Source organism: Besnoitia besnoiti, chromosome V (genome assembly GCF_002563875.1).
Source record: "Besnoitia besnoiti strain Bb-Ger1 chromosome V, whole genome shotgun sequence".
In the NCBI taxonomy this organism is placed as follows: Eukaryota; Apicomplexa; class Conoidasida; order Eucoccidiorida; family Sarcocystidae; genus Besnoitia; species Besnoitia besnoiti.
The window spans coordinates 1,545,752-1,682,058 of NC_042360.1; the positions used below are offsets into that span (position 1 = coordinate 1,545,752).

The 136,307-nt window shown below is 56.9% G+C and overlaps 22 protein-coding genes across 22 annotated transcripts in view; 10 read left to right on the forward strand and 12 right to left on the reverse strand.

The window, feature by feature from the left end:
* Positions 1-1,351: 1,351 nt before the first annotated feature.
* BESB_060400 (uncharacterized protein) lies at positions 1,352-2,365 on the forward strand (the record flags this gene model as incomplete). Its single annotated transcript, XM_029364454.1, has 1 exon — positions 1,352-2,365. The coding sequence occupies one exon, from the start codon at positions 1,352-1,354 to the stop codon at positions 2,363-2,365; it is 1,014 nt and encodes a 337-aa protein (XP_029219162.1).
* Positions 2,366-4,698: 2,333 nt separating this feature from the next.
* Positions 4,699-9,806, forward strand: BESB_060410 (alveolin domain containing intermediate filament IMC9; the record flags this gene model as incomplete). The annotated part of the gene is made up of 9 exons (XM_029364455.1): positions 4,699-5,931; positions 6,340-6,483; positions 6,837-7,055; positions 7,427-7,555; positions 7,880-7,992; positions 8,202-8,267; positions 8,424-8,487; positions 8,805-9,182; positions 9,648-9,806. The coding sequence occupies 9 exons, from the start codon at positions 4,699-4,701 to the stop codon at positions 9,804-9,806; spliced, it is 2,505 nt and encodes an 834-aa protein (XP_029219163.1).
* Positions 9,807-12,623: 2,817 nt separating this feature from the next.
* Positions 12,624-24,216, forward strand: BESB_060420 (uncharacterized protein; the record flags this gene model as incomplete). Its single annotated transcript, XM_029364456.1, has 11 exons — positions 12,624-14,129; positions 14,773-14,897; positions 15,697-15,802; positions 16,297-16,590; positions 17,126-17,172; positions 17,914-18,112; positions 18,553-18,681; positions 19,342-20,178; positions 20,571-21,905; positions 22,365-23,701; positions 24,006-24,216. The coding sequence occupies 11 exons, from the start codon at positions 12,624-12,626 to the stop codon at positions 24,214-24,216; spliced, it is 6,126 nt and encodes a 2,041-aa protein (XP_029219164.1).
* A 1,170-nt stretch (positions 24,217-25,386) lies between these two features.
* Positions 25,387-32,966, reverse strand: BESB_060430 (DEAD/DEAH box helicase domain-containing protein; the record flags this gene model as incomplete). The annotated part of the gene is made up of 9 exons (XM_029364457.1): positions 25,387-25,495; positions 26,023-26,267; positions 26,697-26,765; positions 27,203-27,450; positions 27,918-28,087; positions 28,637-28,746; positions 29,175-29,288; positions 29,939-30,351; positions 31,346-32,966. 9 exons carry the CDS (start codon positions 32,964-32,966, stop codon positions 25,387-25,389), a joined length of 3,099 nt encoding a protein of 1,032 aa, XP_029219165.1.
* Positions 32,967-34,845: 1,879 nt separating this feature from the next.
* On the forward strand, positions 34,846-38,800 carry BESB_060440 (polyA polymerase; the record flags this gene model as incomplete). The annotated part of the gene is made up of 7 exons (XM_029364458.1): positions 34,846-35,997; positions 36,363-36,608; positions 36,808-36,972; positions 37,278-37,367; positions 37,671-37,700; positions 38,160-38,439; positions 38,757-38,800. 7 exons carry the CDS (start codon positions 34,846-34,848, stop codon positions 38,798-38,800), a joined length of 2,007 nt encoding a protein of 668 aa, XP_029219166.1.
* Positions 38,801-41,781: 2,981 nt separating this feature from the next.
* Positions 41,782-46,713, reverse strand: BESB_060450 (uncharacterized protein; the record flags this gene model as incomplete). Its single annotated transcript, XM_029364459.1, has 6 exons — positions 41,782-42,478; positions 42,952-43,046; positions 43,331-43,389; positions 43,984-44,167; positions 44,867-45,389; positions 45,716-46,713. 6 exons carry the CDS (start codon positions 46,711-46,713, stop codon positions 41,782-41,784), a joined length of 2,556 nt encoding a protein of 851 aa, XP_029219167.1.
* A 2,254-nt stretch (positions 46,714-48,967) lies between these two features.
* Positions 48,968-53,842, reverse strand: BESB_060460 (DnaJ domain-containing protein; the record flags this gene model as incomplete). The annotated part of the gene is made up of 10 exons (XM_029364460.1): positions 48,968-49,063; positions 49,252-49,353; positions 49,955-50,264; positions 50,463-50,722; positions 51,077-51,265; positions 51,458-51,508; positions 51,695-51,802; positions 51,935-51,981; positions 52,490-52,522; positions 53,779-53,842. 10 exons carry the CDS (start codon positions 53,840-53,842, stop codon positions 48,968-48,970), a joined length of 1,260 nt encoding a protein of 419 aa, XP_029219168.1.
* A 945-nt stretch (positions 53,843-54,787) lies between these two features.
* BESB_060470 (non-specific serine/threonine protein kinase) lies at positions 54,788-55,594 on the reverse strand (the record flags this gene model as incomplete). Its single annotated transcript, XM_029364461.1, has 1 exon — positions 54,788-55,594. One exon carries the CDS (start codon positions 55,592-55,594, stop codon positions 54,788-54,790), a length of 807 nt encoding a protein of 268 aa, XP_029219169.1.
* A 266-nt stretch (positions 55,595-55,860) lies between these two features.
* On the forward strand, positions 55,861-60,472 carry BESB_060480 (transmembrane amino acid transporter protein; the record flags this gene model as incomplete). Its single annotated transcript, XM_029364462.1, has 8 exons — positions 55,861-56,221; positions 56,842-57,173; positions 57,433-57,642; positions 58,132-58,194; positions 58,583-59,328; positions 59,617-59,697; positions 59,764-59,863; positions 60,392-60,472. The coding sequence occupies 8 exons, from the start codon at positions 55,861-55,863 to the stop codon at positions 60,470-60,472; spliced, it is 1,974 nt and encodes a 657-aa protein (XP_029219170.1).
* Positions 60,473-64,261: 3,789 nt separating this feature from the next.
* Positions 64,262-67,179, reverse strand: BESB_060490 (uncharacterized protein; the record flags this gene model as incomplete). The annotated part of the gene is made up of 5 exons (XM_029364463.1): positions 64,262-64,883; positions 65,048-65,148; positions 65,339-65,549; positions 65,671-65,767; positions 66,045-67,179. 5 exons carry the CDS (start codon positions 67,177-67,179, stop codon positions 64,262-64,264), a joined length of 2,166 nt encoding a protein of 721 aa, XP_029219171.1.
* A 2,248-nt stretch (positions 67,180-69,427) lies between these two features.
* On the forward strand, positions 69,428-69,937 carry BESB_060500 (EF hand domain-containing protein; the record flags this gene model as incomplete). The annotated part of the gene is made up of 1 exon (XM_029364464.1): positions 69,428-69,937. One exon carries the CDS (start codon positions 69,428-69,430, stop codon positions 69,935-69,937), a length of 510 nt encoding a protein of 169 aa, XP_029219172.1.
* Positions 69,938-72,636: 2,699 nt separating this feature from the next.
* BESB_060510 (AGC kinase) lies at positions 72,637-74,347 on the forward strand (the record flags this gene model as incomplete). Its single annotated transcript, XM_029364465.1, has 7 exons — positions 72,637-72,763; positions 72,875-73,035; positions 73,162-73,346; positions 73,446-73,591; positions 73,692-73,839; positions 73,945-74,113; positions 74,252-74,347. 7 exons carry the CDS (start codon positions 72,637-72,639, stop codon positions 74,345-74,347), a joined length of 1,032 nt encoding a protein of 343 aa, XP_029219173.1.
* A 7,416-nt stretch (positions 74,348-81,763) lies between these two features.
* On the reverse strand, positions 81,764-85,326 carry BESB_060520 (transporter, major facilitator family protein; the record flags this gene model as incomplete). Its single annotated transcript, XM_029364466.1, has 9 exons — positions 81,764-82,003; positions 82,123-82,366; positions 82,479-82,651; positions 82,894-83,119; positions 83,350-83,630; positions 83,948-84,123; positions 84,266-84,418; positions 84,719-84,889; positions 85,221-85,326. The coding sequence occupies 9 exons, from the start codon at positions 85,324-85,326 to the stop codon at positions 81,764-81,766; spliced, it is 1,770 nt and encodes a 589-aa protein (XP_029219174.1).
* Positions 85,327-88,482: 3,156 nt separating this feature from the next.
* Positions 88,483-89,047, forward strand: BESB_060530 (pterin-4-alpha-carbinolamine dehydratase; the record flags this gene model as incomplete). Its single annotated transcript, XM_029364467.1, has 2 exons — positions 88,483-88,614; positions 88,865-89,047. 2 exons carry the CDS (start codon positions 88,483-88,485, stop codon positions 89,045-89,047), a joined length of 315 nt encoding a protein of 104 aa, XP_029219175.1.
* Positions 89,048-90,057: 1,010 nt separating this feature from the next.
* Positions 90,058-92,085, reverse strand: BESB_060540 (putative ATP synthase; the record flags this gene model as incomplete). The annotated part of the gene is made up of 4 exons (XM_029364468.1): positions 90,058-90,097; positions 90,671-90,832; positions 91,341-91,485; positions 91,860-92,085. The coding sequence occupies 4 exons, from the start codon at positions 92,083-92,085 to the stop codon at positions 90,058-90,060; spliced, it is 573 nt and encodes a 190-aa protein (XP_029219176.1).
* Positions 92,086-93,703: 1,618 nt separating this feature from the next.
* BESB_060550 (acyl transferase domain-containing protein) lies at positions 93,704-96,716 on the forward strand (the record flags this gene model as incomplete). The annotated part of the gene is made up of 4 exons (XM_029364469.1): positions 93,704-94,358; positions 94,762-94,958; positions 95,474-96,106; positions 96,570-96,716. 4 exons carry the CDS (start codon positions 93,704-93,706, stop codon positions 96,714-96,716), a joined length of 1,632 nt encoding a protein of 543 aa, XP_029219177.1.
* Positions 96,717-98,165: 1,449 nt separating this feature from the next.
* On the reverse strand, positions 98,166-106,276 carry BESB_060560 (uncharacterized protein; the record flags this gene model as incomplete). The annotated part of the gene is made up of 6 exons (XM_029364470.1): positions 98,166-98,765; positions 99,060-99,666; positions 100,151-100,221; positions 100,740-100,768; positions 101,382-101,959; positions 102,417-106,276. 6 exons carry the CDS (start codon positions 106,274-106,276, stop codon positions 98,166-98,168), a joined length of 5,745 nt encoding a protein of 1,914 aa, XP_029219178.1.
* A 470-nt stretch (positions 106,277-106,746) lies between these two features.
* BESB_060570 (mediator complex subunit MED31) lies at positions 106,747-107,310 on the reverse strand (the record flags this gene model as incomplete). Its single annotated transcript, XM_029364471.1, has 1 exon — positions 106,747-107,310. One exon carries the CDS (start codon positions 107,308-107,310, stop codon positions 106,747-106,749), a length of 564 nt encoding a protein of 187 aa, XP_029219179.1.
* A 1,043-nt stretch (positions 107,311-108,353) lies between these two features.
* Positions 108,354-109,988, reverse strand: BESB_060580 (uncharacterized protein; the record flags this gene model as incomplete). Its single annotated transcript, XM_029364472.1, has 1 exon — positions 108,354-109,988. One exon carries the CDS (start codon positions 109,986-109,988, stop codon positions 108,354-108,356), a length of 1,635 nt encoding a protein of 544 aa, XP_029219180.1.
* Positions 109,989-111,962: 1,974 nt separating this feature from the next.
* BESB_060590 (uncharacterized protein) lies at positions 111,963-126,114 on the reverse strand (the record flags this gene model as incomplete). The annotated part of the gene is made up of 9 exons (XM_029364473.1): positions 111,963-117,856; positions 118,332-118,487; positions 118,753-118,836; positions 119,065-119,105; positions 119,349-119,461; positions 119,745-120,064; positions 120,367-120,602; positions 121,107-125,085; positions 125,220-126,114. 9 exons carry the CDS (start codon positions 126,112-126,114, stop codon positions 111,963-111,965), a joined length of 11,718 nt encoding a protein of 3,905 aa, XP_029219181.1.
* A 5,263-nt stretch (positions 126,115-131,377) lies between these two features.
* BESB_060600 (uncharacterized protein) lies at positions 131,378-132,373 on the reverse strand (the record flags this gene model as incomplete). Its single annotated transcript, XM_029364474.1, has 5 exons — positions 131,378-131,417; positions 131,826-131,877; positions 131,931-131,966; positions 132,024-132,069; positions 132,125-132,373. 5 exons carry the CDS (start codon positions 132,371-132,373, stop codon positions 131,378-131,380), a joined length of 423 nt encoding a protein of 140 aa, XP_029219182.1.
* Positions 132,374-134,807: 2,434 nt separating this feature from the next.
* Positions 134,808-136,307, forward strand: part of BESB_060610 (uncharacterized protein) — a gene marked incomplete at both ends in the record, with an annotated part of 2,283 nt that continues 783 nt past the window's right edge. Inside the window, 2 exons of the mRNA XM_029364475.1 lie at positions 134,808-135,076; positions 135,200-136,307. The exon at positions 135,200-136,307 is cut by the window's right edge and continues 783 nt beyond it. Coding sequence (XP_029219183.1) covers positions 134,808-135,076; positions 135,200-136,307 — 1,377 coding nt within the window. The remainder of the gene's footprint in view (positions 135,077-135,199) is intronic.

Genomic DNA, 136,307 nt, shown 5'->3' on the forward strand with positions numbered 1-136,307 from the left:
CTCTGTTCGAATACGGCGGCAGAGGCGAAAGAAGAGCGGTATAAGCTAACTGGTAGAGCGCGGCCCACGAATGAGCTACGTCCGGAAGCCGTATGCCCGACATATGCAGATGTCGTGGTCTCATGCATTTTGATTTGCTTGCCGAGGCCAACAATGTAGAGGAGGGATTGAGGCGTTCTCGTCTGTTGTTGTCTCTGGCGCAGCAGGCGTGGGAGCGTGTCCGCTTCTTCACATGATGATATCTCTCACGGCCCCTCTAAAATGAAGTTGCTTGTACAGCTGCTTAGCAGAGGGTATGATATGCCGCGAAACACAGATTCATGAAGCAGGCGCACTCAAACGGCCTGCAGCGATACACTGAAATGAGAAAGGACTTGTCATGCTCGGCAGCGCCAACTTTCATCCTCACGCGCGATACAGTGGGCCCGCGCTGGAGGGACTACCACATTGAGCTCAAAGGTTTCTGTCGTTCGCAGGTACCGCTGTGATCGAGTGCACTCGATTTACTAACAGCGCCCCATGCTTCTAATTTGGGCCGGTTGCCAGGGCGCTGCCAACCGACCTTTGCTTCCATAGACAATCGGGAGATCCATGCCTTTGGAAAAAAGTGTCTGGTAGTAGCATTCCTCACACGGGCCTCATTCCATGGAAGACTGCGTCCGCGTGGCGTAGGACCTCAGAGACCGTGGCATCGCGTTTCAGGTAATACGAACAGCTTGCGTTCGCACGTTTGTTGTAGTTTAGTCACTGTTGTAAACGGACGGAATTCAAAAAAGGCGCAGTAAACATGCATCGAACATTCAAAGGAAAAAAGGGGTTAAGAGGCAGAAGGTAATTCACGTGAACGTCGGCCCCGCCTGTTTAGGTACCCGTGGTTTGCGTGAATTGAGTTCGCCCCCCCAATCGTCAGACGTGACGCAACGAGCATGGCTGTGGATGCTGCCAGGGAAGCTGCGATATGTGATATTCTAGCACCATCAGAAAGACCCGGCCCCGGCCCATCTCAAAAATATCAAACGAGCGGGTGTTTCCCTTGCTATCGCACTGTCGTCCTGGTAGTTCCACTCCTTTCCTGAATTCAAGTGTTACTCGGCGGTGCCGTTTCTTTGCATCATTGTGCTCTGGTCGGTGTCAATCTCTGCCGATCCCTTCTCACACCGGAATTCGCGCCGCCATGGACGCTCTCCGGCAAGCTCGTACGGATCTGGCAATCCGAAGAACCGCATTGCCGGACTGTCACCTACCAAGTAGACTTGGCGGGATGCCCGAGAAATGCTGGAGGCCTCGAAGTGGCTTTCTTCATGGCCTGACGGGGGCATGCATATGCTTGGCTATCGCATGTTTCCAGCTGATGCAAAGCTGCGAGGACCTGTTCGCAGGTCCTACTGCCGTTTCAGCGGCTCCAGATGACCCTAAGCCAAACGGGGAGGAATCGGATCAGGATACCAGCGATTGCGCAAACGTGCCAGAGTTTTCCATGGACGAGTTCAAGCAGCAACCGGACGTTTCGCTCGTGTACACTGGTGCCGCCGCGTTTCCACCAACAAGCATGTTTCGCACTGTTGGACTTGTTCGCTTCGTCCGAGTCTTTGGCGTGCCGATCGTTGCTTCCGGCTCTATCGGCGATTCTGCGCTCTCTCATGTGGCAAGCATTTTCGCTGACTTCCTCGACAATGACAGGGACGGTGAACCCGATAACGAAGAGGTCGTGAAGTCGATGCGATCTTATATTGTTGTGCTTGGGTTCACGAAAGATTCTGAAGAGTCGACTGAAATCTGGTCAAAGCGTCTAGAACAGGAGCAAGCCAGACCGTTTCGCGACCAGTACAATTGCAATCTGCGTTTCTTCGAGTTGTGGAGGTCAGACATTAATCCCAAGTGGCACGTCAAGAGACGCGAATATTTGGCAAATCTCAAAGATCAAGATTTCGCGCCGTCTTCAGATTCCTCGAAACGGCGCAAACAGTGTGAGGACTTTCGCTCGGAATCATTCGACTGGCCCGTGTGGTACTTCCCATTTACTATATCCTACTATGGATTCCTCGATCTGCTGGAAGAAAGTCAGCTTAAGGCCCTGGAAGGTGCAATGAAGAAAGCGAAAGAACTGCGGAAGTTTGACAGCAACTATGGCGACGATCCAGAAATGGAGAAAGGCGACTTCTTCGCCTGGTCTGTGCTAACGCGAATCGGCGGAACGCAGTGCCACTGCGATGCCAGCGATGTCGGAGCCACATGGAAAGTTTGTACTCCTGAGGAATTTGCGTCGCTTTTCGACGAATGGAACGAAATTCTTGACGGACTCAAAGGCATTCCGCAAAATATCTACGAAGACATGTATTCCACCCCGGCTCTCGCGGGGGCATGAGCGGCAAGAGACTCCAGTAGCAGCCTCGTACTGCGCTGAGCCGGGGCTTGCTCATCCACACTCTTTTCCACAAAAACAAGTTACAAGTGCGCCCAGCACTTCCGCAGTTGCTGAGAGGATACCGAGCAATGAAAACAGTGAGGTTTCCTGCCGTCTCGAAGGCATGTGGCATCGTGTCGCCATATCTTGGGAAATGTAGTGCAGATATGGTAACCAAAGTTAGTTGACATCTGTGCTGTGACTGCGTACGTCTTCTTTCGTTTCAACGCTTGCTGGCAGTAGGCGCAATGGTCTGGGCGAAAACAGTAAATCATCACTAGGGTGCGTATGTGAAGTCCGCATTCTATCTCCGCACGCGTGGCTGTCTAGCCATGATGAGTGTAACGACACATGACGGGATGCGATTTTGGACTTGCTCTGCGCCTCGGGCACGTCAGGCGCCAACCAGAAAATCAGTGCAGTCGCTTCTCAGCCTTCCTAAGCCCCGAGAAATCCACATGTGAACATCAGGCCGCTTGTAACGTGTCTAGAGGTACGCGCTATCACGTCGTCGCTGAAGTGCCATGCATTAAACTACATTCTACAAGAGCTGTAGACGCCTGTAAGTCGCCAGGAATCGCCGTCACGCGCATGACACGCGAAAAAGCAGGAGGAAGGACATCAGGCAGAGATGATGTAGATAACTCAGGGTGTTGTGTTTTGACATATGAGGCAACAGAGGGGGAGACCGCACGTCGGCAAATAGAGACGAGCGAAACTCTTGCTGTCGTGTAGCAGTGAGCGTGGACAGCGGCAGAGACAGCAGCAAGCTACACGCGAGACACGCCGCCGCCGAAGCGGGCACAGAACAAATACTAAGACGAAGCTAGAGGAAAGGAACGAGAACGAAAGCGAGCGAGACAAGTGCAGCACCCGAATCGCGAAAGCGGGCGCGACGGCGCGCGTGGAGGGGACATTCGCTCGAAGGCGCGGTTGTGTCTGCCCTGAGCGTCTTGTCTTCGGGCCATCTCTCTTACCATGCCGCGTCGCACACGCATACACATGAGACCATCTTTTTCACACGATACACAGTCCCGAGAAAAACGGTTCGGCTGCCGCAGGGCCTCTAATTCTTGTTCAGTGTTTCGCATGCTGCGAGCCAGCTGTCTTCCCGGCCGCGCACCTCACTGCCACTGCGCTTTCGCATCGCTCGTAATTCGCGAAAAAGCAGAGACAGCACCTTCACCGAGGAGTTCTTCCACCGACGACCCTTCTCTCTGAGTCCCCTGTCTACACACTCTTTTTTCCGTTTTGTTTTTTCGCATCTTGGCAGTATCTGATGCACATCCCGTCGGCGGCGCCGCCATGCTTCACCGTTTCGCCGGTAGCAGTTTTGCGCGTCTTGGCACGACCGCTTCCTCTTCTAGGCGGTCTGAATCTTGACGGCCGCTCTTCTTTTCCTTCGCTTGCCTTCTGAGTTTCCGTATTTCCCGCTTGTCAATGATTATTTGTCAAGGAGGACATTTTTCAAGAGGAGAGTCTCCTCAATTTTTTACGTCCGGAGTCAACGCGCCCTCTTGGTGCACGTTTTTTTGCTAATTCATCTTGCCGCCTCTCGCTGAATCGAGGCAAGTCGGCCGAAACGAGGGAGAATCCGCATGCTTCCCGCAGTTTTGCTGCGTTGGGTATTTTGCTTTTTCCTCGCTTTTTCTGCTTCTCCGAAGTTCTGGTACACGGTGGCTCTGTTCACCGCATGACTGCGCGGCGGTGGTTTCCGCCGCGCGGTTTGAAAAGTCGAGCGCGTTGCTGCGACGATTTGAAAGGAAACAGACACTCTTGGAGACGATACGAGCAACGAACGAGGCCCACAATATTCCGATTGAGTCACCTGTCAATTCTTTTTGATTTCTCCGTGTTCTTAGCTCACCACGAGGTACAGTTACGCTCTTAAGTGCGCATCTGCAGGTGTAGCGTGTGTATTGACGTCACGTCGGTTTTCTCGGCTTTAAAACACTCATTGTTGCATCTGTCTCAGCCACTTGCTTGAATACTCCCGCTTTGTACAGGGGCCCATAACCTCATGTTTTCTAGGCTGTGTTTCCGCCGCGTTTCTCTGCACATCTCGCATTCCGGCGGACGGTACAGGCGAGGCCGGCCCTCCCTTCCGCCCTCTTCTGCCTGGTCTCTTCTAACTTCTCCCTCGCGTCTTTTCCATTCTCGCCTTCCCTGACGTTGCTGAAGCGCACCGCTTGCGGCCGACGCCAGAGAGTTCTTTGTGTTACGTCTTTTTCTCGGCCTCGTGGACCCCCTCGCTGCCAGTGTTCGTAACCCCCAAACCCACGCGCGAGAGAGAGATGGAGGATGCGGCTTCGCTGGCCTCTCTTAGCCTGCAGTCCCCAGCCGGCGTTCCGCCGATGCTTCGGCACTGTCCGTCGGCCGAGATGAGTTTGTCACAGAGCTCAGGTCCGGCGTCTCCGCCCCGCCTCGGCGGCGAGTTGCGTGCGCGAACCGGCCCGCCGTCTGTCTCCTCGACAGTCGCCGTGTCGCGCAGACCGACGGAGTCTCAGACTTCGCCGCTGTCTGCGCCGTACGCGGAGCCCTCGCTCACGTCGCTCTTCCCCTCTCCGTCCTCTGATTTCCTCTCGCCTGTGCTCCAGCCCGCGGCGCACCCGCCTGCGGTCCGGGGCCTGCGGCTGCAGGGGACGACCAGCAGCGCGCACAGTCGCCAGGCGTCGAACGGGACGCGGCGGCTGGGTCTGGAGCCTCAAGCGTGTCCGTCGCTCGCGCCCGCGCACGCCAAGCGCGAGCCGTTTGTCGGCGCGCTGGACACCCGCGCGCTCAGCTCGCGCGGCGACGCAGCTCGCTCGCAGAATCCGCGTCCGGAGCAAGGGACAGGCGCGCCACACGCGCCGGCCCCTCGCCCCGCGTCTCCGCTTTCGTCGCGTTTCACCTCCTGCCTGCCGGAGAAGAAGGCGCTGGCGGCGCCGGCAAACGAGCTTCCTCTCGCGCCACACGCGACGCTCGCGCACGCTTCGCAACCCCTGCCGTCGCTGAGTGGGTTCACCGCTGCGGCGCCTTCGCCGTCGTCGGAGGCCTTCGCGGGCTTCGCTGCGCCGAGTCTCGCCTCCATCCTCGCGGCTCCGGGGCCTGGCGCAGGGGCCACCGCGGGGTTTGCTGCAGGCCTCAGTCGAGCGAGCGGAGGCGCCGTAGTGCGCGCCGAGGCGGAGAGGGACCTCCGCGGGGGGAGGGCGGAGCGCGAGCAGAGAGCGGCGCTTCCAGCCGGCGCTCACTGCCGCGGCCACGAACTGATCTCCACGCAGGATGCGCCGTCGACCCAGCGGCCCGCCGCCGCAGCCTCGTCGCTTTCGTGCGCCTCGGCCTGCTGCGGAAGCCAGTCCGACGACGACGCCTCGGCGCGGGACGTCGCGCTGGTGACTTCGCAGAGCGGGGAGCGCCTCGCGGGCGACGCGGCGCTCGCTGTGGGGTCGTCGCGCTCCGCCTCCCCGCTGCTGAGGAGCAGCAGACAGCTCGACGCGCTGTCGCAGGTCTACATCCCCGACAGTCTCCGCTGCGAACCGCAAGTCGTGGTAGGCAGAAGCAGCCCTCGGCGACACGACATTCTCGAGACTGGGAGGTCCCCAGGCCGGCGTGAAAGGTGATAAAGAGGCGAAGAGGTGCAGCTGCGAACGTGCCCGAAATATGCAAGAAAAGACAGACAGGCACCCAAGAAGTAGACACACACACATATATATACATCTGCGATGGTTTTGGTTTGTGTTTACCTGACTGGTGTGCTACTTTCCGAGATTCCCTGCCTTGCACGACACGATGACAGGGACACGGATGCTTTGCCTCAGCTCTCCGTATATGTGTATATGGTATGAGGACAACACATATGTCCTGCATCCATATTGAATGTATCTGTGTAGCTAGAAAAGTGGTGGGATTAAGCGTTTCATCTTCGTCTTTTCGTCTAACCGCGTTCTTTTTTTTAGGAAAAAGTGATAACGGTTCCGCGAGTGATTTACGAGGAGAAAATCACTGAAGTGCCGCAGGTCGTCATGCGTGAGCGCGTCGTGGAAGTTCCGCAGGTCGTTCGGAAAGAAAAAGTCGTTCAAGTCCCGAAAATCGAAGTCAAGGTGAGAATCCGTTTGATTATTGGCTCAGCTTCAGCGAGAATACTCTCTATACGGATATGCACGCACGTATCTGTATGTATTTGTCGGTGCATACATCTACTGATTCACTGATATATATATATATATATATCTCAGGCGCCTCCCACTGCGGGCATGCATGCACTCGCTCGTGTGTGGATGAAACGCGGTCGTTGTTTCGTGTTGCGTTCGTATGCGTGAAAATATGCTGTGTAGAGTTGGAGGGAATATACACTGAACGCATTTTCGCGTCGTTCTTCGGCGGCAGCAAGCCCACGCGGGTGCGGGCCTCTCTGCGTCACTCAGTCTCTTTTCTCTGTCTGTATTTTTTTCAGGAGAAAATTGTCGAGGTGCCTGTCGTTAAGTACGTTGACAAGGTCGTCGAGGTTCCGCACTGCGTCGTTGAACAGAAAATCGTCTCTGTCGACGAAGTTATTCGTCAAGAGAAGATTGTTCACGTTCCCAAGATTGAGGTGGTAGAGCGCATCATCAAAACGCCAAAGATTGTGCAAGTGGAAAAGATTATCGAAGTCCCGCGAATCGAATACAGAGAGGTACGCATGACCGCGCTTCTTCTTGCATGCTTGGATACACGCGCGCATTTCCCTGCCTCCACGCGACGAGTCTGTCTCCGTGGGATCGTTACAGTTTTACTCTCTCTTGTTTTGCCTCTTCCTCGTGCTTCCGCTCTCTCTTTCCTGGTTCGGGCCTTCTCTGAATGCCTGTATGCATCCATCGCCGCGAGCCCGTTTTAGTAAATGCAGCATGGAGTCTAGCTTCTGTTGTTATCTGACTGGTGTTGCGTGCCTGGTTACGTCTGCTATGACTCCTGTCATTGGAGCTGGATGGCTGTTGCTGCACGATTTGTCGTTGTTCTTTTGCATGCAAGATGCAAGCCTTTCTCTCTCAATCGGCGTGCGTCCAGGTGGAAGTCGAGAAGATTGTAGAAGTGCCCAAAGTCGAAATCAAATACGTCGAGCGCGAAGTCCCCGTTCCGCAGAAAGTTATTCGCCACGTGCCCGTGGATAAAATCGTCCACGTGCGGCAGAAGAAGGTGAGTCAAAGTCGCTGGTTTCTGAGCTCGTGTCTTTACACACCGATGAGACTCTCGTCACGGTTTCTCTATCCCTGTGTATCTAGATCTGTTGTTTTCCCTGTCGGGGGCATTCTCTCTGGATGTATGCACGCGCCCTTCAATAAGCTCTCTTTCTTCGCTCGTCTACACCGCCGCGTGTGTATGCATATGTGCCTGCTTGGGCTTGAATACCTCGTCCAGAAGGTTTTAAGACCCATTTACGTCCACATGCGTGTAGATCGTTCGTACGTTCTGGCTCAGTAGTGCATCGGCACAGTGTCTGCAAATGCGTTTTATCTTCAGTTCGTCGAAAAGATTGTGAAAGTACCGGTGCCGCGCTATATCGAAGTCCCAAAGTACATCGAACAGCCTGTCCCGCGAGAAAAGTTTGTCCGCGTTGAAAAGAAAATCGAACGGTGAGAACTACCAGACATCTCTGACCCGCTTCGTCTCATATGAGGTAGATACGCCCGCGTAGCCGCCTATTCGTAAACGTGAGTCTTTTTTTGGAGCCCTAGAAGAGAGTGTCCTAGATGTCTGTTTCGCTGCATTCATGCGCGCGTGTGGCCGGGTATGCGTGCCGATGAGCCGGCGTTTTCGAATTTCCTTTTTTCGTTTCTCTCAGGAAAGTCCCCACCCCCCAGCCACAAGAGACCTACCAGGAGGTTGAGAAACCGATCTACGTCACTAAGTAAGGGCTTTTGTTTTTCTTTTTGGTCGTCTTGCGCGTGCAAACGTACGAAGGCCTGCCTGTCGACGAGGAACTGCGGGCTAGCCGCGAAAAGCGTATTCGCCCTCGAGGAGCCGAAATGCCTCGCGTTACTGAGCTAAGGGTTCTGTTTTTCAGGTACATCGAGAGGCCAGTTCCCGTTCCGACGGAGAGAATCGTAGAAGAGCACGTGCCTGTGGAGGTGAGAAAAAAGAATTTTCATCCGGTCCGCGACAACGTACACCGAGCACAAGGCAGGCCCTCGTCTGCACAGAGGAAGGATGTTTCTTTGTGGAAGGCTCGTTCTGCGAGTTGACTCGACGCGCTCAAGGCTCAGGAATCAAGATGTTTTAACCGCACTTGGTTTCTGACAAGAACTTGTATCATAGCAGGAACAGGCAGCGTCATGTGGCTTCGCTGTTGCAAGTTGCATGCCCACTCAGATTCGTTTTTTCTGTTTTGTGTAGCTTCGGAGCAATGCGACATAGATCGCCTGTGTGTCTTTCGTTTTTCCATCAGGTCCCGCGAGAAGTGGTCGTCGAGAAGCCGTACGATGTCGTTCGGCGGGTCGAGAAGCCCGTCGAGGTCGCGGTCCCTTTTGTCTCCGGGGACCCGCTGATTCTAACTCCCGCGGGTTACGTGCCTTTCCAAGAATTCGCGCGGAAAACGCAAGCTTTGACTCCACAAGAGAAACTTTTTTACGAGAGACAGTCCGAGTCTTTCCTCAACCGCATCTCCTCAAGCGGAGCTGCCACCCTGTCCCCGCGCCCGCCGGCCATGTCGGTCCGCCCTACGACCGTGTCTCCGCGCCCTACGACCGCGGTTGCAACGGGCCCTGGACCCCAACCGGCTGCGCCGGGCGGACCCCCGTCGGGAGTCGTCGAGAGCTCACGAGGAGTAGGTCGATGTAAAACTTTAGAAAAAGGGAAAGTCCCGCAACTCGCAGTTGTTGAGGGTGGGAATCTGGAAATTGGAAATGCAGTCAGTCGATTGACACGGCACACCTTGACAGCGTCAACTACGAGAGCGCCTGACGGTAGTAAACCACCTTTTCTCTTCAACGTGAGCAGTGATGGAAATCTGAAAATCGCAGGAAGACCTTCCGGCACATAAAGACGGGGAAGAGCTGCATGCTTCCCCCGAGAACGCATCCGCTACCCCGTCTACGGTGTTCCCTTGAATTGCATGGAGAAGGCGGATAGATCTAATACGGGTAGCTTTCTCTCTGGTTTGTTCACTGAGGGATGTCGGGCCTAGAAGGGGCGCTCTTTTATGGCTGGAGGTTCAGTGGTTCGGCGTGTATATGAGACGAGCATGTCGGAGTGGGATGTTTCGAAATTTGTTTCCTCTTTTTCTTCGCAGGACCAAGCTTGGCACCCCCACTCGGTAACTCCTGGATTTGCGCCTCCCGTTGCCGCGCTGTCGCAAGCGTCGCAGCAGTCCGCGTATCCGTTCTCACCTCTCAACTCGCCGAGCGGGTATTCTGGGTCGCAGCCTCACCCGTCGCAACGCGTCGACTGAACTCTCTCGCCACTGTCTGCGTACTTCTCGTCTCGTACGTCTTCTAGACTCTGCGAAAAGATGTGTAGAAATAAGGATGAATCACCGCGCGCATTCTGCTCCTCTTGATTTTGCTGGATTTCTGAATGAAAGGATGCGCTAGCCTCGCTGCTTCTTCTTGCTGAAAATGTGTGGCCGCTGTAGACTACGTGGCCACGTGAGCGTTTACTTTTCTAGTTTTTTCTTTCTTCCTGCCTCTGAATGGAGAGGGGCACTGGCCTCGCTGTCCTATGCATATATATATATATATATATATATATATATATATATATATATATATATATATATATATATATATATATATATATATATTCATACTGTATATGTATACATGTATATAGGCGACAGCATGAACTGACAGAATAGTGTCGCGAGGAATGCTTGTCAACGTGTTTTTCCGTTTGTGCTTTGTTTGTGGTTCTTTTGTTGTTCGTGTATCTGTTATTGGTTCGTTTTCGCGTGAGTCGACAGTGATATGCAGGGCAAGGCTGACTGCGTTGTGAGCTTGTGGCAAAGTGTTTTTTAACGTGCATCCGGGTTGTCGATTTAAGTTGCCGGTGAGTGGCCTCGGTGCCGCCCACTGGAGGACGGGACGCCTTTTTTTCATTTTCTCAACCATTGTGAAGGACCCAGACGAGGAGTCGCAGCGACCGGAAGCAAAGGCTTTTTCCTCTGCCAATGCATGCACGCACATATATGTTTGTACTCGAGAGCATGCATGCATGCATGCGTTTATGCGTGTTCAGCCTCGCATATGCATATGCATACGCGGTTTAGCGGTAACACGGATTTTAAAGCTGTAGGCGGCACACGCGTACACGGGCATCCTTCAAGTGGCATAATTATAGATAGACATGCGCAGAGATATACAAAAGGATGAAGATGCACCCGCAGGCTGCCTTCCCGGTACGTCAGCGCTTCCTGAATTGAAGCGGATCCTGCACCTCGCGTCGATTCTGCCTCGATGACGGAGTTTGAATTCGCGGATCTCTCAAAATCTGAGCTTCTGGGCTCATTCCCACAGCGGCTTGCAAACAAGTGCAGAATGCATTCAGCCTTCATTTAAATTCCTTGCTTTATACGTGAAGCGGGCGCTGAACACGCTGTCCCGTTATACGGGGAATACTAAACGCGTTCCTCTTATTTCTCAAAGGTCAGACGGCCTCCTACAGAAATCGTGAAACACATTCTCAAGGAGAGAAGAATACCCGGAAAGTGTGAGTGGGAATCACAGCCGAGCATTGCTTAAGAAAACGCGTCCTCGTTATGCGTGAAGCTGCGCATGACTTCAAATGTGCGGCATTAACGCAGATGACCAACCTGTTTTACGCGATGCCGGAACTAGGGGAAGGCCTCGGAGTTGCAGAGATTGCAATGTCCAACTATTGGCGTCTACAGAACTTCAACACTATCTTACATATATATTATCTATTTACATAAGCATACAAAACTGGAGTCATGCTAGCCCTGTTCCGAGTGATGCACGAACTGCAACAGTACAAGAGGCAACGGCTGCTTCGACGAACGGCACGTGAAAGCTAAGTCAGGACGTCACAAAAAGGACGCTTTTATCTGCATGGGCATGCAATGACAGGTTGATGACGCTGAGTCGACATCTAAACTCGCTCGTATTGTCCCTTTTTTGGCTACGCATATCTGCATCTGTGGAGGCCGCGAAAGCGCAGCTCCCCGCCGCGCTCACACCTTGCAACACTCTGCGATTTCCTTTCTCTAGACTGCTGTTCGGCTATCCACACTCCTACTGTTTCAAAAGGTATTCCGCTTGCATAAAAAGCCGCTTTTCTCGTCACCTATCGCTCGCTTCCTGCTCCTTCTCGTTTTGTGTCTTGGATTCGCGCCGTTGTTCAAAGAGTTATGGAAAAAGCGATAGATACCAGGTCCATATGCATTCTTGGAGTCACAGTGTATGATATTTTGTTCGTATACATGGATACCTGAATTTTAAATCAGCTAACGGAGTGTTGTGATCGTTCAAATCACAAGAGTGGTTTGAGCCTTTTCTCGTGGCAAATAGACGGCAAAGAGCGCCCTTCACCTCGAAAACAAGACGACGGGCTCGTATGGGTGACATTGACCTGAACATCCTTTTTTCCTGATATATCACCAATCGTGAATCGATAGCCGCGCATGTTGGCATGCCGTGGTATTCACGTGTTCCTCAGTAGGCAGGAGTTTTACTGCAGATGTGACTCCGCAATTGCGACAAAATACTGCATTTGCCGTCCTTTTGAGCATACACAGCTGTTCTATCCGTTTGGTGGTACGTTCAGCATAGCCGTTGGCCCAATTCGAGCCTACATTCTTGATTTTTCTCCTATAAGGCGGCATCGACATATATATATATATATATATATATGTTTTTCCAGGAACGAGCTGTAGACTTCGCCAGAAGTGCGACGGGAAGCGCTTGGAAAATAGAAGCTGCCGCTCTCAGAGACCTGGCGGAGGCAATTGATGGTGAAACCGTGGACAGAACATTTTTGCCAGCCCCGCGAAGCCTTGTTTTCAAAGGAAGGTAGCCATACACTCTGACGCGCTGACCATATATTCACAGGTCTTGAAGAGCTAAATATCCATACGGATAGATGTGCATGCATGCGTACATAGATTTCCACTGCTCGCAACGGCTCTTCTGAGAGCCGGTCCCCTCCCACATGCATTTCAGAGGCAACCCCCCCCCCCCCCGCGGCGTTTCCTTCTCCTCAGAACCCCTTTCCGTAATACTAACGCCGCGTGTACGCCCCGCTTGTAGTGAAAATGGGGAATCAGGCGGGCTATAAACCGTCTATATCTCCTCGTGCTGCCCCCATCTCGGCGCCTCGCTCACCTCCGGCCCGTCCTTCTTCGTCTGAGAGCTGCTGCCGTCCAACCCCGCGAACGGGGTCGCCGCCTCACCCTCCGCCTCCGTGCGGCGCTTCGCGCTCATCGCGTACGACTGCTCCACCTGAAGCGGCTCAGTCACAGTCACCCTGCAGACGCACGCCGCCTCAAGCGACTCATCTGCGTGCGACTCCCGCGCTGTCGCGGGCTTCTCCGCGGGAGTCGGCGCCTGCGGTAGGCTGTTGCCGCGCCTCCGCCCCCACTGCGTCTCTCTCTCCTCGCGCCTGCTTTGTCTCCACTGTGCCTAAGCCGCGGGGCTGCGAGCAAACCCGCGCCGCGACTGGCTCTGTCTGGCAACTTTCCGTCGTGGGCATGACCTGTGCGGCGTGCTCAGGCGCCGTGGAGCGACGTCTCGCGCGAATGACCGGCGTGTCGCGTGTCGCCGTCGACCTCATCCGCAACTGCGCGACAGTCGAGTTCGACTCGGGCATGCATACGCCGCAGGGACTCTGCGACGAAATCAACAAACTGGGCTTCCGCAGCTTCCCTATGGCTTTCCAGGGGCTCGCGCGGCGGGTGCGAGCCTCCGCGGCGAGCGACGCGAAGGCTCAATGCGAACCCGCACGCGAACAAGAAGCCTCGCCTCCACAGGCCACCCCCCGAGGCAGCAAAGGGCCTCATTCAGAAACTTCGCCTTCCGGCGGGGAGTGTGAAGGTGCGCGAGACGAAAGCGAGCAGGAGGGACGCCGGAGCCAAGGCAGAGAGAGCCGCGACGAAACTGGCGAGGAACACTGCGGCGAAGACGGCGCCAGCGGGAGCGGGGGCGGGAACGGCCGCGCAGAGGACGGCCTGAAGAATCGACTAAAGACGAAATCCGTGAAAGTCAAAGGTCTTTCGAAAACCGTTTCCTACAACGAAGTTCCCCACACAGAGGGCGCTGCAGAACTTGAGAAACCCGAGGCAACTGCGGTGCTTCTCCTGAGCATCCACGACAGCGTGAGGAATCGAGTGAGGCCTTGGCTGGAACAGGCATCTGAGCCAGCGTCTGGCACACCTTCGAATGCCCGGTTTGCTTCTTCGTCTCCGCAAACGCCTCGCCGCGCTTCGCCTCACCCTGCGCCTGGGGACGGATCCCTTTCCTCGGCGTCTCGCTCTTCGGGTTGTTGCCCTGCGACGTCGGCTGAGAGCCAGAAGACTTCCGCTCTCCCTGGAGAGGCGGGCAAGGCCGGAAGCTCTTCCCGCGAGTTGCGGCGCGCGACGCGTTTGGAGGAACTGCGCAGATTGGATGGCGTTTTTGCGTGCGTAGTGGAAGAAGAGGGCGACGCCGCGCGCCTTCAAATTCACTACAATCCTTTTCAGCTCGGCGCGAGGCACATCGTCAGCTGCGTCGAGGCGAAGGGCTTCAACGTCAAAGTGCTGGACGGTAACCCGCTGCAAGCCCAAGTAAAAAAGAATGGGCAGGCTCAAACACCTCTGTGCACCCATTTCGTCCTCCATGCAAACACAGGGGTTGGTTGAGCTTCTGCGCATATTCATGTGAACGTACACATGTGTCTACAGCTGTCTTTTACTACACGCGAATACATATGCTCATACGTACTCACATCTATAAGGACGTATACACGCCTTGGTATACATATAATACATACCAATACACTTATATGGATTCGCAGATGCGCTCAGTGGATGCCTGTGCGTTGGCGAGTGCTGGACACGACATGCGTCGAGATCGGATGTCTCTTGGATTCCTGCTTCTGTCATTTTCCGGCCCCCCTCGCAGCCTAGCCTTTTCTGTCCGCTTCTCGGTCCCCACGTCCGCATGCTTCTTCGGTCGTTAACCTCGATCTCACTGAACCGATATCACTTTCAATATCGGCCTCGCCCTCGCTGACGCACTGCATGACTGTCTGCGCTGTTTCGCCTTGCATGTATCCTTTTTCCTCACCCGGTGTCTAATTCGTTTTGTCTTTTGCTGCGCCTCCCAACTCCGTGGGTCACCTCCAAGGGGGGGGTGCGGCCTCGAGGCTCGGTGCGGATACCAGCTACCGACGATTGCCGTTTTCGAGTGCTTGGTCGTTTATTTCAGCGCCAAGAGTCGCAGCGGCGTCTCGCGAGCTTGTCGCGAAACGTTCGCCTCTCCATGGCTCCTGCGGCCATCGTCCTTCTCCTCTCGCTCGGCGTGCACATGGACGGTCTGCCGGCTCCACTAAAGTACGCGGTTTCGGAATCTTTCGAAACACTCTCGCCCGCAGTCGACGCCTTTCACAGATACAGGACGTTCCGCTGTAGCCTGTCAGTATCTGACTTCAAGGACAGCTCGATGACAGACCGGGCTAGGAGTCTCCGCTCGCGTGGATTCGGCTTTAGCCAAGCTGCCGCTCACTCGCGCGCACGCCTTTTACTTCACATGCAGGGCTTAGATCGTGTTGATCTACGCGTCTCACGCGCCTACGGCATACGAAAGCGAATGCCACGCCCTGGGCGGTCGTAGATGCCAGCACATGACGATACACACATACATATATATACATATATATACATACATATATATACATACGTATACGTCGTATATATACTACATATATATCAAGTATGTATATGTATACATTTACTAATATATATATATATATATGTATTGCAAGCAGCGCTGGCGTCGATCAGACTCTTGCGCCTATTTGCCTATGTGGAGATCTCCGTCCTCTCCCGTGTCGCTGCCTTGCGTGATGGAAGCCCTTCGATTTACGGTTTACTCTATACCTTCATCAGATACACGCACGCGTCTGTGAAGGTGTCAGAGTCTCGTCCTTCGCATGTGATGCCGTCACTTACTGACTTTTCTCTCTCAAGTCGTAGATTCGCCGAGGACGTCTGTCGACTTCTGCGTGCGGACATGCATCGGCTTGCCCTCTGCAGATATCCCTACGAAAGGCGTTGGCCTGTTTGCATATGCGCAACTTTGTTAAAGGCTTTTCGCGTCCTCCTTCGAGTCTGAGTTTTTTCCTTCTGTCAGGTTCGAGCTGATCCCGGGCATCGGGCTTGCGAATCTCGTCATGCTTCTGCTCACTATTCCTGTCCAGTTTTTCTGGGGACGCGTCTTTCAGCAGGAATTGAAAAAAGTGCGGAAATAAGAAGGCGGTGAATACGTCTGTACATGCCGTGCGGGATGTAACTCGAACTATCACGAGAATCGCCATATATATAAAAATACATGAATAGATAGATATGTATATATATATATATATATATATATATACATATTCATGTAGGATCCAAACCCAAATATGTATGTATGTATATATATGTAGATGCCTCAGCTCTGATTTCCTTTGCATGCGCTACGACGCGTCACAGCCAGGCTGCGGTACAACTGAGTTCGCAAGGGTTGTAGCGGCGTACGGATCGAGCTAGAAAGACAAAGTTCCCAGACGAGGAAACGTCATTCACACGCAGAGACACGAACATGCATAGATGCTTGCGACAATGTAAACCCTGCCGCGACTGCATCTGCTTGCTCAAGCGCTGAGGAGTCTTTTGACGCAGCTGTGCTGTTTGCGTCTGTCGGCGTTGACGAGGGAGCGCCTGTGGAGTCCATTTGGTTTGCCCGTTGCAGGCGTGGATGGCGCGCTTCCCGACGATGGACTCTCTAGCCGCACTTAGCACGAACCTCGCGTTCTCCTACTCGTCCGTCTCGCTTCTCTACAGCTTCGCCTCTCACGTCTTCTTCCCTCCGCGCGCCCGCGACGAGTGGCGAGCCCGTCTGCTCACGACGCTCGAGGCGCCACCGCCGCTTTGGAGCCCAACGGATGAAAAATTCTTTCTGCGGGCGGCACTCCAAGCTGAGCGCGAGCCGCCGACGTTCTTCGACGCCTGCGCCACCCTCACCACCGTCCTCCTCATCGGGAAGGTGTGCCAGCAACGTATACGGATTTCGTGTTGTGTCACGCAACAACTGTAACGACTCCAGCTTCAACGCAGATATTCGTGCCATATATCCGTGGAAGCTGGAGTCGGTACGCCTGTTGAAATAGTATAAGCGTAGAAGAACCGATCCGATAGGAAGATACAGATATGGGCGCTAAGCTACCATGTAAGATAGAAGTCGGTGGTGGAGTAACCCTACCAATACGAATCAAGATGATCATCCTGTATATCCAGACAGTGCCCCGCTTCCACTGACGAGAGTTCCAGTCTTACGCGTTGTCGTCTCAACATTCGGGTATTCAGAGCTCGAATTCCACATCAGAGAGCTAGGTTACTCTTCGCGTGGACGGAACGTTTTTCTGAAAACCAGAGATTGAGGTAAAGAGCAGGTGCTTTTCGCGGCCGCCCCTGTAGACGCCGACACATTCTGTCGCTCGCCTGTGTATGGCAAATACATTTCCAGTTCATGGGACATTCTTTGCTGTGAAATGCGCCTCTCCGATTCTTCGTTTTCTCAGTTGCTGCAGCAGAGGGCAAAGGCGTGCTCGCTGGAGAACATCAGTAGGTACGCCAGCGTCACGAGATGAAAGGGACGCGAGAGCGAAGGGAAGACGAAATGAACAGAAAAGTTTCGTTTTTTTACCGATGCCAAAACGCAACGCGAGGGCCGTCGTAAGCCGCGAAGGGCGCGTTCCGGAGACGTGGATACATGCTGAAGGTAGAGGAAAGCAACACGTAATAGATGGATTCCCGGTCTCACTCATCGTAAGAGCGAGAGAAAACGACAACTCATATGCTAGTCTGATCGGTAGCATCGTCCGTGGAGTGATCACCTCAGAGACAGTGTTTTTATAGGTTTTTCTCAGACGAGAAGTCGCGCAGGGCGAAACACAAAGACCCCACAGCTGCTGCCTCATCCTGTCGGACTCCTCCCCAGCCTGAGACACTGCTCCATCGTCTTTGCGTGGGTATTTGCTCCCGACTACACCTTAGCCCTGACCTTTGAACTTAGGCACTCCCGACCAGCGCGTGGATGCGTACGCGCGTTTGGAGTTCATGGCTTTGCCTCTTGGAGCACGCCAGCGAGCTGGATGAGGCTGGCGTTGCAGCTTCGCACAGACAAACGGGGCCTCGGCCGTTAGCATGCAAACACGTTCTTCCAGTGGGACTTGATTACCCAGGATTCCTGCGGCGCGCGTGCGTGTGTAGGCGTCTGAAAGCGGTTTCTGTCCGCGCTGCCAAGCGACAGTAACCCCAGACTCCTTCGAAGCCTATCTTTTGACGCTGAGTCCCGGGGTATCTTCAGGCTGCTAGACACCGCACCGACCGCGGCAGTTCTCGTGGCGGCGCCGCCTGGAGCTGCGGAGGGCTGTGGAGCGCCTCACGCAGGCGAAGCGGCCTCGACAGAGCGAACGCGCGAAATCCCCGTCGATCTCATTCAGATCGGCGACACACTCCTGGTGCCGCCCGACGCGACTGTGCCAGCCGACGGCGAGCTCCTCACGGTGAGGCCTCAACCACTCTGCGTGATTGCTGAATTCCATATGAAATCACCGCATGCGGAGCATGCCTTTTCCACGCTCGACGCGGGAGGTCTCTGCGAAAAAACGAGACAGGAATCTTCGAGACACGCCCCTCGCTGGCACGCGTCGCTTGCGCCATGCCTCGTGTCATGATCGCCTTTTCCACGCTCTCGCAGGCTCGCCGCGCGGCTCTCTATCACGACCGCAGGCGATCTATCCGTGCGAGAGAGCCTCGCCCACGGACTGCGATGCACTTCTGTAGATCTATGCAAATACCCAGATATACTCAGCTTCATTTGCAGTTACACCTCTCAGCATCGGCGCGGCTAAGCTTAGTGATGCGGCTACCACAGACGCTTTGTATTTCTCTCGCGATCTCGCTGCTTTGCGTGTGTCTCCTTCCGCGTCAATGAGATTTTCAGGCCTCTGCACGCGTGGGCGAGCAGTTGCTGACGGGAGAGGCAAAGTGCATCTTCAGGCGCGCGGGGGACTGTCTCCTCGCAGGCTCGCGAAACCGCGGCCTCGCTCCGCTACGCATGCGCGTCACACGCGTGAGAAAATACAATTTGGTCCATAAACCTGCCTGCCTGCGCAGACAGCAATCAGGGCCTCAGCGCCACCGTCGCCTGTATCCGCCGATGCATCCATTTATTATATATATACATACATATCTGTACGCGAGTGCACATGTATACATATGTGTATTTATGTGTATACATATTTGTATATCTGGAGTTGAATGGACGCTTGCCTACCCAGGCACGTGAAGAGCCCGGATGGAGGTGTGCACAGTTGCATGTGGTTAGCTCATCCTCCCCGCGGCTATGAGAGCTCGCCCTGGAGGTTGAGAGCCGTAGGTGCAGTGCTTACGCATTCTACCAAGTGCTTAAATCTCCACGAGGATGAAGGAAAAGAATCCTGAGGATGTGTGCCCGCTTGAGGGAGCCCTGCGCTGGTGCTCCTGGGACAGATGCCTTCTAGAGATTCGCGGCTGCATGGCTTTGCACGCGCGCTTCCTACCGATTGCCTGTGCGCTGCCCCATGTCCGTCGCTTCACCAACCTACATCTGAACCTAGATTCATATACATAGACAAACATATTCTTTCACATATAAGTGAATCTGCTCCCGGCGGCAGGTGCCTACCCCCTAACCCCCCGGACTACGTCCCGTTCGTTGGGCGCTTTTGGTGTTCGAATCCGCTATTTTCAGGTCGGCAGCCAGACGGTGCTGAGTCAGATCTCGGCGTTGGCGTCGCAGGTGCAGACGGCGCGGGTGCCTGTGCAGCGCCTCGCAGACAAACTCGCTCGCTACTTCGTGCCGTTTGTTCTCCTCGTCGTCTTCCTCACTCTCCTCAGCTGGTCTGCTGCCGTCTTCTTCCCTGCGGCGCCCACGATCACCTCGGCGGCGCCTCACGAAGGCCTCGCAGGCGGCCGTGGAGGCGACAAGCAGGAACCCGGCGCAGATCTGCGTGGGCCTAAGGAGACTCCCGAGGCCGGCGAAAGCGGCGCTAGGCGAACGCCGCCGAACTCGGTCTCTGCGGCGGCCGTGGGCCTGTTGGGCGCCGCGCCGTCGCAGACGAACCAGATGACCTTCTTCGCCTCGCTAGAGAACGACGACGCAGTGCTGCTACCCGGCGAGCTGCCTGTTGGCCTTCTGTCGTTCCCGGGGGCTGCTGCTCTGCCCGGTCCCTCGCGCGGAACGCCGCCGGCGGCGGCTTTCCTGTCCCGCGGGGGTGCTGCCGAGGCCGCTGCTGAGGCTGCTGCCGAGCTCCCCGCCGCTGGCGACCCGCTGGCCGCCGACCTCTCGCTGCAGGTGTGGCTGTTTCTAGTGAAACTCCTCTTCGTTTTCCGCTTCGCAGTCGCCGTCTGCAGCATCGCCTGCCCCTGCGCAATGGGTCTCGCCGCGCCCGCAGCTCTCGCGGCCGCGTCGGGGCGCGCCGCCCACTGGCAGGTGCTGGTCAAGTCTGCGGAGGCGTTGGAGAGCGCCGGGAGCCTCGCCGCCGCAGTCCTCGACAAAACCGGTACCGTGACGACGGGGAACATGAAGGTGCGTGGAGCTGAAGCGCGCCCGCGAAAACGCAGCAGGAAATCGCCTTCGCCGCCCTCGCCGCCTACGATGCGCCATACCTGCGCGCAGACGCTCTCGCGCCGCAGCCTCAGCGACCGCCCTTAGGTCGAAGCGGCCCCTGTGTCCGCGGGCAGACCCGAGCTCACATCTCTGATCAGCCGTGCAGAGGACGCATCCCTACACATATACATAGATAAACATATATATATATATATATATGTCGGCATGTATGTATGCACGTATGCATGTACGTATGTGAGTATGGATGAATGTATATTTCCACTTGAAGGCGGAGTTGGGGGACGGGTCCGTACTCTGCGTCTGGCGCTGGACAAACTATTTGAAGGCTGCGGACTTTGTGTGCGTCACAGGTCGCCGCGACTTTGTTGTCGGTTCGCAACATCGAAGCCTGTCTGCTTCCTTTGTACCGGTCGCACAAGACAGGCGGCTCGACTCCGTCCTGCGTGCCGCGGGCGTCGCATGCCCTTCGGCGGGAGCGTGATCCTCGCCGTGAATCCGCAGACGGGTTTCCTCAAGAGACACCTCAGCCTCTCCTATCTCCATGTCGTTCCCTGTCCGTGTCCTCCACGTGCTGCTTCGGGGCCCCACGCCTCCCTCTCTTTTTGTCTTCTGTCGCTTCTTCTGTGGAAGCTTCTGTTTCGAGTTCTTCTCTCTCTTCTTTCTGTTCCTGTTCTGTCGGCGACGACGCTGGGCATTGTTTGAAGGCGGGGAGCGGCGAAGACGCGAGGGAGGCCGGGTGGCTCCTGAGCAGAGCGCAGGCGACCGAGTCGCTGGCGAGCGTCGCGTACTCCGCAGGCGTCGCTTTGAGGCACCTTACTGAGTCAGAAGAGGCTTTTTGGTGGAGTTTGGCGAGCGCGGAGGCCGGCGTAGAGCACAGCATCGCGCGAGGCATCTCCGAGTTTTATCTCGCGCTGCAGGGAGAAAGGGGCCTCAAACAACTCAGGCAAGAGAGCGAGGCGCCCCTGTGGCCTTCCGCATGTCATTCTGCGCTGAGTGCGTCTCATCTGAGAGCGAGAGAGGCGCGAGCGGCGACAAAGCAAGTGAATGACGACGCATCGCCGCTTTCGCCCGCCTCTTTCGCAGGCGACGAGAAGACAACGTGCGCGGAGACGGAGGGGGCGCTCGACTCTTCAGATCGCGAGCAAACATTGGCGTTTCCGTGCTGCTTCGACGGCGAAAGCCTATGCGAAGATTCCCCGCCCCACGCGTCTCTCCCTGGCTACCTGCCGCCAGGTCCCGTGGGCGCCGCGCGACACCACTCGCTCTCTGTAGGCTCGCCTCCCCGGGGGAGCGGTATCCATTGTGTGCCTGCCGAGGCGGCGGCGTCGCTCAGCCTCCTCGATCTGGTTCGGCCTGCAGAACGAGTGGTGTTCCCCGGAGAAGGCGTCGCCGCGACGCTTCCAGCAGAAGGCAAGAAGTCGCACAACGGGCGCGGGGCCGTGCTGCAGCTGTTCGTAGGCTCGGAGCGGTTCGCGCGCGGCACACGCGGCTCTGCGCCTCCAGACGAGGGAGCAAATCGAGACAAGCACGAGGGAAAAGAAGAGCTGCCGCCTCAGTGTGGCAACGAAGAGACGCAGGATGTCACCAGCGGATCCCGGTTTTCGCGTAGCGCTGCCGAAAGCGAAAATGCGAACGAAAACCGCGCGGACGAAAGCAAACAGGCAGAAGACGACAGGCTCGTCCAGGTAAAGAGGAGGTTAGCCGGTCCTCGGCTAGGATGGAGAGCAGCGAGAAATCTCTTGGGTTCAGTAGAACTCTTCTCTCGAAATCTTTGGCCGCTTCAACGCGCGACGCACACGCCGTTTGTATATACGCTTATATGCGTAATCATTTCAATATATCGGTTTAGACAGAGAGTTGCACCGGCAATATTATTGCATATATACACGCAACGAAACATGTGCTGGTTTCACACCCTAGTGCCAAGATAAATATATCTATAGGCATATACATGTAGAAATGTATATATATATATGTGAACGCTAACGAAACGGGAGGAGCGTCGACTTCGCAACGCGTCGACGCCTCGTCGCTTTCCGTGTGGTAGCGCGAGCGCCAATACACGTCCTCAAAGTAGGGCGCGTATATGTGAGATCTGGAGACGATTCAGTCCCGATACATATGAGAGGTTCACGCGTCTTCAGGCTTGGATTAAACACCACGAAGAGACTACCGGCACGGTAGTTGTCGTGCGGGCGCGTGAAGCCCCGCCGCCGCAGGCTGGCGAGCCACGAACGCTGCGGCCGACAGCCGCGGACTCCGTCTTTCTCGGCGCCGTGGCGTTCGCCGACGAGCTCTCGGCGGGCGCGAAGGAGGCGATTGCGTTTCTGCGCGACTCACTAAACCTCGAGGTCTTTATGTGTACCGGCGACAACGCGAGAACGGCACGCCGCGTCGCGCGCGCTCTCGACATCCCCGAGGCAAACGTCGTCGCCGGCGTCCTGCCTCACGAGAAGGCCGCCTTTGTGCGCGCGCTGCAGCGCCGCGAGAACTCACGCGTAGCCGCGATCGGCGACGCGCAGGCAGCCGAAGGCGGAAATCGAGCGCAGGCCGCACCGCGCAGACTGGTCTCCGCATACACCGACGATGGAGCTTCAGTCTCCATTGAGGCACCAGATGAGAATCGCGGGAAGGAAACGGGGTTACCCTCTCTCCCTCAGAAAACTAAAGCCTCCACGTGGTTGAACGGAAGTCCACACACGCTCGTGCAGCGCTTGAGCCCGCTCGCTGGGCGCCTGCGTGTCTTCGGGGCTTCGGAAAGAAGCGCGGGAGCGCTGTCGCTCTACACGCCGGTCACCGACGAGCTGCATGAGAGCGGCGCCGCAGAGAGCCTGTCGACTCCCTCTGCCTCGCTGGCGCCGTCGGTGGCGCCTCGCTGCGATTGGACTTCAGGCCGCCACGCGTCGGCGTCTCCCCTCCGCAACTGCGAGAGGGGCGCTGGCGACTCTGCAAAAGGCCGCCTGGCTGCCGGCGACAGGGAAGCGGAAGCGAAGCAGGCGGATATCCCAAGAGGATCCAGCGGCTGTGGCTCCATTCTACATGCGGCTGCGGGCGGACTCGTCGCGGAACTTCAAAAAGCCGCTCGCTGCTTCGCGAGAGACGCTCCTGACGACCACCCGCCGCGGCGCCCGACTCGAGACAGGCGCCTAGCCGGTCGCCTGGAGGCCTCCGCCGACGCAGGGGACAGCGGAGAGGCGGGCGCAGCTCCTCCTGCGCGCCGGAGGGCCTGTGGCCGCGCGCGGGCGAGCTGGCGATGTGGCGCGCGGATGCGGAAGGCCTCAGGTACACCACGGCGAGTGTGCATGGTGGGCGACGGCATCAATGACGCGCCTGCGCTCGCTGCAGCCGACACCGGGATCGCCATCGGAGCCTCCGCCTCTGCAGCGCTTCTGTCTGCAGACGTGGTGGTGCTGGGCGACGCGCTCAGGCAGTGCGTGAACTTCTTCCTGCTCGCGCGTCAAACACGAAAGATCATCTACTGGTGAGTGCCAACCCACGCGAGGGCCGAAGAGAGGACGCGCGGTGCAGACGCGTGCGTGTCGTTTTAGGGTTCAGGGTTCAAATGCGCGCGCGAGGTCTCCAGTTTGCTTGCGTATACTTGGATGTCTCTCTGAAGGAGCCCTCAAAAAGGTCACTATCTCTATCTGTGATAGATACGTTTCGATTCCTGTGTAGCCTCTTGCTCACCCGGAGGACAGAAGAGGGCGGACGCCTTATCCCCTCCCCTCTAGGGCCCCCCTCGAGGCGCACTGGAGTTCTTTTTCTGTGTTTTGCCTCTTGTGCAGGAACTTTTTTTGGGCTTTAGGCTTCAACGTCGTCGGGATACCTTTGGCTGCTGGCGCACTCTATCCCCGAGTGTACGTACACCCCCTGGTGGCTGCCTCCGCCATGGCGCTGAGTTGCCTTCTCGTTCTTCTCAACGCGACCAGCCTCACGCGCTTCCCGAAGCACCCGCCACAGGACGAGTTAACAAAAGGCAACACCGGTACTGACTAGAGGCACGAATACGTCGGCGCTCTCGCGACTGTACCGATGCTTTCGCAAGTAGACGTATAGACAGATGTGTATACATGTGTATACGTTCTCCGTACGGATGGAGCCGCCCCGCCCGAAGAATGAGAGCATAATTACATGCCGGTAACGCAGCAAAGAGAGAAGCACTATCCGACATAAAAAGGCAGAGAGGGGTCCGCGAAATCTTCCAGATATTTCTGTAGCCGCTTGTGCCTAGAAATATCTACATATGAAAATATGTCAATAAATATCTATATTTACATACATACATGCATACATAGGTGCATGTAGATCTGCCCAGTCGCACGACTGATGAGGAAACGCAGGTCAGGGACAAGCGTACGGGGTCAGCCCTGACGTATTTTCACTCTCACGAGAAACCCTTGGCAAGAGAATTGCTGCGGGGGAAGCGCGGTCTACAGAGAGAAGCCTCCTCTGCATGCGGAACGCCAGGCGCCTCTGCCGCGCTGCGAGCCGCAGCGGCAGCACGTGACCTTTTTTCGATTTTCAAGGCTATGCAAATCGCAGGCCAAAGATATCCGGCGACTCTCAAGCAGTTGCTCGATTTTTTTTGAAAGGTGGATAAGCCGCTGTGAATTACAAACGCCTCGAGTTTCTCATGCAACATGTTGTGTAGAGCTGCATTGGTTGCGAATCCAATCGTTAAAAACACAGCAGGTAGTCTCCATGCGCGATAGCCAATGGCGGTCTACGAACAACAAAATCACTCGCCTGCAACTCCAACGGCGAGAGAGAGAGACACCACACAGGAGAGTTGTGGGCGACCCTCCGCCGCGGCGAACAATGCGCGCACAGAATAACACACAGTCTCGCACAGCTGTGCGAACGCCATGCACTATCACTCCGAACTCCATTCCAGCTCCCTTCAATCGTGACTCATCAGCTGAAAAGTCAGACAGTCGAGGTATATACAAACACATATATACACATATACTGACTGGTCGATGAGCACATACATATGTGTATGGACAGTGAGCTTCGCCGCCGTATACATACATATATATACATACTTTCATATATAGCTGTATGCAGAAACACATACCCAGGCTTGCATAAGCAAAAGATAGTCTATATAGATATATATGGGCGCACATCTGAGTTCTTGAGGATCCGCACGAGGACGCCCTTCCTTCACATTCTTGATATGTTTCTCTGGTGTTGTTTGATCGCCGCAACCGAATTGAGGACTTCCCCTTTGCGCCGGGAACCCAACAAGATCGCTGCACGCGAATGCGCGCGCCTGAGAGAAGACACGCGACGCGCAGACAAACACCGGATGTAACAGACACGTACCATAACGACTCGATGGAACGACAGGAAGCACATCACACAAAAGCCAGGCTCACCGAGAATGCAGAGCAAGGCTCGTCTCGAGTGAGCGTCGGCGAAGCAACACACACGCATGCATGTGCGTTCTTTGCTGCGCGTGTATCGATCGGCGCACTGAGTATTTCCATCCAGCGTGACGACGGCATTTCCGCAAAAAGACACCCTCGCCCACAGGCGCGAATCTGTTTAGAATAAATACTGACATAAATCTATTTATTTCATGTGCATATATATACAGTACGCAGAAGTATGTCTGTGTGTGACATCGGCACGATCTAGCTGGAAGGAAATACATACATACATATACACATGAATATATATAGATATTTGCAACATATATTTATAGAATATATATGTTTGTTTCCAACACAGCGGAGGCAGCGCGGTGTGCGCAGGTCAGTCTGCAGCTGCCCAGCTGCTTTCTCTGCAGCGACGCACTTCATTTTCTCCCACGGCAGCTTCACGCGCTTGCGGCGCCGGCCGAGGCGCTTGGCTTCATCGGAGAGGAGGAGCCTCGGCATCTGCTCAAGAGGATAGACTGGTGGCCCGTTGATCGCGCCGATGGAGGCGGCTGAGGCGCGCGGCTCTGAAAACGCGTCGCCGTCATCCACGACTTGGTCCGCGTAGACCACTGCGACGTCTCCTACGTAGCCGTTTGTGCTCTTCGAAACGAGCCCTACAGCCTGAAAAGAATGCCAGAAACTCAAACGCAGGTGCCGCGAGCCGCAAGCACCACACGCGCCAACACGCCAGCGCAATTTGCGATGTGTCTCCCCCCGCTCCGGCGCCATGCAGTGAGACGGGACAAGCACATCTCACAGGCCGACTCCATGCATGTATACACATGTACGGGCAGGCAAACGTACACATTACTTACATTTCTCTAAATGTGTGTCATTCTATGTATCTTTCTATCTATCTATGTCTATCGATATCTATCTACACGTGAATGTGGGTAGTTCACTGCGTCATTTCGCGCATAAATTGTAGATGAGAAAGAAGAAAAACTCGCCGCGATGCATGAGCTCCAAACATTATGTGGAAATTTCCATCGAGATGACACCTGCAAACATCTCGCAGCTGCGCACCGCCCAGAGAGGATGTTTCCTCACGTCCAGTTTTGCGGAATCCGGAAGGCGCTGCCGCAAGTAGCGAGCTGCCGCAGAAATGGATTGTATCCTCTGAAAAAGAAAAAAAGCTGCATAGGCTCAGGTTTACATCTGAGTGATCCTACGGCTTCAAGCCGGCACAAGCGCGCCACGTTTACAAGATTGTAATCCTCGCGATCCTCGCGCTCTCTCTCAACGCCTGCTTCGATTCTCGTTTACGTCCTTCCCCTCTTCATCGCTCGTGACTCCTCAATCGCCTTCTGCTGCAGCGGCGCGCGTGGGCTGGCTTCTCGCGCACGCACTCGAGGAAAGTATTTTCTACGGTGTTTCCCGCCGCTGCTGCTGCAAGTCTCTTTGTTACCGGTAGCGCCGATCTATGCGCCTCTAGGTCGCCGCGCCGCGAGTGCATCCGCTCCATTTGTCGAGTCGCTCAAGGCAGACTCAGTCCTGACTCCGACGTAAGGGATGCGAAGGAACTCAGGGTCTAGCTGCCGCCTTGTGTGTCTCACCTCGTGTGTGGGGTCGTAGAGGAGCACAGCGACGTAGCCCTTCCGGCCTGAGAGAACTGAACGCGAAACAGCTTCGTCCTCGCTGCGCGCGTTGCCCGCCGCGCCGCGCTGCAGCCGCGGCAGCCGGTGAGAACCGTGGAGGAAGGCGAGTGCCGCCGCGAATACCGCTGATCCATGGGCGTTGAGCAGCGCCTCCGCGCGAGAGAGGAACGGAGCGGAGACCTCGGCCTTCACGTCGAGGATCTCGTCTGCAGAGAAACAGCCGCAGCGACCCAGGAAGCGCTTCACTGCCCGAAATGCGAACGCGCGAGACTACCGAGATGCGCACAATTCGAGATGCAACGGCAGAGCGCGACGTCGGCACGAGCCTAACGACATCTCGGTGCATGCAGAGAAAGATGAGCCTGCACCTGCGAACTCGAGTCGTGTGCTTCTCGCGATTGAAACCGAGAGACACGCGTCTACGCACTTGCGCGTTGAACAGACGGCGCAGGCGAGCGACCTCTTCCGCCGGCTCCAAGCACGTCGCAGAGACGCGATCGCAAGCCTCCTGCCCCCCCTCTCCGTCGCGGACTCGAGGCGGCCTCTGCAACGTCCCGCAGAAGAGACAGACGCGTCAATCAGACTGCGAAGCAGCCGCGGACTACAATCTTCCACGTCGCGCAGGGATCGAGGGGACCCCGCGGTTTGCGGTTGCTGCGCGACAGCCACTTACACAGAAGTCGCGAAATCGTCGTTTCCTGCTCCTGCACCTGCGTGGGCGGAGGCAAGTTGATAAACGAAACCTGCGTCTCCTGCGAAATCCGAGAAATCCGCTCGCGCTCTGTGGCGCTGTAGAGCATCACGCTGTCGCCCGCGCGCCCGCCGCGGCCTGCGCGTCCCGAGCTGCAGGCCCACAAACGAAAAATCGCCAAAAATCCATGTTGCCTCTGCGCCGAGTCGCCAACACATTCACGCAAAAAAGCCATGCAGAGCCCTTGAGGCATCGGAGCTGTTTCCTCGGTGAACTGTGCCTCGCTACTGACACGTGGATATATATATATATATATATATATATATATATATATATATATATATATATATATATATATATATATAGGTATATGCCCGTGGATATATGCGCTTTGTATCTGCGTGTAGACGGTGGATCTCTGTATTGCAGGCAGAACGTCCTGAACCGTGACAGAGAGTGGTGATGCCAATCTGCGTCGTCGCATCAGGCGGAATCCACTGAGACGACGCATGCAGATGCAGCCTCAGGTGTCAGCTTCCATCTCTCTCACGCGTGTGCAGAGTGCCTGCGTCGTCGCATTCCTTTTCTGCGAAGTTGTCCGCGCGTCACTCCAGCTGCTTACGCAGGCGCGTTTCGCGAGCTGTGGCATGTCCCTGGAATTTCGTCCCCGAGTTTGAGGGGCTTTAAACAAAAATCCTCACCGGTGAATGTAGGTCGTCGGGTCAAGCGGAGGCCGCAGCTGGACTACGAGCGTGACGGACGGGACGTCGATGCCGCGCGCCGCGACGTCAGTTGAAATCAAAATTGAAGCCTGAACACAAAAAAACCAATTTCACGCCCTACAACTGAGAAGCGGTTGCGAGGCGCTTACACCCCCGCGTACGCATGTTGGAAAAAAGAGAAAAAAATCGCAGAAAAGCCTCCACATCGGAGGGGGGGGGGGGTCGCTAGCAGTAGATGCAACGCGAGGGTGCACTTTCACATAAACGCGTTTTTCAATCTGACTGACGAATGGGTTCCCTTTGGTCGCGTGAGATGCGGCGCGGTAGCCACAGATATGCAGCGGACACACGGACAAGCCTGAGAGAAAACAAACGCGTCAAGCTCTAGACACCTCCGCGCAATCACCAAGACCTGCTCAGGGCATATCTTTTAAAATATGTAAACATAAACATATATACATATAACTAATGAGGTAGGAGGTGAGTGTTAGCCGCTCGATGTGTCTTTTTTTCTCACCTCGCCACTTCGAAATCGGCTGAGATTCGCGTCTCGCTGCTCGTGCTCCAGCCCAGCATGCAACGCCGCGACTCGCCAGGAGCTCAAGAAAGGATGCTGGACAAGTTGCTCAACCTGAAAAAAAAATCGAAAGCAGCTTCGAGATCATCAACCAAGGTAAACCAGCCCGAAGGAACACGTTGCGAAGAAAGCAAAACGACAGTTTCTCGCTGGCTGCAGACTGTGCATACCGACGTCTGCAGATCAGCCTACCAGTCAATGCAGAAAAGAATATACATACCTAATACATATAAATACACATATAAATACCTAATACATATAAACACACACATACATACACGTAGGTAATAGTGTCAAGATGTCGTTTGTTGTAGTCGTCGCCGCGCGATAAATCTGTACCTATACATACGCGCCTGTGCGTTCAGGTGATTCACAGCTACACATTCAGGTCAATGCATTTACAAATCCTGTAGGAGAAAGTAAAATCAAGATTTTGGCGATTCTGAGTTTCAATGCATGCACCCCGGCGGGCGCCTAGTCCCGCCGTCAAACTCTCTCCACGCTATCACACGCACAGACACCTTCACCGACTCGTCTCCTCTCCCGACACAGAACCTGCGCATGCGCAGACATGCTGATTTAGGGTCTGGAGCACAGCACACATCCCCCAGACTCTTTCGCACGACGGCGTGGGCGTGGCTGCTGTCTTCCTTGATTTATTGTCTTGCCTTTCAACTTGCCTCTTGCTGCGTTTCAACGAAGACGATGCACTTTGCTTCTTCGATTTTGTCGCCCTCTTCGAGTAGCTCAATGCCGCCCGCGGCACCTCCGCTGCCGGCGACCCTTGCCTCGCCCGCGCGCGCGTTTTTCTGCTTCTCTGCATCCGCGCTGTCGCCCTCGCGACCAACCTGCTGGAAGTGGGGAGAGCGCCGCCTCTGCGCGGAGGCAGGGAGAGCCTTTGCCAGCAAGTAGAGCAGCACGCGGAGGCGCGTTTCACTTTCGCAGTGGGCGCCGCGCTTCGAGGAGATTTTGCACGTGAGATGCCGCACAGTGTCGCTGCAGAGCGACGCTGCGGAGGGGGCCTCTCCCTCAGAATCGTTAGCCCGAGCCTGCGTCTCGCCCTCCGCTTCACCCGCAGGCGACGGCAAGAGAGGAGACGCCGCCGCAGCCTGATGCCCTGCGCGAGAGAGCGAAAAACACAACGCAGCGCAAGATGCAACGCATCATCAGACAGATGCGAAGAGCGCCGCAGCCGCGACGCGGATCTGCCGGTCGAAGGCCTCTCTCGTGCGAGTCACTGTTTTTGCCTGCGTGAGTTTGAATGCTCCTGTAGGTGCACAGCATGCACGTCTGGAGGTCTGCAGGGGAACTCATATATTTGTTTTTGGAAACGCAGGAAGCATCTTCAGAGGAGAAACGAATAGGCTCTGGGCGACTCTGAAACACCGCCAAACGCCTACATTCGCCGATATCTGTGCGGCAGCCTCTGCGCGGTCGACGCGTCTAGGCGCCGGCGACCACGAAAATGCATCTGCGTGGACGAGCCTATCTCCACGCGTCGCATATCACAACTTGCATGCAAGCTCGTATGCAAAAACGTGCCTTTAACACTGCAGCTCCGCGTTCTCGCGAACTGGCCAAGACACGCTGTGAACTATATTTTCATATATATATATATATTTGTATGCACAACCTGGGCATATATACGAATTTAATGGTATAGGCTAAGAGATTAATCGGAGATTTATGCGAATGGAACATGCATCACGAACCGTTGACGGAGGCACTGTATCCAGTGCCTAAACCCTAAACTGGGCAGATCAGAACTCACCTGAGGCAGACTCAACCGAGCCAGCTAAAAAATATACTTTTATATAGACAGATATAGACAGAGATAGATAGGCAGCTAGGAAGATAGACTCATACGGAAATAAGTAGACAGAAAGACAGGTAGATCTGTGGATAGATACAGAGACGGATAGAGAGATATATGGAATACTTCGAATTCAACTCATGAGAGTATATATATATATATATATGCTTGCATTGCTAAATAAATATCTGAAGGGCGTGGCATCGGCTTTTAATCGAAAAGCGAAAAACACCCTGCACGCATCTTCTCCCGGGGCAAGAACAGACCAGACGCGTCGACTGGATTCGCAATGTCCCACCTGACGGGAGGCGCGCAGCTTTTTTGAGCAGGTTGATGACTGTGGCGTGTTTGAAGTGCGCGTCGAAGAGCTGCTCGAGGTCTCTGGGGAGCGCGGCGGTGAAGATCAGGGTTTGAACGCGCTGGCGCGGATACTCGCGCGCCTTCGCCTCGCGCGTCACGTCCTGCTTGCCGTCTGCGCTGCGCTGCGTCTCCGCTGCTTCTGCCTCCCCCTTGGCGAAGAAGAGCGCGCTCATCGCCTCGGCGTAGCCGCGGCGGAGAAGCGCGTCCGCCTCGTCGACGACGCAGGTCTTCAAGGCTCCCAGGCGAAGGTGCCCTGCGCGGAAGAGCTTCTCGCACCGTTCGGGCGTGCCGATCACGAGGTCGAGGCGCCCGCTGCGGCGGGAGGCCGCGAGAAGCAGCTCTTGCGTCTGCAGCGACGAGTAGGCGGAATCCAAAATGACCTGCGAGAGCGTCGGCGCTAGCGCCGCGACCGTCGCCGCCACCTGCCGGCAGAGCTCGCGGGAGGGCACCAAGATCAACACAGAGGGTCCGCCTCCCCCCCCTCCCCCTCCCCTGCCGCTTCCGCCCCTACCGGGCGACCCCGGGAGCGCCGAGGCCTCTGCGCCCTCTGCGAGCAGATCGCCAGCCGCGTCGCCGGCGACCGACCCGCGCGCCTGTCCCAGGCGACGCTGCAGCAGAGGGAGGAGGTAGGCGAGCGTCTTGCCGGTGCCGGGTTTCGCGGCGGCTGCGACGTCTTTGCCCAGCAGAATCGGCAGGAAACACGCGTCCTGGATCTGAGTGAGGTGCGTAATCCCCAGACCCGACAGACTCTGTTGAAGGGACGCCTCCAGCGGAAGACGCGACACGCGACGGAACTGGGCAAACAGAGGGCCGCGGCGCCCAGGGGAAGAAGCGGAAGAAGAAGAGACAGACGCAGAAGGAGAAGAGGGAGAAGAAGAAGACGAACGAGAGGGAGAAGACAAGGAAGTGGGGGGAATTCGCTTGGTGCGGCGCGCAAGGCCCTCCTCTGTCGAGTGAATGAAGGCTGAGATCCAGTCGCTGCCTCGCGGCGGCGAGGGAGAGGAAGAAGCGGAAGGAGAAGAAGAAGAGGAGGATGTGGAGAGCGCGCGAGACGGCGCACACGGTTTTTCAGCCTCTGCAGCCCAGCAAGGAGCAAAGAGGAGATCCTTCCTAAAGGTGCGGCTGCTGAGAGCGCAGGAGGAGGAGCTGCAGGCAGGCGCTGAGACACTTGCGCCAGAAGCGCGAGGCCGCAGCGCCGGTCGAGAAGACGAGAGAGGCAGGGCAAGCCTCCTCGCGCGAGCCACGAAGGAAGAAGCCGAGTAAGGCGAGCGAGACGTCAAGAGGCTGAGTGCGCACGAGGCCGAGAAACTGCTAGAAGAATCTGAGACTGGAGCGGGTCGGCGACGCGGAAACGAAGACCGCGGGAGAGGCAGGGACGATGGAGAGACGGTTTCTGTCGACTCAGGTAGGGAAGGAGGGCGCGTTGCCTCCTCACACGCGGCCTCGGCCGCTACCTGCCTCCATAGGGAAAAAAGCCGGCGAAACACTGCGTCACTCCCTCTCCTTCTCTCAAAGGAGTGAGAAAAGGATCGCGTCGACGCCGCGAACATTCGCCGCATGCTTGCAGAGGCCCAGGGGCGCCGGCGGAGGTGGTTCACGAAGCTGTTTCCTGGCGCCGCTGCCTAGTCGAGATGCGATGAACGAAAAGAAAGAGCAAGAGAGAAGCAGTTTTCGCAACTGAGCGAAGGAAGGCATGACGGGGTGTGGAGCGACGCGCCCGTTTATGCTCACTGCGAGTCGAGGAAGACGCCAGAGAGAAAAAACCGAAAAGAAAAAACCGAGTCACGCGGGGGGGCACCGCCCACGGAAACTCAGAGCGAATTACATCACAGAAGAGAATTCAGAATGGAGAAACAAATACCTGCATTCAGCGCGTGGACCCCGCTCGTGTGCGGCACTGACCATGGACACATGGCAAGTCTCTGCGCTGCGGTGAAGTACAAGGGAACGGTCTGCTTCAATACAAACAACCCAACACGCACAGCAAAGCTGATAAAGAGAGACAGGGGCACAGATTTAGCCATATACACATACACCTCGAATCCATGCACACATGTCTGTCTGTATATATATGTAGATGTAGACACGTCTATGTGTACCTGTGTTCTGGTACATGGAGGTGTATGTATTGGTGTGTGCCTAATAGTGTGCTGCAGAGTAATTCATGCCTGTCGAGGCGAGACGATCGCGTAGACGTCATTACTGCGCAGCCCTGAGGCGCAGCAGTTTGAGCAGAGGGCTGGAGCGAGGGGAGGGGAAGGCTAGAGAGGCCATCTGCCGAGAGAATGCCGCGAAGAGAAGGACTTCTTCGCACGGACATCCTCGCACGCGCTGACTCCGCGCCGAGACTCGCCGAGAGGAGAGCTGGAGAAAAAAATAGCATGCATGGAACGACGCCTGTGAACTTGTGAGCGAGTTTCCACCGAGCGCCTGAGTTTTCTGGGCGCGCTGAATTTTCCTGTATTTTTTCTTTTTTTCGCGGAGCCGCGTTCTCTTTTCGCATACGCGCGACGAGAGGGCAGCCGTGCGCATGCAGGAAATGCGCACCGCGCGTTCGGAGGCGCGACGCCGACGACGAAGGAATCCGCGAAAGCAGGTTTTTCTCCTCTCTGAATTCGTCTCGTGACGCGATGACGCGTGTCGAGATTGTCCAGAGAGGCGATTTGCTTTCGGCGTGTCGCGTGTCTCGGCGGTGCGCGTGATTGTCCTTCGCAGGAGCGGCGCAGGGGAGGAGGATTTACGTTCGACGGCCCCCCCGTCGTTCTCGTTTGATTTTTTGGAGAAACTTCACGCTCCACTCACGTGTCTTCTCCCTGCCGTGTCTTTCGCGGAGGCCTCAGCCGCGGCTGACGTGGAGTTTTTTCAAAAATCCGACCCGCGCCCTCCCTTGCGCGAGTTTCTCTCTCCTCGCGCTTTGGAAGTCGTCGTTCTTTTCTTGCTCAGTTTCTAATTTGTTCGCGTCGGTTTTCTAGTTCCAGTTCTGGTTTTCTCCTTTTCTGTGTATCGCAACAGTCGCCTTGAGTTGCGGAGGAGTCGAGAGCTTCGCCTCTGTGACGGACTGTGTGGCGCGGCGGAGCGGCGCTCGCGGGCAGCGCGAGGAATTCTCGGATTTTCCCAAAGAATCCCTCGATGAGCCGCACTTGTCTCTGCTGGTGAAGGCGAGCGGAAGCGAAGAGGCGCTTTCGCGTGGCGCAGGCTGCAGTCCCGCCTTTGCGGCGCTTCGTGTGCTTCTTTCCCCCTCTTTTTCTCCTCCTGCTTCTGCCTCTTCTTTTCTCTCTGCGATTTCGAGTGAGGCAGGATGCCTCGCTGAAGCGGCGTGCCTCGCACGTGCTCCCGCACTCGCCCACGTCGCCAGCCTTCTCCTTCTCCCTTCTTTTTCGTGTGCCTGCGAGCTGGGTAGATTCCGTTTGGCGCACGTCCTCCTCACCCGTCGCCAAGATGTTGGAGTCAGCCGCTTCGTCCTCCCTCACTTCTGTCGCTTCTACTCCTGCAGTGCGCATGCTCACCGCGCCCCCCGACCCAGCTTCTTCCTCTCCCTCGTCTTCTTCCTCGTCTTCTTCCTCGTCTTCTTCCTCGTCTTCCTACTCTCCTGCGTCCATTCCTTCTTTTTCTTCAGTTCCTGCTGGCGATGGCGCGGCGGTGGTCTCGCCGTGGGTGCGGGCGATGGGCGACGGCCCTGTGATCACGCAGACGAATCCATATCTGTATGGCGTGACGAATCCAGTCAACATGAAGTTGCCGCAGGACGCAGACATTCAGCGCAGCAACGAGTTGATCAGCGTGCTGCGTGCGCTGGATCTCTACGAGACGGCAGCGGGCAATCTGCAGCGGGAGCGAGTGCTCAACGAGCTCAATCGCATTGTAATTGAGTGGATTGTGGAAGTTGGCATGGAGCAGGGGCTGGATGAGCGCGAGGCGCGGCAGGCAGGCGGGAAAATCTTCACCTTTGGCAGCTACCGACTGGGGGTCACAACGCCAGGCAGCGACATCGACACGCTCTGTGTAACGCCGCGGCATGTGACTCGCGAGGCGTTTTTCAAGATATTGCATGCGAAGCTGCAGCAGGATCCGCGGGTGCGGAAGCTGACGCCGGTCCCGGACGCGTACACGCCGGTGCTCAAGTTCAGCTTCGACGGCGTGGAGATCGATTTGCTTTTCGCGCGGCTTCCGCTGCCGGCGATTCCCAGCTCCTGGAACTCGCTGGAGAACGACCTGGTGCTGCGCCACGTCGACGAGAAGACGGCGCGCAGTGTGAACGGCTCGCGCGTCGCAGACTTGATCCTCAAGCTCGTGCCCAACCGCGAGACCTTCAAAGTCACGCTGCGCTTCGTCAAGCACTGGGCGAAGTCGCGCGGAATCTACAGCAACGTGCTCGGCTACCTCGGCGGCATCAGTTGGTCTATCCTCGTCGCGCGCTGCTGCCAACTGTACCCAAACTTCGCCCCGAGCCAACTCGCTCACCGCTTCTTCACTGTCTACAGCATCTGGAACTGGCGCAGCAGCCCCGTGCTCCTGTGCAAAATCAGGGACCAACCTGCGGTCGACGGACTCTCTAACTTCAAAGTCTGGAACCCGAAAGTAAACGCCCAGGTAAAGCGCCTACCGAGCGACGCGGCGCCTGTGAAGCAGAGAGAAGGCCAAACGCCGCAGAGCTGCGCCAGACAAATCGCGAGGGGCGACGACACAGTCGACACGAGTCCCTGTGGCGCCGGCAGCGCGGCGCGCGGCGAGGCGGAGACTCCTCGGTTTCTGTGTTCGTTTCGTATTTTGTTTAGGGTTTAGGGTCTTCGGCACTGTCGACTTTAACCTTCACCGTCTCTTTTTCGGATTTGTCTTCGATTTACGACCCCTGCACTACTTCACGCGGTGACTCGCGGCGGGGCTTCGGCAGCCACGTGCCCCGCGTCGCGTGTTTTTTTCAGTTTGCAGAGCGTGCGGTTTCTCTCTCTCTTTAGGACCGGCACCACCTGCTGCCGATCATCACGCCGGCCTTCCCGGCGATGAACAGCACCCACAACGTGAGCCTGTCGACTAAGCGCGTGATTACAGACGAGTTCGCGAGCGCGAAGAAGATTTTCGACTTGTGGGACAAGAAGAAGGAGATCTCCTGGACGGAGGCGCTTCACTTGGTGCTCAAGCCGCTGGACATCGCCTCCTTCAAACACTTTCTCGAACTGCAAATCTTTGCACAAAACGAAACGGTGCGCCGCGGGGGAAGGAAGGCTTGGGCGACTCCGCGCTCGTGCAGAGGCGGCGTGCTTTTCTTCTCGCTTCTCGCTGTCTCGACTGTCTTCCAGGTGCGCCGAAAGGGGGGGCGGTGCTCGCTCGTCCCCTGGGCGCTCTCTGCGCTCCACTGTTCGATTCTTCTCTGACGGGCGTGTTTTTTCTCAACTGCTTCAGATTCATCGGAAGTGGCTCGGCTGGGTGGAGTCCAAAGTCCGCTTCCTCGTGAGACAACTCGAGCGGCTCGCCTTGGGGCCCGCGTTCGCGGGCGCAGGCGGCGCGTGCCCTAAGGGCGAGGCCGCGATGACGATCCGCCCTATTCCCTGTTTCTTTCCCTTCGAGGTCAGCACGAAAGCAACTCGAGACACGACCTGACTATTTGCGTGTCTGTGTCCTCTGCAGTTTCTCGCTATCTGTCTATATACGTGGACGTCTGCGTGTCTGTCTGCGTAGATGTAGACTGGGTGATATAGCCGAACCTCTGTACGACGGTATATGTATATGTGTATATTTCTGCGCTCGTTTCGATGGGGAGTACGTGTGTCTGTCGCTGTATGTTGTCTGCATACGTCTTCCGCGTGGCGGGGCGGCGTGAGAGGCGCTGCGGCTGACGGTTGTGCAGAGCGGCGCATTTCTTTTTGTGTCAGGAGCCTGGCTGGCAGTTCGCCTCCGCTCTGCTCGTGGCGCTTAACTTTGCGCAGCAGCCATGCGTCATCGACCTCCGGCCTGCAGCCGCGGTGAGATCTCTCAGCTGCAACTTCCGAGCGTCTTCCCCCGCGCAGCTCTCTCCACTGTGCCGCGCTGTCTGCACGCCGCGCCACTCGTGGATCGCTCTGCGCGTTCCGCAGATGCCGCATACACATATACGCATAGATACGCAGGCAACTATATGTATATATATATATGTATAGGTGTATTGTGTGTGGGCATAGTTTTGCTCTCTTGTGTATATATTCGTGTGAGACCGACAGAGGGAGCGTCCGCTCGCGTTGTGGTCTGGTGTTTACTCCGCTTCCTCGCTGTGTGTGCGCGCGCGGCAGGAGTTCGTCGACCTCATCAACCAGTGGCCCGTGAGTCAGCCGGCGCAGAAAAAACGCCGTCTGCGTCTCTTTTCGCTCGCGTCGTGCGAGAATCCGTGCACCGCCATGCGGTTCGGGCTGCTCTGCAGCAGGGGCTCGCCCGCCGGCGTTGTGTCTTTCGTTCTCCAGCTGCACAGAATTCCATCTACCTGTGCAGCGTTTGAAATCAATCTTCGCGTACGCAGGTGCTTTCAAGTATATGTAATCGCAGATGGATGGCGGGCGCTGTTCGCGCATGCTTCTTGAATCGCGCGAGAGACTGAGTCTCTCGCTTTCACGTGCTTTCTCAAGTTTCGGCCGCGCATGCGCACATGATAGTCGCGTCGGGGTCTCGGTCGCCGTCGCCTTTCGTTTTCCCTTTTTCACGCTTCGAATCTGTGAGTCATGCATCGGTGCTTCCTGCGGGACCCTAGTCGATGACAGACTGCGAGTTTGAGTTTCCTTTTTCAGGAGCGAGCGCAGCTCGAGGGACAGATTCAGCTGCGTGTGAAGCACGTGCGGCGCTCCCAGCTGCCGGCGTATGTTTTGAAGAAGACGAGCGGTGCGCCCGCCGCGCCGCGGCCTCCGGGATCTCTCCCCGGGTTGCCTGACGGCGCGGCGGCGGAAGAGAGAAAGCGCGAGCGCAACGAGACCGCCGCGGCGCCTGCGAGTGAAGACGAGCAACAGGCGAAGCGCGCCTGCGTGCAGCAGGACGGCGGATACGCACAGCAGAGGCCGGTCTCAACCGAGCGTAAGCGAACAAAACTGAATGTAGCGCATTCAACTTCCTGATCTCCCTCATCTCCCTCTCCATGCAGGTGGATACACCTGGAAGGTGTGCGAAGCTGTCCGTGAAACGCTTTTTTTCTTGAAATTTTACTCCGATAGCGATGCGTTGTGTGAAGCCATACCCCGGCAGATGTTGAGGGATTCTTGTTTTCGCTTTGGCGCAGCTGCGCGGGGCGTCGTCTCGGCCGGCCGGCTGCGCACGTCTCTGTGCAAACTCTGTCCAGAAATTTGTCGCGTGTGTGTGTGTGTGTGTGTGGTTTCTGATTTTCCCTTTTTCAGCGAGAGCCAAGCGCCCGGGTGAAGGGTCACCTGTGGCGGCGTGACGTGCGGCTTGAGGCTCGCTTCGAGGATGCCAGTTTTGAACTTTTTCCTCGTCTTTGGGCGCGTCGGCGGCTCAGGGGGCTTCTGGCACGGCACCAAGGGGACGATGCAGGTGCCGCGTCCATCTCAGTCTTCCGCTCTTCGCGCTCGCTGGAACCGGACGCCAGGCCGCCGGGCGCCGCAGCTCCATGCGCTGCGCTGCCTCGTCGGTGGGCGTTGCGTCTGCGCAGCAAGGTTCACTTGTTCTGTTGCCTCGCGTTCGCGGGCTTCGCGGCTGAAGAAGTCGTTGCCCGCATGCCTGAGAAGGGCACGGGCGCCCCTGACGCAGGGAACGAAAGGAGAGAGAGAGGAGGGGGATGAGAGGCAGGACGTGGCTACGCAGCAGGGAGAGGTCGCGCGTCTTCACTTTCGCCGGAAGACAGGCTGCGCGTGGCTCGGGTTCCCTCTCTCTTTTTGCGTGCCGCGGAGCTCTCTGCACGCGTTGCTCCCCCGCGGTGGCTGTGCATGCAAAATGGACATACATATCATATAATATTATATTCATACGTTGATATTTTGCAGAAGAAATAGTGAGTATATGTGCGATCTGCGGATGTATAGGGCTCTCGTAAGGCCCAGGTCGCCGGCGTGCATGCGTTTCGAGACTTTTCGGCGTCTGGTTGCGTCCTCTTCGAGAGTGTAGAGTTTCGCGTTTCGCGCCGCGCTCCCTCCTCCCAATTTCGCGCGTTTTACGCGCCCGCGTGCGGTGCATGTAGGCACGCATCGACGTGTGCGGCGACTCTCGAGTGCTTCTGGCGTTCCTTCTTCTTTCGTTTTTCTCCAGGCTCGCTGTTTTTCTAGCTGGAAAGTGCAGGCGGGGGGCGTCGCAGCGCGGGCCGTCCGCGGCCTGTCGATGCGCGCGATGAAGAATGTGTGTGGAGACGTACACAGCTGGATAGAACTTTGCCACGGCTCGTTTTATTCTATTCCGGTCTTTCCTTCCTTTTCTTGCTGGCGACGCGCGTTTCGGTTTTTCGCGCAGTCTCGAAACGCCTTCGCGAAGACCAGACGATTTCCTCTTTCCAAAGAAAGCAGAACATGCTAGGGAGCGATCCTCCATCCTGTGTAGCATGCACCCGCGCGACCTGGGGTCCGCTGATGTCAGTCGCCTCTCGGCGCTGTCGTGCGTCGCAGGCCGAAGCAAAAAAGACAAGCGAGCTACCGGTGCCGAGACTCGCAGAGCCCTGTGTTTCAGTCTAGTGACGTTCGCTGGATCGGAGAGCGCATAGCGCCGCGCGTAGCTTCAGTCAAGTAGCTTTGCTTAGAGTTGCGGATGCCCTAGCTTCAATATCTCGCTCATTTCCGCTCACCCGAAGGATCGTACTTAAGCTCTATTGTGTACTGACAATCCCAACTACATATAAATTACATACAAGAAGCAAATCATTTCTCGACACCGAGAGTGCTCAGAATGACTAACGCTATGAGATCCTCGAAGCCAAGTTCACACTTCTGACCTGTCCTCCACGCAAGACACTCTCTCTTATCAATGCTAGAGTCTGCGAAACACTGCTGGCAGCCGCGGACACGACCGACACACGTGAGACTCTCGCGTAAAGAATCGCGAGGCCACGGCTCCTCAGTCTAGAAATAGAACGTAACGTGGAAGCTGTTCGCTCTGTGGGGATGCATGAGCGGATTCCTGCGAAAGGCACGCGCGATCTGAGGGAAACTCTTAGTATATCTTTGCGACTGCAGATTACGCCAAAAAAGATGCATTCATCTGTCGTTTGAGCCGCAACGCGTCCCATGCAGGCAGCCCGCCAGAAAGGCCTCCGCTGCGTCTCGGCGCACGCAATTGAGGGGACGGTTCGACGAGGCAACGCGGAAGGAAAAACTGCAAAGCTCGCAAAAAGCACATGCGGGGATGCACAAGCATCCCTCAGAAAAGGAACTCTCGCGCGTCAAAGAGGCGAAGCTTCACCTCAAGAACCATACATGGCCTCGCCTCTGAAAAAAATTTCCTTCGTTTCTTCTCTCGCGTTGTGTTTCGTATCCTCACAGCAGACAGCCTCACGCACTCTCTTTTCCTCTGCATCAAAAAGCTGTGAAGTGTCCAGAGACACCTCGCCCCCCGCGCCTCTCCGTCTCGCCCTGCGCCGCCTAGTCTGGTGCGTCCTCGCGCTACAGCGATTTGACTCAACGCTGCCGCGCGATCGTTGGTCCGATTTCTCTCTCGGCAGATGAATCCTCACACGCAGCTACACACCACGCAGCCACGGGCATATCTAGCCCATATATAGACACAATATATAGAGAGAGATGCCACAGATATACATACATATGTATATGCGTATATGTGGAAACAGAATTGACCTGAGAGACACGCAAACAGGTCGACGGCCTCCACGCGCCGGGCGGAGTGGATGTGAGGAAAGGAAAGCGGAACAGAGCAGGAGACTGACCCAAGATACGCGCAGATAACGCCCCATTCGCATAAAGTCAAACGCGAAAATAATCTCAAAAAGATTGCCTCGCCTGCTTCGCGCACAGCACTTTCGTAGAGGAAGCAACCGTGTAACATCAACTCGCAAAAGTACCCATTTCTTCATGTATACATATACGTTTATATACATATATTGAAGTACACATACATCCTGAAATACATATATATATATATATATATATATATGTATTTGAATAGACATCGAGTTGTCCATGTAAGTGGACGGAGTTTTATCGCGCTCCTCACACAGTGCGCATCGCACACTGGGCCCGACAGAGCAGAGAAAGATTCCAGGGAGATCCCACGTGCCTTTTGTGTGGCGCGTTTGTTGCTTTTCAACCGCAGGCTGCCAGCCTTCCCCGCCCCCCCCCCCCCCCCCCCCCCCCCCCCCCCACCCTCGCCGTCCCTTGCCCCCCTCTTCTGGGCAGCTGGCTGGATTGTTTTCAGATTTTTCCGTATTTCTACCCACAAAAACGCAGGAGCCGCTTGACCGCGCGCCTAGGCGGGCTGCCCGCCACCGAGCGAGGTGAGGCACTGGAGATACTCGCGCGTGGTTCCGACGCGCGCCTCGCACATGCGGAGGCGGTTAGAGACCTCCTTGCCGCCGGACTCCGTGTGCCAGGTATACAGCCCGAAGAGAAGCGGCGAGGCCGCGAAGGCGTGGGCGAGACGCGCCAGTGCGCGCCCTGAGACGCAGGGCAAGCTGTACGTGGAGGCAAACGCGTATTCGCGCGAAAAGTCGAGGCGCGGAGGCCGCTGAGTCGCCGCCAGAGGCAGCGCGAGGAAGCCGTACAGCGGCAGGTAGAACTGCACGTAGTCGCGGAGAAACACGCGCGCGGCGCCGCGAGCCGCTCCGCGAGAGTCGCCTTGCACAGCGAAGAAGAGAGCCCGCCAGGCGGGATTGTTTCCATGAACTGGCGACACCGCCGGCGCCGTGAGAAGCGCCTGGAGCGGCTGTGGTCCCCAGGCGTCGCAGAGCGCGCCGCCGTCGTTCGACGACGCGGGCGGCGAAGGCGCGGCAAGTGCGGACGACGCAGAGTCTTCAAAGGCCGCAGACGCAGCGGAGCCAGAGGGCGAGTCGGGAGCGGAGGGAGGAGACTGCGGCGAGGACAGGACGCGCAGCGTGTCTGCGTGGACGTGGCCGTAGAGGTGCGCGACGACTACGTCCGAGTAGCGCAGAACGAGCGCGCGGTACCTACAAAAAGGAAAAAAAAAACGAAACAATCTCGAAGCACACTCCCGCGGCGGGGCCTGAGGGAAAGGCTCACGCCCCCACGGCAGCAGCGACCCTCCGCCGCGCGCCGAGCTTTTCGAACCCGGATTCTTTCCGCGTCTCTTGCGCGCCTGTTTGATGCTGTCTGAAAGCTTAAACTGCAAAAAGCGACGCGGACGGCGCGCGCATTCTCGGGATGCCTCCCGTGGCAGGCGTCAACTCTCGCATATGTCGGCTGTCTTGGTTCTTCGCCCCCCTGTCCTTCTGCCGAGCTGTGGGCAGGTGCCTCGCGGTTTCTCGCGCGTGCCCGCTTCCTTCAGCCCCTCTCCTCCCCCCCCTCCCGCCCACTCCCCTACCCTCCAGCCTCCCCTTTGTTCGTTTCGCGCGTTGCTGCCGTCCTCCCTCCCCTCTCTTTCTGTGGCGTTCTTTATGTTTCGCTTCTTTCTTTCGTGTACCTCTCAACGAAAGGGTCGCGCCACTGCTGGATGTGTTCCAACACGCTCCGAAAGTGCAGCGTGACGCCCGGTGGCACATGGCCAACGAGCAGAACCTAAAATTTGAAAACGCAAAACGCCGCTGTCTACGCATACACACACAGGTGTTGCCTCGCATCGCCTCATATGCATGCATCCACGATCCAGAAAGTATACAGAAATCCATCCGAAGACGAGCGCAAAAGGCACACACTACGGCTTAGAGTCGACGTGAGAGGCCGCGGAAAGCTGCGGAAGAACGAGCGTCGAGCCGCACAAGCGATAGAGCGGACTCGAGACGCCGCTTGAGGTCTTCAGCAGCGAGGGACTTTGTTCATTCTCTATAGAAGACGATGTTTACCTGCTCCCGATTGTCGCGGGCGTCCTGAAGCTCCCTCTCCATCCAAGCGAACTGACCGGCTAAGAACAGAAGCAGCGACGCATCGTTGTATCGCAACAGACGATTCATTTTTAACCTTGACACGCTGCCTATCTCAGTAGGGCGGAGTGATTCATTCTCTCGAGAAGGTCTGCCGCCGCGAGACATAAAAACTTGCGTGAAATCATATCAGAGTTTATGAATTTTTACAAAGAAAGAAAGGTTTTCAAACGTGATCGCAAGTTATTCCTCGCTGCGGACCCGCTGACCGCATCTTCGCTTACAACACAGAACGGCGAGCCCTCACTACGCTCAAGAGAAAACGAATATATATATGTATAATTATGTATGTATATATATAATTACCTGGACAAAGCTGGGTGGCATACATTTACGAACGAAGATATATATATAGTTAAATGTCTATATAATTTTCTACAGAAATGCGGTGTTCTCTTGTGATTTTCACTCGACATGTGCCCTAGGTGCTGACCGATGCCTATGCAACAAGTAGACCTCTACTGAAGTGTGCATAGACAGGTATACATATATATATATATATATACAATAAATGGCGCGAGAGAGAAATTGACATCCGTGCAGAGGAGCAATTGGCATGTTTTCGGTTTTCTTACCGGGATCTGATCCTTCCAAGATGTCGGTTTCGCCGCGTTTCTCGTAAGTCATTCCAGTCTTCTGCAGGAGATCTCGAGCGACTTCCCACGCGAGACGAGAGTAAAAAACTGTGTTCAAGCAAAGCACACGGAGCTGCGGACGCGCGGCCAGGCGTGTGCGGTAAAATAAACCGCGCTCGAAGGTCTAACGAAAGAAAACACACGCAAGACAATCACAATCATACATGTATCCATATATCTATTTAGCTGTGTTTACATATGCATATGAACATATACTGCGTGACAGAATTCACGTAAGACAGTAGAAGACACCTAGATTCTGGCATTTGCGTGCGGACCGTGCCACAGCGAAGGCCCCTAAATCCTTCACAATACAGACGCGCGCGCACAAAATAAGTAGAACCTGCAAATCCGCTCACCACGCATATATTCATATACATATATATATATTCATATATTCATATATATATATATATATACATGTCGGACGTTTTCGAGTCGCGCATTCGAGCCTAGATCCTCCCAGGCGAACTTGCACGTATTGGCAGGCCGTGCACACCTCCACGCACTTTTGAAAAACAGATATGCGACTCCACGAGGATATGCCGTCTGTCGAAGTATGCACAACCGCCGCATGCGCGTGAGAAGGACTCAGGGACGGTAATCTACCGTACAAGACAGAAGCCGCTTGTGGAATTGCACGAATACCATCGCATTTACTTTGTAGCCTCGTTCTTGATGGTAATCGAACCCCAACACATGTGAAGTAATGCACACGAAGATGAAAGAAGCGCTTGTGGGAGTATTTATCAGCTCTTTTTGATGATCGAATTTAGAGTATCTCAGACACTATCTACGCATGTTTCTCGAGCTGTTTCCTCACTTCTTTCGTTTCTGGGTCAGCCGGCAGAATTGGCTTCCAGAGTTTGTAAAGCGCGACGCTCCATGCGTTGAGCGTGTCAGGGATGTGATAGTCCGCAGGCAAGTCGTTATTCCCCACGACGAAAATCATCTGCAAAGGCGACGCGGGGTCGGCGGAGGCGTCTGCGGATCTCCCTGCGTCGCTCGCCCCCTCGCTGCCTACTTGGAGTTCTTCTGCACTGCTGTCTGTCAGGATTTCCCCTTCCTCGTCGACGCGCGGCTCGTGATGTTCCCTTCGCGAGGCCGCGCGTGACGCCTTCGTCGCTTTCTTCGCTGCGCCGCCCTTTCCTCCGCGTCGCGCTCTCGAGTCTCTCTGCGCGCGCAGCCGCCGCTGCGCAGTTGCCTGCGAACCTCCTCTGGAGGCCTCTTCTTCTTTCTCAAAACGAAGAGAAGACGACGCCGAAAACAGCGACGAAGCAGCGGGCGGCGCGCGAGAGGAAAAACGAGAGAACAGCGCCTGCGTCGCTTCACGGATGGCGGACATTCTGCGGCAAGCGAAATCACACGCAAACAAGAGAGAAAAAAGGCATTGAATCCCGTCATTTTCTGCTGAGCGCACAGCACATACCAGACCTCGTTTGCAAACATCCCCCCCCTCCCCCGACGCCCGCTGCGCATCACTGCAACTGAGCTGTCGCAAGTGAAACTACATGGTTCGCATGAACTGAAGCAACTGAAGTCCGCTACAGCATCCCCAGCCCTCCCCTCCTCCCCTGCGCTGGCAGAGGCAGCGTTCCTTTGAGCAGTGAGTCGCATCACGGCGAAAGGCGAAACAGGCCAGGCTGGAAAACCTCCTCCCCAGCGCGGCTACCTATTGTCTGGGTCCGAGTCGTCGTAGTGTGCGGCGAAATCGCCAGTGAGAAGCAGCGCCTCGAGGGGGGTATCGTCTGTGTTTTCGAAAACGTCCTCTGCGTTGACCTCGTCTGCGTCGCGCCCTTCGCTCCATCGCGCCTCTACAGGAAACAGCTCTCTGCGCCGCGCTCCCCCAGCCGCATACTCTGTCGTGGAAGTTGCAACCACGCCTGAGGCTCGCTTCGCCGTCGCCTCGTATTCTTCATCGTCGCCGGTTGGGAAATCCGTTTCAGTCGTAAAACCTCGCGCCTCCGCGCCTGCGAGTTCCGGGTTCTTCTTCTTCTCGCCATCTGCAGTTCTCTCCTTCGTCGGGCGCGAGGCCCTGGCGCGCGTCTCCCTCTCGACGCTCTCCAGAAGCAGCTCGAAGAGAAGCGGCGGCGTGTCGCATCCGCCGCGGCCTATATTCGGATTCGTTTCCTCCTCAAACCAGGCCTGACCCATCGCCGGCGCGTCGGCGCGCCCGCTCGCTTCCTCGCGAGGGAGACTCTGGCGCCCACCTGGCTGCGAAGGATGGTTCTCCTTCTCTCGATCGAAGCCGCTCTCCGCAGGCGAGACTGCGGAGGCGGGCACGCGGCAGCAGGCGCTCACGCGCGCAGTGGGCGAGTACAGCGGGTCGAGATGGAGATCTGAAATCCACGCGATGCCAAAGAGACTCTTGGACTTGCTGCGCGAAGCGGAAGCCACGGAATCCGTAAAAGAAGAAAACGGGGAGGAAGGAGAAGGCGGAGAAGAAGAAGGCAGAAGAGGAGAAGAAGGAGGCGGAGAAGTAGTGGCAGATGGGGTTAGCTGCGTCGTCGCCTTCTGTCGCAGGGCGCTCTCCGGTTTCCTCGCCTCCTCAGCGCCAGAGAGAGGCGCCGATGACGCGAGGGAGCCGAAGAAAATGAAGACTACGAAAACCCCCCAGAGCGAGAAGGAGGGAAAGTGGCGCGCGTGCGCGACTGCTTGGTGCGCCTTCATGCTGCATCTGCGAGCTGACCGAGGCGGAAAGAAGCAAGAGTTGAAGGCCGCGCGGCAGGCTAATGAAGGCCGAAGCAAGCGCAAGGGATCCCAAGGCCCCCCAGAGAGATACGATGCTACATTTATTACGGAAAAAAATAAAATGTCAAGCAGAAGAAGCCGCACGGTAACAGTGTACTGGCGGCAGCCACGCGCGCACACAGACACATGCGACGATTGCACCCGGGGAGACGAACGCTTGCGAAGGGCGCCTTCACATAGGGCAGAAACCTTTTATTCTCTCTCTCCTTCTCTCTCTCCCCTCGCTCTCTCTTTTAGTGAAGCGGCGCGACAGGAGACAGCGCGCCGGCTCGCGGTGCCTGCTGTCGGGTGTGTCTGCGCGTGCCGGAAGTCGAGAGAGCTTCTCACATGCGACAGAATCAAGTGCCGAAAATCCGCAAGATAAAGACAAGAACCTTGTCTGGATCGTGCTCTGCTGCGTTGCAGCTATTCCAGACTCTACGTTTCTGTTTAGCTCAATTCTTCGTACAGCCGAGATCGCACACGCGCAAAAAAAACACGCACACGGCCGGCGCGACGCAGGGCAGCAGCCGCGAGGAAGGAAGAAGAAGAAAACGACTAGAGGATCAAGGATCGGCGATTTTTCAGCGGCGCTTCAGCCTCGTTTTCCTCGAGGGCCTTGCGGCTCGGCTACACTCAAATGCCCAGCGCATGCGCGCGAGAGATTTCCGCTGAAGAAAAAACGCGGACGATGGGGAGCTGGCAACTGTGCCGCGCACCGCTGACAGGCAGAAGCTTCTACTAGTTTGGCGCAGCCTGGAACAGCTTTTAAAGTCTCTGCGGACAGCTCTACAGAGTTGAAATTCGCATCTAGGCCTCGCTCGGCGTCGCGGAGCTGTTCACCGTTCATGAGGTCTTCTGTAGGGTCTGCAGGCGCGTCATTCTTTTTTGTAAAGTGAGGTCATTCTGCGAGGCAGCGGCTCTACGCGACAGACACATGCTCTGGCTGGAACGGGATTCCGTCTTCTTTCCGCAGCAGCGAAAAAGTCTTTTTATGCGACATTCCTTCCATGTAAACCGCCCGTAGGTGTCCCGCATGAGGCCCAGCGGTAGCCGTTGCCGCGTACTTTGTTTTGTGAGCTCTGTACCGCGTGTAAATGCAAAGTGCGAGGGCAGATAGACCAGCAGATGCGCGGCGGGAGTGCAGAGACAGAGCGACGTCACAGACGTTCAAACATCTAGGCGCTTGCGTGCGTTTTCGAAAGCAGTGGCGTCGCGTCGTTGCCTGCAGAAAGAACGAGCCTCGAGGCGCTGAGGGGGGCAGCGAGGCCGGAAAAACTTCGAAAGCCGCTGAAAGGAACCCGTCTCGCGTGAATACCGCCAACGCGTAATTGCTTGCGACTGCCACAGGCCGTGGAATTCCTAGTGAGACCGTTGGCGTTTTTGCGAAGCGACAATGCATAGTAGAGGCAAACATCTGTCTGCCGCTGGATCATGGGAGATAACTTAGGAAGAGAAAAAGGGAAATGAGTCCTACGGAGGTGCTTTGGCGTCAAGAGCGGCGATGCGCGCCAAGCTGCGCGCCCATCTCAAAAAAGTGGAATGCATGATAGACACTACACTATACGACGCCCTAGACTCGCGCATGCAAGGTTGACTGTTACGAATATGTGCGACGCAAAAAAGGCGAATGTGTGACGCAACTGAGTCCGCCTGTGTGACCGTGTTTAGTGTCGCCTTCGTATACGAAAGCATAGGAAGAGGTTCACAGACGTAAAAAAGACATCAAAACCCCAGGCACTGGCGTCTCCCCGCCGCTCAGAGGAAGCTGCGTTCGATTGTGAGGCGCGTAGAGAAGAATTTTGGATTTCGCGAGAACGCTAGACAGGCAGAAAATCTGGGGTCCTCCGTGGGAACACCCGAAGTGGCAACTGGAGAAAAAAGTCGCGACAGATTAAAAAAACACGCGGCCGATCCCACAGATGGAAAGGCACTCAAGGCCACTCCCAGCGGAAAAGTAGAGAGAAATGAAACGACGCAGATACAGCGGCAGGTCAGGTCATCTACCAAGGCAGATCAACTGAGGCAGCGTTGAGGAGCCAAGCGCGTCGCCCGTTTGCGCACGACGCGAATACCAACAAGTTTGACCAGAACTAAATGCAGGCACATGCACTGAACGCGCCAGACAAAGAAAGTAGAAAGCGACGTCGAGAAGGTGAGAGACGCAGCGCGCGAGAGACTCCGGAGTCGCGCGCTACGAACTGCCTCGATACCACCTAAGGAGCAGCGAGCCGAAAAAAATAATCGTGCCGACGGAGATGCCTCTGCCAGTCTTCTCGTCTTCTTCTTCCTGCAAGCAAAAAGACACACACGCAGAGAAAAAACAAAAACTGAAGAAGACCGCGCTGTGGACGGCGAAAAGAAAATCTGAAAAAAGCGGAGTCCTGCTTCTCGCGCCCGGAGCGACACATCGCTTGCCCTGGGCGATTCACGAGCATTCCTCTTTTTCTCGTGGAAAAGAATAAAACCAGGTCTTACCGCGTCGTCGAGAAGCTTCAGGATGGCGTCGTGCCGGCGATCCCATCCGCGCTCGGTGCACTCCGCGCGAGTCGCGATGTCTTCCATCGTCAGGTCGGCCGGCTGCGACACAACAGAATCTCTCTCGACACCAGATGCTGCGCAAAAGGCCTTCGCTGCTTCCGCTTCGAAATTCCCGCTCCCGTCACGCCTCGCGCTTGCTGCCGCCTCAACTCCCTTACGATCAGTTTCTCTGTGGTCGCCCTGCCCTCCGCGCCTCGTAGCTTTATCTACCTACCTACACTTTTATCTACCTGTAAATAAATCTTTCTCTATCAATCTATCTATCTATGTCTATCTTTACCTGCCTATCCATATAACTACGACCATCTTTATCTGTCTACCTGTGTATCTATCAATCAATTTTTCTATCGATGTCTACCTTTACTTGTCTGTCTATCTATGTATCTATCCACGTCTACCTATCTACCTGTCTATCTATATGTGTCTACATGCGTTTATCTTTATCTATAATTCTCTATCTATATCTATAAATCCGCCCATCTACCTATATGTATCTACCTGCGTCTATCTTTATCTATCTATATCTAGCTATCTACGTCTATCTATATATCTTTATTTCCCTGTCGTGTATCTATCTCTCGATAGCAGGAATGGCCTTTGGCGCGCCTCTCTTCGCGGCTTCGGCGCCTCCAGCGCATACCCAGTTGCGGACTTCGGGTTTCATCGCAGCACCCCACAGGTCAGGCATCTCCTCAGAGACAACGGCGGGATTCAGCCGCCATGGGCGCACGTAGTGAAGAACTTCGACGTAGCCCAGCTCGCGCAGACGCGTCCGCGCCGCTTCGTCGAGATCTGCCTTCGGCTCCGCGCCCGAGACCCAGGCAATCAGCGCCTTATCCGCCGCGCTGCGCTCCGCGACGCCCGCACCGCGCGCGATCCACGCCCGCTTGACGGCGACGCCGCCGCTCGCTCGCAGCGTCGCCTCCGCCGCCTCCAGAAAACGCTCCATGCTGGAAACGAACAGAAGAAGGCAACGAAGAAGAGAGAGACCAAGCAAGAGACGCAGTTCATGGCTGAGAGACACGAGCCGCCACCCGGTCTGGCTGCGGAAGCGTGGATGCGAGAAGAAGCGGCCGCGAAAAAAATATTTAGAAAATCTGGATAATTTTGAAGTACTGGAAAACGCAGGAAGGCGGCGGGGGGCTTACCAGGGGAGCGCATCGAGGTTCGAGTTGAGGATGTGGCGGGAGGCGCTGTCGAGGATGTCGTCTTCGACGTCTGCGAGCTCCGAGCCGAGAAGCAGCAGGCCGTTGAGCACGACGGGCATCCAGGCGTGCAGCAGTCGAATCTTCTCAAACGGCAACAGGTTTCCCACGAACGGAACGAACGAAAGGATATCGAAGGCGCTGGCGTCGAAGCGGAGAAGCACCTCGAGCGAGAAACTCGTCGCGACGTAGCAAGCGAAAATCTGCGAAAACACGCACCGTGAGCGCCCGGCTACGCGGACCTCAAACGACGCAACCGGGACGCCGGGGCTGCGCAGGAGGAAGCGAACGTGTGGACAAAAACGCAAAACGGACGAAGAACAAGAGACGAGAAAACGAGGCTTCTCGACGTGGAGCGACGCGCTAGAACGAGCAGACTCCGCGGGGTGTGCAGAATATCTGGAAAGGATCAACAAACGCGCAGAGACTAAACGCTAGACGCGCGAAGTCGCAGTCCCAACCGCAGCATGCAACGGTGCTGATGCGTGTTTGCGCAGATGCAGACAGAAGGCGCGCACATCGAGCGCGAGAAAAACTTGAGTCCTCTTCAAACGCACCTTGCGAGATGCGACAGAGTCTTCGCCGTAGGTGTAGAGGTACGCAAAGAGGAAAGGGATGAGGAGTTGAAACACCGCGAGAAACAGGACGTCATAAAACTGCTCTTCGTCGATTTCCCCCTCTTTGCTGAAGTCGCCGAACCGGCAATACGAGTTCCTTCGCTTCTCATTCCCCAAGACCTCGTGAGCCTGAAAAAGCGAAACATTCAAAAAGAAGAAAAACACCGTCGCGGTGAGCCTCTTCTTCCCCGCGAAGCGCCACCGCACGCGCCGTTGCCTCGCAAGGCGGTACGCAATGCAAAAAACTGCTCGATTCGCTGAAGAACAGAGACGAGCTCGCCGCAAAATACGATCAGACATCCACCGAACTGGAGGGCATACCTCGCGAATCTTTTCGAAAATTTCCTTGGCGTCGGGGTGAGGGTTTTTGTCCTGAAAGACCAAACACCCGCTCAACGATCGCGGCAATTACGATTTTCATCTTGTAGAAAAACACAAATATTAAACGTATCACAGACAGGTTCAGTGCGCCAAATGTGGGTAGTAGCTCATCGTGCGAATCCAATCCTTCTGAAGTCCAAAAATCAGGAAGTGAAACAAAAACTCGAGGTAGCCTACCGGATGATACTGCAAGGAAAGCTTTCGATACGCTCCTGCAACGACCTTGGGCGGCGCACCAGGCGGGACTCCGAGAGTCTCGTAGTAGTTCTCCGAATCGCGACTCGACTAAAAAAAAAAAAAAACAAGAAAAATGAACAAAACGCCGAGCACTCCTCTGGCGGTCTCCTCTCACTCCTGGCACGTTCTTCTCTCCTCTTTGACGTCAGACATTCCAAAGAGAAGCGTATCCCAACTTGCCTGAATGACGCCGATGCAGAAGAGTGCGAGAACAGCGAGAATGATGCCTGAAGAAGTGAAAAAAAGAAGGAAAAATATAGGAGAGTTCAACAAACGAGCAGTGCAAACGGAATAGATACCCGCACCCATCCAAATATAAAGATGTATATACAGTATACAGATGTAAAAACACATATTTTCTGTGAGCATCATGAAGGTGGAGAGATCCAAAGAATTCAAAGCCGCATAACGAGGAACCAGGGGAAAACTAGACTGAATTATGACACTCCCTAGACGCAGAAATGCAAAAATTTGAACGGAAAAAGAAGCAAAAAACAAGCGAAAGAAAGAAGGGAGACACTGTCGAGCTGCTGTGACGGCTGAGCTCTCCAATCTCTTTAACGAATCTCCAACAGGCGCTTGCGGACAGTGATTTCGAAGGATCCTTATTATATTAGCAGCAGAGAGTCTCGCATGCACCATATGAAGACAAAAGAGAGGAACACGAAAGAAAAAAAGGTGAGATAATGAAGAAGAAGCGAAAAAATGGAAGTAGGCAGGCGTTTCCGTGCTCACCGTTTCGCTGTGATTTTCGATTCCACGCACGCTCTAAAAAAAAAAAAAAAGCACACGCCGCTAAGGCAATGGGATGAAGAGGAAGGAAGACAAGCGCAAAGCAGAGACGCTCGCTTCCCTCTCCGTCGCAGAAGACGCCGACTGACATGAGCCCTACACTCTAAATCGAACGAGTGAAGAAACACACGACGCGACACCGCCACCAGCGAAAGCTTCGTATTTGGGAGTCAAGCGAAATGAGAGGGCGAGCTGCGCAGGCCATAGCCAAGACACAGAGGGCGAGGTGCAGAGTAACGAAAATCCGAAAAACCCTTCGCAATGAGGAAAGGAGAAGGCGCCCAGAAAACGAGAGAGAAAGAGCGGAAAGGGCAAGGCAGATGGAGAAATGAAGAGAGCGGTGAACAAAACCGACTGAAAGAAATATCGATCGAAAGCGACAGCCGGAACGCAGAGAGAGGACTCCACAAGAGAGTTGTGCCAACAGAAGTATAGTGCCGGGTGTGAGCAGCACCTAAACAGCGCGCGGGGGAGCAGTTCAAACCAAAAAGCTGAGAAATCTACGTGAAACGAAAGAGAGCGGTGCGCACAGCTGAGAGTCCATGTCGCAGAAGGGCCTCCAACATACGTGCGTGCAGCGACACAGACGTACAGATATATATATATATATACTTCTATAGGTACATGCATATAAACGAAAATGCCCTGGACTGTAAACCCGTCATGATATGCGTGGAGGCGCGTGCGTAAGCGAGGAAGGAATAGAGGAGCTCCGCGTAAGAGGCGTCACAGAGGAAGCGGAAGAGACGGCGACGATGACGGAACAGCGGAGAGCGTGCAGCGCGGCAGAACAACCAGCACGTGCATACAAGCTGTAAGAATATAACGGCAATCACTTTGGCAGAGTCTTCCTGATGTTGGTCTGGAAGGAGAAGACGAACAGACTCTTGTTGACCGGTTAGCAACGCGAGAAAGGTAGCACTTAGACGCCCATCCGTGGCGGCACCGTTGAACAGAAGACAAAGCCCATCCCGCGCAGCAGAACGGCGGCCGCAGAAGGCATGGAAGCCAGGCAGAATGCTTCAGTGGAGGCGCGAGAGGAACCCCGCGAGGCGCGCACCCGCCACTGCCGCGCAAACGCCGAGAAGGCAGGGGAGACCGGCTGGAAGAAGGTCGCACAGAAGAATAGGGAAGACGAGAAGACGAAGAGAAAGAGAACGACGAAGCGAGAGCGAAGCAGCAGGCATAGTGTTTGGAGAGGTGGCGCGAACTGCGGCGGAGGGTCGCCTTACCCGGGTTGGTGATCCACCGCGTCAGCGGCACGACGAAAAACATGTGAAAGATGAGGTCTTCCATTTTGGTGTTCTCAGGAGGAAACCAGACAAGTTTGAGCCGAGAAGGCGGCGCGGTGTCGCCGCCTCAGAGACAGGCTCCTAAATGGGGCTTGACGCCCGCGGCCCTCGCTGCGACGCGCCTCCACCACCAGGTCAGCAGGTTTTTCACTTGTCTCGTGGAGCGAAGGCTGCCTCTATGGTCGTGCGCCTCTCTCCGCGTCGGGTAGAGAAGGAGAGAAGAAGAAAAAACGAACAAAACGACATGCAGATTTCCCGGGAAGAAGGGCAATCGGCCAAGACACATAGGAGGAGTCCCCAGGTGTCTCAGTCTAAGGGAACTTCCCTTCGGGGCGGATCGATGACCAAGCATAAAGAAGTTCGATTTGATGTCTCCCGGTGGCGAGAGCGCAAAGGAGCTCGGAAGTCGCACGAAAGCCTGGCGCGAACTCGAGCCCAGCCGATCTTCTCACGGCGCTGTCTGGTCACAGTCACATGCAGCAACGAAGCGCGCAGAGAAAATGCCGTTTCCACGAGACGAACTTTGCGCACGCTGTAGCGTGGTGACTGTGCGTGCAGTGTCATTACAGCAGAACACTAGGAGTGTATTTTGTGCGTCTCGTCCCACGATTTTGAGGCCTGCCCCGCCGTTTTTTGGCTACTTTCCCTAGTTTTCCCTCGAGGGAGTTTAACTTCTCGTCCTCGGTTTTGTAGGGGGCCGTCATCGCCCGTTGTGCGCTGTGTGGGCTCATGCCCTGCCTGGCGGTCGCGCCGTCGCTATCGACAGGCAAGCGTGAGCTGACTGGAGGCCCAAGTTAATTCGTTGATTTTTTAATGGTTTGTTTTAATTTGAAGGCCCGTGTCCATCTGTAGCCTTGGCTGGAGAAAACAGCCATCAGCTGCACACGCTGCCGCCCTCTTCTGGAGCCTCCCGCCGCCGTGCTCAACCCTCGCGCGGCCTGCACGGCGACTAGAAGGAGCTCAAGGCGACCTCTTCTTCTCTCTTCTTCTCTCTTCTTCCCTCTTCTTCTCTCTTCTTCCCTCTTCTTCTCTCTTCTTCCCTCTTCTTCTCTCTTCTTCCCTCTTCTTCTCTCTTCTTCCCTCTTCTTCTCTCTTCTTCCCTCTTCTTCTCTCTTCTTCCCTCTTCTTCTCTCTTCTTCCCTCTTCTTCTCTCTTCTTCCCTCTTCTTCTCTCTTCTTCCCTCTTCTTCTCTCTTCTTCCCTCTTCTTCTCTCTTCTTCCCTCTTCTTCTCTCTTCTTCCCTCTTCTTCTCTCTTCTTCCCTCTTCTTCTCTCTTCTTCTTCTCTCTTCTTCCCTCTTCTTCTCTCTTCTTCCCTCTTCTTCTCTCTTCTTCCCTCTTCTTCTCTCTTCTTCCCTCTTCTTCTCTCTTCTTCCCTCTTCTTCTCTCTTCTTCCCTCTTCTTCTCTCTTCTTCCCTCTTCTTCTCTCTTCTTCCCTCTTCTTCTCTCTTCTTCCCTCTTCTTCTCTCTTCTTCCCTCTTCTTCTCTCTTCTTCCCTCTTCTTCTCTCTTCTTCTCTCTTCTTCCCTCTTCTTCCCTCTTCTTCTCTCTTCTTCCCTCTTCTTCTCTCTTCTTCCCTCTTCTTCTCTCTTCTTCCCTCTTCTTCTCTCTTCTTCCCTCTTCTTCTCTCTTCTTCCCTCTTCTTCCCTCTTCTTCTCTCTTCTTCTCTCTTGGTTCTGAGCGAGGGCAGGGCGAGGAAGGTCTCGAGCTCGCTTTGCCGGCGTCTTTTCCTCGTCCCTGTCTCGCGCGAAGCCGTTCATCGGCGGGGCTTCCGCGTCTCCTGCTCCATTCCTATCTCTGACTGTTATGCTCGCTGCTGAGCGCTCTCGTCTTCCAGGGCCCCTCCGCGTATCTGCGAAGAGTGCACGCTAGGGACGCTGCCTGTGTCGTTTCCTCTGTCCAATTTCTTCCTGATACTTTGTCCCCCTTCTTCCGCTCCGTCTCTGGCTTCTGTCTCGGGTCGTGTCCTGTCTCCAGCTCGTGCTCTCTTCGGCATATTTTTTCCGTTTCGCGCTTCCTCTTCACCATGCCGCCAAGCAATGGCTCAGCCCCTGCTGTAGGGACTTCACACACCCCTTCTTCGCACGCGTCTTCATCGCACTCCTCTTCTTCTCGCGCCTCTTCACCGCAGTCCTCTTCTTCTCGTGCCTCTTCTCCGCAGTCTCGTGGCTCGGGTGTGGCGGCCTCTTGCGCGCCGTTCGCGGAGGCTCTTTGCGCGCCTCCAGCGCTCTTTGCGTTCCCCGAAGATCGCGAGGCGCCGACGCCTTCGCCTGAGCCGCGCGCGGCGCCTTCGTCGATTCCCTGGCAGCGCCGCGCGTTCTCTCCCATCGAGAGAGGCTCCGTGCGCGGCTCGATCTTCACACTCGCGTCCTCCTGTCTCGGCGCTGGTAAGGAAATTTTTTGAGCAGGACGGGTTTCCTGTTTCCACCCACGCGGCGTCTGTGTGCCTGCGAGATCGTTTACCTTCGTTTTCCTGTTTTCTTTTCCATTTCACTCGCCTTGCTCAGGCCGTGTGCGTCCCTCTTTCTTCCTCCGACGGTCTCCGCTTCTTCTGTCTTCATGTATGTCTTTATTTTGTTTCTTCTCGCTGAATCTCCCTTGTGTGTCGCGTCTTCACGCTGTTGCTCCGCGCGTTCTGTTCGGTCTCTTTGGCGCTGCTTCCTCCCTCTGTTCCCTCCATACGCCGCGCGTTTGACCTCTTCTTTCTCCACTCCTCTATAGCGTTTTTTTTCTTGTTTCTTCGTCTTCCTTCGCCCGCGTTTCTCAGCCTTCTCTCTTCCCTTCGCGTGAGGACTTTCGCGCCCGCGCCGTCTGTGAGTCGTCCCTCTCTCTCTCTCTTCTCGTTTGGTCCGTTGATTTCCGCTTTGCGTGGTTAGCCTTTTCCTCTGTAGCAGGTAGTCCGCCGGCCTCGAGGCGGCGATTCCACGTTTTCTCTTGTCTTCTGTCTGTGTTCTTTTGGCTGAGTCGTCTGTTTTTTTCAGCTTTTCTTCGTTTGCTTTTTCTTCAGGGGTGCTGGCGACGCCGTACGCGATGCAGGAGTGCGGCTTGGCCGTCGGTCTCGCGTTGCTCTGCCTGCACGCGTTTGTCTCGTTTTTCACGACTTACATCCTCCTCACATCTTCGAAGCTCTTCCGCACCAGCACCTACGCAGACTTGGCGCACCGCGCGGTGCCTGCGCTGCCGCGAAGTCTCGTCGACATGATCATCGTCCTGAACGGCCTCGGCGTCTGTCTCTCCTTCCTCGTCTTCCTCGGCGACTTCCTGCCCGCCTCCCTCGAGAGCCTCGGGCTGCTCCCGCACGCCACCGACTACCGCGGCCTGCTGCTCTGCGCCAGCATGGTGAGCGACCTGAAAAGAAGAACGAGCCGAAACTCCGACGTGGAGGACGGAGGCAGGAGGCCTCTTCTAGTCGACGAAGGAAATTTGGTGCAGGGATTTCTTCTGCCGGGTTTTTCGTCCGCGGAGAAGCGAGCGGCGCGCGCGCAGGGCAGCGAGAGAGGCCAAATGCTTGCCTCGAGAGCGGCGAGGCTCTGCCTTGGGAGTTCGCGCTCGCGCTGAAGGGTTCCTCTGCCCTGCCGCGTGTATATTCTGCTCTCAGGTCGTCATCGTACCGCTGTCTATACAACCGCGGCTCTCGGCGTTGCGGCACTTTGCGTTTTTCCCGGTTTGCGCGCTGCTGTTTTCGCTCTCCTGCGTCGTCTACCGCGCGGGAAGCCTCATGCAGGAGCAAACGAATCCAGTGGTGCTGGTCAGTTGGAACTGGAACTTCTTCAAGTCCTTCAACGTCTTCCTCTTCGCGTTCATGCAAGTGAGAAGACACCGGTTTCTAGAAAAAGCTCAGTTTCTCAGGCGTAGCATGTCCTTCATCTCTATTCAAGCGTTGCGCTCGTAAAAAATCGAACTCGAGCTTTCTCGGCGTCAACCGGGATCGATGGTAGTTGGTGAAGCTTGAAGACTTCGAAGCGATCTCCTGCAGACATCCGTGTCTGGTGACCCCAGGTTTTTATCGGATGCATAGCTGTACCTACTTGTACCTATATAAAGATAGATACAGATATAGATATGCAGGTATGTATATATGTAAATAAATAATTATGGGCAGCTATGTACATGTATATATATATTTATATATTTATATGTTGGGACGTGGATCGTGGTGAAATGCTGAGTCTGTGTATTGGAACGAGCGAATTGAGAGCTCGCCTGCGGCGGACGCAGAGGAGAGTTTTTTCTGCGGGTCAATGAATGTCTCTTGCGCGTGTGTGCTGTCTTGGTCGGGTTTCGGGTGTACGTACAGCACGTTAACGTTTGCCCCATTGGCCGCGAGCTGCAGAATCCGTCCGATCCGCGCGTGTATAAGGTAAGATGTCTTCCCATCGAGGCGCGTTTTTTTCCGCGCGTCCTCTCGGCTCCTTGCCGCCGCGCAATTTGTGAAGCGTTCCTGAGACGCGTTCGCGAGGGCGACTTCTCGGTTAGGCTCTGTCGGCACACCTGAAGAGGCTATCCGTGGCAACGGCGACATCGACCCGACAGTCAGATGTGTTTTGGTGAGCAGCTCTCTCCACAGACAATCATCTATATATATACATATATGCATATATATATGTATGTATACCGCAGGCATCTCTTTATATATCTATTTCAATATATATGTATATAGTGATAGATCTGTGTGTGTGTATCGTCCGTCAGTGTGTCTGCGTTCTCCACAGCAGGTACTCGTATTCCTTTCTTTGATGTGTTTCTAGGTTTCGTTGCGCGCGGCGGCGTTGGAGTGGTGTCTGTACGCGCCGATTGCGACGATAGGTTACTTGTCGTTTCGCGGCAACAGCAAGCAGAACTTCATGATGAACTACAGGACCGACGATCGCCTGATGCATGTCTGTACGTTCCTGCTTTCGTTTTCGATGATTCTCGGCGTGCCCCTAACGGTGATCCCGACTGTGGAGTCGCTGTTCAATCTCATGGCGCTGCCCGCGGCGGCGCCGCCCGCTTCATCCGCCGCGGCCGCCGCAGGCCTCAGTGCGCGCCCGGGGATGAGTGCGCCGCTTCTGCTGCACGCCGATCGCAGCGACGGTGCATTTGTCATCGTGGCGCGAGACCGGGGAGACGCCTGTGTCGACCAGGCAGAGGAGAAAGAAGAGGACGCGCGCAGAGGCTGCGATATCGTCGCAGCCTCTGAAGCTCCCGGCGGCGGGTGCGGCCTCGCGCCAGTGGACGAGGAAGCGGCACACGACCCAGAGCGAAGAGACGTAGACCCTGCTGGCCGCGACGCGCTTGGCGCAGAGGAGGAGGCGGCGGCGCGCGGCGGAGGGCGCGTAACGGCGGGCGCGGCGGGGGGCGGCCTCGCGGGCGTCGCGCAGAGCGTGTTGAGGAACCGAAAGATCTGCGCATGCGCCTGTCTCTACCCCGTGCTTCTCATGGCTCTTGTCACCGACAAGGCTGCAGACGTCGTTGGGCTCTTGGGAGGTTTCTTCTCCACTCTCCTGATGTGGTAGGTCTCACGCATGGGAGCCTGAGCATGCATGCAAAGAGAGAGAGAGAAGGCGCTTCGCACTGGGCTGAAGCAAGCCACGCCGGCGCGCGAGGGCTCCGCGCGACTTTGAAGGGAGCGTCCAGCCGAGATGTTTGTTTCTAATGCCGTCTGCCGCGCCGGCCTTCGCGGCTTTTTTGTCTCTCTGCCTCGCTCGTATTCCAGGTACATATGCGCGCGGTTGTAGCCCTGCATGCATCGACAGTCGCGTCTGCGAGGGTGTCCTTTTTGGTTTCGTTGAATTGACAGTGGCCTCGAGCTGTGCGGCAGTCGCTCAACGGGCCGCCGCGCGTGGGCGGAGGTGTGCGAGGAGATTCCCAGCGAGGCCAGGTGCGCAGACAATGAGGTGGTCGAGTTCTGCGTGAGAGTTTTTTTCGGTTTTCTGTCTCAATTCAGCGCGCTTCCTTCGATTATCTTCTTCCGCGGCATCGGCAAGCTCTACTACAAGCCCGCGACGAGGACGGCCATCTTCGTGTTTCTCCTCGCTGTGACTTGCGTAAGACCACGGTGCGGCGTGATTCGTGTGCCTCGACGCCTTCTCGTCTGCCGCAGTTTGCGCGTGCATCGATGCGCGTGTGTGCATCTGAAGTCGCTCTACGCTGCACACGCGATTAAATGCATATGCATATACATCTATATATTTATGTTTGATCAAATCCACGCATTTTGAGTGCCCCCCTTCTCCTCTTCGCGGAGAGTCTGCATGCACGGCGTTGGCGCGACCGCGCATCGGGTGTACTGTTCTGTGCGCCGAGGGCGTAGACTCGTCTATTCTTGTGCAGATATGTTTTAACGTATAAATAAGTACCTTTCTTTATGAATATGTGTCTGCTTTTACGTAGATATAAGCGACTGCGCTCGCCTATGGCTTGAGGCCTAAGCAGGCGACGAAGCGACGGCGCGTTTGCGTGACTTGCGGGAGCAGCTCGCGCAGGTCAAGAGCGGTTTTTGAGTGTCGAGTTCAGTTCATTTGCATTTCAATTCTCCCTATGGCTTGCCTGGATTCGCGCGTGACTGTTCGCAGGTCGGCGCGCTCTCCTCCGTGCTGATCATCCTGCAAAACTTCGGCGTCTGCTGCCGTCCTCCGGAGTCGCCTTTCAACTGAGCGCTCCGCTGCCAGTCAAGGTGGCGTGACGATGATGGGGAGGAAAGAAAGTGTAAAGCACCACACGACTAGCTCTCGAGGGAGAAGAAAAGAAGGCAAAGGGAGGACAGGAGAAACCGGCAATGCCTGTCTCTTGTTTCCGGAGTGGCGCAGGTCGGCTAGGTTTTTTGATGCGTGCGCATGCTCCAGCGTGTCTTGGGAGGTCAACTCGGTGGCGCAGCAGAGAGGGGGCGAGTCGCGCGGCCTCTGGGTTTTACGCCAGAGATGGCGAGAAGGCATAGGACCCCTCGTTTCGTTCGCCGTCTGCGCCCCCGCAGGATGATGGCGGCGACGGAGGGTAGCGCGCGCATCGAGGCAAGTTGCCTCGTTTTGTGCGTCAGGTGTCTCTTCCATGCCCGGATCGGCGTCCTTCCAGGCCTTCGTCCCTTCTTCTGCGGGGCGGATCTGAGGAATAGGCGCAGCTGGGATCTACCTGCGCCGCCTCCAGCCAAGGGCGAAACTTCTTCGGCGTTCCCTCGAGAGATTTGCGTCTCAGATATTGTGTTTTTTTAGAATTGAACAACTTGCGCGCCGGCAAGGAGAGCGGGGGGTTGAGGCTGGCCGCGAGGCGTGGAAGGAAACGCACATACGCCAAATAGGCCGGATCGCGAGTCATAGAGCGAGGGATTCTTCTGCGTGTCCGGGCGAGTTGCGAGACTATTTCTGTTTAGATCGGCTTCCACGGCGGCGCCCCGAGACGCGGCGCGAGCCGAGAACTTCAGAGATTGCGCCAGCGCAGGTCTGGGGAGACCGCGTCCTGCGAGGTCGAGCGGCTGGTGCCAACAGCGGTTGCCGAGCTCTGCGGAGAGTCTGCGTTGGAGTTCAGCCGCTCGCGACCTGCGGGTGGGAGGTCTGAAGCGCTTCCGCGCCTGTTCGTTGCGTGAAGCGAGGGGCGCCGAGTTCTTCTTGTAATTATGCTGGGGAGTGTCTCAAATGTGTGCTTTTTGTCGCAGAAGTGCCGACGAGCATTTTGCGGGAGCGTCTGGTGACGGCGGAAACGCAGTGTGCAGATCCTGGTGGCGCAGTCTCCCACCAGTGCGTGAACAGGAATCTTCCAGTTTATATATATATGTAGCAGTCACGTACGTATATATATAAATATATTTGCTTGTAAGAACGATGGAAATCAACGCGTTTGTCTCCATGTTTGATTATTTTGTTCCGCGGTTGGTTGCTCTGGTGTCGCGCGGCAGCCACTCCGGGCTTCTGTACACTGCCGTGTTGAAAATCCATATGCTAAAACGCGCTTCGGCATGCGACAGCGCGTCTCATGCGGGTGTTTGTAGCAACGTGTTACTAGGTGTATCCCGCTGTACTCTATATGTATGTGCAGGTATTCATTCATGTATGTTTCGATGGGCATGCATGTATGAGTATGAGTATGTCGCACGTCGGTGACGATGTATATGTGTCTGTTCACAAAGCATCAGCGCGAGTTGATTGCTGCGGCGCGTCAAGCGTGCAGAGTGATGCCGTCGTGCCTCTCCGTGAAAAGCACTGCGAATCGGGCATTCGCGGGGGCTCCAACGCAAAGGAGAGTGTTGCGGTACCTCGGGCGTCGTTCCCTAGCGTGTATAGGTACATCAGTTGAGGAAGCGGCGGAAGGCGAGCGGTGCGCTGTGTTTCGTCCCGTGTTTTCCACTGACGCAGGTTTTTTTGTGAGTTGAGGGGAATCGCTGCAGGCAGCGAAAGATGGGCTGCGAGGAGAGCACAGGTGTAACGTTTTGTTCTTTGGTGCTGTTGCCGCATTTACGCACCGCAGTAACTTTGAAATCTGTGAAGCACACGGCCGCGGCGAGCGCGACGGGAGGACAGAAGCGCGCTGCAGGAGGTCTCTGCGTTTCGTTGAAGTATAAGGTCACAGTCACCAGCCGCTTCTCGATTTTCCTTTGTGAAATGCACATACGATGAAGAACCGATGTCTTGTTTCGTGTTCTTGTTTGCTTGGCATCTTTGATGCAGCTTTAAGAAAGTTGTGTCAACCGAAACGGCATTCAACAGGGAACTGTGAAGTGTGTATACGCCACGCAGAAAACTTCACTCACGTTTGCGACACTGTCTCAATCAGGGAGAAACCTTGTGCAGCCAGGAAATTTAGCGGAACACGTGTGGCCTGAGATTCGAAGGCACCCCCCACGCAAGTCAGAGAAGCGAAGGGAATCGTTCCGCCACGGGGTATCCAGCGGGCGAGTGACACGGTCGCTGCGTGTTTTTTTGCTGTCTCGGAAATTGCACAGAAGCACCAGGAAGGAGGTGGTGGAGGCGGTAGCTGCGCCCAGTTATTCGCTGGTGATTATAGCATTTACCAGGGAAACTCGCCTCCGCGCCTTGAACCAGCAGCACACACAGACACCGCTTGCAAACGTGCTTTGTCCTGCGCGCGCTCCACCATCATTCATTCTCTATCCCACCGATTACCGCTTGGTCCCAGAGCTGCGTCGTCAATCATAAACGTTTATGATGTGTGATGATGAGTGAGCTACACATGCACTTTTCGCGGGCCTGGTTGGAGGACACTCAGGGGAGGGCCTCCGGTAGAATCCCCCCCCTTGAGTCGAGTACCCACACGAAGACAAGCGTCAAGGGGGAAGAACGTTTTGTCGCATGCTGGATCGGCTGCAGATCTGGAAGCACGCCACTGCATATATGATGCAGGGGTCGTGAAAAGGCGAATGGTAGCTCGTAGGGGAAGTTACCATTTGTGTAACGGATTTGTGCTCCGAGGCTAGTCCAACCCTGTAGCATGATCGATAAGCACGTATTGCGTTCTACTGGTTTAGCGAGTGTCAAGCGTATCCCTTTAAACAGTGTGCTCCAAGGCTAGTCCAAGTCTCCAACACTGTTTGCCCTCGACAGCACGAAGCGCAACGGCCTTTTGAGCAGAGAATCACGTGTTGCTGTTCGTATTCGTGTTGGGATGTAGCCCGCTTCTCGGATCGATGTACTACGCCTTTACGTTGAAACCTCGAACGAAGTGAACCCTTCACCAGATGACCGCGAGAAAGGTCTGCGCATCCTCGGGAAAACACTATGAAGCTACTTTTTTCAAAAGAGGGGCGAAGCCCGCCACGGCCGTCATGCGAGAGGCACGCGCCACGACACAAAAAGAGACAGCAACGCATGATGCGGCTGTGAGGCAGCAGGCCCGCACGCGCTAAGCGGTGGTCACAAGGAATCTGTTCAACTGTCACTAAAAAACATAAGTCAGCATGCTCGCTTCCTCGCCTCGTCGTCCGCCGCTACACTCTCACATTTCCCTCCCCGCAGCTGTTGTTTTCCCCTCGCCTGCGTGCGCAGAAGTGTGACTTTCAACGAGAGAACGACAAGACGAGAAGCCACATCCGGCTGTCCTTCCTTCTCTTCAAAAAAGAACGCCGCAGAAGCAGTCCACGGTTTCCTCGATGCACCGTCGCGCGTCTTGCCTCCCCCTCCAGTCACATGAACCGGATGCAAAGAGAGCCAGAGTCAAAGTCATCTTCATCCACGCCCTCCCTCGCCAGGTGTAGTCGGGGCACCCCGAGAAAGCACAAGAGGATATCTTGTGGCGGCGGCATCAAGCGCGTCAACGGCGGCCACCGCGCCTCACGCGGCCCTGTCACAAAAATCGGCTGACGGCGGACGCAAGCTCTCCACAGCGGTGTTGCTCTCTTGCCCACCTGGACTGTGCTATACGCAGCGTTTGACAACTGGCTGTCTCGAGTGTGAACTCCTCGTCAACTTGCCCTGCGTGCGCGCGCGGCTGAACGGCGACTAGCTGCGTCTCCGCCTCCCGACCGCTTTCGCCTCCGTGGTATCTCCCGGCCGAGGCCGCTTCCTGACTTTCGTCTCTGTCTTGGCGCGCTGAGGCACCTGCACACGCGCCCTCCCCGCGGAGGCTCCTCGGCGCTCGCCTGTCCGCGGCCCTTCGGTCACCTCATTCCCCCCGCGGCGCCCAGCCGCGGACGCCGCGGAGGGCGGCCGCGCGCGACGCTGCCTGGTTCGCGCGTTGTGGGGTTTCGCGACCTCCAGAGGCCCTCCGCCCTCCCGGTCTTCCCTCTTGAGCTGAGCTGGACTCCCGCGCACTACGCGCGGCGACGAGGCGCGCGTCGCCACAGCGGCGTTCGAGCCAGACGTCGCGTCCGACGAGGCGGCGGAGGCACGAGTGCGGAGCCGCGAGACGTGCTCCACCCGGCCTGGCGCGGGGGGAGCCGCGGAGGCGGCTGCGGGCGAAGCATCCTGCACGTGCGGAGGACGACGCGAACTCTCACCTGCGGCGGCGTTTGACGCGGCGCGGCGCCGCGTCGGCGCGTGCGTCTGCCGAACTTCCTCCAGAGTGAGAAAGCCGTGGCCCTGAACCTCCGGGCACGTGCAGGTCGCGTTTGGGGTGCCGCACCTGAGGCAGACACACGGAGCACACAAGCCAGAAGCTGAGAAAAAAGCGACCAGGCGTGGACGCCGGCCGCGAGGCTCACACCACAACCCTGCGGCTGCAGACTGGACGAGGCGCTCCTCGCCTCGCTACGCCGCCGGAACGAGACTCTGGCCGCAGATACTTACACGTAACAGAATTTGTATCCGCATCGGCAGCGCATGCGGTGGCAGCCCGCCTCCAAGTGAACTGTGGCACCGCACTGCACGCAGTCTCGCAGATTTTCAGCCTGCAGGAAGCGGAAAAAACACGCAGCCCCTTGAAGCGCAGGCCAAATGCGAGAAAAAAGAGGCTCGGCAGGCTCCAGCAGCGCGTCTGACGAGCACTGCCCTCGACCAGCGTGCATCGCCCCGAGTGTCTCTGCAGCCCCTGAAGCAAGCTGCAGCCGCGAGCAGCCCCGCTGCGGGGCTCTCCCTCACCTTTTTGTATTCTTCGAATGCAGAGTCGACGCGCCGCAGCTCGCGCCAAAAGGACAGGTCTCTCCTCGCGACAACGCGACTGGAGCCGGGCTTCCCTCCTTTGCCGCCGGGCAGCGCGACCGACGCGGAGCGAGCCGCCGCGGCGTTCTGCGCGCTCCACGCCTCCTCGCAGCCGACGTCCTCGTGCACGGCGCACCCGCAGACGAGGCATCTGAGTCAAAAGAGAGGCAGACAGCGGACGCCCCAGCTCTCCGCGAGAAAAACACGCAACTCCCCTAAACGCAGGCAGAGCGTCTGGGCTACCTCCAGCGCGTGACGCGAATCCACCCTACCGGCTCTGACACTTGGGACACGTCTCGCCGCCCTGGCGCTCAGCTTCGTCTTCGAGCCACTCCGCATCCGCCGGCCACCAGAACGCGTAGCCGCAACCTGCACACTCGCCCCACGCAGACGCCTTCGCACCAGATGTGGGCTCGCCTCGTAAAGCGACAAGCGATGCGGAACTGCGCTCGGCTCTGGACGCCGCTGCGGCAACTCGGCACGCGGCGGCGGGAGTCGCGGTGCGCCCCGCGGGAAACTGAACCTCTATCGCGATCCGCTCGCAGTGGGTCGATGCAAGGTAGAGTCTAGATACATTGCATGCGCGTGGGGGCAGGGGCGGATATCTGCCAGGCGGGAGCGCCGCCGTGATCCAACACGCGCTTACCCGGCGCCAGACAGCGAACGACGTCGCCAGCGGTGTCGGCGTAGGCCTCGAAGGTTCGCTCCAAATAGACCCCATACAGCGCCCGTCCCTCCTTGTCGCCTTCAGCCGCGCAGCTCGCTGGCGCGGCACTGGAGGGGGGCTCTGAAGAAGGAGGAACGACTTCGGGGCAGTTCTCTTTTTGCGCAGCTTCTGCGTCCGCCGCCTCGCCTCTCCGTACCTGCCGCATCGCCGCGGCAGCTGCAGCAGCGAGAGCCCCAGAAGCCGCGGACGGCGAAGACGAGGAAGGCGTGTGCGAGGGGGACGGTGAAGCTGTCGCGCTCCCGTCGTCTGCCCCCCTGGTCACCCCCCTCCGTCTCGACGCCGAAGAGGCGCCCGAGGCGAGTGTCGACGTCGATAGCGGCAGCGACACAGAGGAGGAATCGCTCTGTTTGGAGCTCCGCCTGCGCACCAAGAAGAAGTCGTCGTCAGCCTCATCTACACAGCAGACCTCGAGGTCTTGGGTTGACGGCAGAAGCAACCGACGGATGACGCTCTGCGGAACGTCTTCTCGGCACTCGGGTATGGGGCAGCGCAGAATGGCAATCCCGCTGCCCTTGCCGCCGCCCTCAGATGGCCTCGCAGTCACCTGGCAGTTCTGCAGCGAAAATGTCACGTACTGGCGGAAACAGACTGTGTGGAGTCTGTGCGGCACGCGCTCTGCGGCGCCGACCCGCTGTGGCTCGGTTTTCTTTTTGGAGGGCAGGGCATTTGAAGCTGACACGCCTGAGCGCGCTTGCTGGGAAGAACAACCCAAGCTTATGCACATGTCAGTGGGGAGCATCGGCTCCAGGCAGATGCTGCACGGCTGGGGCAAAGGATGCGCGTCCGCCGCAGTTGCGTGGTTCCTTGCCGCAGCCTCCCTCGGACCCTGACTGTGATTCTCCAACGTCAAGCCATCACGCGACGAGTGCGCGGACTCCTGCACGCGCCCGACGTGCCTCCCGGTTTCCCTGAGCGAGGTTACCTGGCGGACTGCATCTCCGAATACTTGGAGGAGCCCGCGCACACTTCGAGCCCCCGTCTTTGCCTTTCGCGCATTCTGAGTGCCTGCGAGCGGAATGTTTTCAGAACGACAGAAAAGGTCCTTCCTCTCCATGACTCCAAAGTCCCCGCGTGAAATGTGTGCGCACACACGAGAACACGCTGTCCAGGACTGCGAAGGCCGCGAAAAAAAACGCAGCTGGTAGGCAGGACGCAGTGACGAAGGCGGGCTGCAGAGAGGGAAAACTTAGTGGCCGAAAGAGAAAAGGTATGGAGGAAACAAGTGACTGTGCAGACACCGCTCAGTTGGATGGTCCTCGAAATTCAAAGTCGTGCAACGGGGTCTCTTGTACGCATAAACCGGGGAGTGCACAGGGGTGTCCTGAAACGGATGGCGTGATCCATCAAAAACGCCCATTCGAAAAACCAGCACGCTTCTGGCAGGCCTCCCCCGACTATACACATTATGCACATGCAAGAGCCAGAGCAGATAAAACGTATCTTTGGGGGCGAATAACTGCCTGGTTACATACTCAGTCCTTCGCCAACACAGTGCCTGTTCCCCGTGCAAACAACATAGGCGAAAAGCCTTATTTCCCGGGATTGCCGGAAGCAACGCATACAGTTCAAAGGGCAGCTTTAAGAAATGACGCCCAGCAGTATGCAGCGGGAATTCGCCAAGTAGGAGTGGGCTGAGGACTGAGGTAGGAGACAGAAAACCGTGGCCGAGGCGTCCCCAACAGGGGAGCCAGTTGCGCGTACACCGGAGCGCACACGGCGGAACAGTTAATGCTCAAGAGCAAATGAAGGAAAAAATATCCATTTTAGTGACTGGACATCAGAGGAAGCGGATGAAGCCTCCAAAGGACAGGAACGAAAAGATGTCCTGGAGGTGCCAGCGCTGCATGCACACAGGTACCAGTGTTCAGTTAGTTTGCAACGGAAAAGACGCATGGCTATTACGAAGTGGCTGGAAAAATGACACCTAACGGTTCCAATACGAGCGGCAAAACGAAATATTTTACATTCTCTGCACTGAAGAAGCTAGGCTCTTATTTATATAATGCTCAGAGGTCGGGCCTCGCGTGTTCGTGCCGCGAGCAACGCACGGCAGTCCTTTACCGCAGGACATGGTGGAACCGTTGCTGTGGATGCGGACTCGCATTCCGGCGGAAGACATTTGTTCCGCAGTTTCACGACGCACAAGCCGAAACTATCGTACTGGTACCACTTCAAGAGAAATAGAAGTCGCTCGGCAATACATTGTTGTCGCTCGATATCGCAGGCATTCTGGTCTCGAATCTCGAAGCAGAAACAGCGGCGGGGCATCGCATGTCTAGCGAATTGAAAGAATCATATGCGTTCGGGCGCGGGTGGCTCTGACGACGCTGGCTAAGATGGCGCTTAATGCTATACGCAACACAAGAGGACAGTTTGAAGGAACGTCACGCACGTTTTTCCAATTTCCTGTACGTTGGTCAATCGCATCGGCCAAAGACGTGCTACCGACTGTGTCGATCCAGCTTCTACTGGGTGGGCAGAGCGGACCACTACACGCCACTCATGGCAAGTGAGCAGAACTGGGTAGCTAGCACCGAGGCTCGGATTGTTGCTTGGCCGTACATAGTCCCGACGACGCGTAGCATGTTTTCAGGGGCAAATTAAATTTGTTCCAGCAACGCACTTTTACCTCACCAGGATTTTTTGTGCTGGTTGTCGTGGCTGTGGTATGTTGCGGATCGCGTGCACAGAATTGAGCACTGCGAATCCTTCGTACGAGTCTGGCGCGGCCGCGTACGCCTCACGCAGCCGGAAGCCGCGTCCTGTACGGTCATGCAGGTGCTCTTCGGGCATATTTTTCCAGCTCCATTTGAAGGTCGTCTACATCAATTGTCTCTGCCTCGGTAACAGCAGAAAAAACAAATACTGCAGCGGCGGTTTTTTCTCGGAGCTAGCAGTTTGTGCCGCTAGTTCCCGCTGTACCCCGGCAGAGGGTCTACCTCTCTGGTCCGCTGCAGAAAATTGCTCCTCAGGTGTGATTCATCTGTGACGAGAGAATTTATTGTATGCTGGTGGCAGCGCTTTGCTGATCTTTCTGGTCGACAGTGTCCACAGCTGCTGACGCTCCGTATTGCAACGGAACTAGTAACCGTCGCATGCCGGTCCCTAACCCTGTGTATTTGGCCTATCACTAGCGCATCACCTACGTTGGTTGCTTCCCGCTGGTCGTGAGATCCATCAACTGGCTGTCTCCCCGCCTGCCACGCACCACCATATTGCCTTGAAAGGAGGAACGTTGTTGTCACAGCGAGGAGGTATAGGCGTGTGTTCACCTGCCCAACAAAGGGGAAAGTCCACACAAGATGGCGGATTTTGACTACATGTGTAAGTTCTGTTTCACCTTGATGGACGAAGATGGAGACGGCAAGGTCAAAGTGTCCCAGCTAGGCACAATGCTTCGCATGCTGGGGCAGGTGTGGTCATATGCTGCCATATTAACTGTTGAAAATGAGCTCGGTATTCGACCGGTGACGCTGGAGACCTTTATGCGGATTGCCAAGAAGAAGAGGCAGGAGGAAGCGAAGGCACGAAAGAAACCTTTGAATGAGCAAATGCTACGGATTCACAATCTTCGTAAGGACATTGGCCTAAGTCAGGAGGAGATTAATGAACTCAAGGTTTGTTTTGATGTTTTCGACCCTGAAGGCCGAGGCATCTGTTCCGTGAAGGACGTTAGTCAGGTGCTTTCTTGTCTGGGTGAACAGCTTACGCCCACGGATATCGACAGGTTGTTGACCCTCGAAAATCTGGACCGTGCCGAGTATCTGCGGTTTTCTGATTTCTGCGCCTTGTTCAGCTGTGCGCAGAATTAACTGCTGTGCGTGGCTGTATGTGTTCTGCGGAACGCGACAATCACGGCTGCGCGATGTTTTTTCATAGTTGCGGTTTTTGTGGTCGTTATTGATCACTATCTCTGCCAAAGCTTCAACATTAAACAGCGAGTCACTGGAGATACCGTTTTTGAGCCGCGGCTCGCCGGTCGCCTTCGATTTGCTAGTTGCTTATCCGGGAAGAATACACGAAACACGCTTTGCTTGTTCCATCCGATCGTACGGTACAGGCCTCCGTGCCAGCGTGCGCAGTATTCGAACGCTTCCACAGACGAACGTCGTTGGTAAGCACCCCGCACAGTACGTCGTTGACCCTTAGGCTTCTACTGCTTGCATCCCACGGCTAGGTTAACCGCGCTTTAATGACACCGCCATTAGCTCGTCGGTCGGTTGCGTTCTATTCTGCATTCCCATGAGGACGGGTTTCGACGCGCTTGTAGAAGGTTTCCCAACGTTTTCAGCGATGTTAGCTTCTCTGTGACACGGATAAGTCCCCACCGGCGTCTGAAGGACCCAGCGGTTGCGTGTAGTGCAGAGTGCCGCAATGTTTAGCGCTGCATCTCCCACGCTGGTGCATTTTGGGGAGAGACTGGGAAATGACACCTGATACTATCACGCTTGGTCATGCCTCGTGCAGTTGATTGCCATTTGACGCCGTCACAGCAAGGGAAGACGGCTGGAGCGCTTCACTGGGAGTAGCATGAGGCGCTTCGACAATGCTTGGTCCGGAAACGGCTTCTTGTTGTCCCTTACTATCTTGGCAGTAGTTTATCAAGCCTGGCGTGGAGGCTTGCCATCCCATTATCTTCCGTAGAAGAGAAGTAGCTTCTTTGCCAAATCCGGCAGACATTACCGGAATGTCCAGGCTTACACCAGCGCAAAATGAAGTATGCCACATCATTCGAAGAAAAAGCACATATTTGGGTCAGGTGGCGCTCTGTGACCTAGGAGGAGCGTGAGTTTGTGGTTTTCGGATGATGTGTACCATGGCAAACACCATACGCGGCCTCTGGTTCCGACGATATTGAACAAACCAACGTTTCCATGCGGCTGGATGCAACTATGAGCTACCATGTTCTTCAAAGCCAGTCTCCGGTTTAAACTCCAGCTACGAGGGTTCGCCCCTTCTCTTCAACACGACGCCGGGAGGCATAACGCGTCAAAGTACACACTCCTTGTGGGGAAGCAGACGGAGTGACTGCCCTTGTTTTTGACACCCGCCCTCCAGCCATCGGAAATTCATCCTGGTACACATCACGTGAAATGCTCACTGGCGAGAAGTGTCTGCGAGAAAATCTTTGTTTTGCGACGAGGCCGTGGCCCTTGGACGCGAAACTGCGAAAGCGGACCGGGTCTCTGAACCGGCGCGACGCTACCGCGTCACACGCTGATGATACCCAAACGCTCACCACGGCAGAATAGCGACTTCCAAAGTCTCCGTGTCACGGACTTCTAACCAAGAATATCTCCGCCTGATACTACGCTAGCAATTGTTATATGTGGGAGTCGCACCTGATAGACGAGGAACCTACCGATGCGACAGAGCAGGGTGATGCACGCGTACGGGCTGCGCTGCTGATAACGAAGAGGAGGAGCTCCGCTTCGCGGCCGGCCTGCCAGCCAACGCGTTCCAGTCGGCGACACTGAGAGGAGGGGGAAAATGTGAACAACACCGGTATTGGGGATTCATTTGTTCGGCTCTTTGGTGTATTGACTTCTGCTGGCGTTTTACCCAGCATAAGACGCGAGCAGCCATTTTGGTCCGGAGAGCGAAGGTTCTGGCGTTCCCTCTTCATTCTTCCTAGCGGCAGAACTGCCTGATGCGCAGGCGCATGTAAGCAGATGTGCCAGTTGGGAAATCCTCTTGTTGCAACACGCCTCCTCACCACCGTAGTTTGCGTGGGAGGTCATATGCTTTTTCAATCTTTTTAGACGTGTTAGGCCTTCTAGCGTGTTGTACTGCTTCGTTCTTAAGAGTCCTGGGTGGCGTTCGGTATCGAAACTCATCGCTTTCACATTGGGCAACACGGACTGGGAACCCGTCCGGCTTCTCCGCTTCCGTGACAGCTTCTTTCTGGCAGCCGTGCCAAGGTCTTCTTTTCCCTTTCCGCAAGACTCGTGCTTTTTTTCACGAGGTATGACTGTGGTTGGCTTGGCGGACACTCATTAACCCTTATGGAACTACATAGTGTCCAAGATGAACGCATCCGCGTCATAGGTCTGAAGTGATAGACGTTATCAGCGGCAAGCAACAGCTTTGCTGCCCGCCAAGTATCACACAGTTATCGTGTTTCCTTGCACCAGCATACGGATGCTCACGCTCCGATACTTTTCCCGACTTTCCCAGCAGCTTGGTTGGGGCCTGTGATGCCCTCAGACACCGTGGTATGCCTCTCGCATCCCGCGACAACTCTTCGCGTTGTCGTGTAAAGAGTCAGATAGTCGTTAAGAGTGTAAACAGTCGAGCCAAATCTCCGCATCTCGCTTCTCTCAGCGTTTGATCCTCATGGTGGCGAAAGCTCGACGCCTGCATATATTGGCCTCTTCCTGTGTGTCAAGCTACTTCCCCTCTGTTCCCTTTCCACCACTCCCTGCTGCCCTATCTCTCTTGCGCGGTTCAGACATCTCGCTGTCAGCAGCTCGGCTGAATGAATCCAGACAGTCCTGTTATTCCTGCTGAAATGGATCTCTTCCGCCGTCTAATTCCTACAAACAAAAATGGAGGACCTGACCACGCCCAGCAGGGGCGTCTTCCTCCGAGCAAGTGCGTCATGTCCAACTTCAGCTTTGGAAATACGCTCGGAACAGGTACGAATAAAGTGACGTTTGACGACCGACGGAGAAGGCACAGTTCCGTTCCGTGTCTGCAGGGTGGATGGGTTTCTATTATCGGCAGTTTCGTCTGCTTCTTGTTGTCAGGTTCCTTTGGACGCGTGTTCATCGCGAAGAGGAAAGATGACCCAAAAGCTCCTCCGGTGGCCATCAAGCGTCTGAAAAAGGCTGCTGTTATCCGGCAGAAGCAGGTGGACCACATTCTCTCTGAGAAGCGAATTCTTCAGATGATCAACCATCCCTTCACGGTAAGAGTCCCAGACTCTTCCATGCTCAGGGCCCTCGCAAAACATCCCCCATCGGCTTGAGTAGAGTCGGGACTCAGGGCTGCATCCCTTCATAAGGCGTCGTTTCTGTCTCTGTATTGTTCGCAGGTCAATATGCTAGGGACCTTCAAGGATGATCGTTACCTCTACATAGTGATGGAATATGTGATTGGTGGCGAATTTTTCACCCTGCTGAGGAAGTCTCGGCGTTTCGAGAATGATGCAGCGCGGTTTTATGCGGGGCAAGTCACGCTGATTTTTGAGTACCTGCACGGCAGAAATATCATCTACAGGTAAGAGTGCTGGCAGAGCTTTGTCTAGGGGGGACCAGTAGTCGCCGCCGGGAGTGTCCTAACAATCGCCTCTTCTCACTAATGTTCATGTTTTCTCAGGGACCTCAAGCCGGAGAATCTTCTAGTCGATGCCGAAGGGTATTTGAAGCTGGCAGACTTCGGTTTCGCGAAAATCATTGAGTACCGAACGTACACGCTTTGCGGAACTCCAGAATATATCGCTCCTGAAGTTCTTTTAAACAAAGGTAAGTTGCATGGGTAATTCAGACCGTTTTGGCAGAGGAGACACGCTTGTGAGGACTGTTAACATCTGTGGCGTGTAGTTCGCTGCCGATGTGTTCGCAGGTCACGGGAAGCCTGTCGACTGGTGGACGCTTGGAATCCTGATCTACGAGATGATCCTTGGTTACCCGCCCTTCTTTGACGACGAACCCATGGGAGTATACCAGAAGATCCTGGGAGGAAGGATTGCTTTCCCGAAGTTCTTTGACAAGTGAGTATGTTCATGCCGATCGCCAGCCTCACGGTGGTGTGCCCACAGCCTGATACGATTGCGCGTATAACGTCTCACCTCCGAATATGTGTGTTCCCTTTTCAGAAACGCGAAAATCCTCGTGAAGCGCCTGTTGACACCTGACCTCGCTCAACGCTACGGTAACCTCAAGAATGGAGTGGCCGATATCAAGGAGCACCGGTGGTTCGCGGGCTTTGACTGGAACGCATGCTTGAAGAAGCAGTTGCCTTCGCCTTACAAGCCACCTGTTAGGGTAAGCCTTCCTAAGCTGTGTGACGCCTTGCCCGTTTCGTGGGCGATTTTTTGGCAGCAGTGTGCCTGCACGTGGCGGCGTTTTCGTGGTTTGAATTGTGTCCTGTGGGTTTGTTGTTTGTGTCTCATGTGGAAACAGGGAATGGATGACACTTCCAATTTTGAAGCGTACCCAGAGTCAACCGAACAAACACCACCTGTGACTGGTAACATGGATCCTTTCACGTCGTGGTAATTCCGGAGGATGCATCCCTCATCGCGCTGACCACCTCCTATTGGCACTCGTTGTCTTCTGTCCGGGGACAGGTACTTCCTGGCAACCCCTTGTCCAGTCGAGATTCCACGATCCGTGTGAACACTTACCCTGAGAATGTCCTGTATGGTCGGCGAGGCTGTCTGACGGCCCGCTGGCTGCCGAGCCGGAGGTGCAACACAAACGTAATATGTCTTCCTTCAAGCCTGCCATTGTTTCGGGGTTTGGCGTGTGTCTCTGTGACTCGCCTTTATTTCTTTTCTGTACTTCCTTGCTCAAATCAAGTCTTGGGTGTCGTACCGCGACGAGAGCAAGATGCAACCTGGCATATGACCCGGGCTCGCTACCACAGCTGTCATTTCCAGAGATGGTTGAGTTTTGACTGAAGACGCCGTGGCTGCCGCTACGTATGCACCCGCTTAAATCCCACCAGTGTGGCACCGAGATTCACGCCAGAAAGAAACGTGCCGCCATGCCGCGTCAACGCAAGACCAGCGGCTGGTGCCGACTCACTCCCCGGGTATTCAGGCCTCGCTCATCTTAGTCAAACATTGTCCAGCGGATTCATGGAAGCTGGCAGACCGAGTAGTTATCAAACCAGGTCGTCCTGGGCCATAAATTGCCCTTGCGGTGCCGCGGAGGGTACTTTAGTCTGCTCGCTGTGATGCAAACGCTGTACCCCGCATACGCAGGCCAGATAACATCTGGGGAGGTGCGGGCGCTCACTGTTTTGGGGTTTTTTTGGCACTGGTCGTCGGCCACAAGAACTTTAGACATAAGGGCTGCTCCTGGTTGCATCCTGGTGTTTACTTTGCGTGGTAATACCGGTGTAGTTACTGGCAACTCTTAACACGTATTGCCCTACACGCTACATTCTATGTAGTGGCCCATTTCCATTTTGCACTGTCTCTTGGTACCGTAGCTACGGTGCTTGCCTTTATCTTTTAGAGCAGAGATACGATCAGAGAACCTGTAAATCTATTCAATCTAAAAACCGCTGCTTCACCCTATTTACAGCATCTGGTTACTAGTATACTTAGGTAGTACACTATCGAACCGTATTCCCGTGCATACACTACGTTTTAACGGTGTTCGAGAGATGCTGTTTTTGCGGGAGAATCCGCTCGTGCGCGAGGGAGGGAGGCGATGAAAGCAGCTTACATTTGCGTTTTCCGTTTAATGCATAGGTCTAGTCATGATCAAGACCGGTTCATCACAAGCGGGCGGTAAAGATTTCAACGTCAGTATAAAAGAATGACCGATCCTGCGGTTTGCCAGCGAACATGAGGGGAAATGCGGTAATTCACTGATCATTGAAAGAGCTCTGACGAGAAAAGAGCGCACGAAGTAGCACAACTTCTACTTCAGCGCAACTCAGTACGCCCTGGAAGCAGCACGCCCTGTTTTACCCCAACGAAATTTTGCCTTAAGCAGATCCGAAAGATGCCGTTCTTTTTGTATATTTGTGGCAAGGCCGAACCCCTCGCCAAGTTAGAATTTGGTACAATGTCTCCGAAAAACACTGTGTGATGCCTCGCCTGTACAGACAGCGAAGAAACACCACTCCTGGAAGCGCACTGGCAGGACCAAGCTGGGCTTCCCATACCGCTTCGCGTATCGAGAAGAAAACGGTTAATCTGGTGCACGAAGAATGATTCTCGCCCCATCATGGAGAAACAGGATGTCCTTTCGGGGTTAACCCCTGCTCTGCTTTTCCGCAGTAAAAACCATGGCACCCACAGGCGGATACTTCTGTCAGACTGTGTCGGCAGGACGATGTGCTGCAACTGCATTACAGAGTTCCTCGGCTCAAGGGTGCCATATTTCAGCAAGTCTGTGGTACTGGAGGACCTTAACCGGTTTCTCGGAAGGCGCAGTCTTCCTCCAAAAGAAGCGGACAAGAGTACTTCGTTCTGTGGTTCTACTCGGATAGTTGCAGTGATCGTACGTCCTCTTTTTGTTGAGCGGCGCAGACTATACGTTCAGCTATGCAAGCAAATTCCAGGTAGACTTGCTTTTGGAACATGGTGCAGTGCGAGAAGATGAGGAGGCGACGGCGACAGCAAACGCTGCGGTGCAGTAAGAAAGTCCGAATAACTGGGCTGTCGGTCGCTGCATGCAGCTGCTCCAGGCTTATCACCACAGTGATCAAAAGCGAAATCTTGGGTGTGGATTCGGAGGGGCGGAGCGCTCTCGTGAGCGCCGTACTAAACGATGTTTTCAGAGGACTGGATTCTGGTGCCCGAGGATGCGTCAGCTTCGTGCTTCTCCTTCTGAGAGCTGTCGTAGAGGCTCTGCCGTTCGTTATCGAAGTGATTCGTCAGGTAATAGCGAACGGCACTCTCCGCTGTCGCCGCGACAGAATCCCTCGTGCAGGATCCCCACCATATTGAAACATTGTTCAGTGTTCTGCTTGCATCGCTTCCGCACGACCTTGAAAGCAGTGGCTCCATCGTGTTCTTGTTAACGCGACTAATTCGCGACCAAGAGGGCCGTGACCTCCGAGAAGGGGTGGAACGTATCATAGGGGTGCTTTGTTCTGGGTTTACAAAGGCGGCTCCAGATTCCGCTTTCAGCATATATACACTGGAGTTCCTAACTGTTATTTCTGAGGTCGAATCGCTGTTCTCGACGCTGCTGGAGAACGAGCAGGCTCTGCTTAAGACAGCAGAAGCTTTTCAAGCTATTCTCGTTGCGAAGACTGTTCCACCTGAACTGCAGACTTGCACGGTGGTAATAATGAACCGAATACTAAGAGGCCGAGCAGCCGTAGCGATTCGAATTTTTCAAGAGGAAGCTAGCGTGGTCGAGTGGCTTCTGGAAACAGTGAGAAACGGAGCTGCAGCAGTCCGGCCAGTAGCGCTGTCGTGTTTGAGGACACACTTTTTCTCGGACTCTCTGTTTATAGAGCGTCATTCAAGATTCGGTGAGATGCACTGTATTATCTGGACTTGCTCCATGATTAAGCTTTCTGCAGCGTTTGAGATGCTATCCGAAATGCTGACAAGTCAGATTGATAATGAAGAGCTCCTTCCAGCTCTCTTCAGTCTTTTACCTAGTATCGAGGTCAGCAGAACAACTCTGCACTTCCAATCATGAGTGTCGTCACTGGAAATGCAGCGTGCCGGGGCCAGACCCGGAGAAATCGGTCGAATAATAACCTCTATTCATCATTTCATGGGATTCGGCGATAAAGTGACTGATGGGAAATCACAGGCATTCTTTGAATCATCGGAAGCGGTGTACGGCATGCTGAAAGCGAGGAAGACCCCCGCGCCGCCGATAAAAGAACACAGTTTGTCAGAGACTCTGAACAGTGTCCTACGTCTTTGTTCCCGGCTCCTTGCTGGTAAGGAATACCTTGGTGGATGAACGAAGGAGAGGAAAAGGGCATTGTTCTTTAGCTGTTCATCATCGACAGCTCATGGATACTGACGGCTGCGGCCAGAGTAACCCAGATGGGTTTTGGGCCAGGATGTAAGATACTCAGGTCTTCGCCACAGCGGAACGAGTGTTACCCTCTTTCAGTCTCATGACTATATACAGACTAGCTGATATCGTCGAGGAGGACTCTGGGTCGATTCCGACAGGCTGGAGGAGCACAAAAGATCTGCTCGCGTTGATGTGTTCTATACTGACGCATACCATTGCTCTTGAGAGTCGAGCAGCAATGGCCGAAGGCAGCGAAAACAACGATGAAAAAACACATTACGTCTGCCTGGCACTCCTAGTTGTATCACGAGTTGCCTCGGCATTCTCGGTAAGATGTAACTAAACATGTATTCTTGCAAAACATGTAACGTCTGCTTCAGTTCGATGGAATGGAGTCAAATGAATCACCGTGGCTTAGCCTCCTAACCTGTGCTGCGGAAATCGTGTCGAGGGTAATCAGACTCCAGGAATCACGGCAACGCTGTCGAGAAGAAGGCGATGAGAAGATTCGATCTTTGTGTGGAGAGGAAAACAACCTACGGCAGGCCCTTGGTAGGAAAGCATCTCTGAAGATTTTCCTTAACACTGGCACACCAGCCCATGGCTCAGCCGTCTGTAATTTTGTTCCGTAAGGACCGACTGCCATATCCACTTTTTTGACTGCTGCAGTCTGAAGGACGTTCGCTTCCTCAGCCATATCATTGCTCTCGGGAACAGTGATCGGCAGATCGAGAGCGATGCAGTCTGCATGGAGAAGCTAGCGTGTGTACTCGCATTTTTTGTTAGACCCGTAGTCCAATCAAGAGACGCCCCCCCTCTTCTGGCCAAACTGGAGATATACGACGGCATGCAGTCGCTCGTCGCCTGCATTGTAAAGCATGACCAACAGACGCCAGTCCCTAAAGTACGACTTCACAGCAACGATCTGCCACAGAACACAGTTTATTCGGACTATAGTTTTCATGTCTCGTTGCATGTTGCGCTGCAGCTCTTCTTTTTGCCCACCATCTGTAAGACTTACCATGCTTCGCACGGGACGTTGATAGAGTAATCTTCCGCGGAGCTCAGGCATCGAACCCCGGCTGCTGAGGAGACATCGTGAGTCACCACACCTGCCACCGAGTCAGACAGTTGTATATTCTGTCTTTTTTGTCTCAGTGTGCCAGCTTGCGAGCAAGAATTGTGAGTTAGCGTCTCTTGCGTTCAATCGGCTAGCGTTGCTCATCTACTCTATAGAGCTCCGTGGGAAGAGGCTTTAATGCAGGTGGCATGCCCGGAGGGTTCAGTAAGTGGCGAAGCGTTGCCATTGACCCGTATTTTTTCATGTCTCGCTCAGCTTGGGAGCATTCACCCCCGTTTTCTATTCTGCGCAGCAGCTCGCCTGGTTTCTACCCCATCCAAAATTCCTGCGGTGCTTCAGCTGCAGCTGATGAACTCGAGAGATTGCTTTACTTACGAAGAATGGTGCTTCTGGAATCATGATGCAAGACGCCATCACATGGAGAGAGTGAGGGACCCTTTCGCTCTGAAAACAGGGTGTGCTGGACTCGTTCCACCTGCAGGTTATACAGTCTTTGTTTTGCCCGAACGGAGACCATAATGCGGACACAGGACGCTTGCAGTTGCTAGCCAGTTTTGCTGAACGCCTGCTTCAATACGACCTCCGTATTCACCAGACCAAATCCGCAAGTACGCTTCCGCTGATCATATCCGCTCACTCGGTAAACTGCCATTCGCTGCCCCCACACCAAATATGGATTAACTCCAGTGGATTCTACGTTTTGTCGCAGGACCTCATCGCCCCGATTGTGACGAGCGAACGTGCTATCGCCAGCGGGGCGGCTACATGGCTTCTGTGTCACCTCCCACAAGACCAGGAGGTGGTCCGTCCCGTCGTCAGAAGTTCTCTGATTTTAGGCCTGCTTGATTCTTTTCTCGAAAAGAATCATCGCGGCACGACTAGTTCCGTAGTGCCAATGTGTTCGCTTGCGTCCGCTCTCGACGTGAGTGGCACGAAGTTTATGCGAGGCGGCAGGAAACTAAATCAGACGGCTTACAGTATCTTTCGACAGTCGCAAGAAGGTGCTCCGCGTTCGACGAAGCCGACACTGTCGAGTTATCGTACCGCGTAATAAGGATCGCGAAGATGGCATGCGAGGACATTCCTTCAACATGGGTAAGCAGTCTTCTCACATCATATCTACCTCAGCATTCACCTCTTATAATCAGACGGACCACAATTTTTCTACGATGGTCCGTGCTGCCGTCCGGTGGTCGGTAAATCTCATCAGCTACTGCCGGAAAGAAGGGCATAGAAACTGTAGGCACATGAAGCTTGTACTATCCGTCCGCGCGTAATGCTGTGGTGCAGGCTTGAGTATCTTGCGCACCGCGACTGCATTCCACCGTTTGATACAACGAATCATCATTCCACCTGCATCCTACCTTGATGGGGAGACAACGGCGCTGGCACTGTTCGGCCTTAGTTGCCTTCTGCTCCCACTAGGAAGCTCGGATGTAAGTGCATACTCACACCTCGGTTTAGGCACAGCTCATGCGTCGGTGTCTTCAAGAACTGTAGGACGTGGGACCTCACCGAAATCCCTCAACCCCTAAAGCGCTTTGTGCAAGACCCCACCAAAGCCGACACGAGCGCAGACGAACTGCCGTTCAACACTGTCGTTTGGGCCAGTCTGCTAAACCACAGCGGACGTCACGTAAGAGCAGCTGCAGCGTCGGTCCTTTCCTGTTACTTCCTTACAGAGGTGAGCGGAATTGGAATGTGGCGTCGTCTACTGCTCTCTTAGAACAATTCATCTTAGACGAACCCGGAGGCACAACCAGATGATATCTTAGCTTTGCTCATGAGCGCAGTCGACGGAGTATTCCTGGTAAGCCTTCCCCCTGGTTGGGAACAGGAGACGTTGCTGCGTTGTGCAGCCGATGATCATTGACAGGATGATGCATGTTTTACCTGCATCAGGACCTTCACGACACAGACACAATCGACCTTCTAATCACCTTGCTCGATGCGATTTTTCTGACCAACGCCTGCGACATACTCGTCCGCACATGTTTTCTTCACTCATTATTTTCTCTGGCCGTCCTCTTCGACGTCACGGCGCTTCCGCTTTTCGATGCCACGCCAGAGGGGAATAGCTCCCAACAAGCGTGTGCATTGGCACAGCCACCACGAGTTCTCTTCTTCTGCATCGTAAGCAACACGTTTCACGCCACACTAGCAGCTGGCTACTAGTCTTAACAGTTGCTAGAAACTCTGCCTTGCTGGTTCGATCCGAGATTGCTTCTGGACATCGAGGTTAGTTCCCTTTGTAACGTGCGGACATCATTTATGCTTCCCCGCTGCTCCAACACTTTTGCGCGAAGGTGGTTAAACGCCTGCTTCGTGAGCTACGCGCTACGGCGCCATCGTCTCCGGCTAGAGCATGTCTTCTTCGGCTCATACACAAACTAGAGTGCCTAGACGACAGTTGGGACCTGTCCGAAGAAGAGAAGTCCGTGAAAGGTTCCATCGTGGCTCGGGCGAAAGAGGCAATGTCTGTGCTCGTGCGCGACAATCAGCGAGGAAAAATGGCAGGTTCGGCAGACCGTTAAGACTGCAGCAGGCTTAGGGTACTAATGCGACCAGCTACAGGAAGTGCGGAGCTAACGGAGCTTTCGCATGATGTCAGAGATGCCATTCTCTCGAACCTCATTCCAGCCGAAATGAACTCGCTGTGAATTTGGAGATGAAATTATCTTATTCGTCATCAGGGAAAATCCAGTATATGACCGGATTCCTCCTCGTCATCAGACGAGCGGCGTTACAATAAACCCGCCCGCCTTCACCGCATTTGATAAACAGCCTGCTGATTTTGATAAGACAACTTGTTTAGACGAAAGAGACGAGGAGTGGTCGCGCCTGGCTGAGCCACCATCCCCGACCTTACCCAGCACGGGCAGCGCTTACGGAACATATCTAATGCCACTGCGGTCCCCGTGTGAACTCGCCAGTGCTCCAACTTCCATTCCTACTTGCTGCAGGAAAGATGAGCTTCGCGTAAGGGCTGGCTGATCACCGGCATCGGCGGACACCATGCGCCTCGCGATAGGCACGTTGTCATACGGAGGGAGCGGCGCTCCTCCGTAGAGAGGATCTGCGACGAACTCGCCATCCATGCGCCTCTGAATAGCCGTCAAAATGTCCTGTGAACACGCACACACACGCCAATCGCACGTGAAACCGTACGCAGTGACTGAACACAAATCCCGCGCTCGGAGGTGGCCACATGGAGCCGGCATTTGTCTTTCGAAAATGCACATACCTCGTGGCTCTTTCTCGAAATAGGGTACAGGATCATTGCGGGAGTGATGAACACGAGCATGATTGCGAGTGCAGCGCCGTAGCCGACTCTGATCGTCATGATAACCTTTTCGGGCTCCGGTTCTCCAATCTTTTTCGTCCCATCGTATCCGAAGCGCTCGAGCAGCAGAAGCATGATTTCAAGAGCAACACCGGCCATGATGTTGGCGAAGAACATAAACACGCCGGCGAATCGAGCTTCGTGCCTGAGAACAACATGCATGGCTCGGAAAATCAGTGAACATGTTCTGTTGACAAGGCTTATGCTTGGCAGAGGACAGCGTGCATGATGGCTGTTATATGCATGAATGACCTTACCTGGCGCCCGTTCTGAACTCGTCGTAGTCCACAACATCTGGCTTCATGGCTTCTGGCGTGGCAAAGTAGCCTCCCATGGCTAGGCCACCGAGAACAGAAAGAGTGATGAATAAAGCATTGTCTCCCGGTCGCACGAAGACCGCAGCGAGGCCCAAGAAAAGCGCCAGCCAGAACTGCAGACAAGAATGCGCACGAAAACTGACGAACATTATTACAAAATGCGCAAAGGACCTACTCGTACACAGCACGCCGTCCCCAGGACGACTATTAAGAATCTACTCCTACGCATTAACATACTGGTTTTGGCTCCAACCCGCCTCCTTCACGTTCGCAATTTGGTCATGATCGGTTCAGGCGTTCCTATTGGATAGGACGAAGACAGAACGCCGGACCACAATCTAGCGGTTAAACTTACACCTGCGAGTAAAAATCTCCACTTCTTCTCCATGCCCACGTAGGAGCTCCCCAAGAAAACCCAGAGGGGCATTCCAACAACAGCGCTTGCTGTAAAGAGGAGGGGTGCCCAATCTGTCGCGAATGATGACTGAGTGACGTGCTTGCAGAAGTATGGCAGCATCATTGGCGTCACCGCTCCGGCCATGATTGTGCATGAGTAGCAAACGATGAGCAGGAAGAAAGGCCTATAGGGACACCGACAGAAGAGGAAAGCTTCATTATCCAATTCGTGGATCCTGGCGGATGCGTTACGACGCGCACACCTAGCGTGAGAAGCCAATGCGCACCGATTCCGCAGAACCATTCGTCTTGTCTGCCAGGTGGCTGGTCGCTCTGCTCTGACTGCGATATGCACCGACTAGTGCACAAAAAAAGTCTTCCCGCCCGGGCAACCTAGGGTCAGAGGGACACCTACAGATTAAGGAACATCTGCTTCGCGGAATCGAAGCCCATCATGATCCATTCACCGAAGGTCTGTGACTCGATAACGCCGCTGTAGTCCATTTGGACGCTTTCCTCCTTGATGACCAAAAGCATGATCAACGTTCCAAGGACGAAGACGCCACCGTACACGCAAGCAAGGACCATGAAGCGAAGGCGGACAGCCTCAAAAGAGGAACCAAGCGTGGTACCGAGGATTCCGTGGAGTAGTCCACACGAAGTCGAACCCACTGTAATGACTGATACGGCGATGGCCTACAAAAATTCGCAGCACGCGTCGCCGGACCCGCCAGAAGCATTCACCTATTATGCCGAAAAAGCACCCCGCTACGTTTCGCAGTATGATATAATTGGCAACAACGAGCCTCTGGCCTGGCCACGCAGCAAACTTGCGAACGGCTACAACAGCTGCACGTGTTGCGCTTCAGTATTCCTCTGTAGGGGTCCCGTACTGGTTAAGCTCCATGTGCAAAATGCGTGGACCCCTAATACGCACTCTCTTGTCATGTGTGGGCCTGAACCCGATTCGTGCTTGGCTTCTCCAACAACCAGTTCAATGCATCCAGACATACCTGAAGTTTCGTGCGTTCATCGTAGTCGAAAGTCAACTGGGCGCCCAGCGCCTGATACGTCACTTCATTGCAACCCCAAGAAATTCCAAGAAGAATGGCGAAGCAAAACGCCCACTCCACCAGGCCATTGTCCGGTGTCAGAGTCGCCGGTGGTCCCATCAAGCACATGAAAGTGACTGAAAACACACACAGAAAAAAAGCAGATATCGATACCAACGCGAATCACGCCTCTCGCCCTGAAATTGCAATCAAAACGGAAGCTTCCTTTTCTGCTAAAGCAACAAACGCGGACCGTCAGCGCGGCAAGGATTCACTTACTCGCGTGAAGCACAGCGGAAACAGCCAAATACGGCTTTCGTCGGCCGAGCTTCATTTGAACCCAGCCACCTGTGATGTCGCTGGCCCATCCAAAAACAGGCTCTGACGCGGCGTACATCAGCATGAGACACAGTTGAATTTTTCCAACAGCGCCTGAACGAAGAATAACAGGAGAGGAACACACACAGGAGACGCCGGAACAAGCATGGCGAGCTGCCTTCACATGCTCACGTTTCAGCTTCTAAATTGTTGACAGTGTCCCATACTTGTCGTCCTCCGCAGGGAACCCCAAACCCATAGGAGCGTAGACGAATCCTGCATCTGCGTTACACGAACTGGCTTCCACCAGGCAGGCATGCACCCTAAGACTGGGCGGATACACTGTCCTCACACGCGGTGCCAGAATCATCCACCAAATACACCATTCGCGTACGCGAAGCTCTGGGGGCTTACCAGCGCTGACTCCCATGACATCTGTATAAAAATAGGCTGCGAACGTCGTCAAAGTGAAGTTCATTCCTCCTGCGCCGATCATAGGGGCGGCGTACGCGAGGAGGTAGGACCATGGCAGTTGCTTCATACGCTTCGATGTTAGTCCTTTCCCTACAGACTTCTCAGACCCAGCTGCACAGAGAAACACAAACAAGGACTGGAAACAGGGTAAAATGTTAACAGATGGCAGAGCGTGCACCGCCCGTGACCCAGTGAATCCTCCGTGCAGGCGCGACGGGGAGCACCGTCGACGATGGTCGGAAGGTAAATCTGCAGAGCCGGACACTCAAAACATCATGCTTGCGACAGAACAAGCGTAAACAGTTGGGGCCAGCATTGACACAAAAAAAAAAAAATAGCCGCCGTAGCAGAGGCCGACCCCTGTCGAACGTCACACTGACTGACGTCGCCCTGCATTCGATTCAGTCGTATGAAACGCAGATTGCACTCCCACAAGACTTACTATCTGACTCTTGAGAAGAGAGAGGCTCCGTGGCTTCGTCCGGAGCACGCCTCTGGTCACGGAGAGACCGCTGACGGCCCTCCTTTTGCAGGCTCATGTTCACCATGGTGACTACCGGGACGAGGAAGATGCGGCAAATGCCAAGCCGATGAGTTCCAAATCTCTCGAAACTAAAGTTGAAGCAGAGCTGGCCTCCTCAGATGCCCCACGAACGCGCTTTCGCAGAAAAGGAGAGACCCCGTTCCGCTGCTCAGCAGCGCAGCTCTCCCCGATGAACTATCTGGCAAACGAACATGAGAAACGCTGGAGCTTCACCTGTGACCAAGCTCCACTGCAGCCCATTTTAATTCCTTTCGCCGAAGGGAGGGGGGAATAAACGCGTTCAAATGTGCTAGACCTGTAGAACAACAACTCGCTTCCCTGTCAAAATGGGAAAGCGGAGTGTCGACAGACTCCGATGAAGATCTGTCGAGTTAGCAGAAAAACAGGCCAGATCAAACACGGGAATCTCGAAATGGCGGAAAAAGTGAATATAACACTACGTACTCAACGAAACAAAGAACATTAGGACATGGGTAACGCGCTTTTTGTATCCCAATAAACGCAGTGCTGGTCGAGGAATTTGCGTTACATCAACCAGCCACCTCCTCCGCCCTCGCTTTCATACCATCCCGCTGGCACAGCTACTGCCAGCCTTGTGTTTGCCACTTTTAGGTCTCAACCGCACGTATTGCCACGAAAACCTGCATTTATCTTTCCAGAATTCGTTGCTACTTGGGAGCCTCTGAATTCCAAGTTTCGCAAGAGACACGCGACGCCCCATAACCGAAGGGCCGTCGCAGTCGTGCAGTCTCGAGCTCGCGACTCGCTTGCCGCGTTGCGGTGGCTGTGGTAGCCACCCGTGAGCATGACCAGCGCTGAGCATGCAGTGCTACCTAGAGCCCCCCTGCATGGAGGGTAGTGAGCAGCTCCGGTGGCACGGCGCACAAGAATGCGGCGTCAGGAGCTCCCCGCATGCTTCGCGTTTTTCCGCAGAAATTTCCTCCCGGGGCTCTAGAGCGGTCACAGGCACAGAGCGAATGTGTCTGCAACGTTCCAAGCATGCGTTTGGGGCTTGTGGCACGCCACGTACAACTAGGACCGGTGCAAGGCTAATGGGCGTCTTTTCCAATGGTAGCGTGTGAGGGAACAGCGTTGCGTGGGAAACATCACCCCATAAGAGAGTATCGAAGATCGTACGATCCTTACTACCGTTTATTTCGTGAGAGCTTGAACGGGGAACAGGTTTTCAAGGGTTTGAAAATCGTTTAGTTAAGCTTATACCTGATTCCGCCAGCTGAGATGTACTTTATGTAGGGGCGCATCTATCCAAAACATCTATCGGTGAACCGCGACGGATGCCCAACAATTCTGACTCTGAAGAGGCATGAGGACGAGGTGGAAAGAGCGGCCGATGCAGCGCAAGCGACACAGGTGTTGTGGGGGGTACGCACTTCCGACCGCGGAAGCTAGAGGATGATCCAAAATACACGAATATAGGGACACGTGTAGCTGTGTTGCGTACTGTTCGTGCGGCCATGCAACCCTTTCAGCGCATGCTCCTTGCGGTGATACGCTGGTTGCATCGCTGATATTCGTGGAGCTTTTGCTTGCAGACACTATCATGTGAAGAGCTCTCACCCCGACACGAGCTTCCCCCTCAAATTACGGTAGCGGGGGTCAACGAACAGTAGCAGTATGACTACCGACCTGCCCCAGCCACGGCTGTATAGAACCCCCTCTGCCCCGTAATGTTATCGTCTTCGTCCGTGAGAGAATACTGAGTAGTGTTTCACGTGAGCCGAGCTAATTCCAGGGCTGTAGGGGCCCATGGGTGTTTGTGGAAGCCACAGTTTGGCTATGATACTTGACAGCTTAGGGAGACTCTGGCACCCTGGGTGCTAATTCCATCGTTAGTAAAAACGCGGTCGATGATTATGATGGGTGTGTACGGCCTGAAGCGTTTTTAAAGTGACGAACCGCCGCAGGACTAGTGGTAGCTAACGCTGGCCGCAGGCATGCACTTCTTTCACATGACAGACAAGAGAGGCCTGTCGCAACATGGAAGCAGGAACGTTCCTGTTTGCGGGGGAAGGGAAAACATACTAAACGGAGAATCTTAACCATCGCTGCGACATGCAAACCAAATCTCCGCAGCGAAGCTCACAACTGGCTTTCGAGTGTTAGCATACAATACCGGCTGTGTTCAGCCGCCCCCTTCTAAGTAAACAGTTGATACTCGGTTATAAGTCACCATGCAAGCAATATCACTAGGATAAAAACTGAGACTACATGGAGAATTGAGGATTCTGCAGGCGTTGGACCACCCAACTCTTCTACTGCGTCGTGCCATGTGTCTTTGCTCGTCACGAGCACGTTTTTATCCTATTTGCTTGCACCATCACTGTCTGTTAATCATGCCTGACACTCTCTAGGTTGGCGAATTATTCTGACAGGGTCGTACCAACCTGCGGTGATATGAGGGAGATGGCATTTTGTGTTGCAGGGAAGTTGGACTCGTCGCCGAATCCCTTCGCGTACAGGACGAAACCTCTTCACTGATCGGGGGCTGACCGAGCCCGAAGCCGTATTGCACGCAGAACCTACATCATAACTGTTCATTTTGTTTGCTGCGCGATGTAGTATCCGAAGCACATACGGAATACCGGTGCACAAACACAGGCACCCAAAACCGGCGCGAAAACTGTATGTGCGTACGACCTCAGCAACAGCCGCCTCTTATCGATTCTTTTTTGACTACGAGGTTTCAAATATGTACATATACTATCGTACGTCGAGTGGAATTGTAGAGAAAAAGGTGACAATCACAAAAAGCGCCTACTCCGAGTTACTTAATTTCTGGCATCCGATGTGCGCGGACTGCGGACAGATGTCGGCCGCCGCACCCCCCGGCAGCGACTCCACTGCCTCTGACTTACGGCAAAAAACACGCCTGAAACATAGCCGGAAAAGCTTTCAGGTTTTCGCACATCATCTTACAACCAAGTGCCCGGCAACTTTACTTTTTTGTAGCAACACTTTCGCGACTGGCAACAATACTACGCTGCACACCTGCGCGGCAGCTCGCCGTCCCGAGGCGTCCTCTGGACTAAGAGAGATTTGCGTTGTCCAGCGTAAATAATTGCCTTCGGGATTCTCATGTCTCCTGCTAATCGAGGCATCAACGACGGCGGCGGGCAGTGACTTTTTAATATTCGCTCCAATGAGTTCTCTGGCGCGGCTGGCGGCGAATTCACCCCGCCTCCGGCAACTACACAAGCAAGTGCCTCAATGGCATCTGACCGACGGTCACTTGTCAATCAAGAAGAAATTCCAGTTTAAGGATTTCAACGAGGTAAGCCACTCCGAATCACATCGCAAGCGGCGCCGCCTTTTGTACACAAATCTGTGTGACACCACCATCTGCGGCCACCACAACTATACTCTCTCTGGCTTGGCTCGTGCCACGGTGGCGGATTCCATCTGCCATGTGAAAGGGGAAGTCCTGTAGCTTTCGTAATCGGCGCCGCACGCACATGAGAGAAGAGCACACATGTAGCATTACATGGGATGTTAGTCTGTCTCACTCTATGTGGCGCATACAGGCATGGGGCTTTATGTCACGGGTCGCGCTGCAAGCCGAAAAGATGAATCATCATCCAAACTGGTACAACGTCTACAGTACAGTCGAAGTCGAACTATCGACCCACGACGCAACTGGCCTAACAGAAAAAGACTTCGAGCTTGCTCGTTTTATGGACGAAACGGCGAAGATTACCGGGAACTAGTAGGGAACTTCTGACTCGGCATTTTCTGCTGCCATTCAAGCCCACCACGGCTCCTATGGATGGCAGTTTCTGCCAAGTCGGCCTGCTGCCTCTGCGATCCGATGAGGATGGCAGTGTGGGGACTCCTGCTGCCGTTTTTTTGTGTACTGTATCCCTGTCTTGTGGACGAACTCAACACAGCAACAACCAACGCGCTGTGTTGCCTAATCATGCTCCTGCTTATGTGCACGAACTGCGTTGAATTCTCGAAGAAACACATCTTCATTTCGGTGTGTAAGATTGCTATGTGGACCGAACATTTGACAGGATGAAACCGTTGATATGTGTCAGATCTTCTGTGACGTACACCGGTCACCCCCATACTGTCATTCTCAGCTGTTTTCTTCGAGCTCCTCCGGGATCGCTACGCATCATTATATGTGGATCCTCAAAAGTAGATGCTCGAAATATACGCTGAACTACACTAACAGCGATCCAGAGCGTGTTGTGAGCCGTACTGGTGCGTCCCCCCGTATCGCGTTGTGTCCTTAGCGAAAGGTAACCGCTATCGAAGTCCCATATACGAGCCCTCTCCGCTACCATTACTCTACAGGCCGAAAGCGTGTTCGTGCTCCAATTGACTGTATCACTGAAAGAAAATGCAGATCCGCCATCGTAGCCTGAGTCGTGTGGGACGACACAGCTGTTCAGCTAACAGCCGTTACACTGGATAAGCCTAATGAATGCTGCCTGATCGGCGGTGCGAGTGAAAACTGGGGTCTTTTGTCGCAGCGCATGCGGTGTGCACCCTGGAATCGGTTCAGCGTCTGGAGTCGCACTTGACTGCTGCCGCGTGTCAGGGAGAGCAGCAGTACGCTGGAAGCCACAAGAGAGTGAGGTTCGGCGGAAATAGGGAACAAATAGAGGTTAGAACGGGAGTTCGGACAGAGCCTACGCGAAAAGATGGATATTTTCTCTGAGAGACGGAATTAAGCTTGAACGATCTCTCAATACGCGACCCCAGAGGCAACCTACGGTGCCGAGCGGATAACAGCCGCCAGAAGCTCTTGCCTAACAGGAAGACACGCACAGAGGCAGCATACACACGCACGCACATGATAGACTTCCATCTTGTTGCGCGAGTCGGTCTGAAAAGGCGAAGACTCACCTCTTGGTTTTCCTAAATGGTGCACTCTTTCGTTGAAGCCCGTTACCGACGAACCTTCTACGCCTAAGAAGTTTTCTTCGGCATGAATAAACCTTCCCGCTTCTTCCAGTACGTTCTCCACAGCCTCAGGTTGCCATGGATACCATATGTGCATGCCAACGCTGCCCAATGCGAGGTCGGTTCGCTCCCTCGAGTGCGCTCATAGCGTCGCTGTCGGACCACACAGACGCGTTCTCCCAAAACGATGCACCCAGCCGTTTCGCAGGAGACATTCCCTAATGTCTCCGCGCCCTTCCTTCCTCAGCTGTGCATCTGAGCAAGGAAGAGAACCTACGATGAGTGCAACATTCCGGTATACTCAACCAGTGGGTAGGCAACCATGCCTGGGTGTACGCACACCCGACACTCAGCGTCTCCTGCACTAAGCAAGGCCGGACTTTATCCACCGCGTATTGAGAGGCACACTAAGTCCCTACCCGAGGAGAGTCCGTGCCTTCGTCCACTCGTCCGCAGCGCCAGCGCCCTGCTGCAGGAGCTCTTGCAGAGCCGCGGTGGCGCTCTCCTTGTCGAGGAGGCTGACCGGGACGATCTCAACACCGAGGACCTCCGCGGTGCAGCATCCGCTGTCATCTTCGGGGCTGCAAGGCAGGCACACGATACACGAGGATGATTTTGCGTGAAAAGGAGGACCTCCACCGAAACCCGTGCCCGTGTGAGGCCGACAGGCAAAGGAACACGTGAAACTCACGCACACGTGTGTAGACGGGGCAGACAGAGGCGGCATACAAGCTGAACACCCACAATACTGAAACCTGCAGGACGCCCTCCCGCCGCCGACGGACAGGAGACATCCAATCCAACACAAAGGCGTGCACAAACGTACGCTTGGCGTACGGCCAAACGCTTGGACAAGCGCTGACACATGTGCGCTAGAGAACGCATGCAGATAATGCACATGTGTATGTGTGAGTATACGTAGTTGGCAAGCGCTCAGGCAGAGCAGAAACGCCTCAACCTAGTAATGCTCGCCGGGACGCTTGGCCTCGTGGGGGTGGGTGGGTGGGGGGAGCGCTCTCAGCTCCTCCTTCACTGAACTGCATACTGCGGAAGCCAGTCTTGCGCCCCTGTGAGCCTACCCCGTCTTACCCTTTGAAGAGCACGAAGCCGTCGCTGAGGAAGAATCTCTCGACTTCCTCTCCGCTTTCGCCTTTCCTGACGATGACTTCTCCAGCCTTCAGGCGAGCAACCGTCTGGGAATGGCCGTTGGTCATCGTCATGGCGCCTTCACTGCCTGGATACACACGCAATGGAGAATCCGCCGGGGCGACAGTTCTGCTCAAGCGGCCCTTCGCAGATCCTCTACGGAACTGCACGTCAGGACTAGGCTACTCATAGACCAGGTACGCGTGCGAAACTGATTCCACTCGCCTCCAGTCTGCGCAACGCATCCTACAGAAGCGCCGTACTATACACGCCACCTTCGGCGGCTGAAAACTGCGTCGCCGCCCTGGGATACGCGCATCATTGTGCGCATCAACAGCGGAGAAACTACTATTTCACACGCCGCCCAGGCGTCAGATGACGAGTTTGCGGCTGCAGAGGGAAAAGAACGGGTGCTTTGGCGCCAGCGATTTGCCGCGCCACGCCGCGGGCCGCTGCACGGACCTGGGACAGTGACAGAGCGGATGGGTGTGCGAACGAAAATGGACTCTGAGGGGGAGCTGAGCGTCAAAAGAAGTTGGTTCTTGAACGGATTGGCGCCGCCTGCCCCGGCGGAGAAGTGGCGAGTCGGGAGGACGCAGGCAGGCAGGAAGACCTGCCGCGTTGAGCCCATGAGAGAAGCGGGCGCGGCCGTCAGGCCAGTGAATCGCGAGAGTGCGCGCGCAAACATCGTGATAAGGAATTCACACGAAAACTCAAGGCGCTGGGAATACACCGCTCGCGGATGGAAACCCCAATCTGTGTTCACAGAAAAACAGTCTCCGCTGCGCCCGAAAAACACCCTTGCTCGACAGAGAAGGTCTCGCGATTGGGCCGCACTGCGGCTTCTAGAGAGAGACAGACAGACTTGAGAGCATGCGCAGACCGATATCGGTAGAAGAATGACGCGACCTTCTTTTCCCCGGCGCCAGCAAGAAGGGGGACCGCAATTTCAGAAGTAAACCTCGCGGGTGTGTGTAGCAGGGGCAAGTCTCTTCAGCGCGTTCGACGGCCGGAGTGCAGGTAAGCCAGCGCTGTTGCTAGGAAGCGAATAGAGAATTGCAAAAATAATGGAAAGAGGAGCATTCGGGAAGTGGCGAAGACCGCCAGCGAGACAGCAGCCCTGTGTCTGAAGCACTTGGAAAATCGTAAACAAAGGCAGAGCCTCGAACCGGGCGCATGCAGGTCGCGGCGTTTTTGCGCGGCACCCCCCCGTTGATTTCGAAGACCTGCTCCAGCCGCAGCCATCGCCGCCCGCTACGGAGAAGTTAAGAAAACTCGAGACCGGAGAGTTGCAGTGCCTCAGACGCGCGAAGAACCCGTTTTTGACACTCGTAACAGTAGGCCTCCGCCCGAGGCAACCCGTGTGGGGGAACTCACACCTCCGAAATGCGTTTTCCTCATTCCAAGACTCATCACGCAGCTTGCGCGGACAGCGGCCTAAGGCCCAGCCGCAGTAGGCTGCAAGCTGTCTCTGTCTCGCTGCCTCGGACCTCGGGCGGGCGCTGCAGAGGCGAGCTTGGCGTGATAAGGCAAACACGCACACATCTACGATTTTGGCGTGCGTGAGATTTGCCTACGCGCTTGAGGAATGCGACTGACATGCGGATAGCTTCTTTTTTCCTCTGAAGGCCCGCGAATCGTGCGAATCAGCGTGCGCCGAGTCTTGGCGCTCGGTCTTCTGTCCTGCGGCCTCCGTGCAGGATTTCGGAGCTTGATTTGTGGGAAGTTTCAGACACACTTTGACATGAAACGAGTCAGAGGAAGTCCCGCTGAACTTCCGAGAGCGTGACTTCGCAAGTTCTTGCATTTTTTTGATTTGAGCTCAAGGCCGTCCCTCGGGAGCCTTCGCTGTCTTTAATACACGCAGAACCTGGAGCGAGGCGCGACCCTCTCTCTGCCCCGAGGGACGGTTGTCTCTCCGCTTGGGCCTTTCCTGCCGCCTGCCCTTTGTAGCTTCTCTTCACGGCTGTGCACGGGTTCGCCGTAGTGAGGGTGTCTCAACTCGATAGGACTTAACAGTCTCTTTCTGGCTACGCGCCTCCTCCTAACGAACTTCGTACCCGCGCAGACATCTCCTTCGTGAGCCTCGTGAGACGCACTAAATCCCTGAACCCTCAGTCTCCACCACTTATTGCTCAGAATCACTCTTCTCCACACGCCTTCTCCGCGCCGCCGCACTCGTGTCCAAAATCCGTCTCATTGCCCGCCGTCCTCTTCTCTCGCTCGCACCGTCTCAGCCTCGCCTCCTCGATAGGCAGTTGCTTCGTGCCTCGGTGCGAGCGCGTGCGCCGCGGCGTTCTCAGCCGATGCCTCTTTCTCTTTCTTCTGTGGAGGACGGAGCTCTGCGGCGGGCTACCTGCCTGCAGCGGACGCACCGTGTTTATCTGCACTCGCGCGCATGGCTGGCGCCGTCACTGGCTCCTCGCCCCGTCATAATGGAAGTTTCTCTGCGGAGGTCTCCGTTCTTCTGCCAGCCTCTTGCGGCCAGGCTCGTCCCGCTTTCTGTCTGCCTGTTTGCTCTCCTTTCCGCCGAGGCGCGGCCGCTGTCGACTCTGCGGGCGGCCTCCCCGCCAGCGGCGGTTCAAGCCGTGCCCGCGTCGCGCGGAGACCCCCCTCGCCGGCCCGCGGTCACCTCGGGCTCCACCGCCTTCGTAGTCCACCTCTCTGTCGCGGCGCCTCTGCAGTCCCTCCGCCGCGCCGATGCGGTCTCCCCCCTGGAGACGAGTCGTTCGCCCGTCGCCTTGACAGGCTCCGCCGCTGGTGCCCGCTCGGGCGGCGCGGCCTCGATCTCTGCAGGCAGGTCTGTGCCATTCGGCAGCTCGCCAGCCTCGTCTGCGGGCCTCTGGTCTCTGCGGAGGGCAGCAAGTCCCTCGCCCCAAGCTGAAGAGGACGACGACGCATTCGAAGGCTTTCGAGCAAAAACCGTCGCCCTCTTCCCCGGGCAAGGCGCGCAAGCGATCGGTACGTAAAGGGTCTTTGCCGACTCTCAAGGGACAAGAACAAAGGGAGGCACAACTCCGAAGGGCCGAAACTTGCCGCTGCGAGGTGCCACATACGCACGAACCACGCAGAAAGTTCCCCCGAACTGCCTCTTTCGCTTACGTCTACACAGGTGTTCAGTGCTACGGGCACATTTACATGTTTGTATTCTTGTACGTGGAAATGTATACATATGGGTCCAGATGTGTTTATGTACGTGTACACATGTATATATGCGCATATGTATGTCTGTGTATGTGTATGCGTATATATGATCAGGTATGTATGTATATCTAGTTGTGTGTGTATATCTGTGTATGTGTATATATCGCCCTTCGCGGCGCGTTCGCTCCACACTTTGTTGCGGCTCGTGTTTCACGCGCAGGCATGGGCGTCGAGTCCGCGCGGCAGTCTGCCGCGGCGCGGGCGTTGTTCAAAGAGGCCTCGGAAGTCGTCGGCCGCGACCTGCTAAAGCTCTGCGAGGAAGGCCCCGAGGCGGAGCTCCATCAGACTTCGTGGGCGCAGCCTGCGCTGCTCACCGCGAGCATGGCGGCGGTCGCGCGCTGGAAAGAAGGACAGGAGGTACGCGGTGCGCGTCCGCGCAGGGCCGCCAGGAATGAGAAAAGGAAGAAAAACAGATCGCCTTGGCTGCGCACTCTCCGCGGCTTGCTGCGCCCGCTTGCCGCCGGATCGTGCCTCCGCCTCGGTCTACCTACGCAGCGTCTTCACGTCTGCATCGAGTGCCCATACAACTCACTCAGGAAATGCAGCGGAGATCCACTCTCACAACACTCGCCCCAGAGCCGCACAGAAAGCTCACCTAGGGGTGCGGCACCTGGGCATATGTGTGTATGTATATGCTTACGTATATATATGTATACGTACGCATGAACACATATCTGTGCCTCATTTGTCCGTTCACCTCTATTGCAACGCGTGAACCACCGGCGTGTGCGAATACAAGTCGCAACAGAGGCGCGACACGCTCTCCTGTGGATATGCAGCAAGCACCAGTCGGCGTGCGAGGAAGTCGCAGCCTCGGCTTGACGCGGTTTCGTCCGTGTTCTGCTTCCTCTCTGTGTCTGTCGGTGCCGCAGGCTGCTTCCGCGGAGCCGCCGCGCCCCGACGCGTGTCTGGGTTTGTCCCTGGGGGAATACAGCGCGCTCTGCTTCGCCGAGGCGCTCTCCTTCCCTGCCGCAGTCCACTTAACGCGCCAGCGAGGCCTGTTGATGCAAAAGGCCGGCGAGAAGCAGAGCGGAAGCGGCATGGTCGCCGTCCTCGGCCTCTCCCGCGAGCAGGCGCTGCGGCTGCGAGACACCGTGCAGACAGTCCTGCGCAAGGGACAGCGGGCGCGCGCCCAGCCCGCCCCGCAGGCTGACACCCCGGAGGCCGGCGCTCCGGAGGAGGTCTGCGTGATTGCCAACTACCTGTGTCCAGGGAACTACGCGTTTTCGGGCACGCGCGCGGCCCTAGACGCACTCGAAGAGCTCGCCACGAAGAAGGTGGAGAAGGATCAAGAGGAGGCGCGCGGCTTCCCTAGAGCCAAGCGCGTGGTGCGGCTGAAAGTCAGCGGCGCCTTCCACAGCTGCCTCATGCAGGAAGCGGCCGAGGGCCTCCGCCAGGCGCTGGAAACAACCGAAATCCGCGCGCCCAAGATCCCAGTCGTGATGAACGTAGACGCCCGCCCGCACGCGAGTCCGCGCGTCATCAAAGAGAATCTCATGAGACAGGTGAGAACTGCGTCGGGAAAATCGAGAAAGACGTCGACAGAGCGAGAATCAGCCGCCATATCCGAAGCAGCGGCTCCGCCGAGCCCTTGGGTAGAGAGATTCCTGCGAGACTCGCTGCGTAGCCTCTAACCTGGGTGCGTAGAGCGGGGGCTTCATGTAAATCGCTAGCCCGAGCAACGCAGGGAGGGACGAGATGCCGGAAAGACAAACAATGCCTCTCCGAAGGCAAATACGAAGGGGAGCTGCCTTCATCGCACAGCAGCGACGCGCTGTCTTCTTGCTCGCTCTGAAGAGGATCTCGCCCCGAGGCTGTCGCGAGCCTCTCTGGCCTCGTGGCTGCCCGAACAAGCTCATCAGCGGAAATGGATGCCTGGCGGTTGGGAGGACGCCTCCTCTCGCAAGCTGCGTGATAGGAATGTGCCTGAAGCGCCGCTTGACTCCGATTTTTATCCTGTTTTTGCAGCTGACGAACTCAGTGCTCATGGACAAGAGTCTGGAGGTGCTGGTGGAGCGCGGCATGCAGGAGGGCCTCGAGTTCGGGCCGGGGGCAGTTTTGGCGGGTCTGATGAAGAAAACTTCGCAAGACGTTAAAGTGCACCAGGTGGCGTGAGCTGGAGGCGACGTGGAATGCCGCGAGCCTCTCGGCAGGCCGCAGGAAGCCTCGGGGCAAAGGGAGAGGATCGAACCCGAGAGCCAGCCGAAGGGCGCGGCGAGCAGAGAACTCGAGCGCCCCTGAGGAGCTGCGGACGGCAGACGAAACAAACATTCTAAAAGGCCCTTCAATGCGCCACCGTTTTGCTACACATCAGGTGCTTGGATATGGAATTGCTTGCCTGTGTCAGAAGACAGGAACGCGGGAGACAGCCCAAGGCAGCGGCCGAATCGACAGGGGCCTGCAGCCTGTCGCATGTGCGCGAGAGTTGCTTGCGCACACGCCATCTGTCTCGTACTGCGTCCAGTGTCTTGTCTGCTCTGCGTCGTCGGCTCTCTTCGAGGCGAGTGGATTCGCACGAGAGGAGGGCTGCGCGCTGAATTTGCCCGAAACTGCGGGCGATCTGAGGCGCCGCACTCGCCGCCAGAGCCTCACGTCAAGTTTACGTTGAAGCGAACTGTAGAGCCCGCCGCACGCGAGCCTCAGGCGCCTCAGCAACGGATTTGCGCGGAGAGGGCTGCCACGGAGCCGCTGGGCGCTCCGCCGGCACCCCACTGGACTGCTTAAGGCCGCTGTACGTGTCGAACTGCAGTATCCTACTACATTGAGATTATCCGCATCGGCTAGGTTCGATGTGTGATGCATGGATTCCTGATCTCTCTCATCTCACTCATCGCAACAGCGAGAGAGCACTCTACCTTGATGCTAGCATGGTCAGTAGCCGTTCACACGGGATGCAGCTATGAGTGCTTTTTTCGCGTCGCCACAATCCGCGTTGCTGTCGAGGCTCGACATTCGCGTCTCGCCCAGGCGCCTCACCGGCCGCACCTAGACTCGGATTCTGAACTGAGAGCAAGCCTTCACAAAGCTGAACGACGCCGCCGGAAGGCGCAGCGCGAGGGAGGAATCTGCAAACTGTGCATCTGTGGGGCTGCAGAAGTGTCGATTCAAAGTACGGTCTCGAGAAGGCAGTGCCAATGCCGCTCGCAGGTTGCAAACCGAATTGCGAGAACGTGAGAAAAAGGATGTTCAGCCTTCGCAGCCTCGACAGAGGGATTCGCAAGGCAGGAAGCATTGTTGCATTTCGCTCGTCGTTTCCGGCAGCGAGAAGTAACAGAGAGAACAAGGTAATAAAGTAGAAAGGCAGAAACCGCGAGGAGAACTCAGAGACAGCACACACATCTGACTGCAGAGAGAGCCGGCTGAAGCACTCAACGCGATAGGAGGATGCTCGTCGCAGTCTAGTGATAATCGGATTTTCTCGTTTGAACGAGCAGACGCGAACACTCTTTCCTCTCTAGCCCCTAGTCATCATGCGATCGCCACACTCGATAGTCACACGTTGCGTAGGGCTTCTGTGCTCACGCGAGCCAGAAAACGAGCCGCATTTCTCATGCTTGCCGCTGGCTAGTCATCCAGCGAGAAGAGGAAAAGGAGTTCCTTCTGCATCTGAACGAATGCGGCGTCTCGGATCTCGCGGAAATGCTCAACTCTCTGCAGTCGCTCGGCCTCTCCCACCAGACTTCGTTCAATGTCGAGGCGCGCCGAATTAGTCCTCCTCCCTCGTCTGCCGCGGAGGCGACCCTCGCCTTCGGGCAAAGAAAGCACCTCGAGCGTCTCTCGCCTTCCTTCTCTTTTGCCTTCTGGGATTAGCGCGAAGGAAATTCGCTCCTTCTCTGCATCATTTAACATGCCTTCTGAGAGAGTAGAGGAAGGCAGGACTGCGTCCTCGCAGGCGCGTCCCTGCGCCTCCAGCCCAGAGAGAGAGAGAGAAGAGGAAAGCGAAGAGGCGTGAGGCAACGAGCAGCTTTTAACCTCATGAGCGCACACCGGTGCGGCGGAGACGCAGCCGGCGTTCTTCGCGACTGGCGTGACGGGCGAATGCGCAGAAGAGACATACTCTCGAAGAAATGAAGAGACGCTTGAAGGGAGCGGGAAAATGTCGCGACCGAGCTCCAGACGACGAGCGAGCCAGTCTTCGTTCTCGTGCTTCAGCCGCTCCTTCACCTAGGGACGCATACGCGCACGAAAGAAAATAAACCAAACAACCAGGCGAATTGAATCATAAACCCTAAATCTGAAATGGTTTTACGCTTATCTATCATTATAGTCGGAAAAGCGGTAAGACAGATTTCAGGGCACAGTGAGAAAAGAAAAACCCACACAACAGACTGCAGAAGATAACGTGCCCGCAACACGACAGAAAAAGAAGGAAAACAGGAGACAGAAAAGTCCCCCAGGAGCGAGACGAACCAGAGAGCGACTCCTCCCCTCGAAGCCCACGCGCGTTGAGACGCTTACCTTCTCTTGTTGAAGCACGACAATTCGCCAGTCGCGGACATCCTGCAGGAACTTGATGTGCATTGCGCTCTTCGCCGTCAGCCTCGTGCCTTCGCGTGGCGCCTCCTGCGCGGCGCCGCTCGCGCGCCCGTCTCTGCGAATCAGTTCATCGAGGATGACTCTCTCGCGCTCGCCCGCAGCGCGCGCTTGCGCCTCGTCCTCCTCGCGCCTGCGTCGCCGATCTCGCCGGCGCAGGCCCTCTCCGTCCCTCGCCGCAGCGTCGCCTCCGACCGCGTCTCCTCCTCCATCTTTGCGGGCGAGCCCTAGGCGGTCGCGCTCGGCGCGCAGGAGCGTGGAGACCGACGGCCGGCAGGCGAGTTCAGCGCGCAGCCACTCGCCGCTCGCGCCCGCAGGCAGCACCAGGACGCCCACCCGCCAGACGGGGTTGCCCCACGTGAGCGAGTACTCTTCTTCCGCAGGACAGGGCGACAGAAAGCCGCCGTTCGCGTGCGCGGACAGCAGCGCGAGCGACGCCGGTGAGGCGAGGGAGGCGCCGCGCCGACGCGGAGGCAGCGACAGGCCCGCCAGGCCGAGCGCCTCGGCGCGCGTGTCAATGTCCAGCGTCTGTCTGCAGAGCGACGCGCGGCAACGACCACAGAGGAAGCTGAAAGATACGCAACGCCGGCGGAGGGAAAACCTCGAGACAGCCCGCAGCGAGACACGCGAGAAGCCTGGAGGAGCTACGAAGGACATAAACCGCGAGAGAAGACTCAAGCGGAGGAAACGATGGCCTCCAAGGAGCAAGGGAGCACAGAGAACGCGTAGACAGGGACGACAGGCATGCAGTTTCCAAGCCAACACATCTACGCGCTGAACAACTGCACATAGTGCATATTTAGATACATATATATGGATATATGTGCATGCACGTGTGTACATACATATGGGATACATAAACCCTATAGAACGCGTATATATCAGCACGGCCACGCGCACAGATGTACCGGCGACGCGCAAAGCGTGTAAGTATGCAGAATCTCGGCAATGGTGCAATAGGAAGGGCCAGCATTTCTGACCAAACGCAAAGTTCCTCCTGTTCCGCATTTTCTCACTGGAAGAAAGGCGCGATGGAGAGACGTCGCAGAACGGCCCCCAGGCGCTCGTGCGCGGCTGAGCCAGAGGTCTGGACGAATTGTCGAGAGAGCCCAACAAGAAAAAAAAATCCAAAACACGCTGCTCAGACAACGAATCTCCCGTCCTCCTGCTCGCCTCCAGGCTCTTCCAGGCATGTCGTTGTTTCTGCTTTCGAACAACCGAGACATCGGCTACGACTGACGACAAACCGGCAACGCAAGCGCAGCGGACGCCGTCTTCTGCGCGCCTCATCTAACAGGAAATCTTCAGCAGCGAAAAAGAACACGAAAAACAAAACCAAGCACACAGACAAGTACGCGACAAGGATAACGCGCGCGACAAAAATACGCGGCCAGCGAATAGGAAAGAAAGATGAAGGGAGCGCAGTACAGAAATTAAAAGCGACTCCGATAGCCTCCATTTGCGGGAGAGTTTGCTCCAGACTTATCACCGGTTAGGGCTTAGGGTTTAATGGTAGGAAATAGACTGTTTGACATCCAACGTTTCTCTTGGATTTTTTCGAATTTTCCTTTTTTTACAGGACAGCCGGAGCATGGAGTGACTTACGAGCTTTGTCTTCTGTCCGGCTCGCCAGGCTGCAAAAAACAAAAATAGTAGGCAACGTAAACATCTAGGGAAATACAACAACTCCGAAGAGACAAACAATGCACAGACATAGCATAACACAGATCCTCGCATGCATGGATGCCGAAGACGGCCATGCCATGAGAGCCACTCCCGCCCACGGAGGAAGGAAGTCGGCGAAAGGCTTCAAGAAACAAACAAAAAACAGCACACGCCGCGCATCTGCAACTCAAAGCAATCCTGGAGACGCGGTCTATGCTGGGTACGCGATCATAGGATCCCCTTTTTTCTGATTTGAAAATAGATAAGCAAGAGAAATGTCAATCAGGAGAATACGGAATGCGCGACGCTACGTGAAGCCGAAACCGCCATGAGTAGTCACCGGAATGTTAGCGGACCCACCCGTGGAAACCTCTGCTTTCTCTTGAACGACGCGAAACTAGCAAATCCGGACAAAGCGCGGTTTTAGCATATATACAGGAATATACACATATGTGCCTATATGCCTACATATATATATATATGCACATGCATGAAGTTCAAGGCACGCGGAGAGCCGGTTGCGCATATGATACAGGCGCAAGCATCTGAAGACGGGCGCTTCGAGGGGTTTTCGGAGCGTACTTAGCTGCAGTTCTGTGAGAACAGATCCTTTCAATGCCGTTTTCAGAATTCCTTCGTCTGTCTGGAGCTGCCGCGAGGCCAGATCAAACTCTGAGCACGCGTCGCCTTCCACGCTCCTCCCAAGCCACCAGCCCCTTCGGCATGTCTCCGTCGCGTGGCTCGTGGGCGCCAACGACAGGACGCCTTTCGCGACAGCGAGCCGTGGGAAAGGCGCGAGCGCGCGCGCCTCCGCGCCGACCGCAGCGCCTGCGCGTTGCGCGACGGGTGGCGCCGAGGAACGCTCATCAAGAGACGACGGTGAAGGCGAGAAGAAGGCGCGCCCTGAAGGCTCAGGGAGTGAGGCAAGCAGAAGTGACTCAGGCGGCGGAGTCTGCTGGCAGAGCGCTGCGGCAGGCGCAGGCAAGAAGAGCGAATTACTCGCCGGCGGAAGGAGAGACGGGGAGACCGCAGGCGTCCGGTCAAGAAGAAGAAAATACTCGCCGGCGAGAGACGGCCACTGCGTGCGGACGTGGCACAGAGCCTGGAAGAAGAGACGCTGCGCCTGCGGGTTGCCTTGAATCTCTGAGAAATGCGCAGCGCTGAGGCGAATCGAGACAAGCAGAAAACCAGAGTTTCCTACAAAGAACCCTCACCCTTGAAGTCTTCCCGATCTGTGATGTGGCGTAAGGCGTCATAAACGTATACACACAACTAGTTCCATATCAGCAGCTGTGCGCTGTTTGGTGCGCAAGTTCCACTTTATTCTTGCCATGCACTCAGACACAATCACTCCGCAGAGACAGCGCTATGAACAACTATATTTATATGCATATATATGTTTATATACGTATATATGTATCTTTCACATATACTGTAGGTACACGCGTACACAAAAACACCTCTACGTGGCGGCCTTAGGCACAACCGATCCACCGAGACACCCACATACCCAAATATGTATATATATAAGCATAAATATATATATAAATAGATGCATAAAATGAACACAAAAGTATATCAACAAAAGAATCTCCGCGTGGCGGTCTTCAGCCTTACCAGAAGTCGACGATGGGCGCGCCGAGTCTTCTCAGCCACTTCCACTGTTCGCCCGCGACGATCGCCCAGAAGATCTTGACCAAGTCTGCCGTCGCCGGCTGCTCCACGAGTTCATCCCACAGAGCCGAAGAGATGCTCTCAAACAGCGCTCCATACACCATCGGATTCTCCTCTTCTTCTTCCTCTTCTTCTTCTCTGTCTGTTTCCTTTTCTGTCTCTGCTTTCGCCTCTGCACCCGGGTGGTCGGGGTGGTAGAGTCTCCTCGCCTCGAGGGCGCGGACCTTGTCGCGGGGCGTCTGGCGCCGCGCAGGTCTCTGCGCCGCCTCCTCGGCGAGCCCGTGGCGGACGAGCTGCTGCAGGCTGAGCGTGTAGAGGATCTCCGCGGCGCCGTCCGGGGAGATCAGCCCGCCGCTGCGCCGCAGCCGGTGGAGGACGGCCGCCGCGAGGGCGGGCGCGAGCAGCAGGCCGGCGGCGCGAGACGTGGAGACAAGGAGAAGAAGATCCGGCATCGAGAGCGCGTGGACAAGCGACACGCCCGACGCACGCGGCATCGACAGTCCACGCCAAGCAGCCGCCGCGGACTCGCGCCCTAACGCCCCGGCGGCAGAGGCGCAGAGAGAGAGGGACGCAGAGGGAGAAAGCTCAGCAGGCGACACCGCGGGGCAAGACGATGAAGCTGAGACCGAAGGCAGGACGTGTGCGCCAGGCGCTTCCGGCGGGAAATCGAGCGCGAGAGGACGGCCAGGCGTCGGGACTTGCTGCCGCCTCAGAAGCGCGCGTCTGTCAGCGCCCTGAAGCGCGACGAGAAAGAGAATCAGCGGCAGCGGCGGTTCGTCCCTCTTGGAAAGCCCCAGGGCCGTCCAGCTGCGAATCAGCGCGAGGAGTGTCCGCGGCCACGCACTGCGGGCGTGAGGGAAGCACGCCGGCGCCCGAGGCGGCGAGGCGGCGGAGGAAGAAGCAGCAGCAGACACTCCTGGCGAGTGCGACACACGGGGGGGAACGCCTTGGGCGGCGTCGCCCTCTGCCGAAAGTCTGAAGGCCCCTGGCGCGCTGCGCAGCCCAGCCTCGAGCCGCCCACAATCTTGCTCCGCCGCCCGCGCAGGCAGCTGCGCCGCAGTCGGGCTTCCAAGCACCCGGCGCTCAGCGCCTCCGCACCCTCCCTCCGCGAGAAGGATGGCGTCGCAGGCGTCGAAGGCGAGGCGCCTGAAGGTCTGTACGAGGGCCTCGCGAGCTTTCTTCTCTGCAGAGATGGCCGCCCGCATCGTTTCCAGCGCGCCAACGCCGCCTCCCGCACCCGCGCGCGTGAGCTCGAGAAAGGCCTCGAGCTGCATGTGCGGCAGCTGCCGCGGGAGCGCCCGCGCGAACGCGAAGCGCGCCTGCGACCCGTGGCTGACGCCGAGGCGCGCGAGGATCTTGGTGGCAATCAGGAAGCGCGCCGGCGTCAGATGCATCAGCAGATCCGGACTCGCCACACACCGATCCAGAAACACACGCCTCAGGTGCTCGTTCGGCTTATATACCGAGAGAAGCGCCCCCAGCTCGTCGACGGAAGTCGAGAAGGGCACCTGGCCGAAGCGGCACTGGACGCGGTAGCGAAGCGCTTGCAGCAGTCGTTTCACACGCGCCTCGTACAGGGGGTGACTTGCGTCCTCCTCTTCAGCTCCCAGCGCATCTTCTGCAAGGCCCTCGGCGTCGGGCGCGTTGTCGCGGAATCGCCTCGCGGCGACCTCTGAGTGCCCGCGCATCTCTTGCGCAAGGCGCAGGTCAAAGTGCTGGCGGCAGACGAGCAGCGTGTGGAGGAGGGGCAACAGGCAGGCGTCGCCGAGAAAGGGCGCGCCGAGGAGCAGAACTTCTGCGATTTCTGAAAACACGCGGGGACTCAGGCAGCCCAGACGCGTGAGAAGCAGCAGAAGCACGACCAGCGTGTGCGGACTCGCGGCGTATAGCCAGTCGGGAACGAGGTGACGCTCCAGCGCCCGCGACAGCAGCGCGGTATCGAGGTCATTTCCCGCGAAGCACGCAGCCACGAGAGCCTCGCCCTCGAGAGCGAGCGATCCCAGCAGACCCACAGCCGCTTCGCCGCCAGCGCCGCGTGCGCTGAGGCTCGCCACGGCGCTACCCTCTGCAAGCAGACTCAGGGTGCGCAGCAAGGCGAGCACCTCCGCTTCGGAGAGCCGCGAGCCTCGCTGGGAGAACAGAAATTCGCAGATCTGCTCCCAGAGACTCCGGTGCCGCGCCGCGCGCTCCACGTCGCCGCTGAGAAGCCCCGCAGGATGTACAGCGACGCGAAGGAGCAGCGAAAGTGTCTCCTCCAGCGACGCGAGGAGTCGAGACGCGAAAAAGCCGGGCGCGAGGAAGAGGTCTGTGAGCGACTTGAGCAGAGGCCACGTGCGCGTGCTCGCGGCGGAGGCGCCAGGGACCTCCGCGGTTTGCTCAGAGAGAGCGAGGAGAAACTCCAGCGACGCAGCGAGGGCATCGGGCGGCAGCCGACCTTTCTCACGGTGCAGCGACCGCGCCAAGAGATGCAGCAGCGGGTGCGGCTCGATGTCGGCGAGCAGCCCGGCCGGCGAGCAGCGCGAAAGATGCGACCGCTGAGAGGAGAGAAACGAGAGCAAACGAAGCAAATCGGGCAGCGGCAGCGGCTGAGGAGGCGCGCGAATACGCGACCCGCGAAGAGGCACAGCGCGTCTCTCGCGGCAGGCGGGCACGGCGGAAGAAGAGAGGCCTCCAGAGAGGGAACCTGCGTGGCCTTCGCCCTCTTTTCTCGACACACGCGCCAGATACGCGTCTAGGCTGTCGCGGAGGGCGCTCTCAGCTTCACGCGCATCTCGGAGGTGCTGCCCGCTTCGTTGCCGTGCCTCCAACTCAGCGTGCGAGGGTGTGAGACAAGCGGAGTGCGAGGAGAGAGATACTACCGGACCCCGTCCGCTCTCGGGGGCGTCTGCGGTATCTAAGGCTTCTCGCATTTGTGCGCGTACGCGCAATTTCTCACGCTGCGTAAAGGGCCGCTCTAGGTCGAACTGCAGGCGCTTCGGCGTCTCCTCTCTCTGCCCGCCTCCGGAGCGCCTGGGGCTGTGGTGGGAGTTGAGAACTCCTCTCTGATCTTCAGCCTCGGCTGCGCGATCCCCTCTCCCTCCTCGACTCTCTCCACTGTCCTCCCTCGCGTCCTCAACGAACTCCTCCGCCTCGCCCTCTGCGCGGCTGCGCCACATCTCCGCGGTCATCTCCCCCCTCCCTGAGCAGCCGAGCTCGCCTCTCTGCGTCTCAGAGTCGCTCAGCGCGTCGCCGATCTGCGGGCGCGGGTTCCTCGGCGCTTCCGCGTGCGCTGCAGGCTGAGCGGTAGTTTGCTTTCCGCGTTCCACATCGCCTCTTGTGCCGCTCGCCGCCCTCTGGCGCTGACGCGCCGGCCGCGGCGCCTCAGTGAGACTCTGCGCGAGGAGTCGCTGGCGAGCGACGGAAGAAAACGCCGAGGCGCGCGGCAGCGAGTCGCGCGGAGGGCGGCGAGAGAATGGAAGAAGGCTGGGGCGCGAGACGAGCAGAGAAGACCAAACGCTGCGGCGTGGAGGGCGGCCGTCATCCCTCGAAGGAGAGAGAGAGAACTGAGCGCCGCCAGTCGACGCAGACGACGGAGAGGAGGCAGGCGACAGCACAGAAGCAGCGGCGGCTCCAGCGGCAGTTGCAGGCTCAGAGAAAGAACACGAGGAAGAAAAAGGGGGGAAGGACGCAGCACGAGACGACTGCGAAGCGAGGCCAGATGGAATATAGGAACCCAGCCGCAGGGAGAAGAGGACACAGTCATCAAGAGAACGCGCTCCGCCGCCGACGGGCGCGCGCCACGCGAGGCAGCAGCGCGTCTGCATGGTAGCAACAAGGCGACCTAAGCATAAAACGACTGCAGACACTCAGAGCGGTCGCGCGAATTGACTGTTTTCGTTTCGCGGTGTGGGAGCGAGGCGAGTGAATCCGCCAGGTCTTTCAGCAAAGAGTCAAGAACTGCAAACGTGAACACGAGCAGAAGCGGTACAGAAGTGCGCCCCAATAGACGCAAAAAACAGAGGGCGAGTGCCTCCTGGGCAAGGAAGGATCGCCTGTGCGCGACAAGAAACAACAGATTCCCAGACTCGACGACGCCCGCGTTGAATTCAAGAGACAAAGCGTGTCTGTCCGTCGCTAGCAGAGGAGGATGCGCGATGAGATGACGGCCGAACAGGCAGTCGTAAGCCTCTACAGCCGCAGAGAGATTTACAGTTTGGAACGCGAAGAGACGCAGGAGAAGGAAGCGCTACGAGAGCTCGCGTGAGACAAAGAGCAGAAGAGGATACTGCACATCTTAGACTTTGTTTTTCTCGCATGCAGCGTAGAGCCAGTGGAGTCTGAGAGTCTGATCAAGGACGGCGACGACGTCCTCTCGCTCGAGCCTGTCGCGGATTTCTCTCTGCTGAAGGAGGTCAAGCACTCCGAGGCACACGGGGAAGAGCAAGTGGTGCACGTACGGCGGCCGGCGCCAGTAATCCAAGTAGTGCAGATACGCGACGAACCGCGGATCCACAAAGTATCTCTCCTTCTGCAGGTGGCGCAGGTACTGCGGATTCGCAAGCGCCTGGACAAACTCACACTCCGCCTCGAAGCGCAGACGACTCATCGCCTCGCTTTCTTCCCAAAAGGCGAGATGCGGAGGGATCGGCGCCACGGCTTGGGGCGCAGGCGAGTCTGGCGCCGCCGCGCCGCCGAGAGGCCGCTGCAGTCCCCGCGCGTCCGCAGAGGAGCCCGCAGCGCCGGCGCTGGGCGCTGCGGCTCGCTCGCTGGAGTCGCCCGCCTCGCGCTTCTCCAGAGAGGGGGGAGCGGCGGCGGCGTTGACGTCGCTGCCGGAGTTCCCCGGGAACAGACTCATCATGTGCGTGCGGGCGCGGCGGCCGACTTCAAGTTGCTTGAAGACTCAGCGTTGTCTCAGGAGGAGCCCGCGCAGAGCAAAAACCGATTCCCGCCGTCCTGCCGGCTGTCATGCTCACGGAGTCGCCAGAAGTGGAGAGCGCAGACACGAAGGGAAGGCGCCTGTCTGTCGTCTGGCCTGAGCAGCTCTCAGTTGCATACAGAGCTCCGTTCCGCGGCCTCCGCGTCAGGTTTTCGGCTCGTCTGCGCGCTGCGAAGCGGGTGAAGCCGCGCCGATGCGCGTCGGCTGACAGCGCGAGAAGAACGAAACCGCTCGATCGTCGCACGACGGGCTCGCGTGGAACAAAGAGACTGCAGAAAACGCGTCTCCACTTCGCAGTTCCACGCGGAATGAACTGGCCACAGACGCGACGGAGAGACAGGTTGTGGAAAAGCAAGGCGCATCGGCTAGAGCTTTCCGCTCAGTTGAATCTGCTGGCTCAAGCCACATGTGTATTGGAGGCGAGACGGTCAAGGCCGCGGTGCGCCTCAGAAGCTCCGCCGCAATCTCCTAGAAAGACCGGGATCGAAAATGCGATTTGACAGTCGCAGCAGAAGCGGATTAGTGGCTATGCCAAGCCATGCGAGTCTCTGTTTTCTGTGAGCCAGACTCGCTCGCATGCACTTGGGAGTCGCCTCGGGGTCTGCAACGCTGCACGCGTCCCTCTGACTCGAATTCTGACCTTCTTCTTTTAATCACAAGCTCCACCAGAAGTCTAGGCAGCCTCCAGGGATCAAATGACGCTGGTCTGCCAAAAAAAAGGTAACTTGTGCTTGTGCGACCTGCTTCGCGCATGCAAGTGCGGCTGCTGCGAACGCTTTGACGAGCTGACCTGCATGCGTACCGCGCAGCGAAACCATGATCAGTAAAAACGAACCCGTCCTTTGTCACATTGTCTACCTGTTCCCTTTTCTTTTCGGGGCAGAGCGGCCTGGAGGGAAGAGGTCTGCGGGTGGGTGGAGCTTGCCGCCGCCCAGGACCATCCCCGTGCGAGGTGATCTGCTCACTCACCCTAGTCTCGGCGAGACACTCTGCGGCGGAAAAAAGGCAGACATCGAACTCCCCTCTGCGAACGGAGACGCAAAAGATGTCTTCCTTTCCCCCAGACACGCCTTCTCTCCTTCCGAGGCTGTTGGCTTTCGCATCCACTGATCTCGCGCTGTCGGTCGTAGTAGTAGTAGTAGTAGTAGTAGTAGTAGTAGTAGTAGTAGTAGTAGTAGTAGTAGTAGTAGTAGTAGTAGTAGTAGTAGTAGTAGTAGTAGTAGTAGTAAGTAGTAGTAGTAGTAGTAGTTAGTAGTAGTAGTAGTAGTAGTAGTAGTAGTAGTAGTAGTAGTAGTAGTAGTAGTAGTAGTAGTAGTAGTAGTAGTAGTAGTAGTAGTAGTAGTAGTAGTAGTAGTAGTAGTAGTAGTAGTAGTAGTAGTAGTAGTAGTAGTAGTAGTAGTAGTAGTAGTAGTAGTAGTAGTAGTAGTAGTAGTAGTAGTAGTAGTAGTAGTAGTAGAGTAGTAGTAGTAGTAGCAGTAGCAGTAGCAGTAGCAGTAGCAGTAGCAGTAGCAGTAGCAGTAGCAGTAGCAGTAGCAGTAGCAGTAGCAGTAGCAGTAGCAGTAGCAGTAGCAGTAGCAGTAGCAGTAGCAGTAGCAGTAGCAGTAGCAGTAGCAGTAGCAGTAGCAGTAGCAGTAGCAGTAGCAGTAGCAGTAGCAGTAGCAGTAGCAGTAGCAGTAGCAGTAGCAGTAGCAGTAGCAGTAGCAGTAGCAGTAGCAGTAGCAGTAGCAGTAGCAGTAGCAGTAGCAGTAGCAGTAGCAGTAGCAGTAGCAGTAGCAGTAGCAGTAGCAGTAGCAGTAGCAGTAGCAGTAGCAGTAGCAGTAGCAGTAGCAGTAGCAGTAGCAGTAGCAGTAGCAGTAGCAGTAGCAGTAGCAGTAGCAGTAGCAGTAGCAGTAGCAGTAGCAGTAGCAGTAGCAGTAGCAGTAGCAGTAGCAGTAGCAGTAGCAGTAGCAGTAGCAGTAGCAGTAGCAGTAGCAGTAGCAGTAGCAGTAGCAGTAGCAGTAGCAGTAGCAGTAGCAGTAGCAGTAGCAGTAGCAGTAGCAGTAGCAGTAGCAGTAGCAGTAGCAGTAGCAGTAGCAGTAGCAGTAGCAGTAGCAGTAGCAGTAGCAGTAGCAGTAGCAGTAGCAGTAGCAGTAGCAGTAGCAGTAGCAGTAGCAGTAGTAGCAGTAGCAGTAGCAGTAGCAGTAGCAGTAGCAGTAGCAGTAGCAGTAGCAGTAGCAGTTAGCAGTAGCAGTAGCAGTAGCAGTAGCAGTAGCAGTAGCAGTAGCAGTAGCAGTAGCAGTAGCAGTAGCAGTAGCAGTAGCAGTAGTAGACGCTCTAGACGTAGTGCTAGTAGTGGAAACTTTTCTCGTACTAGTTGTAACATAGTAGTAGGAATATAAGTCGCATCGGTAACAGTCGGAGTCTTGGTAATAGCTGTAATAACAGGAACTGCCGTTTTCTGTTACAGGATATACGTGCAGTTGAATAGAACGCACGAGCCGCGCCTGCCAGACTGAGTTGAAGCGGCCTTTAGAGACGCTGCGCTGCGCCTCTCGCCGCATGCCCTCTCTCTCGTACCGCAGTCTCCCGCTTCGCGGCCGAGAGACATGTCCCCTGCTCATGCACTGCTCACGCCGGTCCTTAGCGTCTCTCTATCACGTCCACACGCGGACTTCCTGTGAAACTGAGACTGGCGAGAAACCCGCGAGAGAGCTTTGTCGCAGCGGATTCCGCGGCGTTGCCGTGGCGCGGCACGCCGGAAGCAGGCTTGCAAGCCAAACGACTCCGCCGCATCGCAACCACCCTTCACGCGTGCCTTCTCCATGTAGCTTCGCAGCGTGTCTGACCCGTCGACCGGTGCTGTATCAGACGTCGGCCCACCTAAACAGGAACAGAGATCCTAGCTAGGCCACGTATCGTTATTCGCACATTGTAGCCAGCCATTGGCTATTGTTTCTGTACAAACGACCCTCGATCCAGCACTGCCCCACTCATGGGCGAGTTGCGCGCCGCCGGGTCGACCCTACAGTTTTCACTGCCATGCCGTTTTTAGGTGAATCCTTCCAGACGTTCTCGCCTCGTACCTCCACCAGCTATAACGTGGCGCCTTTTGCACTCAGTCTACATAAATAAATTTGTATATTCTCAAACATCATCTCGGTCCTATATATATATATATATATGCTTATATATGGCAATCGGTAGGCATCTTTATCGTGTCGCGCTATCGGCAGAGGCTGGAGGCCGCGGCGGGCAGCCTGCGAAGGCGTGGGAGTTCGGAAAAAGCATTACGGAGATCCAGAAAAGAGCGAACGGCCACCAGTTCATGAAACAGCAAATCTCTCGAAAGAGCTCCTTGGGTGTCAACCCTGCGTGCGCTCGGCGGCAACCAGGCCGACGTCTGCGCGGGAGTCGCGGGTTAACAGATTCACTCACAGAAGCATGCGACATTCGCAGATCGGAAATGCTTCAAACATTCGTCACACGGCGGCCACGCACACGCGTGTGGAGGCACTTGCCAGTTTGCGCGCACACAGCGAATCTGAAAATGAGAAAAGACATCTGCGACGACACGCGAAGGGATGCGTCGCCACCTCGAACTGAAAGCGCCTCAGATCAAGCGGAATTCAGCCGCACGGTGCCGCTCACCTTGAGTCCCCTAATCTATAAAAATGCAACACAAACTCCACCGTGCTCCCTGTCCCTAATCAACCAAAAAGGGCGCGGCGAGCCCTCCCGCAAAGAGAAAACCCGACCGATACCCCCAGCCAGACGCCGCATCTCCCTTTTTTGGTGCTGACCAAAAACGCTCATTTCTTGTCACGGTGTGATGTGTTGCGCAAACCCAAGCCCGGCGCATTCACAGAAACTCGGCGGAAGCGGCGAGGGGAGACCAAACCGGAGAGGAGAACAATCGGCTGGCGTTGGTTGAGTCCGAGAAAACAAGCGACGCGTGCCGCAGCGCCGGCAAAAAAGCGGATTTTTAAAAACGGTCTGACAGCCGCTTTCACCCGGAAACCGCTCTAAGTCCAGAGCTCCCATACGAGAAACCTCGGCTACCCCTTGGGGGGACGCCGAACAGGACGTCGGAAAGTGCCAAGAGAAAACCAAAAACGCATTCTCGGTGTGCAGGGTCGAAGCAAAACCGGCGCTCCAGACCCAAGCTTCGACTGCGGGAAAGCCTATTGCGGCGAGTAGCTGTGAGAGCCTCGGAAGTCAACCGGACGCGATGAAAGGCACAAGACCTGCCATGAATAAAACATCAAGGAGGAGTGACGCCTCAAGCCTAGACCCTGCAGTGGAGATACAGTCTGCCCGCCCGCGCTGAAATCCGGAAACTGGTTCATAAAAGAGCGCGTCAGCGTCACATTGAAACCTCGAACGGTTCACAGAACTGCAAAACGAACTCCTTCAACACATGCTCCAGCGAGAGGAGCGCGGCAAATGATTCCACAAGAGAAAGAGACAGCGGGAGGGGGCATCCATTTGCGGCTCTCTTTAGACGCCAATCCTTCTTCCTCCTGCACAACGCCGGAGGAGGGGTCGGGCTCACCCATCGTGTCGACTCAGGTAGGTCGCGAGGCATGCGTCTCGCTTTATGGAAGGCTGAGGCCTTCTGCGCCCGGCGAGACGCTGTGGGGGTCTTTGCGACGGCCGCCCGCAGGCGCCTGACGAGTCCCGATGCCCGCGGGCCCATACGAAGCGGAAGGAAGAGGAGGCTCTGTTCGCGCGCCGCTGTGGCACCCGAGCGGGGCTTTCTTGAACGCAGCCGAGGCCGCATGCGCGTCGCCCGCTGGGAGGAAGTGCCGCGCGCGGTCTCCGTCGCGTTTCGGGGGCTCCGTCTCTCGTACGCCGACCGTTGTTCTCGCCGCCCCGCCGCTGCCCGCAGAAGTCCACGGCGCGAAGTAGAAGGGCGCTTGGCCTGACGGCGCCCCCGCGCCTTGCCGCGGAGAGCTCTCTGCGGAGTGGAGGCCGAAGCTACCAGATCCTGCGGGCGCGGAACACGCCGGCCGGAGAACTCCCGACGCGTCGATGTACATTCCTGCCGTCCATCCAGCCATCGGCGGCAGCGGCACCGCGCCCTGCACCGCGTGCGCGCCCCCGGCGATCGCTGCCCGACGCACCCCCTCACGCCCAGTCCCGCGGGGCCGCTCCTTGGTCGGCGTCGGCGTCAAAAACCCATCCGATGCCGAAGTCCCGCGCCGCCGATCTCCCAAGCCTCCCTGCGCAGCCACATACGCGTCCGGGTGCTGCGTGCGGCCGCTCCTCGGCGTACACACCATGCGGGACGACACGCTGCCTCCCGGCCCCCCGGGTGTATGTACACCTGAGAGACCTGTCAGGGGCGCCCCGCCAAAGAACACCTGCTGGCGGGCGGGCGAGGTGGGGTCTCGCGCTGGTAGCGGGGAGGCGCTGGCGCCCGATGTTCGCTGTCTGTCCAGCGCCTCGGCGCCCGCGTGCGAGGCAGGCAAGGGCGGAGCTTTGTTGCCCAGACGTGCGACGAAGGCGCGCTGCTTCCGCACGTACTCCTGCATACCTGAGAAGCTCCGGCGCCTACCAGCCTGCGCAGGCGTCTCCGCCCGACTGCTTGCGGACGGCAGCGGCTCCTGCAGCGAGTTCCCGTAGCGGCGGGGACCGCGCTTCCGAGCGGCTGAACTCGGACGGGGAGAGGAAACTGACGGCGTGCACTTCGCCGTGCTGGCCGGCGGAGGCGTCCGCGCCGGCTCGCCACACCTGGGGCTCACCGGCCGGTCGCCACTCGGGTGGGAGCTATGCATATTCAACAAGGCTTGTTTCTGCTGCAGCGCCGCCTCCGTCTGCGAATGGCGCTCCTGAGCCTGCGTCTGGGACTGGCGCTGGAGTCTCCGTACATACGCGGCCTGCGCAAACCGTGCGAATCCTGCATCATCGAGGACTCTCTCCCCCTCCCCCCTATCCTGTGTTGCAGCCGAGACGCGGCCCCCCGCGACCTCACCGCCTGCGAGAACTAACTCGGAATACTCTTGAGTGCCTGCCTCGCGCGGCGAAGGGTCCTGTCGAGCCCCGCCTGCGCCCGCCGCGCCGCCCTCAAGGTCCTCCGCCTCCGCTCCCGCCAGCCCCGCGGAACTCCGCCGCTCGCTCGCCCCCGGCGCCAGAGACGCGTTCGCTTGCCAGAAGGGCGGGAAAATAATCGTCGGTTGGCCGTCGTAGTAGACTAAAACGCCCTGAGGCGCTGCCTCTCTCGCGGCCGCCGCTGACCCGCGGTCTCCGCCTGGAAGTGGAGACTCGCCTTCTCCGGGGGGGAGCAGCCACGCGCCTGGCGGCCGCATCGGCCCCGCCGCGGAACAGGAAGAGACTGCCCCGGAGGCGAGGTGGGGGTAGACGCTTTGGGAATCCTGTACGAAGACGCCGCCTGAGTTCTGTCGCCCCTGGAGGCCGTGCGGCACTTCCGCGTGACACCCAGCAGGCACAACAGGGGGTGGGTAGAACAACGCCTGCCGCCGATCACCATGCAGCGCTGCGTCCTGCCCTCGCTGTCTCACGCCGGTCGGCGCGGCAAAAGATGCACAGGAGTGCAGGGACGGCGGTGGTGGCGCAGGCGAGACGGAGGCGTCCTGCTGCGCGCGTCCTCCCTGGGCGGCTGCTTCCTGTCTCTCGCCTTCGGAATCCCACATCTGCGCGCTGCCCGCCGCAGCGTGCGACTTTCCCAGCGGCAGCGCTTGCGCCGCAGCCACCAGCGACGGAGAGGTGCTCACGGACGACAGCGCGCCGACGGAGGGCGACGCTGCGTGTTGGGGGCCTGCACGCCGCGCCTCAGGAGGCCGCACCACGCGCGGCGCCTCTCCCGCACCCCCCGCGTCCTCTCCCGCGCACCCCGCGTCATTTCCGCGTCTCTCCTCTCCCTCCTGCGCGTCCTGTCCTTCCGCATGCGCGGCGCCCTCCGCCAGAGAAGACGCTGCGGTCTGCTCCTTCTTTGGCGACGCACTCAAAGACGCGCCTCGCCTCAAGCTGTCAATCAGAGTCTCGTACCAAGTCGCTGTCCAGCCTCGCTTCACCGCCGGCGCGGAAGCGGAATTCTCCTTTCTCTGCGCCTCCTCCACGCCGTCTGCGGCAGCAGACGCCTCTGCCGCCACGGATTCGCCCGCATCCGCGTCGTTGCTCCCGCCTGCGCCGTTGGGCTCTGGCGGCGTCTCCTGGTCGTCGCGGCCGCTCTCGGAGTGTCCTTTGGCCTTCGCCTCCAGGGCTGTCTTGTCTCCTCCGCCGCCGAAGGAGAACCATGCGGACGCGGCGTTTGCGCGCTTCTGCAGAGGCGCGCCTTCCGCGTCCCGCGTCTGCTCGGCCCCCGCCAGCCGACCTTCGTCCGCATGCCCCCCCTCGCCGCTCTGCACGAGGTCTGCAGCCGCGGCCTCTTCGCGTTTCGCAGACAGCAAGGACGTCACTCCGGGGGCCTGGCTTGGGATCGTGGGGGTCTCAAGCCTCGCGGAGAAGTTGCACGGGGCCCCGCTGCCTCCGAGGGAGGACGACGAGGACGAAGGCGCCGCGAGCGCGGACGCAGAGCAGGCGGCCTGCACCTGCAGCGCTTGGACGCTCGCTCCAGCGGCGGGGCGGCGGAACTGCCACAACCAGGCCAGCGGCGACGCAGATTCATCCGCAGAGGCGACCACCTCCTCCGCCAGGCCTCGTTCCTCCTGCTCTCCCTCGGGGGCTGCAGCAGACCTCCGGCCGACCGCGGTCTCCTCGCCGGCTGCGGCGGCCCCTTGGCTCGCGCGGACAGCCGCAGGGTCACCCTCCCCTGGCGCTCCGTCGTCTCTGGCGCGCGGCTCGCTCACGCCCCCTCGCTCCTGCCGCTCGCCCTCGGGTTGGACCGCCGCGGGCACTAGCCAGCTGCTCCGTCGGCGCTCTCGCGGCGCGAGGCCGAGAGAGCTGGTTGCGTCTTCTTCGGAAGAGAGTCGCGAGGGGGCTCGCTCCAGCGACGAGACGAGGAGACTCTCGGCTTCGGCCTCGGGCGGAGTGTCGTCTCCCTCGTGGGGCTGCAGCACCTCGGGCCACGGAGTCTCCTCTTCTGTCTCTTCTTCCGTTTGGCTCTCGCCTTCCTCGCCGACAGGCGACTCCTCGGTGAAGAGCGACGCGGCGCTCCCGCCTGTGACCAGGCTCTCGGAGTTCCGCGAGTCCTGCCGCCCAGGGTACTGACCTCCCCCGAGGCGCCCGCCAAAGAGCTGATTCAAAAATGCCGTCGCCGAAGAGGAAAGAGCCTCGCGGCCCACGGAGGCCGAGGAGGACGACGAGGAGACTCGGCACTCCGTCGCCTCAGACGACAGCGACGCGCCTCTCCGCAAAGCGGACTTGGTCGCCCGCGAGAAAAGCGAGGCGGACGACGCCGGAGCGGAGGAAAGCGCAGGCTCTGATGCGGCGGCCGCCGCCCCCGTCTCTTCAAGACCGGTCTCCGCAAGCGCGGCGGAGGCGGCCTGCCTCCCTGCGCGCTGGAAGAGCCGCAGAAAGTTCCCCGGCTCGGTGCTTTTTTTCGCATCTCCCCCACCCTCGGAGTCGAGCCCCGCGTTGACGTACCTGGTCACCGTCTTCCCCTTCTCTCTCTCGAACAGCGAAGGCCGCCGCTCGGCCCCTTTGCGGCACCTCCGCCGCAGCACAGGCCCCCCTCGGCTGCCTCCCGGGCGGGTCGCAAGTCCCAGGGTCTCCGCGCAGGGCGCCGCGCCCGCGGCAGACAGCGAGAGAGACGCCGCCGGCGCGGGGCCGGGCGACCCTGTTTGGGCTCCTTCGTGCACCACGGGGGCGGGCTGCGGGGAGACCGAGAGCGAGGCAGAGGAAGCCGCGCCGCTCTTGTCTCCCCCCTCCGCGCCGCCGACCGTGCGCATGAGGAAGACCTGCTGTAGAGCCATGCGGGCGCTTCCGCTCTCGGCGGGCTCGCAGGCGATCACTTGGACCTCCGCAGGCGCGCCGCAGGCGAAGGTGGCGGCGCGTCCCAGCGGAGGCCCTGCAGGCGCGCCCGAGGCGGCCGCAGAGACCACCCCGAGGTCGCTGCATGATGACAAAGCGAACGCCGAGGCCGAAGCAGAAGGCGCCGCCGTGGACGCGGTCCGGGCTCCAGTGGGGTCAGAGACGGCGCGCGCGGCCTCCAGGGGGTTCTGTTCGGCCGCCTGGGAGACAAGCAGGGCCGCGCCCGCGAAGGAGGACGACATAAGCGGCTCGCTTGCGGAGGACGCCCGCTTGGCTTCCTCGCCCCCATCCTCGCCTTCCTCTTCAGTCTTGCGCTCGGCAGCTGTAGGCTTCTTCGTGAAGATGCCCAGCCCTGCACCGAAGAGAGAGGTGAGGAAGCCTCCCTTGGCTGTCGGGTTGTCTCCCTCAGGCGCCTTCTCTCGACTCGCGTTTTCCAAGCGCCCAATGCCCTCAGCCTCCTTGCCCGGGAGCCCGGAGGCGGCCTCTTCGCCGCCGTTTTCTCCGCTCTCTTGGCCCACGCCCCCTCCTCCCCCCGCAGACCGCGGAACGCCCCCTGGGCTTCCACTCCTCTCCCCCGCTCCTTCTGCGTCGCACTCGCCCCGGATCTGCGCCGCGGAACCGGATTTCGAGCTACACTCGTCATCCGGAGACCCCGGACGCCGGAGGGCGTGCCCTTCTTCTCTGGCGTCTTGGCTCGGCGCCACGTCGGAAGCAATCGGCTGACCAGCACCTGGAGCGTCTCCTGCAACCTCTCCCACGCCCCAGTTTCCTGCGGGGGCAGCAGCAGCCGGCGCGTTGGCCTCGAGAGCTGCGTGTTCTGCCTCGTCTCCCTCGCCTTCGGGGAGGTCTCCGTCGCGGTGGAAGCTTGCATGAGACGAGGGGAGAGAAAAAGAGAGATTTGGCGTTGACGCCGAGTCCAGGCTCTCGCCTCGAGGCCGCTCCTCCCTCTCCGCTGTCTCGTCCGACCCAGCAAGCTTCTCCTCGAGGGCGCCCGGTGCCGCCGCCGCGACTGCCGCGCGAAGAGAAGACTCAGCCAGCATCCCGCGCCCCCTCGCGCCCTGAGCCTCCTGTGCGCGGGCGGGCTCGGGCGCGGCGTCGCCGCGGAAGCCAACGCGAGAGCAGGGACTCGGCGGCGACGCCGGCAGGTCGCTGCGCTGCTCCGAACTCGAGTCGGAGTATGCGGCGGGCGCCCGGGGGTCGAGTGTACCGTCGCCCCCGCCGAGGAAAGCGGCGCCGAGCGACGGCGATCGCGGCGGGAAGAACTCGTCGCTCCGCGCGAGGCGCAGTGCCTCGTCGAGCGACACAGACTGCAGCGGCGCGCCTGGCTGGCCGCCGCCGGCGAGGAGGCCTTCGTCGAGGGACTGCGAGTAGACGGAAAGCGCTGCACGGTCGCCAAACGGCGAAGGAGAGAGCAGCGACCCGCTGTTTGTCCTCAGCGAGCCGTGCTGGGAGCCTGAGAGGATCCGCGGCTGGTGCGTGAAGACGTCCAGACAGGCGGGGTCATGCGCCGTCGTCGTCGGGCTGCAGGTGATGTTCGCCGCTCCGAGCTCAGCCTCAACTGCGCAGAAAGAACGACACGAACAGAAGAAAATAGTGAGGAATGCGAGGCGCCAGCGGCGATCGGCGAAACGAAGCGGTCGCCAGAGATTTCGCCCCACGCGCACGAATGCGAACGCGGAGAGGCGAAGAAGCGGAGAAGAATGCATCGATGCTTTGAAGTGGAAGAAAGCCAGTCACAGCAAAGCGCCGCCCCCGACATGGAAATATCAGAGACGGTCACTCCACATGCGGTGCGACTGGTGATAAAAGCATCTGAGTAGTAGTTTTGCCTCGCGCACCCTAGAGACCCCAAAACACAAACAAAGGAGGGGTATCATTTCCGGATGCGCACAACAAGCACGCAGGTTGCTTTCTCGAGGTCATAATGATGATATGTCCCCCTGCGGAGACGCGATTTTTCTCTTTCTGCCGGCGACTCGTAGCCCGGTTTTACACTGTTTTTGTCATTTTCTTCGTTTTCGGATTCGACCTACGCTTCGCGGGATCCATCGACTGTGAGCCATGGACAGCTTTGAGCCCGATTTTGAAGCGGCTGAGACGACTCGCGCGTGTGCCGTTCTTGTGCGCGTTCGCGGGCTGAGGCTTCCGGAAAAATGGAATGAACTTGAGCAGGTTCGAGAGAACATTCGCTGAAGAAGGGCGAGAAAACCAGAGAGCGATTTCTCTAATTTCAGAGACTGCGACTGCGGAAACCCTAACACGCACTCGCTTCTCGTTCCACTTACCTCGCTGCGCCTCGTGGGCTGCCTCGCCTCGCCTGCATCCCCCCTCCCCCCCCCCCCCCCTCCCGTTCTCCTCACCACAGCTTTCCTTTTTTCAGAGTTCGCTAAATGCTATACCCTTGACCATTTTTCAGAGATCTCTAGACCTTAAACCCTAAACTCTGTCGCCTACCTTTGCGCTTGCCATTCGCGACCTCGACCGCCTCTTTTAGCTCCTGGTGCGTCGCAGGTCGGCTCGCCCTGGAGCCGCAGAACTCTGCTTGGAAGCGAAGCAGACACGCGACAGAAAACTGGAATTGCTCTTGCGGCGTCGGAGACGCCACAAACGAAAACTTCAGCACTCGCGCAACTGCTGCCCCTGCCTCTCTATTTCGCTCTTACGCGTCTCACCGTGCCATCCAAATCTCTCACAAAACTGACCTCCGACTCGTTCCCTGCCGCATGCGCTGCTATTGCCACGTCTCAGTCTTTCCCCCGGCCTCACTTTTGAAGAAAGGATGGTCAAGAAGCTCCGCCGCCGTTCCCCTGCGCAGGATGGCGCCGCCAGACACAACCGGTCATGAGGTAAGGGAGTGTGCGTGAGTAAATACGCGCGTGACTCAACACGCAGGCAACCGGAATCAGAAGAGCAAGAACGCCGCGAAACCGCTGATGACTGGCGCGCGGAAGCGACTCAATTCGGGCCCCGCGAGCGAAAGCGCAGGGTCTTCGAGGCTGACTGAGGACGATGCGCATGCGGAAACGCGCAAAGATGACCCCAGCACGCACCTCTCGATGCTGTTCTTGCGCAGACATTTTTCAACGAAGAAGCAAAAAGTCTTATCGTAGCCCTCGTTCAGATTGATGCGCGGCGGTGAACCTTCCAGGATAGTCCGAAGCAACTGAAAAAAAGCAAGTGAGCCAACGCAACTGTTCACCTTAAACAGGTGCTCCCAGCTCGAGCAAAGCGACGCTGCAGCGACTCAGAGAGACGAGAGCGCAGAGCGGGGAAAAGGCAGATTGCGAGGAGAGAGACGGGCTCGACGAGGCCGCGCGAGAGCAGACAAACAGGGCGACAGACAACATCTCAGCACGGCTACGGTCACGAGTCGCACAGGAAAAGGAAGAAAGGGGGAGCAAGTGACCACTCGGACTCGCGCCCTTCATTTTCGTTTTTTGCCTCACGTCTTCGAGTCGCATTCGCCTCGGCCAGGGAAGAGACCCGACGGCCGCCTCGTAGGCGGTGATGCCGAGGGCCCAGAGGTCGACGCGAGAGTCGTAGCCCTCCGCCGCGTTCGTCCCGTTCGACACCTTTCGCTGCGTCTTGCTCGAGTCCTGCATCGCGCTGCCCGCCGCGGAGACAAGTTCACACCCTGTCTCCGCGATCGCGGCGTCCAGTCTCTTTCGACCGGCCCCGCCCGGGGCCTGGAGCCCCAGCCGAGCCAACTCGGGCGCCATCCACTGTGGGGTGCCGACGAACTCCTCGCACCGCGAGTCCGGGTAATCTACAAGAGACAAGCCAGAGACAAACGAAATGGCGTCACACGGCGCAGCGCAACGAGAGTCGAAAAGAGAAAAGCGAGTGCTGTGCTGTCTCGTCATGCTTTGCTTTCCTCATGCGACAAACGGCCACCCGCCTCCTTCCGCTGGCCTCCTCCCACGCGGCAGGACTATTCTTTCCCCCCCCCCCCCCTTCCCCCCGACCGCGGTTCGTTTTACTACTGCCTTATTTCGCGGGAGCAGCGTCTCTCTTTACACCCTCGCGCACCTACTCCATCCCCCGCCGCTCTGCGGCTGAAACGCGTACCGGAGAGGTTGGCGCAGACGCCGAAGTCGATGAGCTTCGCCCTGCCCTCTGCGGAGATGAGGATGTTTGACGCCTTGAGGTCGCGATGCACGCGCTGGGGTCGCCGCGGCGGCGGCGCCGAGTCGGCTTCCGGCGCCCCTGCACCGTCGTCTTTCTCTTCAGGACGCGGCTCCTCCTTGTCGAGCAGTGCGCCCTCTCCGCCATTGTGGAGATAGTCGAGCGCCTTCAGGACGTCCCTGTTGAGAAGAAATGGACACATTTTCCCCCCAAAGAAACAAATGCGAGAAGACGGCACTCCCGCGGGGGAAGACTATCTATCCAGTCGTGCCTCGTGACATCATCATCCGCTAGGCTAAACCCGATGGAAGCTTCGTGTATATGTTCATCCTCATCTGCCGGCCGACCCTACGATACCATACTCCAAATAATACTATGTAACACACAAAGTCAAATACGTCTCCAAGTTCACTACTTCTCCCTCGTTTCCATCTCTTTTCGACGCGATCATGTCCGCTGTCTCCTAGCGTCCGCGAAAAAAACCCCGGCTCTGAGATGATCGCTCCAAGTACGGTCGCACTGATCCTCTAAGAAGGCCTTTTGCACACTTCCGCACGGATATATATATATATATACATATAGATTCAACTACACTGACATTCTTTCCCCCTGCTCTCCTTGTTCGACTCCCTAGACAGAATGCTTCCTTTCTACTGGATTGGCGTCGGGTTTCCGTCGCTTACTGCATGAGCGCTGCAATGATCGGCTCGGGCAGAGGCCCCGCAGAAACGTAGAGGTCACGCAGCGAGCCCCCGGGGAGGAGTTCCATGGAGAAGACAAGGTAGCAGGGCGGCCACTGGAAAGCTTCGTACATTTTCACGATGCCTGGGTGGTTGCAGCGCATGAGGACTTCGCCTTCGCGGATGATTTGCTCAAGCAAGTGCATCCTAGCCTCTCTGTCGCAGGAGCCTTGCAGCTGCAGCGCGCTGTCCAAGTCGATGACCTTGAGCGCTACTTCGTCCTCCTCGACGTCTTCGTCATCTTCCTCGCGCTCCTCCTGCCCGGCCTCGCTCTCGTCGTTGGCCGTCTCGCCCTCCTTGTCGTCCTTCTCGCCTGCCTTCTTCTCGCCTTTTCCCCCCTGGTCTTTCCTCTGTGAGCCGTCCGCGCTCGTCGCGCTGCGCTTCGCGAAGGCGCTCAGGAACGTCGAGCCCGCGGGCTTCTCCTCCTTCTTCGGCGCCTTCCGGTAGCGCGTGCACTTGAATACCGCCCCGTGCGCGCCCTTCCCGACGAGCTCCTCGACTGCGTACACCGCGCTCGGCGGCGAAAACGACACCGCCGGCAGCTGCAGATCGAAAATCCGCTCCACGTTCCCCAGCGTCCCTCCCAGCCTCACCCACTCCTCCAGCCGCGGCTCAACCGCCACTATCACCCGAGACGGCGACGCAGGATGCTCTCCCTCATCCTCTTTCTCCGACCCGCGACTCGCCGCCTCCTCGGAGGCCCCCTGGCTCGGGTGCGAAGGCGAGGCCGGCCGCGAAGGCGTCCTCGCTCCGCGCGCTTCCTCGAGCAGCGCGGCGTAGCGCCTCATGTCGCGCGAAGTCGGCGCATGCTCAGCCAGCCAGTAGGGCGGGATAGCCAAAGCGCCGTAGCCGTTGTGCAGCTCTGTCGACGCCGGGAAGCTCTCCACGAGCCGGTTGACGCACGCGATGACCGCGGCGTGGTGCGCCGCCTGCGGGTCAGGCTTCTTCTCCTTGTCCCCTTCCGGCTGCTTGCCGCGAAAGAGCGAAGAGGCGGAAGAGAGGGGACGCGCGAGCGAGACCGACAGCGAGGCCTTCCGTGACGCCTCCTGATAGTCCTGGGGTCGCTCGGCCGAGTCACGGCTCCGCGACCTGCCAGCCTCCGGCGCGGCGAGCCGCGAAACCCGCGGACTCGCAGGGGGCAGGGGCGGCGGCGCCCTGACACCCGCCGACAGATCTCTTCGCGACAGGCTCTCGCCGTGCGGCGACTGGCCGGACGCGTGGCGTCGCAGGGGCGGCGGCGGCGTGGCGGCGAAGGGCGAGTTCGGCGTGACGCGCGACGGCAGCGACGCCGCCGGCGACAGGAGCGGCGCCGGCGAGCGGCCCAGAGACACGTCGGTCTGCGTGTATCGAGGAGACAGCAGGGCGAGGGTCGACTGTGGGGAAGAAGGCGGCTGCATCCCGTCGACGAGGGAGCACACAGGCGAGAGGTGCGCGGCCTGCAGAGGGGACGGTTCAGGGACGAAGAAGACCGAGGCAGAGTAGCGGCGCGGCCGCGAGCGGCCTGTGGCTGGCGCGCCTGCGGCGGTGGGCGACAGCGGAGGCGGCTTCGCGGGCCGTCCAACAGGCACCAGGTGGACTCGGGGCGGAGGCAGAGCCCAGTAAACGAGGGCGGGCTCTTCGCGATCCCCCCGCGGATCTCGGCTCGCGCCCGTGAACTCGGCGGGGGGTCGACAAGTGGGCACCCCGCCGGGGTGCGGGGCCACAGACCCATCCCCAGCCACGACGAGGCCGGCGGAGACCGCTGGTAGGCTCGGGAAAAGGGTACGGGGCGGAAGCGGAATGTGCACGTTGCCCCCTGGGGCTCCGGCAACGCGCTCAAGCAACCTCCCTTTCCCCTCCTGGGGCCCCAGGCCGCCAGTCAGGAACGCTTGAGCTCCCGCAGGGACAGCCGCAGGCGCAGGGCAGCCCCCGCGGCTGAGCGAGAAGTTGCGCTTCGAAATTCCGGCTGGCGACGCCGCGAACAACGAAGGCGAGCAGGGCACCTGTGGAGAGCTCGGCACGAGAGGCGAGGAAGGTGCGACGTGCGGCGGTCTCCACGCCTTCGAGTGCCCCAAGCCCTCTCTGCCAGCCGGAGTGTGGGCATGCAGTCTCTCTCTGCCGTGATTCTCTTCTCGCCTGGCTGGAGGCGAGCCTGCCGCTGCATGCGGCGATAGGGTGGGCGGACTCGAGAAATCCTGAGACGAGAACGAGGACGTCGCGTAGGCCCCCAACGCGCGTTCCTGTCGCGCTTGAGGCCTGCGCTCCATCGCAGCGAGGGATTGGGGGGGCAGTGGCGGCGCCTGCAGCGACGACTGCTGACCGTGCGAATGCGACCTCTCGTTGGGCTGCGCGCCTGCGCCGCCGAGCTCGTCGCTACCCTCCTCGCGGATCGCATCCGCCGGAGACGGAGTTGCTGCAGGCGCCGCCGCGCGACAGTCCACGGACTCGGACCCCTCCAGGGTTGCGGACGAGTCAACTTTGCCTGATTCCTTGCCACGAGACTCGCGCTCTTGAGGCGCCTCCGCAGGGGCAGCCGCGGCCGAACCCGCCAAGTCGCTTTCCTCGGAGTGCGCGGTCTCCGCCGCATGCGCGGTATGGAGGCTCTCCACGCTGGCAAAGCTCTCCGTCCGCTCGACACGCATCTCGCCGCTTTTTCCTCGGCGCTCAGCTCTGGCGCCGTCCAGCTGCCTCCCTGGCACGCAGCCAGGGTCGCGGGCGGTTTCCTTGCCTGCAAGCAACAAGGCTCCACACACTTCATCCCTAAATACCTCCAGAAGGCTTTCCGCAGGTGCCTCTCTAGCCGCTTCTGTGAATCTCTCGCAGGGGTGGGGACGCGAACTGGTGACAGCCCCCTCGTGTCGTCTTCGCGTACCTTCAGCCGTGTGTACAGCATGCTGAGTTTCTACACGACCCGATGCTTGCGGGTCGCCGAGCCCCAAAGCCGGCCAGTCGGCGGCAGCAGAGACAAACCAGGGCGATGGGGCGGAAGCAGCGCCAGGTGGTGGCGGGCATGCAGGCGACAAACAGCGTGGAGGCCGTGCGCACGCCTCTCCCGCGCCGTCGCCGCCGACGGCAGCGAGGAGGCCCGCGGCCCGCGGCTGCGCGCCGGCGGGGGTCGGATCTGGGCTCCACGGGCCTCGCGGCCCGGGGGCGCTCAGAGTGGCCCACGGCGAGGGCGTGAGGCCCTCGGCGTAGACCGGCAGGAAACGCCGTGAGTCGGGAGGCGCAGTCGACTGCGACGCGTACGACGACGTCGAGAGGAAACCATCAAAATACGCGTGCGCCTCCGCGGCCTCGAACGCATGTTGAAAAAACGCGCGTCGCTTCGCGTCACCCGCCTCAAACCCGGCGCCCCCTTGCAAGGCAGCTCCGGTAGGGCACGTAAACCCAGTGAACCCCCACGGAAGGGCCAGACTGGGATCTGCCGCCGCGGTCGGGGCGCCCAAGTCGCCTCCTGGGTGACGACTCTGGGGGCGGGCCTCCGAATGATCGCTAGATGAACCGGAATACACGCCTGTCTCTGCGTGTGGGGCATACGCGTCGCCCCGCTCTGGGTTGCCAGGGTTCTTTTCACTCGAAAGGTGCATCTCCTTTCCCCCGACACCCGATCTGCTGGGATTTTCTGGGCGGAGGCGCGTCTCGACAGGCTTGCTTCCATCTGCGGGCGGTTCAACATGTGCTGGCTGGCGCGACCGCGGTCGCTTCGCCTCGCCCAGTGTGGAGCCGAGTGCATTGTCCCTCTCGCTGGGCTCGTACACCCACGCGAAGGCATATCCATCAGGCGCCAGAGAGTCGCGTGCGGGAGGGGTCACAGGCAGCAGCTGCAGCGCCATGCCTTGCCCCAGCGCAGCCTCTGGGCGACTGGGGAAGCACTCCTGTGCGCCGCCCGCCTCGCTGGCAAACACGAGCTGCCCTTCTCGCGCGCCTGTCGGCGCACGAGGCCCTGCTTGAGGGAAGGGCGCCGGAAGAGGCGGCTGAGGAAGAGCTTGGGGCCCCGCGGAGACCGACGCACAGCCGCTGGCTGGTGGAACCGGTAGAAAAATGGGCTGGAGAACTTGGGGGCCTCGCGATTCGGACCTCTCTGCGGCTGGGGTGTAGCGACACTCGCGGGCTCCGCAGGGCGGTCGGCCGCGACGGCGCCTGATGCCGCGTTTCGAAACGCGCAGTGTGGAGGCAACGGAGGAAAATGTGCGTGGCGGAACGCCTGCTGCGTGTTGGCGTGAGTGGCCTCCGGCGAAAACGGCGACATCAGCGCCCGGGAGAGACATCTTTGCGGGACGAAGTGAGACAGAGACTGGGCACCAACACAGTAGAGGTTCTGGGGATACGGCATGTGCGGAAGAAGAGCTGTATGGGGTCCGGGTTGCGCCATCCCCTGATTCGTGGTCTCGCTGTGCTGCGCAGACACAGCGCGGCGGCCAGGAGAAAACTGGAGGGGCGTGCAGAGGTCAGAGGAACTGTCGCCCGCGAAGGCCGGAGGCAAAGCGGCGGAAGGGAGGGTGAGGGTGCCTTTGTGTTCTGTCAGCGCGTGCCTTCCATGAAGATCCCGGAAGCCGCTGACGCCGCGGCCCAACGTAAGACCTGCTGGGGCTTCCGAGACAAACCCGGGGTCGCCAGTGCGAGCTGGGAAGCTCGTGACGGTCGGCTGGGGCACGCTTCTCAGTACCTGCCCCTCCGTGGGCATTTGGGCCGCCGGCGGAGGTCCTGAAGCAGACGGCGCATCTGACAAGGGTAGTATGGCTGCCCCTGACGGCCCGGCGTGTACCGAAAGGGGGGCTTGGGCAGGCACGCCGGTGGAGCGGGCAGCTGGCGCGCCATGAGTCTCGCGCAGTTCTGAGGAGAGAAACGCGGGCGAGGCCGAGGAAGCGAGGGGGTCGTCGTGGGCCGCCGGCAAGGCAGAGTGGACCTCCCAATGGGGCCAGTTCCGGTGCTGAAGGTCCGCTGTTTTGCGGCGGGAGTCTTCACTCTGCATCGTGGAAGAAACCCAGGCGCGACCCTCCGGCGCAGAGCGAGTGAGTGGATACGGCTGAGATGAGGGGAGAATGCCCTCTCATTGGAAGCGATCTCAAAGTGCGGCAACTGGGGAAGCAGATCTAGGTAAAAAAGAAACAGGACTGCGGAACGCTGCTCACGAGTCACCTTTCGCCGTCGGGCTTGTCGAGGCTGTCAACCGCAGGAATCGAGGCCGGAAGTCAGCTCCCGCGCCTGAGTGGAAAAGCGCCATCCTCTTCCACGGGCAAAGCTCGGCCGACAAAGCGAACGAATGGCGGAATATCCCTGTCGGCGACGCGTTGAGACACCGCTCAGGTACCAGAGGTCGTCCGTTGGCTGGGGATGCGGACCCCTCGTCAGTTGTCTGCGTGAGGCTCGCGTCCGCAGTGGGTTGTGTAGCCTTCCCTTCGAAGAGGTAAGAAGTTCCCAAAAGAGGCGGTGAACGAGGCGAAAAGTCAGAAATTACACCAACGGAGACACAACACGCAGGGTCAGGCCGGTCTGCCGCTCGCTGAGCACATGCAACGTCCGACAGCCGGCCGCTGGGAGGGCAAGACGACGCCAACCAGGTCGCGACGTCTTCGAAAAACCGTGGAGAGGAATAAAAGACTCAATCACAGACACGCACAGTATGGCGCATTCTACACATCAACGAAGAAGAAGGACGCTATGCGTCTTGCCGAAAAGTAAACCAGGTCGTCCGCTTGTCTTGGCAGTCTCAACGTCCTTCGCGGCTGACGGTGCCTCGCGGCCCGCGCGTTTTTGCGAAAAGAGAGGAAAACAGTAGGCGTCCACGCTCGGTTCGTTGCACCCGCTCCTGTGAGCTCGCTGCACTCAACAAAAACAAAAAGCCTCGAGTTTAGTTCCATATACAGCAGGCACTACGCTGAGGAAGGAAGAAACCAAAGGGGTCGCTGTGCGAGGAAAAACCTCAGCAGCCAAGATGTGACAAGCCCGGCTCCTCCCATGTCGCTGCACTACGATCAGCCATGGCTTCCCTCAAAGGTCCTCGCGGCGCCACCAGCCGGAGAATGGTCAGCCGGGAAAAACTTATCTTTGGTAAGCTTTCGTTGACGATAGAAGGAAGACACACTTGTTCAAAGGAATCGTAGGCGCTCATGAACACAGGTAAAACGAGACCATTGTTTGACATCCCCGTTCACTGGCGTTGACCACGGCTTGACATTGGCAGGGGCATCCGTTCCGCTGCATCAGAAACGCTAGCAGCGCGCAACGCCTGTCATACCGAAGAGGATGCTCGGATAGCAAATATTTCCCTTTCAGCACAGATTCACTTGTGCGCAAACACGGATGGATTCCGAAGTCTCTCATGGAATAAGTCACGAGTTTCCGTGTAACTTCAGATGGGTATCCCATTGCCAGCCACAAGACACCGTAGGGGAGCGGTCCCAGTGCTGCCGGTTGCTCCTCGAATCGTTCACAGCAACTGAGAACTCCCCCCTCTGACACTTTCAGGGTTTGTATACTTTATTCTAGGGCTCGGTATGGAGCAGGTTCTTCACTAGTTCCGGGGATCCTAGGTGCGTCTTGCTATCTTATACTAAGCTTTCCATGAGAGCTGTCGCCATTGGAATAGCTTCTTCACGATGCGGCGGTATAGCTGTCATTGCTGAACACTCTTGAATAAGGCTAAGAGTATTAGAAGTGCTGGAACACATCATCGGACGGCCGAGCGAAGATCGAAGGAAAAGTATCAGTGCTTCTGCAGGTGCCGCAGGCGACAGACAGGACCAATCTCATGAGAAAAGTGGAATATTACCTCATGGTGGGCAGGTCTCTTTAGCATATCGCCATGTATCTACGTCGCTGAGCAGCATCGCGCCATCATCATGCGACTCCACGTGCGATCAAGCAACCAGGAGAGGTCCCAGCGTCCCCGGGCTGGTACCATTGTGAATTGGGACATGCTGGAAGTCACCTGTAGGTACTGTGCCAGAAGTTGCACGTGGGCATCAGATGTCCATATGGCCGTACAAACCCCACAGTTCAGATTAGTCACTAGGATGTCGCCCTATTAAGCCTATCCTGTGGTGTAGGCGGCATCTCTCACGTTTACGTCTGCAGCTACGTGTCTGCTGCTGCACAGCCGTCAGATACCAGCTGAGAGCTGCCCGGGTATGCAGCTAAAGGAGGTCGACTCGGGGTGTTTCCCAACAAAGACACGATTCTCGGCTTTGTTTCCGTTTGCTTGCCTTGCTGGCTTGACAAAGTTTTACGATATCCGTAAACGTGTTGTAACGCATGTCAATTACGGTGTATCGGCAAATGAGTGCACACCTGCAAGGTCTGGGGTGCGTGCATGCGACTACACAAAAGAGTATAAGCAGCTTGGCGGAGCCTTCAGCAGGAACTGTACGTCACGTTGGTGAGGCACTTTAGCCGACGACGCCCACGCATTAGTGTGCAACAGCAGCAGACGCCACTTACACACGTTAACTGGGGGATCGGTCCTGTTTGGCTGCCGATCAGACCAGGGTTAAATGTGACTTTCTGTCATGCTGCTCTATGTGGTCCGGGTTCTGGACTGGAGCTACAGAGGAAAGATCCAACCTCGGTGTGTCATCAAGCACTAGTGCCCACTGCCATAAAGTGCCCACGTATTTTATTCTGGAGCTAGGAACCCGCGAGGGGACAGCACGCGCGATTATTACGATGTGGGGCTGCATCAAGTGGGACTCCGGCGCATCCGCATGCGCAGGAAAAGAGTACGTGTCTACTAAGGAATAGAAAGGCCGAGAGCCACCACTGCACTTTGGGAGGGAAGGGAGGGGGAAGGGAGAATGGCTGAAACCCAAAGGGCACTTATGTATATTTAGTCAGCTTTGCTTCAGGCGAGAAGGCCTATACATTGGCTGTCACACACCCCACATGGAAGAGACGGTGGCATCGTATCCCGTGTAGGCCATACCCGTCCTGGACGAGAATGGAAGAGAAAACGTGGAACGCATCGGCCACAGAACCGTGGGCGAAAATCAACTACTATCCGGAGGGGGCCCTGGTCCGCACGGCCACACGAGTACCTGAAAGACAGCAACCAAGTGAACTCATGCGAGTGGCTCATCGCCGGCCGACATCAGTGCTTTTACGGGAAAAACATCGTCACGCCATAGATTGTAAACGTTCACTTCGGGTGTCATGGTGCGACGCCTCCCGTGTACAGCCGATGGATGGGACTCCTCGTGACAGCGTCACGTCTTTCATGGAACGTTGTGCAAACCGCCTTGGACGGCTTCCCACGGGATTCACCGAGGATAGGCCGAGCAAGAATTTTCCGCAAAGGAGGGCCTCGCCGCTTCACCATGCGACTGCTGTGGTCGATGCAGCCTTAAAAGGGGAGGCCCTGTCATATAGAACAGATAGAAGACCCCCTGCCAGTGGGGAGGCCCTAGAGGTCAGGACGATGCCTCACGTGTACCCAGAAGCGGGGATAAAAGGATACCGAATCTGCATTCGCCTGCGACAATTGATGCTTCCTCGTCTCTCAGCTGCGTCCAGATGTAGGCGAAGATGTGGAGCCCGCTGCTGCTCGACAAGTGTCTGGCGTAGCCAGCGACGAGTTTCTCCCTAATGAATGCTACGACGACAAAAGCGTAGCTTCTCTTTTACAAGACCCGCGGCTATTGCACAACAAGGAATACTTCTTCAGCGAGAAACCAGAAGCGGTGCCGAAACGGCTGCAGCACGTTAAGGTTCTCACCCTTAGCGACCATCGCTGGCTGAGTACAGAAGTTGTAAGAGAATCCTCGCGCGCGTTTCCAACCTGAATGTTTTGGAGCTGGCTGCTTGCCGAGTTGACAACACGGTTGCTGATGCCATTGGAAAGTGCACAAGGTAAGGCGGCTGACCGATAAGGTCCTTGGCGACCCCATAGGGTCGGCGCATGCGCTGCGCCAGAACATTCTCATGGATGAACGTGTATGTGGTTTTCCGTTGTGGCAGGCTCCGTTCCCTTGATTTGAGCTATACGGAGAAACTAGGCTCTCTTCATTTCCTCCGCGGTCTCGAGGTCAGCTTGCAGCGCGCTGGCTATAGCACTGATTATTACGTCCCGCTGCGAGGAAGTGACGCGAGCCAACGCATGTGTGCTGATGACAATTCAGGAACTTAAAGTGCTTCGCCTTTCTGGTCGTGACAGTGCAGTAAAAGACTCAATGTAAGGAAGCAGGAAGCAGCCGCTTAGGGCTTTGGCAGCATACCGGTGGAGGACTTTCTCTTGCTCCCCATTCTCCGGCCTACAGGGTTGCAAATATCACTTTTTCACCTGGCCTCCAGGTGCTACATCTCAGCGGATGCTCTCAGCTAACGAGTGACGGTAGGGTTGTGCTACAGAAACTGACCAGAGGAACGAGCCTAGCTCTCTTTACGAAGGCAGGGACTGCCTTGCATTTTCTTTTGCCCTTGCAGGCCTCCACATGTTGGGGCGGTTCTTTGAGGACCTCAGGGAACTAGATCTCTCGGACTGTCCAAACATAAGTGACCAGGTACCGCTGCGTAACCGGCACACAAATCCGGACAGTGGAATGGCGTGCCATACTCTGACATCGGTTGTTTGTATTCCTGCTTCGACGAGTGTGCACTTCAGGGATTGGCCGCCGTATGCGTCAGCAACTCCAAACTTGAGTTGATCAATCTCTCCAGATGCGGCTCCAAGCTGACTGACGAAGGCGTGGGAACTGCGATTGAGTCGCTCTTCCACCTTCAGCACGTGAGGCTTTGCTGTCCGAGAGGGCCACGCGCTACTTTCCCGTGGAAAAATGGCGTCGCAGTCCAGCTACGTGAATCGTGCTACAAGAAGACATATCTTATTTAGGCAACAATGAGCCGTTGTGTCTTCTCCTTTGCGTGTGTGCGTAAGTTGGACAGCAGCGGCAACCCTCAGATTGGCCACCAATTGGCCACCATTCGGTCATTAAGCTCAGGCGAATGTGTAAACATATTCAGTACTTGGCTATCACGTGCAGCCACAATTTGAATGACGAAGCAATTCTATCGCTAGTGAAGAATCAAAGCTGCAGCAAACTAGAGGCCGTTGACTTCAGAGGTACGCTTCCGAATGTGGCGGCGTGCTTTGTGTGGCGGAGGGCGCGCGCGTCCTTTCGTTACTGTGGGACCCCTCCACTCATGTGTGTGCAGCGTGTCCCTCGCTCAGCGGTCTTTCATTGGAAATCCTCCTTAGAGCTGCGCCCACACTGAGAGCTATGGATATACAGGGGCTTTCGAACCTAAGTCGGGAAGAGGTTGAAAGGCTCCGGCGCGAATTTCCTGGCGCCATGATTAGGGCCGACACCACTGGTGACAACAAGAAGGGCTTGCCAGCTTTTCAGGTGCTCCCGACTAGCAAAAAAGGACGGGCTGCTTCATCCGTCTGAGCGCGTGTGACGTTGTTGAAGTAGGACTGAAGGTATACCACTTCCAGCGAATCCCCCTCTTGTCCGTTCCTATGGCCCGTTAGTGCACTGACACACAACACAGTAACCGCTCCGTGTAATCACTGTGCAATAGTTGTTCGAGGGATGTGTGCTGAATGCCACTGCGATGGGGGGGCGGTCAACTGGACATTCCTATTCCACATCGTAGCGGGCTGCTGACGGAGCGGCTTCACAGAGATGTCGTCTGTATGGCGAAAGAACTAGGGGCCGCAGTATACAGGTGGCTTTGGCGTAGTCTTACCCAGGAGAATAAACGAACCCGGGTCCCATGGTGTTCGCGCAAAGCCTGTTCACTGTGAAACGCGAGTGAGAAAATGACGAGCCAAGCGATTGTGCAAACGCGTACTTTCCGTTTGTTCCGATGTCGGAATCTCACCCGCCTCTGCAGAATATGGGCCCAGTTAGGTGTGTGGGGCGTATTTCTTTAGAAAGGCCTCACCCTGTGCTGCACTTGCCGCCACATTGTTTATCAGAATAAAGGGAATCTGATGGAAGGTGATGCCCCTGCGGACAAGCAAGGTACCCCTTTGAGAAACTGACCTTCTTGCCAGCACCAAGGGTCATGCCCACGCCAGGAACTTGATAAGACTGAATGTTGCCTGAGCCGTTAGCGAGAATAATTCCGGACGGCGGCCCCTTGGCCGGGAGGAAAGCCATGGCCGGCACAGAGGCAGGATGGACACTGACAGGTGCCATCGCCCCGGCGGCAGGTTCGCTATACCGTTCTGCGACGGCGGGAACGCAGCCTGCGAGAGTTGCAGCTGCACATAAGAATGAAAGGCCTCGCATTCTGCTTGCTTAAAGTCAATGTGTAGACTTGCCGAACTCACTAACACAGAGCGAAACGCACAACATGGGTGCTGACTGAGCCAGACACTGCGTTAGGGCATGTCGGTGTACAGACCCTTGCGGAGTGCCAGATGGTACCCACGCGTACATGGATTGCCCCAACCTTGGTTTTTCGCTGTAATAAATAAGGGCCATGACCCAATTTCTGTATTATACCCGTCCAGTACATAAGGCTCAAAAGATGCCCCGAAATGCCGTTGCTTGGTACCAGTTACGGGAGCCACGCTTCAGCAGGGCGTAGCCTACGAAGCTATCTGATGGTGAGCTTTGGTGGCTCCCCGTACTATAAACCCTCGCGCTGCGAGAGAAGGAAACTAGTAACTGGAATTTGGAGTGCGAATAAAGGAGATGTATTCTAAACCGCCATCTGCGCCGCAGCGCGCGTGGTTCCGCGATCTTAACGCGGTACCCTGAGAATAAATTCGTACCCCGGTTAAGGGTGCACCACTGGCGTTCATGGCTGTAGCTTCTTTACCGGTGCCTGGCACCCAGGTCAGCACGGGTGACCACTCCCATGTCCGAGGGGAGTTGTTCGAAAATAGAGCAAACATAGAACAATGCGATCACTTGTTTCGACGTACGTCACCATTGGTTGGCCTCGTTGGCAGCATCAGAACGAGACAATACGTAAGCTAATGTGAAGCGGGACCGCAAGCTTTTCCTGCTGTGTGGATGTTTGGATGGAACCGTGTGCTGCACTAGAAGCATCCTTTGCCCGATATATAGGGTCTTGCTTTCGTCGTAACGAAGCATACAATGAATGCTCTCGGCTCTGTAATTTTAAGGGGGACACACTCATGGAACGTATCAGGGTGGTGGCCGAGACACTCTAGGACGCGCCTCTCGGTACGACGGGCGCTGTTGGTGTTATTTTAGCGGTGACGGAACATATCCGTAGGTGTGACATGCCCTTTCTTTACTCCTCGATCAACGTGTGCTCTTCCGTCCTTGTTGATCTGTACCTTAACGAAAAGGAGAAGCCATCGCCAAACATGATGGGCGCACTACGCGATCACGACGCCGGAGGCAGAGTTAGCACTGCCGCAGTTTGACTGGAAAAAGCCCATTAGACGGATTAGTATCTGCTGCGGCGTCGACGACCAAACTCCCGAACGGCAGCGCGCTCCCATGCGATTTGCGACAACGCGACGAGGCCCCTCCCTGGGGCAGAAGCCGACCCGCATCTTCGGCTCCGCGCCGCTGTGGAGTGCCTTTTGCAGTTCTTGCACGGGCCTACCACTGCCAGCAGTCATGTGTCAAAGACTATAAGCAAGTTCTGTCCAGCGCGTGTCAGTGGACCGCAGTGCCGTCTTCATGAACAATCTCTTGTCAAGCGAGAGTTCCAATATCTACGGTCAACGGCGTACAGTCGCATCTGCCAGTTACAATCCAGCTATCAAGGCTTCTTTGCCCCATACTTTAGCGGCGGCACTGGCCTACTATCTGGGATAATTTTGTGTTGGTCTCGTAGGCTCGGATACTGACTTGCATCTGCGGTATCGTTAACGTCAAAGGAACGCTTCCGATCAGCCTCTGCCTGCGGTGTACCCGAGTTCTGTCACATTTTGACCAACCTTTTTTTGGCTCAAAACTGCTCTGACTTGTGAATTGACTTGTCACAGATTCCACAGCAGGTGTTTCATCGTCCATTTGGCGTTCTGTATATATCGCTCTTCCAAGCAAAGATTTTTCCACAAGCTCTGAAAACTTTTTTTCTTGCTTTTTGCTTCCGAATGATTGAGGCTTTTGTTGTTGTGCTCTTGTCCTGTACCTAGATCATGTTTCGGAGAAAGTGGCAACTTCCACTCCCGTCTCGCGTCAGTCGCCAAAGGTGTTGCGGTTTTCACCAAAACAGTACGGTATGCATTAGATCAGCTGCTGGCTGAACCTGTCGAAGATTCCCCGAGATCGCAGCTATCCTCAACAGGTGAATGGACTGATCTTGGAAACGCGCTCGGGTGCAAGGAGATTAGCAGTCATTCCCCGTTCACAAAGCAATCCATTCCCGCTGTGAGAGTCCTTCTAGGACAGGTATGCGTTACAGTAAAACGTAGTTGCGCTCCATCTCTGAGTTGGACGCCTCCTCATCGTCTTGATATGCCTCCGTGCCTCTGTTCTGCAGGACTTTCAGGTTCCACAATTCAGCTGGCTTCAATTCAGGAGCAGCTTTCCCCACATCCGGCGCTCTGGGATAATCCTTTTTTGACAAATCCTCTGCGTTATCAAGCTGGATAGTCGGCATCATCGTGTAACTGCCGCGATATAGTCGGCGGTTGACAACCTCTCCACGACTGCCAGACGGCTCGACTGAGAGAATCAAATCAACGCGAGCCTCTGTATGCATAGTTGAGGCATCGACTGTTATCTTGGCAAAATGCAGTACCAGAATAACTTTCTGAATGCAGCATCAAGGACTGGCGCTGCCCTGCCGGCCTTCGCTGCTAAGCAGCGAGCTCCAATCCCACCTCCTCCTGCATCTCCCCCGGCTTCAAGGCATTACACGCTGTCTGAGGTGGAGCTGGCGACATTTCGCACGCAGCTATGCGAAAATCATCAGAAGGCGCATTGTGCTCAGCCAGACGCCTGTCCCCATTCCCATTGCTTGACATGGCAGCGTAGAAATCCCTATGAGATCATTTACGAGTAAGCCACGTCTCTAGCTTGCTCCGTCGACCCCGGTCCGCGGTTGTAGCATCGACTTTCGTAGCACACTGAGAACGGCCATCCTCATAAGTACCAGCTTTCTTTCCTGCCTCTGTCCTGCAGCCCCCACCTTTGCCCAGGCATCGAATTCAGGCGTTCCAACAGCAAAATGAGCCTCATTCGGCACTGCACACGCGGGCGCAGTTGTACTTACGCGCATTCGAAAGAGGAAGAACTCTATCATCCTCTCATGTACAAGACGAAGATCTGTACTGTATTTCCAAATTGCGACCGTCACTACTGTCCATTTGCTCACTCTGTCGATGAGCTACGACATCCGTATTCAAACCCGCTTATCCAATCAATCTGGGGCGGAGGAGACAACAGCTTCTCAAGCGGTATGCAACGGTGGTCGGCATCCCCCTTATCTCCTCTATCCACCAGGCAATTTCATGATATTGGCGTTCACCAGCACCCCCCCGCAGCGTCTGTATATATAAGCCCGGGACCACACGTATTCGGGGTCGCCTCCGCGTCTTCAGCGGATGCAACACCCCGTCAGTTTCGGTCTCAGGAGTGGCCGCCGAGAAGGCAGCCAGTCACGCCAAAAGAGCATCCGAGAAAGAATCCTAGAATGCAAGACGGAGGGAGTAGCCAATCTCTCTTGGGGCAGCCCTCGCCTCGAGCAAAAAGTTATAGGCAACAGAGAGAGCGCCGCCTCAGAAAGAAGGAAGATACGACTGTGGAGGAGTCAGGTGGTGCTGAGCTTCACGACCTGCTCGACAGCGAGGGCCTGCGCCAAGCACTTATTTTGGCTCTAGCACAGCAGCTGATAGGCCCGCAGGTCAGCCAGCTTTCGGTCGATCAGATACTTATCGTCCTGGATTTGGCAGTTAAGCTTGCTGCCAGCCTCCAGTCCAGTGATAGTCATTCTGAGCTTCATGAGCAGGCCACTACAGCTGCGATTTCGTTGATAGACTCATCTCCTCCTAATGTGACTTCGGGCGCTTGTGGTGGGCAAACATTGGCTGACGACCTCTTCGGAGATGCCACTTCATCATCTGGCTCCGGTGCATCATGCCGACAGGCTCTCCTCGACGACGTCTATCCCGGGGCAACGCAGGCACTCATTGCCCAGCTGAAAAAGTTGGCTCTGTCAGACTCCTATGATGAAAATTCGGGCTCCTCGCCGGCTGGTGGAGAAATCCTTGATAACGCAGAGGCTTCACGA